The sequence below is a fragment of the Aristolochia californica genome, unplaced genomic scaffold, assembly GCF_029961685.1.
Source record: "Aristolochia californica isolate CCGP_79_NKW_82.1479 unplaced genomic scaffold, dmAriCali1.0.hap1 SCAF_10, whole genome shotgun sequence".
NCBI lineage: Eukaryota > Viridiplantae > Streptophyta > Magnoliopsida > Piperales > Aristolochiaceae > Aristolochia > Aristolochia californica.
In genome coordinates this window covers 29344778-29488956 of record NW_027181771.1, presented here as the reverse complement: position 1 = coordinate 29488956, position 144179 = coordinate 29344778, and the positions used below count along the sequence as shown (strand labels likewise).

Genomic DNA, 144179 nt, shown 5'->3' with positions numbered 1-144179 from the left:
AAGTCTATGGCACAATCGGTTGGGACATCCATCCACACAATCTCTTCATCTTCATTTTCCTACCTTTAAGGATATGTCAAAGTTAAATTGTGAAGTATGTCAACTAAGCAAACACCAGAGGACCACATACTCACCCCATCCAGAACTTAAAAGTGTTGCCCATTTTTCGTTGATCCACACAGATGTATGAGGACCCTTGAGCGTCTCAAAAATTTTTCAATTCAAGTACTTTATTACATTTATTGATAATTTTACTCGTACCACATGACTATTTCTATTTAAAGAGCGATCTGAAATACCATCCATTTTTAAATCCTTTCGTTCTATGGTTGTCACTCAATTTGGTCAGAAAATCAAAGTACATAGGTCTGATAATACTAAAGAATATACTTCCAGAGATCTTGACTATTTTTGTCTAGAGAATGGCATTATCCATCAAACATCTTGTGCCTACACCCCCCAACAAAATGGTGTAGTAGAATGGAAGAACCGTCATCTTCTTGAGGTAGCTCGCAGCTTATTGTATACAATGAAAGTCTCATACTTTAATTGGTCACATGTCATCCTTATTGCATGTTTTCTTATAAATAGGCTACCCTCTTCCATTCTCGGTCATAAATCCCCATATTCCTTATTGTTTCCACATGGTGATCCTTTTTCACTTCCCTTGAAAGTCTTCGGTTGTACATGTTTTGTTCATATTACCTCTTCACAACATAGTAAACTTGATCCAAAATTTGCCAAGTGTAACTTCTTAGGATACTCTCGCACGCAGAAGGGTTATATTTCCTACAAACTCTCCAAAGGTTACTTGTGTGCAAGGATGTAACATTTTATGAAGACTCTTCATACTACTCTAGCAATGCTTCTTTGGGTCTTTCTTTTGTACCAGCCTCTCCTTGACCGGTTGTGCCACATGCCATGGAAACAATTCAATCCCCTAAAGCACTGGCTAACACCACACCTGCAGAGTTTGCAGATCCCATCGAGGTAAATCCATCTTCTCCTATTCTTTTTGGACCACAATATGATACTAGGCCTATTGCCTTAATAAAATAACCCAAAACTTGTACTAGGCCCTCTACTTCTCACCCCATATCCAATTTTGTGTCTCACCATCATTTATCCTCTTCATGTTATCAATTCTTGCATCTATCTCCTCCGTCTTAGTCCCACAGTCCTATCAGGAGGTTCTAAAACATCCAAGGTGGAAGGTAGCAATGGACGAAGAAATACAGGCACTCTATGAGAATTAGACATGGGTTCTAGTTCCTCTTCTATCAGATAAAAAACTTGTTGGTTGTAAGTGGTTCTTTATAGTTAAACACAATCCGGATGGGTCAGTTGCTCGGCTTAAGGCCCGCCTCTTTGCTAAAGGCTATACACAGTGTTATGGGATTGATTATGAGGAAACATTCTCTCCGGTGGCGAAAATGAACTCGATACGTATTTTATTATCTCTTGTTGTTAATTCTTCTTGGCAGGTTTATCAGCTTGATGTGAAAAATATTTTTCGCAATGGGGATATAAATGAATAAATTTATATGCAACAACCACCTGGATTTGTGGTTGAGGTGAAGTCAGTATGTCGATTGAAGAAATCCCTTTATGGTCTGAAACAATCTCCTTGTGCATGGTTTGATAAATTTAGCCAAGCACTCATACGGGCCGGATTTCACAGATGTTTCGTAGATCACTTTGTATTTCTTAAAGACACACCTAAAGGCAAGGTGATTTTGGCCGTATATGTTGATGACATTGTCTTAACCGGTAGTGATCCTGAGGGCATTCAGGAAACCAAGGAAAAGATATGTGAAAAATTCAAGACAAAAAATCTTGGACTACTTAAATACTTTCTAGGTATTGAAGTACTACAGTCCAAACATGGGATTATACTATCTCAAATGAAGTATGTTCTTGATCTACTGGAGGAGAGAGGAATCATGGGACAGAAACCCCTATGGATTCCAATACAAAATTATCTGTAAGCATTGGAGAAGATGCGGATATCAGAAAATATCAAAGACGTGTGGGGAAACTCATTTATCTCTGTGTAACAATGTTGAATATATCATAAGCAGTAAGTGTGGTGAGTCAATATATGCACAAACTACAACTTACTCACATGCAAGCACTAGAAAGAATATTGTAATATTTGAAAGGAGCTCCAGGAAGAGGGCTTCTTTATAAGAACCATGGTCCCTTCAATATAGAAGGGTTCTCAGATGCAGACAGGGCCGGATCCCCGAATGACAGAAAATCTACTTCAGGATATTGTATACCTTTAAGTGTTAGAGTTTGAGTGTAATTGGGATGAGGGTAGTTTAATTGTAATTGTACTCTACTACTTTCCTCTATTGTAAATAGGGGTTCATGTACTCCGATTACATCAAGTCAAAAAAGTTTTCTACTTCTCAACTCATGAAGAATCTCTCTCTAGCCTAAACTCTTTTTATCTTTTTTTCTCTTCTCTCCTCTCCTCTCTACCTGAGTTCTCTCTCTCTCTCTCTCTCTTTGCTCTTTTTCTTCTCCCTCTCTCATCTTGCTCGAGGTTTCAATCATGAGGTCCTAAATTCAATAGAAATAAACTTGATGCTAAATCCAGGATATGTTTCTTTATTGGCTATGGTGGTACCAAGTTAGGTTATCATTTCTGGGATGACAAAAGTCATAAGGTTATCAAGAGCAAGGATGTGATCTTCAATGATGGTGCCCTTTATAAAGACAGGTTGAGAATAGATTATGAGAGCACAAGTAATGAAGCTAAGAAGTCTAAAGTGATTCAATTGGAAGATCTTCCGGTTATTGAGACAGAGAATATTTCTCAGAAAGACCAAGAAAACATACCCCATTAAGTAAATCAGAACATTCTTGTGACTGAACTCAAGAGATCTACCTGAACTAGCAGACCAGCATAGAGATACTCCCCTGCGTTGAATTATATTATGTTGAATGATAAAAGTGAACCAAAGAGTTATGAGGAAGTCGTGCAAGTTGATGAATAACCAAGTGGGAGATGGCCATGAGGGATGAGATCGAGTTACCAAAAGGGAAGAAGGTTTTGTAGAATAAATGGGTTTATCGAATAAAAGACGAACATGATAGCAGCAAGGGTACAAGGCAAGACTTGTTGTAAAGGGCTTTCAACAAAAAGAAGGCATAGACTACATTGAGATTTTCTCTCCACTAGTGAAATTGACTACTTGCAAATTTCAAAAGAGCTTGTATGTTCTTAAACAGGCTCGAAAACAGTGGTATAAGAAGTTTGACACATTTATGAGTAGCAATGGTTTCGTGACATGCCAGGTAGATCACTGTTGTTATGTGAAGAACTTCGATGACTCCTACATCATTCTACTACTATATATTGATGACATGTTGATTACAGGTGCTTGCAAACACGACAGATAAGTTGAAAAGGGAGTTGTCCAAGAAGTTTGCAATGAAGGATTTGAGTGTTACAAAACAAATCCTTGGGATGAAGATTACTAGGGATTTTGATATCTTGAAATTGTCACAAAAAGAATATGTGAAGAAGGTGCTAATTAGGTTCAACATGAATTATGCAAAACCAGTGAGTACTCCGTTGGTTAGTCACTTTAGGCTATCTAAAGAGCAGTTACCTTCTATAGAGCAGGTGTGAGCCTACATGGCCAATGTGCCATATGCTTCTGCTATTAGCAATCTCATGAATGTCATAGTGTGTACTAGAGCTGACATAGCTCATGCAGTGAGAGTTGTGAGTAGATATATGAGTAATCCTGGTAGGTAAGCAACATTGGGAAGTAGTGAAGTAGATTCTCAGGTATTTGAGAGGCATTGTAGACTCAGTCTTATGTTTTAAAAAATCAAACTTGGGATTACAGGGTTATGTACATGCTGAAATGGGGAGGGAGATTTTGGTTAGTGCACTTACCTAGTGTAAGTGAAAGTGAATCACTTGTTGGTGCTAGTGTGGTAAATGTAATGTGCACTGGAAAACACTTTCTTATATTAGTGCCTAAAATAAAAAAATATAGTGTAAACAAGAGAACGAGTTACTTTTTATAATATACCTAAATAGATTATATACTTAAACAAATAATTAACCTAAACAAACATGGTTACTACCCTAATAACTAATTTAATGTAGTATTAAAATATATTACTATACTAATTAATTAAATAAGAAATTTTATTAATAAATTAAGATAGATTGCAGTTTAGTCTAAATTAATACAATAATTATGTGTGACAATTAACTGGTGCACTAATTAATTATAAAAATAGATAAATAAAAGTAAAAAAATAACAATACGAATATAATAAATAAGTAAATATAATATTTTACTAATAACATAAGATATATTTTTACAAAGTATAAATTAATAATATGTTTCCACAAAATTAAAAATCATTAGTTTGATTAATGATAAAAATTGTATAATTAAACAAAAATTCTTAATCAATTGCTTACTTTAACAATATTTCAATTACAACTCTTAAATCACTAATTTAATTTAGAAATAAAAATAATTAATATAATAAATAAATAAATATAGTATTTTATTAATAACATAAGATAAATTTTTAGTAGTATATATTAATAATATATTTCAATAAAAATTAAAAATCATGTTTAATTAATGATAAAAATAGAATAATTAAAATAAATACTTGATCAATTGTTTAATTTAACAATATTGTAGTTACCACTCATAAATCACTAATTTTCATATAGTAATAAAAATAATTAATATAATAAATAAATAAATATAATATATTATTAATAACATAAGATATATTTTTAGTAGTATAAATTAATAATAATTTTTCACAAAATTAAAAATCATTAGTTTAATTAATGATAAAAAAATAGAGTAATTAAACTAAAATACTTCATCAATTGCTTAGTTTAACGATATTTTAGATACCACTCTCAAATCACTAATTTAATATAGTAATAAAAATAATGAATATAATAAATCTAATATAATATAATATTTTATTAATAACATATGATAGATTTTTGCATAGTATAAATTTCTAATATATTTCCATAAAATTAAAAATATTAGTTTAATTAATGATAAAAATAGAATAATTAAAAAAAATACTTTATCAATTGTTTAATTTAACAATATTTCAATTACCACTCTGAAATCAATAATTTAATATAGCGGTAAAAATAATCAATATAATAAATAAATAAATAAATTATTTTTTTAGTAACATTAGATAGATTTTTAGTAGTATAAATTCGTAATATATTTCCACAAAATTTAAAATCATTAGTTTAATTAATTTTAAAAATAGAATAATTTAAAAAAATTATTGAACAAATGCTGACTTTAACAATATTTTAATTACCACTCTTAAATCACTAATTTAATATAGTAATAAAAATAATGAATATAATAAATAAATAAATATTCTTTATTAATAACATATGATAGATTTTTACATAGTATAAATTTAATAATATATTTTCCCAATTTTTAAAATCATTACTTTAATTAATTATAAAAAAATAAAATAATTAAGCAAAATGCTTGATAATGAACCGAAAGCGAGAGGAAGATCGCCAAGAGGAGAGAGAGATCCACTGTCGCGAGTCGAGGTGAGAGTTCAAGCGGATGGAACAAGATTTCGATGGGAATCCTGATTCACCCACTTTACTCATGGGTGGGTTCAAATGGATGAACCCGTTCATCCACTTGAATTGGTAGCCGGTGCATGCACTAACGCATCTAGGTCAAGTGACAATGTAATCTAATTCACTTTCATTTGAGCCAGAGGCGTACTAACAGGCCCATGGCTGGAGACATTGATGGGAGGGAGAGTACCACTAGATATGTATACACATTGGGTGGTACAACAGTTAGTTGGGTCTCTAAGTTATAGAAGTTAGTTGCTCTTTCTACTACTGAGGCAGAATATGTCTCTGTGACCGAGGCTAGCAAAGAGATGGTATGGTTGCAGTCTTTTTTGGAATAATTAGGTCTGAAGCATGGGAAGAATGTGTTGTAGTGTGACAGTCAGAGTGTTATTCATTTAGCAAAGGACCATGTTTATCATACCAGAATAAAGCACGCACAGGTGCGTTATCACTTCATTAGATAGGCTCTAGAGGATGGAGTCTTTGCGCTTGAGAAGATTCGAAAATTGTTACGATTGAGAAATTGAAGTTGTGAGCAACTTTAGTTGGACTTCTCTCTGAGGATTAAAAAGTTGTTGCGTCGTATAGGAGTTGTTGATGATGGATTAGTTTCCAAGTAGGAGATTGTTAAGTGGTGGAGTCTAATTAACACCATATGTAGAGTCAGCACGCGAATCAATCTAGTTTGGGGATTGACTGTTGTTTCATTAAGGTTAGTTTGGGGATTTCATATTTGTATTTCGGTTACCCTAGTTTTCTCCTAGCATTTGGGGGCGCCTTTATTTGGGTTTCATTTACCATCACGAGGAGTGTTAGAGAGGTTAGAAAAAAGTACGAAGAAAATGATGTGTGCGATTTTCTCTTGTAAACTTCTTCTTCATCATAGTGAATGATTGCAGCGACAGAAAGATAGAACATAGTCTCACCTTAACGCAAACCTATATAAATATTGCTTATGCATGCTTTATTATTTATTCTTTTATGATTATTATTGCTCTTGATAGTATTGAATTATGATGTCTAATTCCTAACAAGAGCATATTTGCTTGAAGAACACTAGAATTCCTATTCTAATGTCATGTTATTGAAGAACAAGTATGAAAGAGTCTTATGTGACTCTCACAACAAGAAGTCTCACAAGAGCCATAATTAATATGATGGAGTCTATAAGGAGTCTCACTAGAAGAAGTCTCACATAAGATTTTATTTGAGGGAGTTTTAGATATGTTAATCTTCTATTTTTGTGTAATTATTTAATTTTTCTAGGACTTATCATTTAGTGTGGGTATATATGGGATAAGGGTAATTTAATTACAATTGGATTATACTAGTTTCCTCTATTATAAATAGAGGCTCATTGTACTCAAATTACAACAAGTTAATGAAGTATTTCTCTTTTACATAAATTCAACATGGTATAAGAGCGGGTTTTATGAGTTGACTCGGTCAACTCACATAGATCATGTAATTCTTCTCTGATTTACTATTTGTAGTAGTTTAGGTTCATATTATATCTTTTTTCTTTCTTTCTTATCCCAATACTTGTTATTTTCTTGGTGTTAGCATCTCCATACTAAACTTTTCATATTTAAAGATACATATTGATGGAAAGATCATCAAGTCTACTTTCCAACACAAATTGTTTTTTTGTCAAACAGAGTTTTCTATAAAGAGAAATATATATTTGAAGAAATGAAGCTTAGACTATTAGAGAGGTTCGAGTAGCACCAGAAAGCTTCATTTTTTGGGAGTTTTATACCATAAAGAATGGGACTTTACCTGGAGAATTATATGTCAAAATAAACATTTGTAAGTTTATTTTTTTTCCTATCATACCAATTCTAAATCTGAGTTTCCTAGAGGGAGATAGCAATATTAGAAGACTCAATGGTCATGTTGGACAAGGAAGAAGTCCAAAATCTATCAGATTATTTCTCAAAAAAAAGTATAATTTATGAATAAATATTATAATTTAAAAAAATTATCAAATTCAAGTTTTATAATGTGAAAATTTCATGTCAATCTGATCTATATGAAGGAAGATATTCTCATTGGCGTCAGAAATTGTCAAGCTATAGAATGAAGAAAATAAACATGTCATAAAATATTCAAGAATGAAATTTTTTATGTCAAATTAGGTATCAAATTAAAGCTATTTGAGTGTAGTTTTTTAATCAACAAATTTTTTGTGATTCTAATATATATATTATGAGAAATATTGACATCAAAAGTACTAAAAGTCAGTTTTGTTGAAAATCTCTCCTTTTTCCTATTATCTCTCCATGCATTGACGTGAATTGAGTTTCCTTTTCTACTTGAATCCTAGTTTTTAAGCCAATTTTCTCTTCTAATCAGATATTTTTTTATCAAACTTAATCACTTCATGATGTACTCATTCAAGATAAGCAAAAATTTCTTGCTTCGATGTTGTTTTCAAGTTTTGTATTTTTGTTTTCGCATCGTCAACTCCAAAAATTGAGGTCACCCTAAAAAAAAGGTTATATTTGGTAAAAAAAAATTTAAGTTCTACTGTTATAGTACCCCCTATTTTTTCAAAAAAAAAGTCGTATTCTAGATTCATTTGGAAGTATGAGTGTTGTTAGTTGCCTCGTTCCAGTTAAAATTGTTATCCTATAGTATTTCTTCAATTTGTTTTCTTATTTTTTCATAATTTAAAAGTAATGCCTAGACCCAGTACCTAAAAAGTATAGAAGTGTGTCCAACATCTAACTTGAGTCAAGTCTTTTATTCTTCACCCAAGAGGTGATTTGTACTGCAAGCTGAATGTAAGATTCACATCTAAGAGTCTACAATCTATATTAGGAAGCTCCTTCAATTAAGACGTGTTAAACTTCTTCTCTCTATCTTTCTAATAACTTTCCCTTTTGTAAACACAATCATACCAGTTCAAAGAGGCAATATCACATAAAAATATATAGGTTGCTATTCACGTCCTAGCATGGTAAGCAGCAAAATCATAATCTGCTATCAAGGAATCAAAACATGATACAAAAAAAAAAAAAGGAATGAAGAAGCAGATGCCAAAGAGAAATTCAAGCAGCCTTATCAATACCAAAGAGATACCAATACCAATAGCAGTAAAGATATATGATCAATACTGGCCTAGTAGAGATTAGTTACTGAGTTTTGAATTTAAATAGTGTAAGACATCAGTAAAACCAGCCTTGAACAACATATGTATAGGCTAAATATCAATAAAAACTTCTAACATCTATAGTTGTACATTACCATGATGTATTTAGAGCTTCTATTATGGAAGACATAGGGAAGAAAGCAAGAGAAATAACTTATCTCTCTGAATCTGAATTCAACAACTCCTTCACATCTCAAAAACAACCAACCCATGTAGTCTTCTACTAAACTGAGCAAAAAAGTAAGATAGAATCCTGAAAATTAATTACTGCTCTGATACCATGCTGATTTTCTGAACTCCAAAGATTACATCCTTCAATAAAAGAAGAGGAAAAAGAAGAAGGAGAAGAGAGGAGAAGAAGAGAGAAGAGCACATATTGGGGAGAAAAGAGGAAGAAGAATAGGGTTATGGACTTGTGTCCTAACCCTCCCCCTTACGCTTTATTTATAGATATCAAAAGTACCAATATTACAAGAATACCTTCCACCCTAGTAAGAATGAATAAGAGAAAAAAATCATAAGCTAATTACTTCAATGACACTCCAACTTATTCATATCTTCCAACAAGTTTTGACATTTATTAATGATTCCTAAACATTAGTCTTCAATTTTCTTCTTCTTTTGAGGGTGCTTCTTCAAGAGAGCTTTAGCATTTCATGGAGCTTAAGGTATTTGAGAAGTCTGTGTCGATTCTATGCTTAGACCTTTGAATTTGGTATCTCTTGAAGGAAATGCATTTGAAATATTAGAATTGCAATTGTTAGCTCAATTAAGTTTTGCTATCATCAAAATCAAGAAGGGATTCAACGTTGGGTCAACATTAAGTACAGTCAATATATCATTTATAATGATTCTTTTTTAAAATAAAAAAATCATAATAATATCATTATTATTTTAAAAAATAAATAAGGTATAAATAATTAATAATTTATTATATTTATCAACATAACAAAATCGTATCACACGAATAAATATTAAATAGTTTGTTATTTAACCAAAAATAGTCATGGCAATTATAAATATGGTTTTCGTTCAACACATAAACTATAAATGTGTTAAAGTGTCACAATACAAGACATTCATAATTTAAAACGACAATAATTATATTACACCGCGAGCCAGTTGTAATTGAATCACTTATATATCTTAATAATAATATATATCCTTAAAGTATCTTCGATCCATTGTGACAATCCAACCAATTCATTATCGTTATCTTCGTATTGTTGTTAACAACCCAATCTTGTGCCATTTTCACTAAGACATTTATCTTTTTTGTATGAGGTACATGGTGTTAGACCCAATAACTTCCCTTATTCTCGTGTTTTCTTTCATTTTTTTAATATTTTTGTCTTTGCTTTATGTTTTCTTGTTTTGCAATCCTTTACAATCAGTTTTTCTTTCTTTGAAGGAAAGGATATGATATTTCAATAACCATCTAAACATATTCCATTAGATTTTATGTATACATGATCAAAATTTAATAACAAAAACTAATCCAATAATGAAATTAATTATAAATTTATAAATTAAAGAATAAAAATAAAAATAAAGTAAAATTAAACACAAAAGTGAATCCATAAACAATAAAAAAATAAAAAATAATTTTTATTTATTTTTTTATTTGATTTAAATAAAATTTTAAACAGTAAATTAGTAATAAAAATAAAAAGTCTTGATTTTTGCTTCCTCTCCTATTTTTATCTTCCATTTTTCTTTCTATCACTGTTTGCTTAGAGTTGAGGAGACAAAATAAAGAGTTGCCAAATCAATAAATTTTGATTTCCTCTTGACCCCCTATTATAGTATATAGATACATAGATAAATTTTTTGTTATTTCGAAAATGTTAAGTTCAAATTCTGCCGAGAAAAAAATGCCAATAAACATTCACGTTAGTGCCCAAGGAAAGTGATGAGAGAATTCACTTTCTTTCGAGAAAGTGACTGTAAAACGTTAGTCATCTTGGAAAGTTGGTTGCTTTCGTGGGTTTGCAGAATGTTCCTCCATCCTCCATCCTCCTTCACTCTTCCTTCTTCTTCTTTTCTTATTTTTATTTTTATTTTTATTATTTCATGATTTGTGACTAGATTCATTAAAAATTTACTACTATTATTATTGCTTAATCATACTAATTAATTCTGAATTTAATTTATTGTCTAGAAAATTCAAATTCATGCTATTTAATTCATTTTTAAAAAAATATAATTAATTTAAATATTATAAAATATTATATATCTAATTTTATTTTATGATATTTATTATTTTTTTATAAATAAAGTAATCTATTGTTTCTATTGGAATTGATTGAAAACTTTGGTCCCATGCAGCATGAGTTGCAAAATTTAAGGCCCAGTCTCGTTTATCTTCTTCGTCGTGCCATACCAATCTACAGTTGCAAACAAAGCCTGCCCGTTCTAATTTTCTCGGTAGAAGTGTGCCAACCAGCCAACTGCCCTGAACCGGATTTACAAGGTGGATTAAAAGAAAAAAGCTGTCACATTCCATCTTTTCTAGCGAAAAAGGGCAACCGGCAAGACGCATTATTTAAACGGAATCAAGTCACAAATCACTCTCTAAAACGCCTAAAAGACAACAGAACCCCACCACATGCGCCTGTAACCACGAAATTCAAAGATGAGAGCGTCCACCCTCCATCTTTCATCCAACGGCCAACCAAATTGTCGCTAAAGACATGATGGCACATGGGTGGGGCCACCTCGAAAAGAATGATTCGTCTCCATTCACTCAAAATAGTTTTCCACGCCGAATTCTTAGAATTTCGTCTAACACTTTCTGTGCCGTTGACGACGTCACGGCGAAGGCCCCTTTGTTTTTCTGACGAGTTATACACGTGGCAGAAGGTGACAAGTGACAATTATCTAAACCCGTCTCGTACTTGGGCGGCGCCCGCGTGTCTCTGGCTCCTGACACCCACGACTCTCACTCTTAAGCTCAGACGCATTCGGCTTTCCTTTTATCCTAAAAGATGCACTTTTAACACGTCAGTCCCGTTGCCTTACTCTTCACTCCTTCCACTTTTGCTTCGATGGTTGCCTTGCGAATTCTTCTCGCCGCTGTGTTGTGTTTGTCTCATCTCGTCTCGCCGACGCTTGGGGATCTCCCGGGCAAGTGGGAGCTTCTCCTAGAAGATGCCGGAATCTCGTCAATGCACACGGCCGTCACCCACCTCGGCACCGTCCTTCTCCTCGACAGAACCAACAGCGGTCCGTCCCGGCTACGGCTCCCACACTGCAAGTCCGATCCCTCCACTGACAAAACACTCAATCCCCGATGTTGGGCTCACTCCGCTCTGTTCGACCCGGTTGCTAATCAACTCCGGCCTTTGACGATCCTCACCGACACATGGTGCTCCTCAGGTCATTTCCTTCCCGACGGGACGCTGCTACAGACCGGTGGCGACCTCGACGGTGGACAGAAGATTCGAAAATTCGCTCCATGTGGCATCCAGGACCGCTGCGACTGGGAAGAGCTCGACTCCCCGCGGCTGTTGAGTCCCCGATGGTACTCGACGAACCAGATTTTGCCGGACGGTTCTGTCGTCATCGTCGGCGGTCGGGCGGCGCATAGCATCGAGTATTACCCGCGGCGACATCGTCGTCCCGTGGACCTCCCTTTCCTCTCCGACGCAGAGGACACCCAAATGGACAATCTTTACCCCTACGTTCATCTCCTCCCCAACGGTCATCTCTTCATCTTCGCCAACACGAAGTCGATCCTCTACGACTACGAGATGAATCTCATCGTGCGTAATTATCCGATCTTGGAAGGTGGGCCTCGCAACTATCCTTCCGGCGGATCGTCGGCGATGCTGGCTCTCGATTCAACGGATTTCTCCAGGGCGGAGATCATCGTCTGTGGGGGAGCTCAGTATGGAGTGTTCATTACACGCGCAACCGACATCCCCGCGCACATTAGCTGTGGCCGGATGGTAGCGACCGATGCGGACCCGGTCTGGGCGATGGAAGACATGCCGTTTAGCCGAATCATGGGTGACATGGTGATGCTCCCTACCGGCGACTTGTTGATAATTAACGGCGCTCAGGCGGGTTCGCAAGGCTTTGAGATGGCCTCGAACCCGGTTCTTTTTCCGCTACTGTACCGACCAAACGAACCCATCGGTTTAAGGTTCATGACTCTGAACCCGGGACAGGTCCCACGGATGTACCACTCGACCGCAAACCTGCTGCCGGACGGTCGGGTTCTTATCGCCGGGAGCAACCCGCATTACTTCTACAAATTAAATGCCAAATTCCCAACGGAGCTCCGGCTGGAGGCATTCTCACCAGAGTACCTATCGCCTGACCGGGCGAATTTACGGCCGGTCTTGGTGAATGTTCCCGAGATAGTTAGATACGGGGAAGAGTTCGAGGTGGAGGTGACGGTTCCGCTGCCCGTGGTGGGGATAGTGGAGGTGAATTTCGGTAGCGCCCCATTTGCGACGCACTCGTTCTCGCAGGGGCAGAGACTGGTGAAACTGACCGTGTCGCCGGCCACGCCGGTTAACGACGGGATGTATAGAATAACATGTACAGCTCCGCCGAGCGGCAGCGTAGCGCCGGCGGGATACTACATGGTTTTCGCGGTAAATCAGGGCGTGCCAAGTGTAGGGAAGTGGGTCAAGGTACTTGTGTAAATAATAAAAAGTAATTATGTAATATGATTACGTGGAAGCGGAGATAAATGACAGGAAATATCAAGATGAATGACAAGGAGAGCCACATGTTTTTTTTTTGTTGTTGTTGTTGGTTTTTGGATCGGAGAATAGCAGGTGGGACCTACTCAAATGATGGGACCCATTGATGAAGTGAATGATTATCCATCGATTAGGGAATCTTCGAGGAAACCAACTGTCAAGCACAAAAGAAGTGATTGGAGGCCCAGGAATAGGAATCGGGAAGGAACTTTGAGAAAAGCCCTTTAAACTATATTGGAGCAACTCTCTTGTCTTAAATGATGAAAACAGGTAAGGGGGCAGACCCATTTATTAAATGGCATGTCTACTTAAAAAAGGAATTAAAAAGTAAGAAATTATAGGTTTAGAGGTGACAATATTTACCCATTTGCCACATATTGTAATTAAGTGAAATGGATTTAGGTAAAAGTTATTTTGTGAGTGATTACCCAAATAAAGAGAGAGATTACTTTGTTATTTTCATATGTTTAATTATAGGTCAATTAATCATGTATTAATAATTAATATTTTATAATATTTTTATTTTATCCTATCAATATTTCATAATTTTTTAATAAATTATATTCTCATATATTTTCTTATCGATTCACCTAATTATTCATGGATAATTAGGTGAATAAATTAGTATCAAAACACCCTTTTCTTATTCAAAAATAGCCATTTGTCTAATTAGACGTGCTTAAAGATTTGGGGGTTCGATCTCACTAGGAGAAGGGTTGTCTCTTCACAAGGTATAAGTTTGATTTTAATTTTTTACGTCTTAACTTTCTTTGATAGTGGTTCTCTAGTACCTTAAAGCTAGACGGTATTGGCATTTTAGAACCTAGAATTTAGAAATGAAGTGTCAACTAGAGCCAAAAGCTAGTTTGTTTAGAATCTCAATCAAATTGTATAATTAGGAATTACACTTGGCTTAAAGAGAGCAAGAAATCTCTTTGTAATTTTCAACTAATAGAGCATATCAATAGAATTTTCCCGACCAAGGGTTCTTCAGTGGTGACAAAGGAACCCACCTACCCCTATTGAGGAGCCTCATGATCCAACAATTGGTGTTAAAGGAGGCCTTAATCATTTAAAATTTAAAATTATATTTGATTTTAATCAATTGATTTCATGGTATCTCAAGAAGACATTATGTTCCAAGAGAGTCATGATCTCTATTCGTACCCATGCTTGATATTTCACAATACCAATAGTCGAAAATTCGGATGAAATTTTCTTACAATCCATTGGATTTGAATTATGGAAAAAAATTATCAATAGACCCTTCATCTCATCCCAAAATGTAAAAGAAATGATTATTCTAAAACAAGTATGTGATTGGGATGACTTAGATATTGTAAAATTTTATGGCAATACTAAGGTTATGGAACTCATTCTTAGTTCATAAGTGATAAATTGCTAGTTTTTTTTTTATCTTGTAAATTAGCTAAGGATTTGGGGGATAAACTAGAATCCAATTGTTCTAGGAATTGTTCTAATTGTGCACTACACATAATGACTTATAGGCATTGAAGATTGTATGCTTTCATGCTTAGTTTGGAAACATCATCTCATATAGAAATGAGACTTCAAAAAGTGATAGGTATGAAGAATCGAACAACAAAGAACTTATGAGACAACTAGATGAACCCGTGTCCTCACTTGGAAGAAAAGGGAAAGAAAACAAGAAATTAAGGAGGCAACTTTCAAATTTTGAAAAGAAAATTGAATTCATGAAAGTTGATTGTTCCTCTAAGTTAGAAGAGTTTTGAGAAGAAAATGATAAGCTCATCTTAGAATGTGAGAGACTTGAACTTCATTCTTCAAACATATAAGCGGAAAAATCAACATGATAACCTTTGCTCTAGGATTTTAGAATGTTAAGAAGAAAACAAAATACTAAAATCTCACAAATATGTAGTTGACAGAAAAGCCTTCAACTTTCCAAACTTTAAAGAAATTAAATTTAGGAAAAGTCAATCCTCTAGATAAACCAGGGATTTGGAGTTGAGATTCATGAGAGTATAAAGGGAAAAAAATCTAAAAGTTCTCATAGGACAAATGAGACAAAGCTCACAACATCACCTATGCATAATGATTCATTTTATAAATGTGGAACCATTGGCCAACATATATTTGAGTGTCAGCTAGAATATCAAAGCTGAATATAGTGAAGCAGGTTTGGATTTCTAATGGAATGTGTTTGAGTCAAATGCACATTTGGCACACCTATTTTCCTTTGGTATTCCAAAGTAGAAAGTGACTCGTAAGCTAAAAAATCATTTATGGTACAAATAAGTGCAACATGCATTGTAAAAATCTCTCTTGTATATGCATCAAAAGTCTACACACCCTCTTCCCACAACACCTTCAACTAATCTACCAACGGGCGTAAATAAAAAATCAATATCATTGTTGGAGATTTTGACCCTGAAATTAATAAAATCATCATATCATACAAATTTTTCATATATTTTTGTTGAATTTATGGAAAAGAGAAATACTTCATCGAGTTAATGTAATCAGAGTACATGAAACCCTATTTATAATAGATGAAAGTAGTAGAGTCCAATTACAATTAAACTACTTTTGTCCCAATTACACCCATACTCTAACACTTAAAGATAAGTTCTAGCATACTTAAATAACTCAACATAAATAGAAGACTAACATAACTAAAACACCTTTTAAACTGAAATTATTCTGTGATACCTCCTTCCATAATAATTGTGGCTCTGTAAGACTTCTTATTGTGAGAGTCATGTAAGACTCTTCCATATTTGTTCTTTAACAATTTCAATAAGGGTAAATTATACTACATCAACACTATAGACCATATGCTATAAGATGTGCTCATATGCCCAAATGGGTTAAATCCATCACTTGCAAAGCCTAAATATACATAACATGAGTTTGATACAAACCATGAATACTCTTTCTCAAATTCAGGCCGAAGTTTTGAATCTATTGAATATCTCAACGTACTTGTTTCATCCTCACACATCTCGGCATGCCATCTCATATTATTAAATGTATCGTTTGATATAAACAACTATTGAACTCATGGTTTGAATGCAAAATAGCGTAAAACATTATGCATGAACAACTTCAATTTGTTGCTTAATAGTACATACTTCAGCCCATGACTTAGCAAAATATTCCTTCTAAAATAAGACATAATAATTTTTACATCCAATTAGCTTCTTGTAGTGGATATACTTAGGAGGATACTTCTTCCTCAAAAAGTTTGTTGGCAACACATGCACGGTTCCTGAGGATTTATCGGATCCCAACCAGGATATGAAAGCAGAGATCTATGATCTCATAACTCTAGTGAATTCCCACGCTCGACCAGAATCTCCTTTACTACGTCAGGTTCGCCTAAATTACTTGATGCGTTTCCCAGCCTGGAAAGCCCTGGTTGATAGTTGACTGGTTAATCATGCGATTAACGAGAGTCTCTCTGTCTCCCATGCGACAAATTTCTGAATCCTGGCGACGCAAATCTCATGGAGATATCAACAATCAGAATCTTCATCAACCCTCGAAGCAAAAGCCACTGTTCTATTTCAGCACTGAATCATCTACATTAGCAGAGAAATTTGGAGCAGTTAGTGGTTTCTCTTGAGTCTTGCAACTACAGAAAGAGCTCTAGGAACTTCATTCATATTCGAAAGATGAGTGATTCTGGTAGACAATGAGCAGGATCTCCATGTAATGGTGATGAACAATGACATGGTTGCTTCTAAGTGGTTGAAGATGGTGGAGTAGAACACTCAACAGGAAAATTGAGAATTTTCCAAGGTGATTTGTCAAAAGGAAGAGAATTGAGAATTTGTAATAAAAAATTTAGTGCTTGAAAAATAAATTAAGTACAAGTAAATTACTTACCAAACACACACTATAAAGGAGACAAAAATTTTACTATTCCCCTGTTGGTAGTCATCGCACAAACACCTATGCTTGGGAAAATTCTATTAATAACTCTATTAACTAAAATTTACGTAAAAGAGATTGGGACTCTCTTTGAAGCCATGTGTATACTCAAAATCATGAATACAAATCTCTCCTTGAGTTTGGTCAGCTAAATTCTAGCTCTAACAACCTCTCCTATCTAGATTAACTGGCTCTAGATAAGTCATATGATGAAAAACAGGAAAAAAAAAACTTACACCCTTGAAATTTGGAGAAACTATTTTCTCCTTGAGATGTCCAAGTCTCCAACCTTTGACGCACAAGAGGAGAAGTTTTTGGAGCTTGAATTGCTATAAAGCATAGAGAATTTGAGAGTTTGAGAGAGATTTAAAGTTTTTACAAGTTTGTAGTTATTTTCTCTCAAAAATGGTTTGTGAAGAAATTTCAAGTAAAAGCAGGTTGAATGCGTTAAATTGCCAATAAATGCTCTTATTATTGTTCACAAGACGGTTGGAGGGGTATTTCTAAGTTTCCCCATCAAACTAGCCATTTTTTGCCCGTTTTAAAAAAACTACAAAAAGTGTTGATTGATCACTGGAAGGTATGATCGATCAACCATGTATAACGACTATATTTTTTAGTTTTACAGGTTTTTTGATCGATCAAGCCATTGATTAGTCAAAGTCTTGACTTGTAAAAAATGACCAATTAATCAATCAATCCAATTAGTTTGATTGATCAAGCTTTATGGGGCTAGTTATGCATAGTTCTAGATGATCGATCATTTTACATGATATGATCAATCATATTTTTTAATTCAATATGGTATGATTTTGGATCATCGATCAATCAATGACATTGATCGATCATTCTTTATATGTTTCCGCTAGTTTGCATTTTGTATGATTGATCAAACCTATGTTGATCATGGTTTATACCAAATTATAAAAATTAAAATTTAAGCATGATGATGGTGTAGTTGAGGAGTTTTATTAATTTAAAGCTCTATAATGCATCAGTTAAACATGAATGTGAAAAATATGCCCCTAAGCTCCAAAACATTTTGTGTAACTCAAAATCAGAGTTTGGTGTTGTTCTGTTTACGTGACTAGAGTTCTTGATACATTTCTATATGGCCTAAACTCTAGTCTTCAAATCTTCATTTCGTTGCTTGTGGGAGCTTCTTCAAGATGACTTGACACATGGTTGAGCTTGAGGTCTTGCATTGAGTTCTGTCAGTTCTTTGTGTAGACCTTGATCTTTGTATCTCTTGAAGGAATTGCACATGTAATGCCCGATTTCAAATATTAGTTCAACCATGGTTAAGTTTCATTATCATCGAAAGATAGATGGAGGTAGTGCTTGATTTCAAATATTAGTACAACCACTGTTAAGTTTCATTATCATCAAAAAATAGATGGAGGTAGTGCCTGATTTCAAATATTAGTACAACCATGGTTAAGTTTCATTATCATCAAAATATAGATGGAGGTCAACCTAGGTCAATAATCTCTCCCTTTCTATTGATGACAAAACCTAACTCCACAAAACTAAAGTACAAAATCCATAAGTTGATTTTAAGTTCTCCCCCTAAATATATGTGTAGAATTTTAGTTTGTTCTTTCTTCCCTTTTTTTGTCATAGGTCAAAAAGATTTGCAATGTGAGAAATTGAGAAATGCACACAAAAGAGTGCCTCAAGGTCGTTTCATTCATAAATGAAGTGTGTACAAGTTGTGTACATGTATGAGCAATGAAATTGACCGAAGAAGATATATAAACTAGTACAAAATGTAGGTCAATCCAAGACAAAAATTATATGCTCGTAAGGAAGGACTAGTGCTCAACTGACAGTGGTGGAAGCTGGTGGGATAGAGATAGGAAGTCAGCCATTGAATGAAGGAGGTTTTGAAGCTCCTGTTGTACAGATTGAATTTGGAAGAAATTTTCCTTCATATTCTAGATGTGTCTTCAATTCTAGTGAGATGATCTAAGCTAGAGGAGTTGACAATCCTCTTCCTCTTGACAAATTGAAATGGATCACCATCTTCTCTATTGGAGCTAGCCTCATCTCCCAAGTAGTGTCACACCATCTTGTCTTTTGAATGCTATGACACCTAATTTCCTCATATTTTTGTGTGCACAAACTTGTTTACCTTCAATTCACCACTGGGCATCTTCTTGATGAGTACAAAGATCTACTCGTGCTCTAGGGTGATGTGGTGGTTCTCCAAGATCATATTGATGATTTGACCAAAATGGAGGTCATTTGCCTGAGTATTTATCGCTATGTTAGCCATCCCTAGGAACATGAAATATGTGAAGTCGAGAGTGATCTACTACGTCAAGGCCCAAAGGAAAAATATGTCGCACGTGTTAAGCCGAGAAAAGATGCCCTTCCTCAAATTAGGGATGTGGGTCACAATTTCCATAAACAATCCATTCTCCCTATTGAGATTCTTGATCTTGATCTCATATGAGCTTTCAACGGTCTACCTGACAACAAGATCGATCACATCCATGATCCCTTGAGGATGTTTGTCCTCAAGATCAGTGGGCCAACTCTCGTTGATGTAACGAAGTCTATCCTAAGGAGTGCCAAGGAGCTCATTGACCTTACTAGTAGTCATGGAGATGGAGTGCCTAGGACAGACACATATCAACAACCTCAAACGAGATGCATAACTTTCTTGTTCCCTCATCTCCTGGATTTATCTTTGCGATTTTTTAATTTTTTTGCAGATAATAAGTGTGTGAGGAGAGGACCATGCAGTGAAAAACGATGAGATTGAGGAGATCGAAGACCTGTGTGGGCGTGCAAGAGATATTTTGGAGTGCTTGAAAGTTTAAAGACAAATAAAGGAAATGGTCCAAAAATAATATTAGAGTTTGGAACTTATGGATAGGGGTTGACTTGGATGTGAGCATGATCTAATCTATATAAGTTTTAATAAAAAGACCCCAGTTAATGTCTCATAATAAAATATTAATGTAGCATATTGAAAGCACATACGAAGTAATAACTAATATATTGCCTAAGATTTTAACTTATGAAATTAAATAATTAAAAATAAGTTAAATTTTTAAATAATTAAAATGTTTACATAGGATAGGATTTTACTCTTAAATGACTAATTTCACATTTAAAGGATTATAATTAAAATAATAATTAAATCACATAAATAAAACATTAGTAGTTAAGATGAATTATGAATTAAAATAGTGGTCATAAATATTTTAAATATTTAAATTAAATATTTTTAAATAATTTAAGTATTTAATTTTCATTAACTTCCGAGTCACAATTTGAAGGTAATCTATATTAATGTATATATATTCTTGGAAGATGCGTCTACAAACGAGTAACACTTATGTTGACCTTATACCCAACCACAACATATGTGACAACAACTGACTGTTCGATTCTATGTTTGATCCACACTGTAACACCTCTTTCTTTTGATATTTGATCATTGTAATTTGTTTAAGGTTACTTATTGCATTACTATAATGAAAAACACCGCTCATATGTTCTTATGTTCTCTTACATTAATGTCACATATATTCCAAATTATTTCTTTTTATTTTTTGACTGTCACTTTTGCAAGTCAAGTGTTTGAATTTTTCGTTCTTTAGAGTGATACATACATTCTAATGCACTTAATTTATTTTTTATTTTTAATTACTTTGGCTTTATAAGACATGACTCCCAAGTTCTTATGTAATCCAAATATACAATTATATAGTTGGTAGTCATTGAATCTAATATGGATTTTTAAAACTCAAATGTTTTAAATCTAATATGGATTTTTAAAACTTTTTAAATAGATACGGTAGAAATTAAGTGTTTTATTTTTTATAATTTCTATGATAAAAAAAATTATGAAGGAGAATGGTGAAACGTTCCAGAATACATTTCAAGTTACTTTTTCTTTGATTTTTTTTTGTTACTTGTGTAAGTTGATTTTTTTAAATTTTCATTCCTTATTGTTATATATTCATTCTAATGCACTTAATTTTTATTATTTGCGATTTTCCAAAAATGTTTTTGGCTTGAACTCCCTGGTTATCATATAATCCAATAGACGTTTATATAGTTACTATCTCGAGTTCAAATTTTTATCCACATATGATTTTTTGCAATATTTTATATGAATATGTCGGAATTAATTTTTTTAATATTTTTTAATAAAAATATGAAAGTATCTTTTTGTAAGCATGGTGTTATGACTTATTAGATCAAATAGGTTTTGAGTCTAAGCGGTTGGGTCAAGGGGTCTAACGACCCTTCTACAATGGGCGAGTAGCCCTTAACCCACCATGAGCTACAATCTAGCTCGGGTAATCCAAGTTGGAATTTTTAGGGACATGAGTCAAGTCCAATTTTGAGTCTTAACCATGGTGTCATTGTTGGTCTCAAGATCCCCATTAAGATAGTTTTGATGATAATATAAAAAAAATTTAGTAATAATGTGGATTAAAGAATGTTTTGCAACACAAAAACTCCAGATAAATTTTTTAGTAACATATATATTTGACAAGCCAAAGTACAACCGAATGGCCCATACAAAAAGGGAACAACAAGCTCAAACAAGAAAACAAAATGTTTGAACATCCTAACAACAATGTTTGACCAAACAAGAGAGAAATCTCTCTAGAATCAACCGATCCAATGCACCGACCAATTGGACTAACACCAACTAACAAGAGAAAGAAAACTCTAGTTGAAGTCTATTTGGCCAAGTGATCAAATCACTAGCCCAACAAAGGAAATAAGACAAAAATAAGAACAACCATAGAGGGGAAGCTTGCTCAACCAGGTGGACTTCGACCAACCACTTAGTGAAAGGAAAACTTCAATGAGCTGTCTAAATAAATGAGCTACACCCTAGAAAGAGAAAAAAGTATTGTAATAATCTATTTGAACATCTATGACTTCGAACCAAAGATAAGGAAGAGATGCTTATTGAAGACACATTCTAGAAAAGATATGAAATGAGATTTAAGGTTTCAATTTGACAAAAAATCTATAAGTAACCAATCTATGTGATTAGTAACTCACAAAGAGAATTTTAAGTATTTTTGATGATTTTTTTTGTGTAAAATGATAAAAAGACCCTTTTTAAGCTCACAACTCTATTTTTTGGTCTTTAAATTATTTTAGTTAGTTTTCACCCCAAATGATAGCTCTCTCGACTTCTAAGGCTCCTATGCTCACTCCAAAGCGCATATACACTTTGAAAACAAATTCGAAGATTGATTTAGGCTTTTGAAAAGGTAATCCCCAATGAGGTAAGTACATTAGTGCCTTTGTTTTAAAATTCTCTTTTACTTGGCACTTTTAGTGTTAGAATAACGGTTCACTTACTTTGCTATCATATTATTCATTATACCAAGTTGTTGGGGCATCTGACTTGTTATACATCACTTGGGGTTGAAATTTTAAATCTAAGTATCATTGTACTTTCGTTATGAAATCTTTTAATTGAACATGATCAAATGTACTGAACTAGTGTCATTAAATGTTGAAACCATTCATTACAATTCAAATTACTACTCGTGCCATACTTTGAATTCATTTAATATATTTAGTTACTTTTAAGTGTTCCCCCTATGTGAAAGATTAATCAAATTTGATTGTAGAATTTGGTCACTCAAGGACTTATTTAACCTGTTATTTACATAGATTAGGTACATAAGATTGGTTGTACCAATTTGATTGTGCTTGTAATGTAAAATCTACCAATCTGAGAGGCTATTGTAGATGGCTGAATTTTAATCAAGTGATCCTTGCAAGCTAAGGTCAAACCTTGTATAGGCAAGCAAGGTGATCCTTCATGTCAATTAGATCGAGAAAAACCCGAGTTTGAGGATTAGCTATTGTAAAATCTTGTGTGGATCTAAACTATGTTTCTTAGTTGATTGTTTTATTGTTTAAGGGTGAAGCCTAATTGTAAGCAAACGATGCTAAAAATTCCTTTTATAGTCGAGATTGGTCCCAGTGAGTCTAGCTTGTGTAGCTTTATGAGTAATTAAAAAAAACCTTTGTAAGTCTAGTTTGTGGGACTAGTTTATAGGTGTAAATCTATATAGAGTGTATATTGTAAATTTGTTGTAGTAGTCATTGACGACGGGGATAAGCTTCATTTGTAAACAACATTGTAATTGGTTTAGAAGCAATTTATTGTAAGTGTAGTGTGATTGTTCATTTGTGTTTAAACTTTGATCATAAAACTACTAGTATGTATTAAATTATTCAAAAGAATAAACACACATAATGTAAATTAAAATAATAAAAAAGTAATCACAAAATTTAAAAAATCTATTTACATTATTTAAGTTGATTTCAAATAACTTGCGACTGGTTGGGTCAACGTCAACTTGGTTTCACCCGCTCTATTCGAGTTTCGAGTTAGAGCAAACTCGAGGAAGGGTTGCATCAATATGGTTTTAAGTGATATTGTCTTCCTATCCTAGACGCGCTCTTCTCCTGACGCTTTCTCCTCCTCTCAAATCTCTCTTCCCGCCGTTGGTGTATAGGTGATACTCTATCTCTCTCCTCTATATCCTCTCCACCAGTTCCCCCCCTCTTCTGTGATCTTCATCAACCCTTCTGCTTTAATCGCACAGTTAATTTTTATACCAGGAAGGCTCTTCGATTTAAATAGATGATAGCGAAGACATGGAGAGAACCAAGGAGAAGGCCTATACATCCAAGAGATGCGGAAGATGGGCTCAAGGTCCATAGATCAAGGAGAAGGCCCACATGCTCACTTAGTGATTGTAGGATGGTAAATAAAGAGTCATCTTATAGAGATGACATTGATGTAATTAGTTTAAGTTCCAAGGGTATTATTATAATATTGTAGTTTTGTCAATTTATAAATTGAGTTTGAGGAGGGTTAGGACATAAGTCAATAACCTCTTCTTCCTCCTATTTTCTCCCAATGAGTCCATCTTTCTTTTTCTCCATGAGCTAAATCCATGGAATCCTGAAAATCAACATGGTATCAGAACATTGATTTTCAGGACTCACAACTATGGTTTTCAAGATTCAAGAAACCCATTAATTTTCTTTTCTCATATTGATGCTTCATTTCTTTCTTAGTTATTGAAACATCTTTTTTTATTTTGTTGCCCGTTTTCTCTCGCTGCCCAACATTACACGGTGTTGTTTTTCTAGTGAAGGAAGAGAGAGAAAAGCCTCCTTCGTTTGAGTCCAAGACAATTTTATTTGATCCCTACATTTCTCACAGAATCGCTCAAGGATCTTTTGTCTTTTCTCCCCAATTGCGAACATCTTTCAATCGATCTATGGCGGATAGATCAAGGTACCCATCTTTCCCTATTTCAAAAGGTTTTTGTTCTTATCGCCTTTATAGCTTGGTCTTCTCACACTCCAAGATAAGTGACTAAAACGTAATGGAGCTTGCACATAATCTCATGTTCGTGCTTGAACCTGTTTCCTTGGCTCTCACGGTCACAACCATCTTGGTGACCTATTTTTTGGCCATCAAACCACTTAACTATGCAAAAGAGAAGGAAAGAAGCCTAGAATTATCGGTAGCAACACTCACTATTGACTGCTCTCATGCTCTGTTGATTCCTATTATTAGTTCTTGCTCCCTTTTGATCATGTTCTATTTGTTCATGTCCTTCTCCCTACTAGTTACAACCATCATTATTATTTGTGCTACATACTCTTTCTATTTTTGCCGCAAATATTTTTGGTGTGACTTGTGTCAGGTCATGGGATATTGAATAACTTAATTGGGCTGGAAGTGTCCAGCTACAGACAAAAATATTGGAACGATGTTTCGTTGCAATTAAATTAAAGTTCTGATACAAAACGAATATCGTCTTCCTTGTTGGAATATAGGGCCCAAGCCCATAAGACCAAGGAAGACCCATGTATCCAAAAGATAGAAGATGGGCTCAAGGCCTACAGATCAAAGAGAAGGCCCACAGGCCCACATACAATAATGGTAAGATGGTAAATAAAGAGTCATCTCATAGAGATGACATTGATGTAATCAAATTAAAGTTCTAGGGTTAAAACCCTAAACCCCAAACCCTAATTTAGGGGTATTATTGTAATGCAGTAGTTTCACTAATCTATAAATAGAGCTTCAGGGGGAGGGTTAGGATCATCAAGTCCATAATCCTTCTTCCTCTGGTTTTCTCCTAGTGGGTTTCTCTCCCCTTTTCTCCATGAGTTAAATTCATGGAGTCCTGAAAATCAACATGGTATCATCTGGGTAATTACCCATTACATCCCCTCCCCCCCCCCTTCTCTCTCTCTCTCTCTCTCGCTTAATTGGCATCTTTACTCCTACTATTTGAGAGTCGGTGCCCTGTGGAGGGACACCAAAGGAATTTATTACAACACTTCTGAGCAATGTCTATAGACCCATTACCTATAGAGGATAGGAGTGTGCCCAATATCTAGCATGAGTTATTTGACTACAGTATGGAGCAATGTCTTATGGCTAGGAGTGATTTTACTCTCATTTAAATTATATCAGATGGGTCTCTTGGAAGAGACCACCAATTTGAGGAGTATTGGAAGATATGGTGGACTGTCATTTTATACAGGAAGATCTTATACACCATTTGCAGCAAGCTGGGCGTCCATGATGTTCTCTCACCCCTAGCTTAAGGGTGAGTGTTGGAAGTGTCATAGTGGTTCCGTCCACTCTTGTAGGCGGTAGCTTTCCGCACCTAACAGATCAGTCTTTTGGGTGTATTGGCTAGCCGTTGTCATGGTATCAGAGCTGGGCACGCCACGTCCCACTTTCGAATCCCGTGAGAGGTGGTCAAGAATGGGCGGGGTGGGTGTTAGAGTGGTTCCGTCCACTCTTGTAGGTTCTAGTTTTCCACACCTAACAGATCGGTCTTTTGGGTGTATTAGCTAGCCGCTGTCAGGAAGATGGGCCCAAACCCACACGACCAGGAGAGGTAGAAGATGGGCTCAAACCCATAAGACCAAGGAGAAGGCTCACAAATCCCAGAGATGTGGAAGATGGGCTCAAGGCCCATAGACCAAGGAAAAGGGTTATAGGCCCACTGAGTGATGGCAAGATGGTAAATAAAAAGTCTTTTCATAGAGATGACATTAATGTAATTAGTTCAAGGGGTATTATTATAATATTATAGTTTTATCAATCTATAAATTGAGCTTCAGGGGTAGGGTTAGGACATAAGTCCATAACCTCTTCTTCCTCTTATTTTCTCCCAATGAGTTCCTCTTTATTTTTCTCCGTAAGCTAAATCCATTGAGTCTTGAAAATTAACAATTCTTTATTTTTATTGTCGCTAGTTCATTAATGAGCACCCTTTTCAACAGGTGCAAAGAAGTTATTTCTTGGTTAGCTTGGTGGATAATGACTACATCCATCGAGATTCCTTCGCAGTATTTAACAATATTTGAAGAAATGCTGCTTTTTTGGATACACAATGTGCCATTGGCTCTCTTTCTATAGTCTTTATTAATGGTGTCACAGAGTTAGGTTTTGACATAAACGGTATAAGAAAAGTAGGTCATTGTTAGGAAAACATGCTAGTTTGTGTTCAGGCAAAGTCATGTATCTTATTTTCTAATTTAATTACTTATTGTTGAGACAAACAATAAAGCCCATTGCGGCTTTCTTTCACTCTCTTTTGAACTATTGATACACGAGGAATACAAAAAAATGTGAGAATGTGAGTAAGGAATTTGGTTTTTTTTCTTATGCTATCGCTATCCCCAATATGAATGTAAGTTTGGCTTTGGTTAGGGGGTGTTCAATATTTCTTTTGTTATCTATCAGTGAGGCTTTCATAGGATAAATGAAAGAGTTTGTTAATAGATTTTAATGGAAGTCTAAGTTGCTATTTTTGTTTGAGAGTCAGGCTAGTGTTAAAGAAGTTGTTCACAAATCCTTTTAGAATTTTGCATGTTTGGCATGAAGGAACGAAGGGTTAGTAATTTTATCTTATTAGATTTCATTGAAATTAAAGCCCTACGAAAGAAAAATCAAAATTTTGTTTAGGTAAATGGGGTAAATTTTGAATCTCTTCCATTATGGCCATTACATTCCTAAGCAGATTGATTAGGTCAGGAATACGAGACTGAGACATATCTTGGAAAGGGATGACTCAACTCATGAAAAGCAAAGAGGAAGAAATGACATTCCTCACCACTAATTAACAGTAATGAACTACCACAAGGAGAAACACCCATAATGACTTAGTGAACCCTTAACTAAACCAATATTAACAAAAAAAAAAAAAAAAAAATTCTATCCTAACCCAACCCTACATTTACAACGACGCTATTCTGCTATTGACTTCCGATAAATGTTTGATATGAGTATGATTGGATTACATGGGCAGAAATGATGCTTTGAATTATTAGTTTGATATGAGTACGATAATTTTTATTTTCTTATTTTAGAAGAGTATGAAACAATTTTTTTTGGGTTATGCCTACTAAGTCATACCGATTTTTTAGACACTTGTTTTTCTTTTTTTTTATATGTTTCTTCAATTTTTTCTATTCTTTTTTTTTTAATTCTATTTTTCAATAATTCGGTTTGAGTTTAACAAGACCAATTTGTTTTTAGATAAAAATAATTAAATTTTGTATTTGACATTTTATTTTACCAAAAATTTGACGAATAAATATGGTAATGTATGAGATTAATTATTAGTTTTTATTTACTTTCCATGAAAAGGCACTAAAAGTCTATTTAATTTTCCTTGGAAATTTTATTTAAAAAATTATATAATTCCCTAATAAGATTTTATTAGTAGGTTTTTTGAAAATATATATCCTAAAAAAATATTATTAACTTTTTCTGGAATATAAATTTCTAACCAAGGGAAGTAACTGCTCTAATAGGATTTTATCATAAGGTTTCCTAAGAAAAATATTTCTAATTTTTCGAGGCATATAAGTTTCCAACCAGGCACTAACAGGGACTTATAATTCTTTGACTTATTCACGGGTTCTTAATCGGATTAACAAAAATGCCAGATTTGATAGAGACATATATGTCCTTCTTGGAAAGCATTTACTGCAAGTGGCAGTGAAATTAAGGGACATTTATCCCTTATTAAATCGCAGAGATTTTGTCCAGACATTTTGTCGAGGAAACCCCTCCTCACCAGTCGTCACTCCCTCCTCCATTTATTTCACAACAACAGTTCGGCCCCTAATAATTACAGACCAAGCGACGGAAGTACCCAGCTGCTTCTTGGTTTTCCGATTTCTTCAAATTCTCTTCAACTCTAAAAGCTGAAGAAAAGGACAAGCGCGCACGCTCCCTTCGAAGCCTTCCTTCTTTCCGTGTAGAATACAGGGACGCCTATGGATACGTACATTTATACCTATTCTGAATGACGTGGGGAGAAGAGTTCAGTGTTCGTCATGTCCGGGAATTCAACGGAGGCAACCGTTGCTCGGCTCGAGAAAAATTCACAACTCCGGAGAAGATTTCCTTTTCTTTTTGGGGAAACAAAGAAAATATGTTTTCCCGGGTGTTTCCGGCCGGAACTTTTTAACCGCTTCGGGTGACGGGCCGAACAGTGCTCGCTTCTGCCTCTTTCCCCGTGAAATGCCAGAGAACCCACTTCTTTAATCCTCTTTTTCCTCTTAAGCCTCGATGCAAAAGAGCAGGAAAGGGGAGAGCAGATCTTTCCCCCCCTCCCTTCTCTCTTTCCTCTGTTACATCTTTCCGGTAAAGAAAGCGCAGGAAATGAACAGTGGGAAGGTGTAAAAAGAAAGCGAACACGGGTGTTTAACCAGAAAGTTTCCTTAAACCCTCCGTTTAGGTAATCGACGGCAGTCACGGGCGGTCAGGTCTCCGCAAGCAAAAGATCTGGCGGTCGCCAGACGCCAGCCCCCTCCTCCAGTGTCCGTACTCGCCGACGTCATTTTGACCGTTCTCTTGCCCCTCCTCCATTTTCAAAACCGTACGGCCTCCCCTGTCAGATGCCCGACGCGTGGTGGACGACTACCGCAGCCGATAAAATAACGAAACTGCCCCTCTAGTAATCAGGAGAGGGGTCATTTGGTAAATTAAGATAGGCGGTTGAGTAAAATAAATAAATACGAGGTAGTTTTGGGTAATGTGAAAAAATGATGTGAGAATCGAGGAGTACGTTAAAGCCTTAAAAGTTGGCTGTGGGGTGTTGGGTGTTGGGTGGGGGCTCTCCACGTGCGTCAGCAGCACCTGCGTCCAGGCTATGCTACAGTAAGCTTCCCTAAAATCTGAACCTAAGAAAAGCTATCTTCTTTCTCTTTCTTCCTCTCTGTTTAAGTTTTTACACTCCATCTTCTCCAAAATCCACTGTCAGACGTTCTTACTGACCCCTGGACTGGCGTCTTGCTGTTTCTCTTTTCAGCTCCTCACCGGCCGTGTCGGTCACTCGGACCTCACCTTCACGTCCTCTGCTCCTGCTCTCGCCTGCCATCTGTCGGTCACGATCATACCTTTCCTTTCACTAGTTTTAACCCTCTTCTCTCTCTCTTTCTCTCTCTCTTTCTCTCTCTCGTAGAGTTTGATTACCAGAACTGGAAGAGTAGGGATTCGGGACTGGAAGAGTAGGGATTCGAAGAGAACTCTCATCCGTCATCATTAAATCTGGAGTCTTTCCTGTCCGTGTTGCCGTTGCTTCACTGTTTTGTTTGCACCTTCCTCGGTTAGCCTCCTTTTGATCGAGTTTAGTTTTCTTCCTTTTTGCCGCTGAGATGTCCGAGGGGTTCGAGCTTGGAGCTTTTCATGTTCCGCAGCAGAGTAGACGGGATAAGCTGCGGAGCTTGGAGGGATGTGCGGGGTTACACTCGGTTTATGATCCCATGGTAGGGTGCGCGACGGGGGATAGTTTCATTCATCTACAGGGTCCGCTCTCTCTTCATCCTGCTATCAAGGAGGAAAGCCTCAACTTGATGGGTTTCGGACAAACCGTTGAAAGGAACGATCCCTTCTTTTCTAATTCGTCTTCTTCCTGCTCCTCTTCTTCATCTTCCACTTCTTCTTCTTCTCATCTTTTGTTCGATCTTCCGCCGTCTCTTTCTATAAACCCCGGAAGTAGTATGAGCAGCCCGTTTCTTTATGCTACCCCCGAACCCTCGGGTTTCAGAGATTTCAATCAATCTTTGCACGATGCTAGAGCCTTATTCAAGCCGCCACAGGCTTTCCCTGTTGGTCAAAGCTCAACGCTAACAACACAAGGTTTATCGCTCTCTCTCTCCTCTCACACATTCAATGGCGATGCTTCCATGTTAGCCGACAAAAGCATGGGAAACTATGTAGTTATCGGTGGAGATGTCTCCCGGAGCGCCGGTCCGCTCGGCCCTTTTACGGGTTATGCTGAGGTCTTGAAAGGGTCAAGGTTCTTGAAGCCGGCCCTGCAGCTGCTCGAGGAGTATTGCAATGTCGGTCAGGGAGTTTACCTTGAGAAGATCTCCGCCATGGATGTAGAGATGGAGTGGATGAGTGATAGCGAAATAGTCGACGACCCAGTTGGGGTCGGCACCAGTGCTGACTCTGGGGAGTATCAGAGGAAGAAGACAAGGCTTATATCGATGTTGGATGAGGTATCGGTATCTATCTCGAGCCTACTGTCGGCATCCTGTTGATCGTTGTTTTTGTTACTGAACGTTCTTTACCATTGAATAGTAATAAAAGCACCCTTTTATGCTATTCTCGTTAAAATAGTTCAGTGAACGAAGATGATTCTTTTTCTGCATGATGTTTTGTCGGCAGTTTTCAAATTTCAATTAAAGTTTTGGTCTCTTCCACGCTAACACATTTATCTCTCTTTTGTGTTAGTAGAAGAGCATTTCCCTGGTTCTCATATCCGTTTACTCTGAATTGGGCTGGAACAGTAACCTGCTTTTACTGCTTAAGTAACTATTCTCAAATCACCTTGATTAATGAGGGTTAATCGAGACTGAAGGTCATGTATCACTGGCCAGTAAAAGTGTCAGCTTCCCTTGCGTTCAAGGAGGCATCCAAGGCTGTCATCGAACAAGTAGATGTTGACTCATCTTGTCAATATTAATTAGCCATTTCTATTCGAGGTTCTCTACTTACTGATTTGGAGGTGTCATTCGTGAATCTTCACTATGGATGGCTATCTAGATACTTAAGAGGGGGGTCGTCATTTGATTTACACTTGTAATGTCTGGGTACTTAAGGCTACTAAACATAAGCTTTTCAGATATAATGCTTTTGGTTTGATTGACCATTACTTGTCTTGGCCATTTTGGAATTGTTTACAAGCCAGCCTTCTCATTTTTTCAAAATGGGTAACTTTTTCATAGTATTGGTTGTGTTCTTATATATTGACAATCTTATGTAACTGTGACTTCCTATTTCATTAATTGGATTAGCAGTTGAGCTTTTTATGGGCTAATTAAAATCATGACCTAAAAAGGTGCTTTTCCTGAAGCCAAGCAGTCTACCTTAGTTTTGGATTGATTTTTCACCATCTCTTCATGTTTGTGTCATTTTTGAATTTTCTCTGACTAGCTAACAATAGTTTATTAAAAAGGATAAAATTATGTTGAATGTCATTAACTTGTCGGTGAGCCATGTATACAATACGAGGCTGCATGGCCGGAAAAAGGGCCGCTGTAATTTTTGGTGCTATGCATGGTAGCTTTCTTTGTCAAAAATCATAATATTATTATGGTCTAAAAGTTTGCGGATGGCGGAATAGGAGGAGAACATTCTTTTAGTTGATTCCATTCTTGTTGTTATGTTTGTCTTGATGTCGGCAAGTTTTTCTATGTACATCGGAAATTTGCAATGACGCCAGTATGGTTCTCAATGTTTGATTAATTGTTCTAATATATTTTATGAGGGTTTTCCAAAGTGTTTTTGCTTGCTTTGGGTACCCAATCTATTGTTGTAGGTTCTATAGAATTTTGTATGTAAACACGCAATTAATTGATGCAATATTTTTTACAAGGGTTTTCCTTAGAGTTTTGGCTTGCTTTGGTACCTAATCTATTTTGTAGGTTCTATAGGATACATAAAGTAGTTCTATGTAGTCTACTTGTACGCCTACTAGAAACCAGGTTGCTAGAATTGTGACACGCTACTTAATTGGTTAAGGGTTCGTTGCCTACATACCCCTGAAACATGACATATATACTTGTGTATTCTGGTTTGTGTTTATACCCTACGATGTTACACTATTATTTTCATGCCATATTATTTAGTGTTTTTAGTTAACTCTAATAGCTTTAGCATGTTAAAAGACATCAATACCCCATAACGACCAAACCGTGCCTTTGGTGGGCTTGATCAATTTATAGAATGAATGTTAAGTTGTTCCTATGTTACTTGTATGGCTACACATTGAATAACTCATAGGCCCATAGAGTAAAAGTGTAATAATATCACAGGCATGAGGGTATTTATGTCTTTTTGTATTCCAAACATAGAGTTGAAAATGGAATTTATTGTCAGGGGTATATTAGTAACTTTCATGACATCAGATGGTTGAATAGGTATTTATTTGAAATCTCTGGATGTGAAGTAAGCCATAAATAAGAGCTATGTAGGCTATTAGCTGTAGCAGATAAAAGTAGCCTAATTGGAAATAAAACCACTACTTGCTGGCTGTAGGGCTTTTGGAAACGTTCTATCTGGTAACATTTCTGCTCATTCAGTTCACTTTTAAAGGTGTTTTTTTCTTTTTTGTGTGTGTTCTCACATGATTTTTTATTGGGATGAGTATACCCCCAAGCGAATGGGTCCTATATATTCACTGCTCTAGTTGATTAGTTGGAAACACATTTGTTGTCTGATGTAGGGCAGCAAATCTTAACTTGGCCTAACCTTTTTATTTTATTTTTATCGGGTTTTCCCTGATTCATAATGTTCCTTATGTGCCTAACAATTCTGTCATGGACACTTTCTCTCTCTCTCATTCTAGTTTTGTCCCCTTTACTTGTTGTAGGTTTACAGGAGATACAAGCAATACTACCAACAAACACAAGCTGTTGTTGCATCATTTGAATCTGTACATGGCCTCAGTACGGCAGCCCCATACACATCACTGGCTCTGAAAACTTTATCTAAGCACTTCCGGTGCTTAAAAGATGCAATAAATGATCAGTTCAGCAAATCTATTGGTGAAGAAAGCTTTGGTAAGGACGATGTTCCTAAGTTCAGGATTATCGATCACAGCTTTCATCATCAACGAGCAGCTCATAGCTCAGGCATTCTTGAGCAACAACATATTTGGCGTCCTCAAAGAGGGCTTCCTGAACGAGCTGTAGCTGTTCTCCGAGCATGGTTGTTTGAACACTTTTTGCATCCGTAAGTTGATCTAGCTTTTTTTTTTTTTTTTTGTTCTTCTCACCCAGTTACAAGGGCAATGCAATGTACAAGAGAAAGCTTGCCATTTTGGCACAATGAACCTGTTTTGTGCCTTCAGAGTTGTCTAATGTGTTTGCAGTTGGTCTGCAGTTGATGTTGTATATTTTGTAGACTCGGCAAATTTGGTGAAGAGTTCTTCTAAGTTGATTTTCATTTCATTGATCTCTTTTCATAACCATAATGTCTCTAAGATCTCTGGCTTTTTTTAACCATCTAAGTTTCTCAATCTTTCATTATCGACTTTTTATTATTTGCTTTAGGTATCCAACTGACACAGACAAGCAGATGTTAGCCAAGCAGACTGGTCTCTCAAGGAACCAGGTAATTAAAGTTCTTGTCTTTCTGGTGAATCGGATAACCTAGGCAGTTGCTTTGTTGACTGATATTGTTTAGTTGCACTAGAATATTTTGTGTGCTCTTTTTGAATCAAAGATGATTGAAGTCATCTTTTTGTAGTCTTGTTGGTTGCTAAAGTTACCTTTATATAGCCCCTAGTGAACATGGTTGAGACTAAGACTGATGCCTGTTCTTGTGTTGTTAAAATGAATATGGTGAACTGTGCATCCCTTACCGCATGATGTTTTTATATTATAAAGCCATTACTTAATAATTGATGTATGTGCAGGTCTCAAACTGGTTCATCAATGCGAGAGTGAGGCTCTGGAAACCCATGGTTGAAGAAATCCATTCTCTAGAAATGAGCCAGGGTCAAAAGGTTTCTGAAGGGAAGGGACCTTATGTGAACAAACAAGGCAGTCCTCACATAGATACAATTCCTACTTCCAGTGAACCTTTTCAGAATAGCTCTATCCAAAGAAACCAAGATATATCAGCAAAACGTTGTGGGAATGAGCTTGCTGAGATTCCAAATGGTAGTGGTCAGACGATGAACTTCACTTATGACAGCATGGCCAACCAACTACATCCAGTTGGAGTAGGTGTGAGCATGGCAGGTGGAAATGCTGGTGTTTCCCTCACTTTAGGGCTCCATCAAAACAATGTGGCCTGCTTGTCAGAACCTCTGCCTTTGGCTGTCCCTCATTTTGGCCTTGAAGAGAGCAATAATGGCTATGGTTTTGGTGGTTTTGATAACCAAAGCAGGCAATTAAGAAGGGATCTTGGAGGGCATTTCCTACACGATTTTGTGGGTTGATATTGATAATTAATGTCGTCCACTTTCTTTCTCACCATACTTATTTAGAGAGGGTGCTAAGAACTACCACCCAGTGCTGCTGGTTATCAAGGTTTTGGACGAGCAGAATTGATGGAAGAATTTCTTTTCATTGTCTGAAAGGTATGCGATGCAAGGCTTTATATATATTAGATTCAGACATACTCTTCTACAGTGAAACACCAGTTGCTAGATGGTAATTGACAGTAGTTGGTAATCAGCTTCATTTATAAGTTGTAACAGCATCTCAAACCATTCTGGGTCGAAAGATTTTCATCCGCATAATAGAGTTAGATAATGTTGGCCGTGAAAACCATTAGTGGGTTGCAGCATTACCCCAATAATGTTGTAGTATTTGCATGAGTGGAGTTGAGAAGTGCTTTTTGGTCCTCGTAAAGATATTGGTAATGATTGTCCATCTTTATGTCGGAATCTTATCATGTTGAGCTGCGTTGGTGTGTCGCAGGGAAAAAGAGGAGGAAAAGCTTTGGCCAAAGGGTTCGTCTTGAATGTGGTAAAGGAATCGGAGAGGGAGGGAGTAAAGCGCTGTATTATATTCACTCGGTGCAAATGCATGGTACAGAAAAGAGGGTGTCTCCATTATTCATTTCTGCTGCGTTCAGTTCAAAATTCGAAACTCGTGATGTTGAGTGTAATAACGCGGACGCTAATGTAAAGGTGAAGTGGGAAGATTCTCTTATGTCAAATAAAAAGGGAAGCTGCTGTGTTGTACTGTTTTGGAGTCTGTGACAGAGAAACGAGCTCTTTCTGCCAATTGCCCTGTAGACTTTTTGGAGTGGAAGCTCCAATTCAGGCCCCCACTGTTTTTGGACTATCGTTGTACTGGTTTTCACAGTTTCTAGCTTTTCGTGTGGTGGGACTCTGGGTTTTAGGTCCCTGAAACTGCTACTGCCTGGATCATCCTGAGCCTTAGGCGGGTGCCTAGCCTTTCTGGTGTTTACTGTTTACGAGTTTTTGTCATTTTCTCTGGGGAATAATTGGATGCTAGTTGATCAATAATGCCTTTGGCAATGGAAATTGGCAAATAGGGGAGACTACGTTTCTGTAGACATACTTAAAAAAAGATTTTGAGTTCTTAAACGACTTTAGAAAGGCCAAGTTATGGGGATTCTTGTGGGTGTGACTCAAAGTTGGCGTTAATTAGTTTTGGATGTTTATAAAGTTCGATTTAGTTCAAGCAAAAGACATGACTGGGGTGGGTTTCGCTCCTTCAGTCTACAGCTCAACAAGAACCAAGAATTTAAAAGCTGGCATGCGGAAGCAAATTATTGTGGTGGGGGCATTCAAAATGTTTGTGTTTCAGCATATATCGATGCAGGTCAGAAATTGGAACAGTGTTTGATTTTCTAAATCTGTTTTTAGGATGAACAGTTGTCGAGTAGAAATTCGTGAAGGAAAACATAAATTTGGTCGATTTTTTTTTTCTCATTATTGAGGCTGATGCAATCTCTAAAGAATTTGTCGATGGAATTATCATCTGAACATAATTCTCTTAAAAATTTATGTGCACTCTGGCAATATAGGCTTGATCTAATACGAAGCCCTCTTGTTCGTGTTTTTCCTCATCCGTTTTTCTCCCGCTCGATAGACTTTTCGTCCGCTTCCTTCCTCTTCCTTTTCTCTCACCGGATCGAGACAGCCAACCGACTTCCTGTATGCCCTCTTCCTCTTCCTCTTTCGAGAAGAACCTCTATAGAGTTTCCGCCCCCTCTTCCTCCTTCATTCACCCTGCTACTTTCTCCCGCCCAACCGAGAAGAATCCCTTCCCAAGCCAGACCCACTGTCTTGGCAATGAACGCTAATCAAGGTGGGAGTAGTAGCATGAGCTCCCCTCACCAATCTCATACTAATCAAACTTTTGATCAGGAATGTAGGGAAGATGCGCTTCTTGGTAACTCTGATTTTGGTTGCATTCTTCATTATACAAGTAGTTGCTTCTGCATTTTTTTTTTTGTTTTTGCGTTTTTAAACTCAATTTTTTTTTTTTTATGTTCTTTGCTTTTCTGTTTGTTGGGTTTCTTTTATATTTTCCTCGAGCTGAGCTTTTTGGGTGCTTTGCCGAGGTCTATTGAAACATTTCCAATGAAAATAGAGGATTCTTACTGGAAACTTCTCTGATTTTCCTCTTGCTGCTATGAGCCCTCTTCTAGTCAAATCGTGTAAGAAGCCATGAACTAGACGCATTATTTATTCTATCTGATTCCTAATCTCATTCTGTAGGTTGGCGTTGGCCTGATGTTACTTCTACTGTTCGGGAGATCGAATGCGATATGTCTCTATGCAAGTTCAATTTTTAACTCTGCAATGCTTTATTTTCTTCTAATGATGTTACTGATCTTCTCCAACAGGTATCAATCTAAGGTGACTCGCCTGCTGATGACTGATTAGCTATTTGTCAATGTAGTTGTATCTGTTTGTGCTGAAGTCGATCAATTCTTAAGTTATCTTCAAGATCTTTCAACTAGGCGAAATTTGAAGCAATTTCTTGTGGCATTTTCCTGCAAGAAATTCTTTCGAAAAGTGTCTCTTTGTTGCCTCTTTATGAAGTTTGAGTCACTAAATTATGTAGTTCTATTTAGATAATTGCAAGCTTGTGGGTAACTGCCATTATCAGACAATTATGTAATTTTCATACTGTTGTGTATGTTTGTGAGTATCTAACTTCATTTATCCCAAAGTATTTGTTGAAGTAGTTAATTGAATGTTTAATTGTGTATGTGAAAAATGTATGTGGATATGACAATGCACAAAAGTGTGCATTAATTAACATCATTAGATCACTATTTATAGAAGACTGAAGGAGTTGGGTGTTGGCAATGGCGTTGAGAGTGTCGATGACTCTAGTACTCCCTTCATATGGTTATTTTTGGGTTAGATACTGGAAGAAGGTTTCATGTACTAGATGAGAAATCATTGAGGCAATGATGCTAGTAGATCCTCTAGAAGAAACCCTCTTTTATGCTCTACTTCTCCACCTTAGAAATGGTTTTAGTTTATATGGTTGTTGCAATGAAAGGAACAAGAACATAACAAAATTAGATGGAGCTTTAGTGATGGATTTAGGATCTCATAATAAGGTCCTCAAGAAGAGGGTGAGAGAGAGAGGAGTGGAAGAAGAAGAGGAGAAGAAATGAGAAGGAAGAGGAGAAGGGGGAAGAAGAAAGAAGGCTAAAGAGAGATAGAGCCCTAGAGAGCTTGGGAGAAGAGAGAAACGCTAGGGAGAAATTTGAGAGAAAAGGGGAAGGCTTGATGCTCTACCCCTTACTTTGAGTCTCTATATATATTTAATGATAGGGTGTTATAATGTCTGCAATACCCTTAGGGCTATAAACTTTCAAAAAGAAAAGACACAAGTAGACATGCATCATCTTACATAATTACACCTTGTGCCATCCTTATGAGAATAACACTTATTTACCTTTTTTATGCCACCTCCTTGACATGGGCATGCATATTATCATGATACCATTTGAGGTGTCTTCCAACACTCCCCCTCAAGCTGATGGGGAGAAAACATCGTAGGTACCCAGTTTGTTGCATATAGTGGTTAAGATCTTGAATGTGATTGGTTTTGTAAGAATGTCAACCACTTGTACTTTTGATGAAACATAACTAAGAGATAAAATACCAGCCTGAAATTTCTCCTGTATTAAATGGTAATCTACCTCAATATGTTTTGTCTCTCATTGAAGATAGGATTTGTGATGATATGAATGGTCGTCTGGTTGACACAATATAATTCCATAGAAGCTCTTTTATAGAACCCGAATTCATTAAGAATGGATATGATCCATAGGAGCTCACTGATTGTGTGGGTCATAGCTCTGTATTTTGCCTCTGCACTGGACCTTGCCACCACATTCTGCTTTTTACTTCTCCATGTAACTAGGTTACCACCAACTAAGGTACAATTCCTTGAAGTCGACTTCTTGTCTTCAGGTGTTCCAGCCATTCTGCATATGAGAAACCTTTTATATTGTAGTGACTATGATTCTTGTAGAAAAACCCTTTCCCTTAAGCTCCTTTTAAATATCTTAATATCCTCTCCAAGGCTTACCAATGGGTAAGTTATGGTTTGTGGATATACTAACTTGTCATACTTATTGCATATGATATGTTTGGTATGGTCATCGTGAGGTAGATAAGTTTTTCCACAAGCCTATAATATTTACTTATATCAACATCTTCTCCAGAGCTTGCCCATAGTTTTACATTAATATCCATAGGAGTATTTGCAGGTCAACTCCCCATCATCCTTGTGTCTTCTAGTAAATCCAAAACATACTTTCTCTGAAATAATACAATTCTATGATTAGATTAGAATACCTCAATTCCTAGAAAGTATTTTAGAAGTCCAAGATCTTTTGTTTTAAATTCTTGGCATATCTTTTCGTTGACTTCTTTTATGTTGTCTGCATCACTACCGGTTAAAACGATATCATCCATATAAACTGCTAGTATTACTTTCCCTTTTAAGGTATTCTTGATGAAGAGAGAATGATCTGCTAAGCATCGGTTGAATCCAAATCGTAACAGTGCTTGGCTAAATTTATCAAACCAAGCCAAAGGAGATTGTTTAAGCCCATATAAAGATTTTCTCAGTTTGCATATAGATTCCCCCTCAACCACAAAACCAAGTGGTTGATGCATACAACGTCCCCATTCAAAAAAGCATTTTTGACATCTAATTGAAACACCAGCCAAGAGGAATTAGCAGGTAGAGATAATAAGATGTATACTGAGTTTAATTTATCCACTAGGGAAAAATTCTCCTCTAGTCCACTCCATAACACTGAGTGTATCCCTTGCAACGAGTCGGGCTTTGAGGTGTGCAACAAAACCATCAGGATTATGTTTGATAGTAAAAACCCATTTACAACCCGCATGTCTTTTTCCGGGAGGAAGAAGAACAATGGCCCAAGTCTAATTCTCATATAAGGCATACATTTTTTCTTCCATGGCAGCCTTCCATCTTGGATGTCTCAAAGCCTCCAGATAGGATTGATGAACAGAGACAGAAGAAATAGATGCAAGAAATTGACAACATAAAGAAGACAATTGATGATAAGAAACAAAGTTTGAAATAGGATGAGAAGTATTGGGCCTAGTGTAAGTTCTAGGCTCCTTTCTTAGAGCTATGGGTCGAGTGTCAAATTGTGGGCCAAATACAACAGGAGAAGATGGACTTACCTCGGATGGATCCATAAACTCCACAGGTGTGGTGTTGGCCGAGTCTTCAGGGGACTGAAGTAGACCTGCATCAAACAGCACAACTGGCTTTAGAGATGGTAGCACAAATAAAGGATTTGGGGGTGCATCATTTGAGGAATAAAAGGGTGTATCCTAAAAAATGGTGGCATCCCTCAAGACAATTATCCTCTGAAGAAAGGGATTATAACAAACATAGCCCTTTGGGGTACAGGAGTGACCCAAAAAAATACACTTAAGTGATTTTGGCTCAAGTTTACACTTTTAAGAAGAAGTGATATGGACAAAAGATGTGAAACCAAAAATTTTCAAAGGGAGAAGGAGTCTTCCTTCGGAAATAATAATGAGTATGGGGATGTATGGCTAAGACTGATGAAAGTAGCCTATTAATAAGGTAGTAGATCAATAAAAGTAGGCTACTTCAAGGAGATGTTGATTTTTACTTTCAACAACACCATTTTGTTGAGGGGTGTAAACATAAGACGTTTGATGAAGAATACCATTATCATGAAGAAAAAAAGGTTTGAAAATCACTAGAAAGGTATTCTTTGGCATTATCTGATCGAAACACATGTATTTCTTTTTCCAAACTGAGTAGACACCATAGTATGAAAAGATTTAAAAATGGAAAAAATTTCACATCGTTTTTAAAAAAGAAAAAACACGTGACTCGAGTAGTCATAAAAACAAGGTGACAAAATATTTAACTTGAGAAATGTTTGAGACACTTAAGGATCCCCATATATTTGAATGTATTAATAAAAAGGGAGCAACACCTTTAATTTTAGCTTGAGGAGAATATGATGTCCTCTGGTGTTTGCTCAATTGACAGACTTCACAGTTGAAAGTTGGTAATTTTTTTAAGGATGGAAGTAAGAGTTGAAGTGATGTTGTGGATGGATGACCAAGCCAATTGTGCCATAACCCTACCTTTGTCAGAGAAGTGGCAATCATAATGACTGGAGGCAGGTTCAAGCAATAGAAGCCCCCCTGTTCATGGTTGCCACCAATCACTTACTTCGTTGTGAGATCCTAGAAGACACAAAAAGAAGGTGAGAACGTGGAGTAATTAAAACGCTTGGTTAACTGGCTAACAAATAACAAGTTTAAAGGAAATGGACAAATAAGACATCGGTAAGCGGAAGAGATGGTGTAACAAGGGAAGATCTCTTCCCAAGAACTTTGGTTTGGGATCCGTCAACAATGGTAGCAAACTTACTTGGTAACGTCAACAATGGTAGCAAACTTACTTGGTAGACATGGAGATATAGAATGTAACAAATTCCTATTACCTATAAGATTCTCAAAGGCATCTAAGTTGATAATCCAAGATGAAGAGAAGTGGTACAAAGCATACCCGAAGCAGTAGTGGTAGATGTTGGAGAAGAAGGAGGAGATACCATCAGATTTTTCATCCTCTGGAAGAGGTCATAATCATCATCAGTTAGAGTTTGCTTTCCTTGTTGTGACTCGGGTTGGGCAGTATGCTTCTCATTCTAAATCGAGACTTGGTTGGCAGTGACCCAGTTTGGTTTGCCATGAAGCTTCTAGTAGGTCTCCACCAAAGAGTTCAGTCCACCACAATGACTACATTACCAGTTGTCTGATCTTGAAGGACCATAACCATTCCTTCCTCCTCTTGATCGGCCTCTATAATTTCTATTGTGCCCTCGACTTGTAGAAGATGTACCCCTATTTCTTGAGTACATAGCAGATGATACCTCAGTAAGAGGGATGGAGGAAAAATCTAGTATTCGAAGTAGAGTTACATTGATGTCATCAAATGGTGGAAATGCAAAGGCGCTAAGTAGTTGAATTTTGGCCACTTCAAGATATGGCTTAATATTGGACAGTAAGATAGCGTGTACTAAGGCCTCCCTTTGTTTTTTATGAACAGATATATCAGTAGATAGGGACTGAGCAAGTTTCCATTCCTAAATTAACCCTCTAAATCTAGCCAAGAACTCATGCAGGTTCTCTCCTTGTTCGGTAGTAAACTTATTCTAAAATACATCATATAATTTTTTTAAACTTTCGGTGCTTGAATTCAACTTGAAGTGAGTGTCCCATATCTACCTTGCGGTCTCAAGGTGGACAATATTGTTAGCCACATGTTCCTCCATGCTGTTAATGAACCAACTAATGATAAGTGTGTCATTCTTAAGCCATTTGACAAAGGAACTATTGTTTTCATCTATGGGTGGAGATGGTTTAGATAAATGTCCTAAGAGATCTCTAGTGATAAGGAATCTCTTAACCGATTGAGACCAACTCAAGTAATTTAATAACCCTCTCAAGGGTATTGTGGTAATCTTTAAAAAAACACTCTCATATTCTCATAATCTCCACCCATCACTAGGAAAGATTCAAAACACTTGGTTTATCTATTTGACCCTAACCAATTGACCCAACCGAGAAGAGAAGAAGAACCAAGTCAAAAAATTGAGCCAAGCACTGATTTCAAACAAAACCAAGCACATAATATCTGATTTTTTAACTCCTCATACTCATTAAAATCTTGTAAAATTGATTCACAATCTTTCTTAATTAAGAAGGAATTGTAATAAATAAGAGAAATCTCAAAAAATGCCTGATAAGTTAGAAGATCTTCTTAAGGAAAGAAACTTTCCTTCTATGGCACTTGTGCTAACTAGCTAGATAATATCACGATCTTTGACTTGCCTTTTGTTTTCCTAACCGATTTAGGACGAAATTCCAGAGAATAAATCAATAGAGGAAGCCTTAAAATGGATCAATCATAGCAAGATATGATCACAATCTTCAAGGGCGCCAGTTTTATGGAGGAAGGAAACTTTCCTTCTATGCAAGTGTGCCAGATTTATGATATCACAGCCAAATCTTACCTTTTCTCCTTGATTTTTTTTAGGTAAGATAGTCCAAAGGATAACACCACCAATGCAAGAAGATGCCAACACCTATTTCAAAAACAACTTCTCTCGGTAAAAAAATAAAAATCAACCTTCACTGAGTTCTTTAAAGAGGAAAACATGCAAACAACAATATAAACTGGTCTTGAATGAATTTAATCATACTTTGATCATGGTAATCCTCACTTACATCAAGAGGACAAGAAAAACTTCATCCAACATATGTTTCTCTAAGGGAGAAAATTGAACTTATGATAACTCAACATAAGCTCAAACCAAGTATTCTTTTGAATGAAAAATAAACCGAGCACAAGACATTTTCATGCATGAGATGAACCACAAATATTTTATCCAAAGGAGTAATAATCATTAAACCTCTTGATAAGATCAAAACATTATCAAAAACATCTCATGAAGGAGAAAAAAGCATTTACCTTCTTGCCAAGTCTTTGCTTTACTAGCACAAATACATGAAGCTTGATTAAAACCTCTTAATAATCTCTTTAATGTCGAGATGTTAAACCCAATGCTTTGATACCAGGTTGGATTTAGTATCCCATAATAAGGTCCTCGAGAAGAGGGTGAGAGAGAGAGAGGAGATGAAGAAAAAGAGGAGAAGAAAAGAGAGGAAGAAGGAAGAAAAAAGGGAAGAAGAGAGAACGCTAAAGAGAGATGAAGCTCGATAGAGCTTGGGAGAATAGAGAAATGCTAAGGATGGATTTGAGAGAAGAGGGGAATGCTTGATGCTCCACACCTTACCTTGAGTCTCTATTTATAGTTTATAACAGGGTGTTACAATGTCTACAATGCCCTTAGGGCTACAAGCTTTCAAAAGGAAAATACATAAGTAGACATATATCATCTTACATAATTATACCTTTGTACCATCCTTATGGGAAGAGCACTTATTTACCCTTTTATGCCACCTCCTTGAAATGGGCATGCATATTACCATGATGTCATTCGAGGTGTCTTCCAACATTTAGCTAACTCGAGCAAAATCTGACATCAAGTGTTTAAAGACTGCTCTTACTGCTACCGAATCCAAGTTAAAGCAAGGAGAGGAAAAAAAGGTGAATCTCAAGATGAGCCTAAAGATTGGTCTTGATGCTCTTCTCCTAAGAGCTCAACAAGCTAAAGAACTGTTGAAGCATGAACAAGCCAAAACTCTAGAATATTGAAACTTATTTTCTTTTTTAAAGAAATGTATTTATTAGTTGTTTCTATAAATTGAAGATAAATGCAGTGTTGAGGGGCTATCGATGCAGGATTGATCCTTCTATTTGTTTGAGTGGAGATTTAAATTCCAACATCTGTCTTATAACATCATTTCTCTAAATTCTTCATACTCGCCCAACCTAAACTAGCTTTTCATTATATGTGCAAGTTTGAGGCCAATGAAAGCCCTTGAGAAATGGGCCACTTAATTGTTTGTGTTTAGCATATTCTGTAAGCTTGGAGAAAGCAAGCTTTTCCATCATATACTTTTGAATACTTTTAAAAAATTTTATGATTTTTATGCTTATGTTGATATTCTTGCTAGGTGTATGTTTTTGTAAGGATAATAAATAGGATTGATGAATTTTCAAATCAATGCTATAATTTGTTGTACTTATATTTTTCACAAGTGTCTAATGCTACTGTAGGGCCTCGAGATGACTATTTTCTTTGCAAGCGCCTTGAGGTATTAGGTGTATATACATCTAGCTACGTTGAGTTGAATACTAGTTGAAATGTTTCCATTTTATTAAGAAGACTCTATAGCACCAGACAACTGGAGATCTGGGTTCAAATCCCAGTAGAGTCATATTACTCTTATTGTGTATTAAAATCTTTTAATTTTATTGGTCAACCATTTGGTGATATTGGTTTGAGCTTTCAACCATATATTTTTTTTTTTACATATCATTTCTTGTATTTCTACTATTCAACCTCCAAAGAGCATTTATTTGCAAGGATTTTGACTCAAATGACTTGCAAGACTAGTTTAGTGGGAAAAATGAATTTTATCTATCTTATTGATTTATGCTTTTTATAGCTTGGTGAGAATTTGGACCAATGACCACATCTAAATGAATTGGTTCAATACTACAAGGCATATTTGAGTGAAGGATGATAACAAGTATGGCCACTTCGAGAGCATCACTCCCATATCATTTCAAAGTCAGATTTTAGAAGGGGCCTGATAGAGACATAGAAACTAGTAATTAAGAGAAATGCATGAGAATTGGCTATTTGTTGTTCAAAGCATTATTATTCTTAATGTGTTAATTGAAAACAAATGTATGTTGCATAACTTTGCTTACTATGCTACAAAAATGTGTCTTACCAGCATAAGGCAGTTCAAGATAGAAGATACTAAAGATGGTGACATCTTGCTTTTGATTGCCACCTTATCTACCAGCATAGTAGAATATCAGCTTAAGAGAGCAAAGAGAAGCTAATAGTTGGGGGGAAGGGGTATAGCTCAAAATTCATGGCAATAGGAGGTGCAACAGATATCTCCAAATTAGTTTCATCCTCATTCCTTGACAAGCTCGTGGGTGCCTTACTGATGCATGTGGAAAACGACTTCTCCATTCCACAAGTTAAAGAATATGTTTCATCACATCTAGCAGTTCGGTTATCCTCCTGGATAGAACTAATAGGTTTAGCCTTCATGGTAGAATGACAATGGTCCAAACAAAGCTGCACATGACTGGTTGGCTCTTGCTTGACACTTTGCACAAGAAAAAAGATGAAATATCAAGAATAGTAGAAAATAATAAACAACATGCTAGTGAGCTTACCAAACATGCACTCACATTGTAAATTCACACACTATTCTCAATTTTTTATTTCAATTTGTAGAGCGATGGCACTCACGAGAGAGTCTCACAATTTATATACTATAAGTATCTAGAGTCACTTAACAAAATCATAATTATTAGACATGCACAAAGTCTTTGTTTAAATTGATTTTGGGATTTGAGTTTGGTTATTGCTTTGGTTTGAGTTTATAACTTATAGCTTATGTTTATTGGAATTTGGTTCGAAGGGGGGACTTACCTGAGTCTTTGAGAAGCCTCTTGAAAATGGAATGCTTTGTTTAGTATATATACAAATGTTAATATTGTTTATCATATGTTATTTGAAGGACCATTTGCACCATTATAAGATAACAAAAATATCAAAAAATGATTTTTTAATTAAAAATTTAGATATTTTTATTAAAAATCCCTTGTAAGCAATATTCTTGCTTTTGTGTTTTTTTTTCTATCCTTTCCTGCTGAAGCAATAAAAGATTATTTTTTATTTTCTTTATTATATTATATGGTAAGAAAATTCAGTTGAATATTTTTGCACCTCCTAAAACTGGCATAATTACTAGAATTTTTTTGCGTGTATTTTTTTCTATGTTTTTCAATCGACTCAAAAACACAAAATTTAAGGCAATTGCTGGATTGGAAAACTTGGTCAAAATCATTAGGAACATGTGGATACATGATAATAGTAGGAGAGTTCAAGGAAATAAAAAAATATAGAACACCAAGAGATAATGACTGAAGAAGATTGTTTAGAAGATTAAATCTTTAAAATTTGAAGCCACAAGATTTGACCATCATAATCTTATAATTACTTTGGTTCAAACATAAGATCAAATTGTTCATTCGAACACAAAAGTCATGTCTATATATACTTCATAGCCCAACTTTTAACAATGAAATCATAAATTCTTCATTAATTACTTTAATCACTATATATGATGATGAAATACTATTTTCATTGTTAAATGTTTTGTGTCCAACTTTTAAAGGTGAAATCATAATCACTAGATACCTCTTTGTTTGTAACAACAAAATAATATTTTGTCTTTACATGTACTTTTTCCAAGGGAGTTGTATTGCTAATTAAAAAATTGTGACTAATTGTCTTTGTTTTTGTAGTGTTGATAGGTGAAAAACTTTTAAAAAAATTTAATGATTTTCAAGATAAAAAATACCAAAACATTATCTTATTTTTTTAAGACTTGATTGTAGAAATATAAAAAATATTTGAGAATATTAATGAAAAAATAAGAGGATAAAACAAATTAAAAAAATAAAATGGGTAGGAATGTACAAAATACTTTTTTAATAGTGAAACAAAGGGCATGTCAGTGCATGCTGAGGAAAGTGAAAATGAATTTGAATTCATTTTCACTTACCCAAAATCATTAGAGTTCATCCAACGAGTGAGAGTAAAAGTGATTTACCTATAAAATGAGTGAAAGTGAAATCCGAGCATTTACCCTCATATTTCACTTTCACTTGCTCTCTCTCAAAGCTCCTCTCTGCTTCCCTCTCGATTAACCCTTTCTCTCAACGCTCTTCTTTGCTTCCTTCTCGACACTTTCTCTCTCTTAACATTCATTTTGAAGATGCCTGGGAGGTCATTGTGGCGCTTCCTAGTACCCATCCCTCCTCTTCCTCCCTCGATTTTGTCTTCTTCCACCTTTTCTGACCATCCCTTGTTATTTCTATGCTTGATTTTGGCGCTTTTTCTTAATAGTCATGGCTTTGTTGTTTCCACTCATTCTCCCTCATTTCTCTCAATTTTTCTCTTGTTCCTTAGCGCTCAAACAGTTTTCTGGCATTGCCGCTATTGGATCTCCATCGACATAGCCCTCAACATCACGAGACTCAAGGAAAAAGACCTCCCTCTTCACATACCTTATGATTTTCCCATTTTCCTCACATTCAAATGTTTCCTTGTGTGATTTATTGGTGTTATTTTCATGGCCGACCAAGTGGAATTGATGGTGAAAATTTTGAGGAAATCTGACGTTGTCATTGTTAATAGTAGACTAGTAATTAACCACAAAGGTTAATCAATATTTAATCTCTAGTAATTAACTGAAATAGTTTATAAAGTAATTAATAACTAATTAATAGTTGATAGTAAACACCTAAATAATTCATTAATCAAGTCATGGTAAATATTGGTTAAAAATTAATTATTAATGATTGGTATAATTATGTTGAATTTATGGTAATAAAAATAAACATAATAATGGTAATAAATTACTAAAATATGTTTATTGATTAATTCTTAAATATTTAATAAATTATTTGAGTGGTTAAAAATTAATAACTAACTAATAGTTAAATAATTCAAATTTAAAAATACTATTAAATAATTAACTATTATAATATGTTCTAGTATAATTTAATAAGACATATCATATTATATATATGAACTTAATCACTTTAATAAATTAAGACTATAATATGTATAGAAAAGTATATTAATAATTTTAGTAATATTTATAGTGACTAAAAGTAATAACCATCTTATAAAAGTTAAACCTATCAAAATATTTTTATATAATAAAATACTCTATTTTATGTATTTATATATATTATAGACTTTTAATACTATATTTAATTACTAATTTAAGAGTGATAATTTAGATATTGTAGAATTAAGAATTTGATAAAGTATCTGAACATTATAAAAGTAAACATCTTTGTTTATTTTTTTAATTAATTAAATTAATAATTTTATTTTACTTTGTAATTATTTTATTAATTTAGACAAACTAAAATCTATTTTATTTTATTAATAAAATACCCTATTTATTATATTATATTATATTATATTATATTAATAATTTAAGAATGATAATTAAGATACTATAAAAGTAAGAATTTGATCAAGCATATAGATATTATAAAAGTAAACATCTTTGTTTAGGTATTTTATTTTTATTTTTAATATTAATTTAATTAATAATTTTATTTTAATTTTGTAATTATTTTATTAATTTAGACTAAACTAAAATCTATCTTATTTTATTAATAAAATATCCTATTTATTTATTTATTATATTCAAGACAGTAATAATTTAAATATTATAAAAATAAGAATTTGATAAAGTATCTAAACATGATAAGAGTAACCATGTTCGTTTAGGTATATTATTATTTTTACTTAATTAAATTAATATTTTATTTTAAAATTTTAAATTATTTATCTTATTTTGTTAATTGAAAAGTTAAATAAATTTATTTTAATAAATTTAAATCTATTATAATATTTTATTAATAAACTCATTCTCTATTTTCAACTGTTTTTTCCATTGAACACACCCGAAAGATATGAATAAATCTAGATTGGTGAGGTTATGCAACATGGTGAAACCCTAAACCCTAAACCCGAAATATCGTGTATGAAACGAAATGTATCAAATTTTGAGGAGGCAAAATGATAAACCAGCTATATATACAAAATAGCAAAACATATCGTCCGAGGCATCTCATATTAATGAGAAAGTGAGATGCTTCATAACTCGGAGATGTGATTCACGCAAATTACATTTCACCTGGTCGACTCAGCGAGTTGCAATACCACAATCGATGGATCGGGTGACGCATTCTCATGAACTACAGAGATTTTATCGTGAAAACTGACGAATGTGCAGCTCGTGATGCACGACACTCTCTCTCTCTCTTTTACCCTCGTCATCAAGCCTGTTCAATACGTCCAAGACAAGGTTATTTTCGTCCGTTAGACATGTCATCAAACCCTACACTAAATTACGTTGAGTTCCTTCACCTTGACCGCCCATTTCCAGGATGATCTCCGCCGTCCGTATTAGGAGACTACGAGTTGCCCAGGGCCAGGCTCGCGCGGCGTACTTGTTAGGCAAGGATATTCTTTTAAAAGGGATATTCTCTGTCTGTCTCTCTCTCTCGCCGTGTCGGTTCGAATCTCGTCTCCGAAGACCGACTCGGAGCCTTGTAGTCTTTTACTCTTTAAACTCTTTAAGACTGTTTAGGGTTCATATACCTACCATTTAAGACTGTTTGGATTACTGAACCAACCAGCGAAAACCCCAAAACAGAAGAAAGCTTGGAAATAGAGGCATCCCCTGTTTCCTACTTTCTCTCCAAAACCTTCTGAAATATCTAAAATTTCCCCCTCCCCGTGCATGTCGCTAAAAGGTTAAAGAACCTCTGTATCTATCTTTCTCCCTTTAGGGTTTTTCTGGGTTTGAAGCTTCTGTCGCCATTCCAACAAGCGGGGCCGTTGCTCTCTTCTGGGTTTCGGTCAGCGTAAATAGACCGATGCGAAGCGAGGTTGGGTTTTCTTAGGGATTTCAGGGTATTAGACATAGGGAGAAATGCAGACGGATGCTCGAGTCGGAGTTGTCGTCGAGGGCGGTGGGCAGAGGCCTCTAAGTTCGGGCCACGGTGGAGGAGGTATCCGTAAGTATCATTCGCAGCAACAGCAGTCATGGCAGCAACAATCCAAGATTGGCACGGTTTCTCAGCTTCTTGCGGGTGGCATCGCTGGTGCTGTCAGTAAGACCTGCACTGCGCCGCTCGCTCGCCTCACAATCCTCTTCCAGGTATTTGGGAATATTAATTTTTGTATTTCTGCTCTTGATAGAGCTACATTGGGAAATTTCAAATTGGTCGAAGGTTAAATTTTTCTGTTGTTGGAGGTTTATATTTCATTGATTCGGGTCATGAAATGAGAATATTTCACATTTAAGCACCGTTGATGTCCTGAGGTTTTACGGAGTTAGGGATTGGTCCCTCACTGTGTCAAAAGGTTTAACTTTGTCCCATAAACGAGTAAACACGTTCCAGTTGTTTTCTCTCATCTAATTAGCTCGATATTGTGTAAATCCTTTTAAGGTATTGCAGGTCTTTTCCTTATTAAAATCAAATTAATTTTAATAAACGGGTGAATGTCTGGATAATTATATGGCCAGACATAGTGAGGCCCCTGCTGTAACTTATCAAGTCATTCTTTTACCATATCTTCATTAAAAAGACAAAATTTCTTTGCAAAATTCTTCTTACGAGTAGGTGATATCTGTGGTATTCCTGCAAGTGACTGTGTTGTTGCTGGACTATTTTTGCAGCCATTCTCTCCACTATTTTTTGTAGCCGTTCTAATTAACGACATGCCTGAGCATATATTTATGTTCTATGGAGATATTGGGTCATAAATTATTATGGATTCATTCTGATTGAACCTTTTTTTTTTTTTTGGATTAGCTGTCTGCTTGAATGACTTTTTAGTTTAGGTACTTCAGATTTTGATTAGGTCACTTTGTATGCAACTTGAAGTCCTTGTCTCAAGCGCATTGCTTTTAAAAAAAAAATCAAAAGAAGAAGTGCATGTTTTCATTATAAGGTGATCTCAAGTCAAATTAATCTGATATCTCATTCCATTGTTTTTCTTCTAAAGGTCCAAGGCATGCATTCAGATGTTGCAAAATTGCAGAATGCAAGTATAATCCGAGAGGCTTCACGTATTGTCCATGAAGAAGGATTTCGAGCATTTTGGAGGGGGAATTTGGTCACAATCGCACATCGTCTTCCTTATTCTTCTATCAGCTTCTATGCTTATGAGCGCTACAAGAATGTCAGTTAGAAAAAAGTCAAATATGTTTGTTTACTTTTTTGTTGAACAACCAAGTGTGAACAAATGGATAAAGCATTTATTTTTAAAATTTTGTTGTTTCTTAATTTTATCTCCTCAGTAGTGTTTTTTCTTTTATATGTAATATATTAATACTATAATTATTATCTTCTGCAGTTTTTTCAGTCATTACTTGGACTAGAGGGTCACAGAGAAAATGTAAGTGCAGACCTTTGTGTGAGATTATTAGGTGGTGGACTGTCAGGTATAACTGCAGCAACATTGACATATCCACTGGATCTTGTGAGGACACGGCTGGCAGCACAGGTGATTTTAGAACTTGTCAACATTTTATTTTTTTGCATAGGCATGAGTTATGTGATGATTTCTGTCGTCTTTCTTCTATAAACAGCAAGGGGATCTTAATGGAAGATTCTCTCTCTCTCTCTCTCTCTCTCTCTCTCTCTCTATATATATATATATATATATATATATATATATGTGTTATATTTTTTTAAATTGGGTTCATTGGATACATGTGCATGGTGCTAGAACTGGATGATGGAAGTGGAATTGCATTCCTTCTCAGAATTGAAAAGAAAGTGGAGAGGAACCTGGGAATGGTTTCTGATTGATTATACTTCTTTTATGGTCATAGAAAGTATTTTATGAGCACAAAAATTCTATACTGTGAGTGGATTGACTTTGTCGACAATTAAGTTGTGCTATTGAAAATAAGCCAATCACCTTCTCCAGAAATTTTAAAGACAAAATACGTGGGTTTGGACAATCTTGCCGTGAGTTTGTAGCTCTCATGTTGTCAATGAAATTTCTTGCAAATTCTCTGCCCCCTGTTTTCTACTGTGTTCCATCTGCCTTTTCTGTATCTGATTCTCAAAATAACTTCTTCTCATCTCTTGGAAATTCTTCTACCATCTGAGTCTATTAACTTGCATTCCTCATGTACCCTATTTGTTTTAAATGTATGAGTTTGAGTTGTCTATCCTTGGGCACCTTCATTTGTTTTTTGCTAATCTATGAATGGAGATGACAACTCAGCAAAAAATAAAAGATAAAGTATGGAGATGACAATTTACCCATTTGTAATAGCTGAAAGCATGTGTAAAATGCCATGACTAAGGCATCATATTGTAAATGGAAGTTGAACTTTCAAAAACAAAGGTTAAAATCAAACTCTGGTAAGTGTCTATGCTGGGTCAGGTTAAATAGACTTGAGGATCACATGCAATTATAGTGAATCTGAAGTTAGTATTGCAAATCAACATGTGCTGTCAGGCTGATTACCAAAATTTTTTTTTTTTTTGCAAATGTAATTCTCATCAATTTACCTTAACTATCTTCTTTATACTCATCGTTCACTTGTAAAATGGAATTAATTGTCCTGGGACATTTGGACGGTGTCCATAACCGATGCAATTAATAGTCCTGGGACATTTGGACAGTGTCCATAACCGATGCAATTTGTTACCTGTATCTCGCAGATATTTCAATTCTAGCTAGCTATGATGTCTTGGATTGCAAGGCCTTCTTTGCTTTCTTTTCTAAACAGAAACACCGTTTTCAAGTATAACTAAATACCAAGGTGGAAAGTGGGTATTGATGATATTAGGCTTACACTTCCCAGTTTCTTCTAATTATTGAGCTCGGAATTGGAGGTAGTGCTCCAAATGCACTGCCCTGGGTTAAGATTGAGTACAGAATAACTTCTATTGTGCTCCCTATAGTCATTTTGATTGATTTTTAATTTTCTATCATTCCTTTTCTTTCCCTAGGAGTCAAAAGACAGTAGATATGTTTTGTCTGATAAATTTGAGGATACTCTGAGGAAAGCAAATGCATACGCTGAATCTGCCATTTCTGGCATACCAACGTGATTGTCTGTAAGTGCAATGCTGCCATGTTGGATTAGCCGTTTCCTCAAACTGTCTTGACTTTAGCTTGATCCCTCTTACATTACTCATCAAATTTAAGTATTTCAAACAATGCTGTAGTTCGGTGTCCTCTGTGATGTGTTGCAGATGATTTAGTTTTGTTCTGACTTCTCTATGTTGATCTGCAATTTTTATAACTTGTCCATGTCGAGTTCTGTCTGCTTGATTAAAACCACAGATTAATGGTTGTTCGTTGTGCCTCTCAACAATTTGCAGATATTCTCCTTAAACAATGTTTTCCAGGTTCTCTGTAAATTTTAGTTGCGAATAGATTAATGAGGTTTGATTTCCAGTTGCCTGTCTACCTTAAAGTAACCAATGATTTTTAGTTTATGCAATGTTAATTTTTTGTGGATTAGTCTTCATACGGTAACTGGTATTCTTACTTATGCTTAATCTGGATTTGCAGACAAATGTTGTCTACTACCGAGGCATTTCTCATACTCTGTACACTATATGTAGAGACGAAGGTATCAAGGGCTTGTATAAGGGCCTAGGAGCTACATTATTGGTATGTTTTCCTTCTTGTTTTTTATGCATTGGAGTATTTGTAGCAGTCACCTGCCAGATCTTTAACATGATTGTTTTCATGTATAGGGTGTTGGGCCTAGTATAGCAATCAGCTTTTCCGTTTATGAGACACTGAGATCGTCATGGCAATCACGAAGGTATGGAGTCTTCTACAAAGAATGTCTTAGTTAAAGGTCATACACTAGAAAAGAAAAAAAAGCTTCTACATTTTTTAAAGCAGTTAATTTTTTTATGCTGATACTTGATTATGCTTGTGTTGACACCAGGCCTCATGATTCCTGTGTCTTGGTTAGCTTAGCCTGTGGGAGTTTGTCAGGCATTGCATCATCCACAGGTAAGTAATGAAGCTGATTGATTATGATTGGTATTGTTATTGTCAATTTTACTTGTTAAAGCTAAAAAAGCTAAAAAAGAATTATAATTTGTAGCATTGTTTTAAGCTGCTTGGAGTTTCCTGAATTCTGACTTCAGACTCATCTCATCCTAGTGTATTATGCTGTCGAATATCATAGAGACAGAGATAATGTTTATTGTCAAGTCATTGAGTAGTTTCATTTTCAAGTTGAAAATTTTGGTAGATTTAAAGTCACATATTTCAATGTTCTTTATTGAAAAAAAAATCACAGGTTGATTTCTTTTTGCTCTGAACATTGCAGCAACCTTTCCTCTGGACCTTGTGAGGCGGAGAATGCAGTTGGAAGGGGCTGGTGGTCAGGCTCGTGTCTACAAAACAGGTCTCTTGGGAACATTCCAGCACATAATCCGTACAGAAGGTTTCAAGGGATTGTACAGAGGTATCTTGCCCGAGTACTATAAAGTTGTTCCAAGTGTTGGAATCGTATTTATGACATACGAGTCCATCAAGATGTTGTTATCATCTACTGGGTGACTGCAGTGTTTGTGCTGCTCTACGAGTTACTGAGGTAGGAAAGATGGGTTGTGACCTGAGGTAGTGGTGCCTCTCTTTTTTAAGTTCTTTATAGAGGTAGGAAAGATGGGTTTTTGTGTTCCCAAAGGCTATGTACCAAAACTCCACAGTGGTAGTTTTGTGGTTACTGCTGTGGTGACAAAAGATTCTAGTGTATAGATAGAAAACATTGTTGAACCTGAGAAGTCCCTGCAAGGGCTTATTAGCAGTGTTACACTCACTATTCATCAATCACAAATTTTTAGTCTTTTACACAGGTTTTCTAGTTGTAATTTTCATGTGGTCAAGAGCGTGCCCAAGTTTGTTTCATCTTGTCACTTCCCTCTTTTCCATTACGAACACTTGAATTACTGTGCTTGGCTCTTACATGTTGAATGGAGATGATGTTCGATGCTCTCTTGTACCCTCTTGTACCGGATTTGTTATGGGGCTGTTACATTGGATGGTGATACTCAAAATAATGTTATCTAGGGTTTATGCCGATTGATAAGATTCTTGTAACGGTCGTTTTTTTGGTTAAAAACGGTTGATTGGGAGATAATCATCCAGACAATTTAGTACTGGTTTCTTTTTAGTTAAGAGAGCCGAACTCATTTTTTTGTGACTTCAACATCTAGACTCGGCAACAGAGAGCTGCTCATGGTACGCCTTCTCAGTAGAGATAACGGGGGCACAGGAAGACTAACATAAAGTGGATTCTCAGGTATGGAACCTGATTGGTCTAGAACTTGGTGACATCAACATTCAGAGCCTCATCAAACCTCATAGAGGTCGTAAATGAAGAGAAACAAGGATATCGTAGATGTCTTCATTATTGAGGAGAACAGCCACAAATACCATGAGTTTCAATAGGATTTCAACCCAAGAACAAAGAGTCCTAAGAGCAGTGATGAGTGATCAAAGGAGATTGACAGCAAGTAACCAATTATCAGCCAGACCAACCAGCCGAGTGAGACTGAGAGAGATTAACAGAAACGTGATGACATACCAGAGAATACCATCTGGCCGAGCAGAGCAAACTTCCAACAAAAATACGATGATAAGTATTTGTAAGAAATACCAATGTCAACGACGAAGCAACCATCAAAGATAGCAAATAAACCAACGAGGACCAACTCAAAATGGGCAACAATAATAATCTGAGCAAATAGTAAGATTGGAATTCTAAAACACCTTAGCTATGAATTTTAAAAATCAATGCTCTGATACCATGTTGAATTTCAGGACTCTATAGATTACATCATGGAGAAAGAAGAAGAACACGCGTTAGGGAGAAAAGAGGAGGAAGAATGGGGTTTTGGACCTATTCAATACCCTCCCCTTTAAGTTCTATTTATAACTGATAAAATATAATCTTAAGATCATGCCCTTCACCCTAGGAAGAGTGAAGAAGAGAGACAAAAAAATATTATTGGAAGATGGGTCTAAGCCCACGTAACCAAAAAAGGCCTGCAAGTCCAAATGTGTGAAAAATGGGCCCAAGCCCATAAGACCAAGGAAGGCTCACACATCCAAGAGAGGAGAAAGATGGTCTCAAGGCCCACAGACCAAGGGGAAGGCCCACACAATGGTGGCATTATGATAAATAAATAGCCATCTCATAAAGATGGTATTGATGTAATTAGTTTAAGTTCTAGGGGCATAATTATACTATTATATTTTTATTAATCTATAAATTGAGTTTCAGGAGCACGGTTATGGACATAAGGCCATAACCCTTTTTTTCCTCATGTTTTCTTCCAAATGGGTGTCTCTCTCTTTTTCTCCAGAAGCTAAATCCATGGAGTCCTAAAAATCAACAAACATAAACTAATTACATCAATGACTCCCCAATACATCATATCTTCCAAAAAAAAACACCCTTTATAAATTTATAAGAACAAATTCATTCAAATGTTTGTTCCTTAATAGGGCTATTAATGGTGTATAAATGAAGAGGATTAAGCTATTCTATGTATCGCTCCTGTTGGATTTAGGTTCACATGATAAGGTCCTCGACCAAGGTGGTGTGATAGGAGAGGAAGAAGAAGAAGAAGAGAAGAAAGGAGAGGAAGAAAGAAGCAAAGAGAAAAAGAGAGATATGGAGAAAAAGAACTTGGGAGAAGAGAGAAAGGTTAGGGATGAATTTGAGAAAATAGGGGAGACTTAATGATTTATCCCGTGCCTTGAGCATCTATTTATAATTGTAGAAGGAAGTTCATAATAAGTACAATACCCTTAGGTATACAAGCTTTGTAAAAAAATGTAAGTGGACATACATCATCTTCCTTAATTACACCTATGTGTCATCCTTATGAAAAAGTCACTTAATTACCTCCTTTGCCATCTCTTTGCGTGGGAGAGGAATTTATATTTGTGCCACTTCGGGATGTCTTCCAACACTCCCCCTCAAGCTAGGGGAGAGAAAACATCGAAGATACCTACCTTGCCGCATATAGTGGTTAAAATCTTGAGTGTGACTAGTTTCGTAAGAATATCTACTATTTGCTCTTGTAATGAAACATGTCTGAGAGACAAGATACTAGCCTAAAATTTCTCCTGTATAAAGTATCAGTCTACCTCAATATGTTTTGTCCTCTTGTGGAAGATTGGATTTGAAGTGATATGAATAGTTGCCTAGTTATCGCAATATAATTCCATAAAAGCATTTCTTTTCAAGGAACGCCCAAACTGCTTCACGAGAAGGCCTCCATCAGTGTAGGCATTATTGCAAGTCTCGATGAAGTAGGTGATATGCTATTTGGGATTTCCATCATTGTTGAACTACTAAAATTTTAGTGGGTGGTACCTGAGCGGCATCATGAGTGCTTAGATGTGTCGATTTAGGGCCTTACATAGGTTCGAGATAATTGTCTACCGTCAACATGAGGACAACTTCGAACAACATTAGTGGAAATTTTATTAAGAGTTTCCATGGTAATGGATATGCCTTTAGCTTGTTGGAATCCTCCAAACATCTCATGATGGTTAAGAAGCGGACTAGTTGGAGTACTCATAGATGCCTAGTGCTTGCTTGCTGCATGAGAAGGTTCTCCTACACTTTTAGTGGGCTAGTGAGAGGGTTATGTGTTAGTGACGCTATCACTATGCTTGAGTAACTTTGTCACCCAATTGTCCTTCTGGAAAGAAGATAATGCTTTGGTTGTTGTATTTTCTCCTAAAAGAAGGTTGCATGTTGAGTGATTCTTCATCATCACAAGTGATTGGACCGATATGAACTATGAGAGAAGCACCAACAAGTGCCCCTTTTTAAGATAAAGAAACACTTAAATGTGTAGTAACTAACTTGAAGACATGTGGGTAGGCGACAATTGGATCATAGAGCCTCATACTTGAGTGAAGTGGCAGTAACTCCCTTTTACTTTGTCATAACTTATAGGTATCATTGAGTTGAGAATGAGAAAATGGAAAAGGAGATGAGAGGAAGAGATTGTCTCACCAAGTATGCAAAAATGTTGACGTACAAAGGGATTCGGTTGGCAAAACCGTACAATCATAAGTACAACAATAAGGAAACTGACAAAATTTTAGGTGATGTGAGGGCATGATAGCTAAAGATTCCACTAATTTGATTTCTACTTACAAACTTGATTTGAGCTTTGCTTGATCGGATTGATGTATAGTAATTCCTTTGGTTGCAATTTTTTAGCTAACTCCACGCAATGCTTGACAAGAAGATTTGATCCAACATTGTGTGTAGAAGCTCCAAGAATAGTAATTAAATAGCGACAAAGATGATTATTTGTTGTTACAATTTTGAAAAAGCTTTAGACTTAGAGATTTAAGGTGGCGGGAGCACAACTAGAAAGCTTTCTCCCAAAGTTCTCCTAAACACCTAAGGGTGTGACACCTCACCTTACCCATTTAAAATATGCAGTATCACATATCATCCATGTGCCAAACTCTTTTGCTTACGTGGTATTTAGATGGTGCTTAAGTAGCATTTAGATGATCTTTCTCCTTTGATTTGATCTTAATTGTGACGTATGCAATCGGCATGCAGCTTTGATCTTAGTAATTGATCTTGATTTTGACCAAAACTCTGATTTTAACTATTTGTATTGAATAAAGCTATGTGCTTTGGCCACTATAGTCTTGATCATTGATAGAGGGAGCTCCCCCTGGTGGGCAGACGAAAGAGGTGCCCGTCTCCCGTCCGTTTAGCTGCAAGGAATCGGCCCTACAAGCAGATGGAAAGGGGAAGGGCGGGACTCAGCCTCACTCCCTCGTAAGACCAGGGGAGATGGTTACAGGGCGGATTTATTAACCTTACTTTTTTCGTTTTTCTGGTAACGGTTAAATGTAGTAATGACTCAAGAGCTGCTCTTACTGACTCGCACTGGGCAAATATCCTTAGAAATTAGTACATGAACTGTGGGTCAATGAGATTCTCTCACCTTTGCAGCTGCCAGCTCGAAGCCTGATCACCCATTTAGATTCTGGGTTCCCTTCTGTAGGAAAATGATGCTGCAACATTCAACGATTGTGGTTGTGAGTTCTTCATATCTGATTCCTTAGTTTTAAGGCACAAGAATCCTGCGGATCACTGGTGCAAAACCAAAAAACTAACAATCTTGGCTAGAAGGATCAAACTTTCCTTCGCGTGGCTTCTAATGGAACTCTTGAACTGATTTTATCAGTAAGGGCATGCTCTGAATCAGAAGAGGGAGAAGCTTGAGATTTTAAGTGGGTATACTGTTTACAGAGATGTTCATATCGACGTCACATTGCACCCACCTGGGTGCAATACCTACAGAAGAGTTAAGTGCAGATGAAAACGAAGATGATATCACCTTCGACAAGGATCAAATTCTTCTCCTACTCAGGACCCACTATGTAAATATAGTGGCAAGGTACCTATGCTTGTCGGTAATGTTTGTTATTGATGCTTCTGTTGAAAGAAATCTTACCAGAATTCTGTCTCTGATATTGATATAAAAATGCCAACTGAATGTAAGACTGCCACTCTTTAATTTAATTGTTGTACATTAAATATTGTAGGGTAGCAAGATTATTCCTTTTGCTGGAATCAACATATAATAATGTTTGGGTGATGCTTATCTGATTATGCATTAAGATGCTAGAACAATGTTGGCCATTAACCGCACTTGCTAAAAGTGATTTTGATTAGTGAGAGGCCGAGAGCACTTTCCCTGAGCAGATATCACTGAAAATGCCTGGTACATGATTGAGTGTTCCTCCACCATTCATGGTTCCCCACCAATTTTTTTTTGTTATAAATAGATTAACCACTCTCAACCTCCTCTGCATCCAAAACAACCCGTCAAAATTTATTTTCTTTGCTCCTTATTTAGATGATTCCATGGAGTTCTTGGATTTCTGTGGTCACAGTGTTGGCCTTACTATCATCACCTATTACTGTCGCACGGCTGCAACCTCTATTTAATGTGAAGAGACTGGATGGTAAACTCACATTTTCTGCCATGGAACATAATCAGTCTCACCATCAAAGACAACTTCAGCAAGTTCCCTCTAGTAGTGGCAATGCCAGCAGTGACAACTCTATGTTGCAGCCAGATTATCATGGAGGAAGCACCACAGAAAGCCATCACGGGGTAGATCTACAAACATGGGACAGGCAGCACCCAAAGTCACCATCTAGGAGCTTATAGTGGTATGAGGATTCAAAATAGAGATGTCAGGAAATTATTTAGTTCCTGTTTGATATGTTTGATCAGCAGCAAAAAAAAAAAAAAAAAGTGTATGGCTACATACATAGCTAGGCTTCATGTAAACTGTAAAGGCTTGTAAGATCAGTTTGTTGGTACTGAAGGATACTGCATTTTGTATTGTCAAGTTTGCTCTTCTTACCAGATCATGAATGACTACCCTTTCACTACATAGTCCACAAACTCATGGGCAGGTGAAATTTACTTATTCAGTTTAACGTAAGTTATTACATTTAAATGATTCATAATTGGTACAACTGCCTGTCAAAAGAACCCAAAAAAATTAAGGGGGAGTTGATCTCCGAGCTTCCATTATCAGCTTGGCTCTATAGTCAATTCCAACCAGTCAGGCAGCAAAGATAATCTTCAAACCATAATATTGCTCCAATTTCAGCAATTACTCAGGAAAGCTCCCTGTCAGGCTGATATGGTCCAGGGTCCGACGCAGCCCATACTTATTAACAGCTGTCTGGGCAGCTCTAAAGCCTCCTCCATATGCAGGTGAAGAGTCATGGGCAATTTGATGCATGAAGAACTCCCCTAGCTTCTTTTCCATGTCAGATTTGCCTCCTGCTTTCTTATATGACGATGATGGATAAGGAGAGGATGATGATGATGAAGCAGCTGTTGAAGTGGAAGGAGTGCTTCTTGATCCAGGCATAACCTCAGACTCGAGCCACATATGAGATAATACCTGACAAATACCTTCCTCCACTTCGGGGCTAAGGTTACGGTAACCTGAAGAGGTAACAGACATAGCAACATGTCACAGTAGATTTGCTTGAAAGGCACGAAGATATGATCTGGTTAGTGCTTGCAAGTACTTGGTAAACAAAGAAAGTCTCCACACTAGACCTTTGAAAGATAAACTAGAAAGCTTGACTAGGAAATGAACATGCCAAGATCAGTCTGCAGTTCTGATATCAAAGACATCAATCAGGCACCTACCTTTGAGGCGTAAATAGCCATGCATCAACTCATGAGCAAGGATGGAACCAGTCAACAACCTGCATGCAATACAAAAAGATATTGAACATAGTGTTTCAAAAAGATATTCCTTTTTGGCCATTGCCTCAATTAGTCCGGAATTCAAATATTATCTTCTATAATTGACAAATTATTTATGTTTCTGACAATTATTATGTACTACAATTTATAATTTCTTTTCTTCTGGTAGGCAGCCAGTAAATTTGGTTTTATGATGGTCATTTAGAAACAAAAGCTAAAAAGTAATTTCCACTCACATGTAATTGTTAACTTTCTTAAACTGATTGGAAACTTAAAACTGTGAAAGTTTTGAGACGTTCTCTAGACATCAATTGTTCTTAAACTATATGATATGAAGATCGCTAAGGATCCCTTTTCTATCAATTGGTATCTGAAACACAAACTTGCAATCTCAAATAAGATCTTCAAAAAACGAAAAAGAGACAATCTCAATGTTTTTTGAAATTCTTACCTTGGTAGGCCATACAAAATGAGAATAGCTGTAACTTCACATTTTCGAGTCAATTTCTGTGGATGAGTTCTCATATCTAGGATTCGGTTTCCCCCGATTCTTGGTCTTCTTTGTATCTAAATATGCAAAGAGAAAGCAAAGGCAACAACAAACTACTTAAATGCCATTAGGCCCAATAGCAGCTTATTTTAAATGGATAAAGTTGGACTAAAAAACACAGAAAAAATGCCATACACTGCTAACTGTCTGTTCTTCTGAAAGACACAAGCCTCTTGTCTCTGGCATGTGATGGTGGCCCTGAAAAAAGAGAATAAAAGCCCAGTTTTAATTCAGAATGCTTCAGCTAGCACTGGTTATATTTAGCAAAAAGACTGCATATAAGCCTCTTACATCTTTCTCTCCCTCCAATGCTTCATTAAGGGCTTGTCTTTCAACCAGAAGCATGGGAATTTGTTGATCAATTTTCATGTTCATCCCTTCATAATAGTCTCTAATGGAATGGTAAAGGGGTTGGCAGTCACCAGTGTCCATGATGGCAGAATCCAAACATTCCAGGCATAGACTTCTTCCATCTCCTAATGAAATATATCTTGTTTTCCTTGACTTTTAACATTAAACAAATAAAAAAAGAGAAAACGGATTTAAAAATGCATTACGTATAAGAGCCAAAAAAAAAAAAAAAAAAACAAGAACTTGAGACAAAACAACTGAAGGAACTGTGCACCTCCATCCGTTCACAGCTACAGCAACGGGGTGTATAGTCACGCTCATGTGCAGGACAGTACTTCTGTCCCCAAAAAGGATGAGCTCTGTACTCAATAAGTCCAGCTCTGTTTGTTGGGATCTGGGAAGGATGAAGTAGATAAAATTGTAATTAAGCCATTCCTATTCCTTATTCAATCATCAAAGTTAAAATGGAAACATTCTGACACTTTGGGGAAGCTTGACATAAAGTTATTTAACAAATGCAGGCCAAAAAAATAGTCCTACTAGATATCAAAAGCAGTATTGACACATCTACCTGTCTTTTTTTTAAAAAAAGATGTATATATTAACAAAAAAACAAAGAATTACAGATTGACACATCTACCTGTCCTTTGTGAAGAATTGGAGAATGTTGCCAGGGTAATCAGTTCAAGGACAACATATTAGTGGAAGACTACACTGTCACTGTCGCTCCAGTGTTGTCAGTAAGCTTCTCAGTGAGTATTCATGCTTGGGGAATGAAATGGAATAGAAGCTTATGTCCTGAACTAATTACTTTCTTGTATAATTTTGGATATTGAAATGGCAGAAGACAGTAGTCGTGCATGACACAGTATTAAATTAACACAAGATTTTGAGATGTAAAATATCTTTAAGATATTTACTCCATAGGGATGAGCGTGACTGGGAGGTACTGCTATGATATTGTTCTAGAGGATGGGGATAAGGAAAAAGTATGTGTTTGGTCTTAGTAGACTATAAGTCAGGACAGGTTTGGCTTTTGGGGAGGATCTTCAATTCTTTGAGCAGTCCTTTATAGGCTATAGAGTGCGTCCCTGCAGTGCCTCCTAGACTCTTCTGCTTCTAACATCATTTGAACTAAAGAAACTTCTGCAAATAGCATGACTCGAGTTTGATGATAACATGATAGAACTCAACTGAAGTAACGAGGGCATGTGCTCTTACAAATTGATGGCAGACATCACATTTAGGATGGTGCAATTCTTTGTAGCAGGACTTGTGGTAGATATCAGCTCCTGACAATGAAAACTTCAACCAGGGTAGGTACAAGTTAGAGGCTATCAATGAAAGCAAGAACTCTCATTCTACATGCATGACAAAGAAGGGATGGTGTAGAATGATTAAGATTTGTTTTAGATAAACACTAGAGCCTATAACATATTCAGCTATTATACCTCAGATTCAGATATCGGGAAACCACAAGAGTGGCATCGGAAACAATGAGGGTGCCAAAAGGCTCCCATGCAACTTAAATAGTGGCCATAACCTATTTCACGATTGCAACCTCCACATACTCTGCATTACACATTTAAATGTGAGTCATCAGAGCAAATGGTTGAGTTGATGTGAGTGACGATGTTAAGAAAAGGTAATACTCAGAAACAAACCTAAATCCTCTGGGAAAAAATTGTCCAGGAAGATAGGGACGGGGAACAGGATTGTGCAAGCTGTCGTGTAGAGCTCTTGCAAGCTCTTCATCACTGTCCTGGTGTCTCTTGGATCCTGATGCAATTCCAAATAGCCCATATTAACCATTAAAAGAAAATGTCTATACATTCCAAGATGTCACCATACAGGCAAGATATAATCATGCAATGTGCTTCAACAAGCGAAATTTTCAAATAGCCAATACATCGTCTTACCATGTGGTTTCCTTACATCTTCAGCCAGGGAGAGTGCAATAGCATGATCGATATCATTATTTCCTGCTTTAGACCGATCGTCCTGATAGTGTAAAGATCATTTTTTTTAAAACGATTGATAGTGTAAAGATCATGAAACAATGGAAACAGACATAATTAGATAAAAAATACCGGCAACAGTGAATACTTCATTAGATATAAAATAGATTACTATCAGTATTTTGGATGAATGGATTATATATCTCAAATTCAGAGCCAACAAAATTTAAAAAAATTAAATCCTAACATCAAGGGAGAAATTCTAATTACTAGACTCCAGTAAGCCCTGAAGCAATTATGTTTATGGATGATTGGCAGATCTCTTGATATTGTATCTAAGCAGTGTTCGTAGATAAATTCATCTCATTTTGTTGAACTTGACCAGAAATTACTATTTCATAATCACAACGAGTTAAAAGAACTGCATATATGGAAAGTGTCAGTCACTGTACAATGCGTGAATATCTTCCTATTGTGCTGTAACGCTTATCTCTCTGCAATGCTTTTTCATCAGTAAACACAATTTCGGTTTTGCTTTCAAGATACAGGCTGCCGAGATTAAAAACATAAACAAGAAAAACCAACGAATGGAATTAATGACACCATGAAAAGGTATGAAATGCTCACCAGGGGTCGACTTGGTGCATGCCAAGCCATGTTTTCTCCCCCAATTACCTGTGGATATCGTCCATTCGATGCACCCCGACTTGATCCCCCCTTGAAGATCTTACTAAGCCACTTCATAAATTTAGATTTTTTATCTGCATATGATGGAAGGAAGTGTCCTGAATGTACAAGCAAGAAAAGGCAATCAACACAATTCACTAAGAAAGACTTAGGCGCCATTGGAATCGAAGGAGCTTATTGAGTCCTTTGTTTTCAATTTGTTTGAGAAGGTAAAGATGGCGCTGAACAAGACACCTTAAAACGATTTTCACGACAAAAACATGTTCAGTTGAATTCAACAAAGTAATCAGAAGCCTTCGACAGTACTAATAAATCCGGGCGTTGAAAAGGATAAACGAATTATATATCTGTTGCTATTGTAGGAACCGTTAAGAACAAAAACATCATCCAATTCAAGCATCAAAGTAAAGAAAACAAAAAATTTGGGGGAAACAAAACAAGATATCCTAGTTTGAAAGGAGAAAAAACTAAAATCCTGCACTCAGATACCTTATATGTAGTCCTTAAGTAACTCGAAGTGACCAATGGACTGCGATAGATAAAACAACATACATCTTTAAGTATATCGAACTCTCAGAAGGTAGAAAAACAGAGACAAGAAGCATACCAACCAGCAAGCAGCAATCAGTCATGTGTTCAAACAATTCAGACACCGAAAAAAAGTAAAAACAAAGAAAGAAAATGAACACAACCAACACAAGTGAGAAGCAATCAAATTTATATATAAAAAAAAAAAAAAATCTAACACCCCTAATATTCAATAAAACGAAGAAACTAAATTCTCGAACGTTGAAATTAAATTCGCAGAAAAAAGAAAAACACAAGAGTGGATTTTTCTTTAATTTTAAAAAGAAATGAAAATTCAAGAGAGACACATACGCCTTGGCGCCGCAAGCTCGTGAGAAGAAACAAAAAAAAGGAACGAAGAAATAAAGGATTACCGTAAACGCATTGATGGGAGAGATGGTTCACGTCAGAGGAAGCCATGGACGACGACGAAGCGTACCGATTCCGTAAGAAAAATCTGCTTTCGATGGAACGAAAAGAAGGGCTAAAGGAAAAAGAGAGACGAAAAGAGTGGAACCGAAGAAGGCATTGAAACAGGGGGCTGCGGCGAGCATCATAAAAAGCTACGGAAAAGAAGCAGAGAATATGTGAGGGGAGAGGGAAAAGAAAGAGAGAGATTCCTACCTTCAAAGCAGTGGCAGGAGAGAGAGAGACAGATAGATAGGTGTTCGTAAATTCCAAACGCGGGAGCCCCGTCTAAAGTTTAAACCCTTCTCTCTCTCTCTAATTTATATTAAATTGGGCCGGCCCGAAATGGGCCCACTATTCCCGAGCAGGAAGAAGGAAAGCCACCGAAAGTTGAAACTCAGAAAGGTCGCCGGAGGTTCTTCTGACGTAAGAAGAAACCATCTGGACCGTACAAGTGTAAGAGAAGAATCTGGGACAGTTGTTAAAAAGAAGGGTTAAATTATAAACGCTGCTAAATAATTTTACCAGTCTTATTCCGTCCAGGCAGGCAGGCAGGCAGGCAGCAGCACATGCAGGATTGCCATAAAAAATGCTCTCTTTTGGCCCTGAAGTCTGAAATTTAAGGCTCCATCATCTAAGCGTCACGGCCACGACATTCAGATACATAGCTGTCGTGGTATCATCGAGTCCAGCCAAACTCAAACCTGTAATCGGAGCTCTCTCCACCTCGGCGACCAACTTAATACACCCGCCTTTCGGGAATATGCAGAGCGATCTCTGGACAAGGAAAGCTCTAGAAAATCTTCTCAGTGAGCTTACAGTGCCCACACGGCTGAATTTCCGACTGCAACTACCAACATGAATGAAAACTTTGCTTCAGGCTTTCAGGGTTCCAAACAACCATTTGCAAAGCTCCTATTTTGTAAAAAGATGAACAACCGAAGAACTTCGTAACTGTTGTAACCACAGAGAATTGCGGAAGCTTGAATATTGGCAGTGGCTCTCCTCTGTCATCTCTGTGAACCAATTTTTTTTTTTTTTTTCCAGATTGGATTAGCTTCTTCTACCTGCGATGGTAATTAAGAGACAGAAGGCCGGCCATGGGAGCTGCGAGCTGCGCAACAGTTGAGGTAGGTGGGTCATCGTTTGATATTGATAAAAAAAAAAAAAAAAAGTAAGAAAACACTGCAATTCGAACTTCTAATAGGAATAATTGATTTACAATTTACAAGTAATAATAATTTTACAAAATTAATGTTAATTAATATATGATATTGATTTTAATTTAAGTATCTTATAACAATTGCCATTTGTATATTTAAATTAAATATTAACCTGAGTTTTAATTTAAAACATTTAACTTTCTACATATAGGGTTTGTAATGTACCCACCCTTGTGTCAAAGACACTATTAAGTGAAAAAAATCATGTTAGTAGTGAACTTATTCTCATTCAAATAGGGCTAAGGATCCCGATACAAGAAGAGTAGTATAAGTTATCATGTGTATTCTAGATTTCATTTATCCTCCGATGAGTAAAAAGAAACAAACTATATTGTTGGCGGTGGTTTCGAAGGTCATCCAAAAAGAATCATCCGCTTTCCTCGCGCGACGAGCGTTGCTTCTTCCCCCCACCCGAAAAGAAAAAATTAACCTCATTCGCTATTCTCCTCTCCCTCTCCCTCGGCCTTCTCGACGATTTTTTTCGCCCCATTTCTTCCTCTCGTCTTCGCTCTCTCTACTTTCTCTTGTTTTCGCTCTCTACTTTCTCCGTTCGCCCCAACTTCATTCATCCCGTCTCTCTCGTTGTGCAATACCTAGGGTTTCTAGCATCGGCATCAGCGATTCGCAGGATTTTAGGGTTCTTACCGAGTCTATGATGCTTCGGATATTGGATTGGGACAGGAACCTCGTCAGCGTAGAGCAATAGAGGGACATTTGTTGCCATGAGGTCTATCTTCACCCGTAATAGAATTTCGCGGTGGTTTCGAAGGTCTCGGAGCCGCCTGGGAAACCCAAAATCAAAGGTCTCTTTTGCAGCAGGGCTCTTCGACGACGACGACTTATTATTTTTTATTTTTTTCACTTTTTAAAATTTTATTCTAATAACACGTAATTAGTATATTAATTTATAATAAACTTTAATCATGAATTAGTTTAATTATAATAAACTTTAAACCACTGGATTTACATTTTGTGTTAATATATTATTAATTAATAATACATAAATAAATATATTATGTTATTGATAAATTAATATATTTATTTATTTATTATGTATTTTTTATTTTGTATTAAAATAGTGAGTTTTAATGTTAAAAAAATATATGTCATTACAAAATAATTTATTTATTTATTATATTCATTTATGTTATTTTTAAAAAAAATTATTTATTTTAAATAATCTATTCTAGTCACACATAATTAGTATATTAATTTATAATAAAATTTAACCATTAATTGGTTTAATTATACAATTGCTATAATTAATTAAACCATTAGGTTTATTTATTATATTCTCTTATGTTATTTTTATTTTATTTTTTAATTTTATATAATTTATTTTAGTCACACGTAATTATTGTTTTAATTTATAATAAACCATAATCATTAAGTAATATAATATAATTTTTCATTAATTAGGATATTAATATATTGTGGACTACACGTTAAATCACTTACAAGTGTAGTGATCACGTTTATTTTGGTTAATTGTATGTTTAGGTATATGTTCTATTTAGTATATTATAAAAGGTTACTAATTCTCTTCTTTTTATCATACTTTTCATTTGGGGGCACTAACACTGAAATTTGTTTTCCAGCCACTTGAACTCGTCTATACTAACACCCAAAGATGAGTTGAAGTTGAATCAATTTATTTTACTTCAATTCAATTTTTCACTTCAATTCAAGTTCAATGTGGACTAACCCCCTCACCCCCGTAGTAGATGGTGATGTTATCTGCAAAGGCTTACTTCCAATGTAGTAGCCTACTATCAATGAGAACATTAGATCTCGGATTGTCATGACATTTGGGTCATTCAGTTTCTTACTCCCCTAAAGTTCCTCATTGATTTGAGACATTGTTAGACCTAATGAATTGTTTGAAAAGTTGTCTAGATGTAAAAACTAGTCCCTATTCTCCTTTCCTAGTAAGGGATTTATTCTTTTGGTTGTAATAGATATAGATTGAAGAGGAAAATCTGAATCAATTGTTGATTTTCTAGAGTGATTAGAGTGATCTATCCACATTTGAGAATAAAAGTGTTGCATTGCTAAATCACTCACTGCGTAGGGTTGAGACGTGTAGAATGCTTGTATTTTACGAAATTCCATCATCCTTCTCAATTTTAGTAATTCATCCAATAGTTCTGGTACTATGAGTCTTCCGGGATTAAGTCTTTTGGGGCGGGGTGGTGTAGTTTCAATACAGTTTTCTAAGCTTTAAAACTTTACACAAACACATATATTATATCCAACTTTTTATAGTGTTTCACAATTACTATTTCAGATTATTACTCCACTCCTATGGAACTCTTGCCTCGAAATTAAAAGATCTATTATAAAAGCCAAACGACATCTACAACTTAGAGCCACATACATTCAATTTTAGCCCTTGTCCTAGCACTTTGGAACTTATGGTCAACAACTTTAGTTTTGCTTCATTCCGATCAAGATACACTTAATTTGACTTAGACACTATGATTTACACTTTTGATCAATGCACTCAAATAACTTGTTCAGACATTTGTTACATCCAAAAGTTAAAATTCTAGAAGAAGAAGAAAGGGAGGATTGCTATTAATGTTCCATAGCATATGCACATAAAATCACATAGCATGACCAAAAAGAAGAAAAACCCAACACTCACTTATCATCCATGTACTCTTTATTTGTGGGCAATATCATGCAGTAGTAAACTAGGGTGCTCTCTAATTTATCCAAGGAACAGAATAGAAGGCAAGAAAAAGATGATCTAGACATCATGGAACCACACATTTGTTCTCATTCACCTCCTCCACATTGTGATAGAAGCAAGAATCAGAATAGAAAAAGCAAAGGAAATATTCTAGGGTGAAAATGAAAGATGGAGCTTACAGAGGTTACTTCATTGGGAATGCACTCCTAAGGTTCTTGTACAATATATTTGAATAGTACCCTCCAATCATAATGGAAAGTAGGCTTTGTTTTGTAAATATTGGCAGTTCGAATTTCGGTAAAATCGATATTGAGTATTGTGTCAATCTAAACTAGTAGCATTAAGAGAAGGAGAATGTGGAGATTTCATTCCAAAGTAATCTTTGGTGACCACAGCAACCTCTCAAGAATCGACCTTCCTCCTTTAAAGTCACCATAAATATCTCTACTGTTTGCCTGGTTTAAGACCCAGGCTTGGTGGAGGAATTCTTCCATGGTGCTATCACAAGTTCTGGTCAGGGATGGGTAATCTGCATCCTGAGGTTTGGATTACCAAAATTCTCAACCCTCAGGAAGCAGGTTACCTCTTCCTTTCCAGCAATGAAGATCACTGAAGATTTTAGATTAGAGTATTTAAAGGCAAGCAGTCTCCATTTTTATTCATTCACTTTTGTCTTTCTTCAACTATAACCTGTGGGAAGTTTCGAAAGCCCTTCACTCTAATGATTTTGTATTCTTTTTGTTAAGTCGGCATGCTTAGAATAAGATAAAGATACATGATCATCCAATTACCCGTTCATAGGTTGACTAAAAGCAATGATTTAGTCTCATCTACATATAAGATGCTTTCCATGTTCTTTCTTGCTTTAATTTACGTGTTCACTTGATTCTGCAAAATATTTTTCTAACATTCTTATAAATCCAGAGCAGATTTCAAAATGGCCTGAGCATCTGAAAATTTTTAATGGCTTGAATGGAGTATTTATGTTTCTGCTGGTTCTGAGAGGCTCTTTGATCTTAGAGACCTCCAAATGAATTGAAACCTTGATCTTAGAGCAGATTTTCATGGATGATCGCAGCATCTCTGTCAGCTTGAAGCCATGGAACAAACCAGATTCATGATCTTCAAGCAGATCGATTTTAATTCGTTAAGCAACATGGTATTTACTTATTTGTTCCTTTTCTGCTTGTTTCTCTCTCTTTGGTTGTGAAAATCAAACAAACTCTCAACAACCACTTTACCTGTTTAATGTGTCAAGTGATGGATTTGCAGTCTGAGACTTGATGGAGATGGAGAGCTCGGTAGGCCTGCATTGTCTCCGGCATATCTGCTTCACGTACTACCGCCTTCCCTTCCAAGTTCCAACATATCTGTCAGGCCTCTGCAAATTTTAGCAAATCTTTCTGGGACGTCTATTAAGATTCAAGAAACCCAGTGTCTTCTTGTTACAGTAGCAGAATAACGTTGTTTCAGTGCGAGTACAGAGTGATCAATCATGGAACGAGTGAGTAGAAATGGGAGATGGGAAGATGCATAAAAATGAAAGGATCATAACGCTTGAGGTGACATGAAAAAACAATCTAGTTTGTTTTGTAGCTAAATGCTGAATGGAAGTGGTCCATGCATGTCCACGAATGAAATGGCAGAAAAACTAATTAGATACTTTCATCAGAATACCATTTCTTCTCTTTGGAAGATTGAAGATGGTAAAAAGAAGGAAATCAGAAAGCAGTCGCCATTAAAATGTTCCCATCCGCAGCTTAATTTTTTTTTCTAAATCGCGTCTTTAAAAAATCCGAAAATTCTCCCTGGAGCAAGCAATCCAGTCTTTTAGAACTGACGTCTCAACAAGAGTAATGGTGAAAGAAATGAGATGGGAAAAAAAACAGAAGAAAAGCTGTAGCAGTCAAAAAAATTGGCAAGCCGTCGAGGCGAGTCAGTCCAGAGCAGCGACCTTGAAGTCATCCCGTCGCCACGAAATAAAAGCTACAAAAACATCGACAATGGAGTGCAAGAAACGTAGAGCGTCTTCGACTAAAGTTCGAGAGAGGAACCCTGCAATTTTTTATTCACTTTGTTAACCGTATGGAATGAGCAGGAGTAGCTATATTCCTACAGTTTGACCTCTCTTCTCTCCAAAATTGCAGTTTTACCCTCTTCATGAGTCTTTGTAGTGGCAATTTAGAAATTATCGTGTCTTAGCAGTCTAGTCTCGAACTGAAGAAATGAGATTAACTTAAAAAACTAGATTGGCATCTCCGCCTGCATCGGAGTCGCAGTCCCGTCTTTCCTCCGTTTTACGCACGAATTCTCAAACGGAAGAAAGAAAAAAAAGCGATTGCTGAAGCAAGAGGGAAAAGCAGGCGAGCAGGATTGAAACGGATGAAGAGAGAGAAATAGTGAGAAGTAAAAGGGGAAAAAAAAGGAGGTTTTTTTTTGTTTTCGTTTTTTTCTTCTTTTCTCTTCTGTTAGGGTTTGGTTCGTTATTGCGTTGGTGAATTAAGGTGAACTCGGAGTCGGGAACGAGATCGGGATCGATGGCCTTGCAAGGGCAGGGAATGGACCCTGCCGTTTTGGATGATATCATAAATCGACTTTTGGATGTTCGATCGGCCAGGCCGGGGAAGCAAGTCCAGCTCTCTGAGTCCGAGATTCGACAGCTTTGCGTTGTTTCTAGGGAGATCTTTCTTCAACAGCCCAACCTGTTGGAACTAGAAGCACCGATCAAGATCTGCGGTATGTTTCTGTTAAATATGGATAAACTGCTATTTGCTACTCATTGTGGCCTGAATTTTTTTGGTTTGGGTGAAGCCCGATTGTTTTCTTGAGTCTGCTGTCTTTTGGGGCGAATGTTTTTGTCATAACGCTCTACGACTTTTAGAAACAAGAAATCGGAGCTAGGAGAAATTTTATGCCTTTGCCTGAAAATTAAACGTTTTATGTTTCATTTAGGTTTGCTGAGTTGTTGCTTTACTGTAATAATCAGCATGGTTAGTTTTCTTCTTGTTTCTCCTCATGTTTTTATCAGAGGTAGTGATTTTAAATTGTTCGTGGTCGTATCAGGATCTTAAGTTGTGTGGATGGGTAATGGCAAATCAGTCTGCTTGCACTTCATGCTTCAAGTGTTGTGAAAATAGACTACTAATATCGTGTAAGCTGTTGCTAGATCATCTTAAACCGGAGCGGGCCAGAACGTGGTTCTACAGAAGGAAATCACTCTTATCGTAGATCTGAATTTCTTTTGTTCAAAAGAAAAAGAATTAAAAAAAAAAGGACTAAGAACACTTGTAAGGCCCCCTCCGGTGCTGCACAAGTTAGCTTGTAGTCTTTTTGTTGGCAGTTTGTTCAGTTTCTTTGAACATCACCACTAGTTGGGGGAGCATTTGCTTTTATGTTTTTTTTTTTTTTTTTTTTAGACTGTAATAACTCTTATTCGTCTGAACACTGAAAGGAAGACAATCGATTATATGAACCTTAAAATCCGAAATGTCGGTTTTTTACAACATGGAATGTGATACTTTACAAGTAAAAAGAAAAGGATGTGATGGTGTTGAATCAAATTTGTTAGAGCAAGGTTGTCTGCATCTTTGCCTTTTTAACTGGAAGCAATTTTAAGCAAATCATAAGGAATGCACCTTGTTCTGAGAAAATACTTTCAAATCAGTAGATGGAATGGTTCCAAATTAAGTTTTCAATATTGTAAAAATATTCTCAAAAGATAATTTTGTGAAAACTGTAAAATGTTATATAGAATTGTCAAAATAAGGCATGCACTCTTAAAGCTCCATTGTGTGTTCCCTAATGTGGCAGACATACTCTCCTTTAATGTGTTTTACGTCTTTTCTTTTGCTAAATTTGACATTATTATGGTTTCTTAACTCGCTTCTGCATTCTTAATTAGCAAATTCTCCAGTACTTTCAGAGACTTTTGTTATACTCCTGTTCATGAGAGTGGTAAAGACTGTCCACTGTATGTACATGATGGCATATGAATAAGGAATTTCATCTATGAAATGATACATGCAAACAAACTGTGCAAAAGAATTGAATAAAGAACATGTGCAATCATGTGTGCCACTCCTACAAATTGATGGGATTATCAAATTGGGCCATTTTTGGTCCACTATAACTGAGAACTAATACCTTATGAAGCATTTCTTAAGCACCTGACAAATGTTGATAGTTAGTGAACTGTTTAGAGTTTTTGTTTTAATTGTGACTTTATTAATGAAACATAAGAGCTGCAAGAAACACGAAAGGCAAAATGACGAAGGAGGAAGTCAAAACAGCCCGCTCCTAAGTTTTGAATATGGCGGACCTGTGTTTTCAATCATCCTTAAGTTTCTTCATTGTTTTTAAGCCATGAGATCTATTCCATGGTTTAAACCTTACCTTAGTCTCACTAATTAGAACTGTTTTTCAAATGGCCATTTCGTATTTATGGACTATCATTTTGCAGTTCCTTGGGTTCATGGGTCTAGGGCCTGGTCTTTTTTGAGAAAGAGGGCCTGGTCTTCAAGCAGGTCTATTTTTCTATTTTGGAATATCTTATATAAATAAGCACGTTGAGGCTGTTTACAGGGGGCCTCTAGTTAGTTTTCTCTTTCCTTTTTCTTCTCTTATGATTTTTTTACTTTGGCTGAACAGCCACTTGTGGGAAGGGGGAGTTTAAGTTTGAGGTGTTGGGTTAAGCATCACTATGGAATGGATTGTAGCATGTGTGTGTGTGTAATTACTATTCAATAAAAAAAATTAATTTGGATTTTTAAATGACAGATATTTTGCAAATTGAAATATACTACTCAGTCTTTGTTCTCCTGGACATATACATGTTTGAAGGAACATGTGAACTTTCTTCTTCATATCTTGTAACCTTCAGATAACATTTTCTAACTTTCCTTTCTCTCTTATATGATCTTTAGGTGACATACATGGGCAATATGGTGATCTTTTGAGACTTTTTGAGTATGGTGGTCTGCCTCCCCAAGCCAACTACCTATTTCTAGGGGATTACGTTGATAGAGGAATGCAGAGCTTGGAAACAATATGCCTTCTCCTTGCATATAAAATCAAATACCCAGAGAACTTTTTTCTTCTGAGAGGGAATCACGAATGTGCTTCTATAAATAGAATATATGGTTTTTATGATGAATGTAAACGCCGGTTCAATGTGAGACTTTGGAAAGTCTTCACTGATTGTTTTAACTGCCTCCCTGTGGCAGCTCTGATAGATGACAAAATATTATGCATGCATGGTGGTCTATCTCCTGATCTTACCAAGTTGGATCAAATTAAAAACATTACTCGCCCAACTGATGTCCCTGAGACGGGCCTGCTTTGTGACTTACTTTGGTCAGATCCTGGTAGAGATGTTCAGGGTTGGGGAATGAATGATCGAGGAGTATCATACACGTTTGGTGCTGATAAGGTTGCAGAATTCTTGACCAAACATGATCTTGATCTTGTCTGCCGTGCCCATCAGGTTATTGTTAACTTTCCAATTTCTTAGCACTGTCGGGACATTGACTTGGCTGTTTGTTTTTCTTTTAGCACTGTTTCTTATTGTATATATATTGAAATAAGAAAGCTGGATTAATGGGGTGACAGTATCCGACATAGTATGTAGCTAACCGGACTAAGTAATCAATTAAAGAGTATCCTTCCACTCCTGCCCTAGATCTTATTGGTGAGTAAGTTTTGATTAGAAATTTATTGTTAATGCAGGTTGTGGAGGATGGTTACGAGTTCTTTGCTGACAGGCAATTGGTTACAATATTCTCAGCCCCCAATTATTGTGGTGAATTTGATAATGCGGGTGCAGTGATGAGTGTTGATGAAAACTTGATGTGCTCTTTCCAAATCCTTAAGCCAGCAGAAAAGAAACCGAAGTACCTTATGTCAACAAAAATATGAAGTCAAAGCCTGGTTATTGCCGTGTGGTTGTATGGTTAGTTCCACCATCCTTTCATTATTATGTACAATAATTTTTGGTTGCTGCTTCATTATTCATTCAGTGATATGCTTTGACAATTATTCTTAGTAGCAATTGCATTTAGAGTCATCGTTCCAAAGAAAAGGTTTTGTTTAGATTTAGTGATCACTGTTAGCTTATGGCAATTAGATTTAGTGATCATTCTTAGATATGGCATTTCTAAGTACACGGTGCCTGATGCATTTCTGGCATCTTATGTGGAACTTGTGGGTTTTCTTGGTGTTGATTAATTTGTTTGTTTATGTAAGATGTCTCATAAGCCATCACCATTTTTTTGTGAAATGTAGTTGGTATGCTTTCAAGCTCTCTGATTCTGAATTGAGCATTGTCGGTTTGGTATGGACAGACTCTGTTAAGCCATGTACTTCCCCTAATACTGTAGCCATCTACTGTTTGTGGTAGTTCCTATTCATGACTTGTTCATGGCATCTTCTACATCTTATTTGCTATAACTGATAAAGCTGGTGGTGTGCCCCTAGAATTTCCATCTTATAAGGTTCTTTTGGCCCCTACATGTTTATTGGTATTTTTTAATTGTACTACCATTGTTCATGAATGTTTGAGTGTGGAGAGCTAGACCTTCCTGTTGTCTGTAACTGCGGCATAATATTAGAATGGGGGACTTCCGTCTCAAAGTAGAGAAATTCTTACTTGATGCGCCTTCTGCTAGCTAACACCCCTTCAAACATCCACTCTATATAACAGTGAGAAAACTTGGCAGATGATGTAGAATCGAGTTAGCTCAGGCTATCTGTAATGGGATGACAAATTGGAATGGTTTCACCACAAGTTAAATAGCCTTTCCCATGATGAGTAGATCATGTCTTCTTGAAATGTTTTCTGCCAATCAGGGTTGGATACTAACAGTCTACTTCTCACTGGTTTTTATGATTCTATGGAATTTCTTCGCCCAGTTCTGCTCTCATTTTTTTTATTTATCTTTTTTTTTTTTAGCTTGATTGCGATTGAAATTATGCACCCTCATCCGATCTTTTGCAGCGAGCAGTGCCCGTGTAGGAGCTTTTTTCCTGAAATGTCTTTTAGGCGGCTGAACTAGCTGTCATCGTCTTCAAATCCGTGGGAACAACTGAATTATTCTGTCAGAAGTATATCGTAAAGTATTTAATGAGAGTTCCCAGCAGGAAAAAAGGGGTGTGTTCTAGAGGCTACTGTGATTTTTGAATTAGGGAAAATTTGTCTTTGTTCCCAATTTGTATGATTGGAACAAGGGTAATCATGTATATACTTTATCAGTGATTCTCGCGTCCAATTCTTCTAAATTCTTAGGCTACCGTCACGTCTCTCTCCGTGCATGAAAAGATTCTTTTAAAGGCAAAGGCATCGAACGATTCCCTCATCCAATTCTTCTATATATAGATTGGAATAGATTTTTCTTTTGTCATTTATCCTTTCACCCTACTTTCAAACTTCATCTTTTGAAATTTTAATTATTAAGTAGTCAATTAGAAATATGTCCTATTTCATATGTCATTGCAATTGTTTTTAATGTTGATTAAACTGGCTATGGCTATGTTACACCCACCTCTTTCACTTCTCACCAAATCTGAGTGAAATCAGATTATAAGTATAATATAAGCCCGTTACGTAGATGCAAGTTCCTCAGACTTGTTTTAAGTGGGCATGGTTAGAATGGAAGTGGTTTCTGTTTCCAAATCTTGCCTCCACAGGTTGAGAAATAGGAAGCTCACAATTTTAGCTGTGGAAGGTCGTGTTCGAAACATTCATGGCGCCATGATTGAATAGTTTCTAACACAGACAGTAATCAAGAACCAAGAAGAGGAAAAAAATTAAAAACAATTCCGTTGCCGGGACTTGAACCCGGGTCTCTCGGGTGAGAGCCGAGTATCCTGACCAACTAGACTACAACGGATTTACTACCAGTCCGAGACATGTATAATTTTAACAAAAGATAAAGGTTGTTGTGAAACTAATCGTTTTATTATATAATTGTATTGCCTTTGTTAGTCCATTTGGTTTCGATTATAAGATGTTATTCAAGAAATACGAGATTCAGCCACTCATCCCTTTTCTTTGCTTGTAAAAAACAGAGAGAGGCAAGGTAGTGCCTTCCGCCTATTCAAGGAGAAAACAAAAAACCCCCGCCGTTCACATGAATAATGAGTAGAAAAATCGAGTCCCACCTCAGTTTATAAAAAATAGTAAATAAAATAGGGGAAGACAGACCTTACCGACACTCAGAGGTGGCTGTTTGAAGTTTCTATCAATTACCAAAACCGAAAAATATTATTATTTTATAAAAAAAAACCGCGGGATAGATTTTAAACTGTTACAGTAAAATCAATCACCTTCGAAATTCAAGAAAAAGAGAACAATCTATGATTGTCTAATTTAGAATAATTACAAATGAAGGGAAAAGGAGACCTTCCCTTTGCCCTAATATTCACCATCCCTACCGAGCAACCTGTCCCAATGTGTCTCTTTCACCCAGATCCTATGGATAGTTTTTTCCGTTTCTTACACGAAGCAAGGCGGCAGGCGACTCAGAGCCCACCCTTTTAACCCACCATTAATCCTTATTTTAACTGTCACAGCATAAAATAACAGTGAAGAAACCACCTCACTGCACACCGCTCCATCTGGCCCAATCTACAAATTGCATGCCCCCGTAAATATTGTTGGCAAAACGCACCCCTACAGTGAAAGCCATTGCAACAGGAGGGACCCGCTTTGCAACAGGCGATGCTTCAACTAGACGTTCCAATCCATTGATGATTTGGTACCGGGTATTTGAAGAAACTCCAAGGAAGACACCTGAAATTCCTCGGCATCAGTCGTCAAATTCACAGACACTAATGGATTCTGAGATCAACAAGAAACAAAACATATATGGATGCCAATAGTGAAAGACAGATGAAAGCTCTAAAGTACTCCCATCTGATATGATGAGAGCTCACGTTAAGTTGAAGATTACTGTATAATAGCTCGATCAAAGTTGAAAACAATGAAAGGTATTGTTTACATCCCGTCAGAGTGGGGCATCCTTTCATAACAGGACTGAAGTTCCAAAAGTAACTTTTCTACTAGATTTTTCAATGTCACAGAAATGATATATGTGATTAAAAAAAACTGAAATGAAGGAAAATGAACTTAAAAAATTGTTTTTCATCATATAAATAAATCCCGAGCATCAACTTAGAGACACAGCAGTCCAATAGCATAGATATGAGTGAAAAAAGAAAGAAAAAAAAGGTGTAATTTTCCCTTGTGAAATGTCCTATCTTTTCTTAAAAAGTTCAAAGAATAGTTGAAAGATAGAGGTTAAGAAGGCTTGAATAAAAAGGGAAGAAGAGGAAGAAAGGGACAGCAAGAGAACTAGTAAGAAAACAGAGAAGAAGAGAGTAAAGATAGGAGAGGTGCTAGTGCACGAATTGGACAGAAAGAGGGGGAAAATAAGAAATCAAAATAAAATAAATGCTTCAACTTTAGCCTTTTTTTAACCCTTAGCCAAGCTCTCTATCCATAGTTTTGCTTTTACATCCAAAAGAAAAGAAAAACTTCAATTATGACTCAAAAGATAAGACAAATTCCCACTAGGACTCTTCCTAAGACTAGGACCCAAACTCTATCTAGACCTCTTGACAAGTCTTTCATCATATCTTAGCTTCTTAGCCTATCTACTTTATCTAGGACTCTTTTGAATTATCAAATAAATTATACAAGTGCCCCCTAGATTTTCTAGAAAACAAAATCAAATTGCCACTTTTACTCTTAAGGTGGCGCCCCTAAGACTTTGTAAAAATAAATACTCACCAAATTACAATTTGTACCCCTCCCCTAGGATGGTCTACATGTGCTTTTACATAAATTTTGGTTTTATCATTCCACCCCTCCTAAAAGATCAACCTTATCCTCAAGGTTGAAATGTTGGGAAACCATTGTAAGAATGTCTTCAAGCTCCCAAGTTGTGTACTTCTTGTTATGCTTACTTTGAGAAGGCTAATGTGTTAAGCTGAACTAGTGCTTGTTGAGCTTGAGGGCCAGATCTTAGTCCAGCCAATCTTCTTCTAGAGCAACAACTTTTTGGTCTTGGTCAATGCTAGGAGGTTGTGTCGAGTGCGAGAGTGGGAGATACAAAGGTGGAGCATAAAAGTTAAGGTTTGGTTGTTAGTATGAGTGAGAGTTCACTAGCTGGGGTGGGTTAGAGTTAAGGTTTGGAAAGCTAGTTGAGTTGGGGTTGAGTTGGAAAATAGGGTTGTAACATGTGTCATGGTTTAGGGTAGGATTTGCCATGAAGGTGGGTGGTAACATGGTGGTGCATGGTTTGGTGGATTATTTGATGGTAGTGGTGAGGTTGGAGAGAAATTGTTTGGAGATGAGAGGGAGCGTTAAGATTGATGTAGAATATGAGAGAGTTGGGTGAGAGGCTAAGGAGGCTAAGAAAAAAGCTTGGTAGGAAGCTTGGATTGGTGGGAAGGTGGGCATGGATGGAGTAGGCAACAAGGGTGGTGGTGGTAGTGGAGGTGGAGAGACAAACAAAAGCAAGTACCAACTTATATGAGGCTTCTTTGGCAAGAAGCTTAAGTGAGGGGGAAAGAGGCCTTGTGACTTTTGCTTTTATGCATGACTCTTATCCTAAAAGAGCATTTATCCACTCATTGAGTTAAAGTGGAAATCTGGTTTCCAAATTCTTCAAGCTTATAGTGATTCGAGTAAAGTCTTTGGTAATAAGAGTTGTATGTGTTATTTCTTTCTCTTTCTCCATTATCCTAGTGCTCACCATGGTTTAGATGTGATTTAGAAAGATCTAGGATCGTGGGTTTGACTAAGAATATCTTCAGAGAGAAGCTAGGGAGGTTGAGTGAGAAAATAGGAGGTGGAGAGAAAATAAGGATTGAGGAGTTGGTTTCTCTTAAGATATAGGGATATGGACTTTTGTAGATGTACTAGACTTAATGGGACTCTAGAAAGAGGTGAAACATGTGGTGAATGTTGAATAGATAACTTCAGGGTTTTTTGGGTAATGGGTGGAGGGAGGAGGAGAGTTAAACCAAATAGGTTCAAGGAAGAATGAAGAAAGTTTTGGCAAACTAAACTTTATGGCTTCCAATGCAGATATCTCATAAAATATAGCTTAGAATATCAAACAACTTGTTGCTCCAAAATGTACACTGAAAGAGCTTTAATTTGGTATATAATGTGATATGTGAAGCCTTTGCCTTGAATCGTTTTTAGATGCTTGATTTGCTTTGTTCAGCATCAGGACCCTTGACGATTCCGATGAGAATATCTCTTACAGAGGGATCAGATTGACTTGAAACTTCTTGCATTCAGAACTACACTTGAATATCTTTTATTCAAAAATAACTTTGTCGTATAAATATGTTTCTTCTAAATTAATTAATCTGATAGATTGCCGGATCTGCAAGTCTAATCAAAGCAATTAAATAATCCTTGGATGGAGAAGGTCCTAGAGAAGGACTCTCTGATGCCACTTTGATAGAACCCCCTTGGGAAAGATCTTATCTTTACTTAAAAAGTGCAAAGAAGAGTTGAAAGATAGAAGTTAAAAGGGTTTGAATGAGAGAGAAAGGAAAAAAGAGAAGCAAAGTAGAGGGAGAAAGGGAGATAGAGAGGTAGTAGGAAAAAAGAGGAGAGGTGTTAGAGCACAAATTAGAGAGAGAGGGGAAATATAAGAAATCAAAATAAAATAAATGCTTTGGCTTTAGGCTTTTTCTTTACCCTTTGCCAAGCTCTCTATTTATAGTTGTTAAATTGGGTCTAAGGCCCATCCCAAAATGACTAGCCAACTTAGGAAACCTCTTTCCCAACTAATAAACTCAAGATTTTTGTGCTCACTAATATATGTGGGACTATTCCTTAACACTCCCCCTCACGTGTAGGCCCTCTTTTTGTGGCTCTACAAGTGGACAATTTAGGTGTAGGCCCTCTTTTGTGGCTCTATAAGTGGATAGTTTTAGGTGTAGGCCCTCTTTTGTGGATCTACAAGTGGATAGTTTAAGTGTAAGCCCTCTTTTTGTGGTTCTACAATCGATAGTTTAGGTGTAAGACTTCTTTTGTGGCTCTACAAGTGGATAGTTTAGGTGTAAGTCCTTTTTTGTGGCTCTACAAGTAGATAGATTAGGTGTAGGCCCTCTTTTGTGGCTCTACAAGTGGATAGTTTAGGTGTAAACCCACATATGAGTACCTTTTCTGATACCATGTTAAATTGGGTCTAAGGCTCATCCCAAAATGACTAGCCAACTTAGGAAACCTCTTTCCCAACTAATAAACTCAAAATCTTTGTACTCACTACTATATGTGGGACTATTCCTTAACAATAGTTTAGCTTTTACAATGAAGAGATAAGATATAGTCCTACTATGAATCAAAAGATAGGACAAATTCCCACTAGGGCTCGCTCTAAGACTAGGCCTCAGAACTCTATTTCTATCTACAACTCTATTGAGGACTCTTAATAAGCCTTTCATCATATCTTGACTTCTTAGCCTATCTACTTTATCTAGGACTCTTTTGAATTCCAAATAAATTACAAGAGTACTACAAGTGGCGCCCCTAAATTTTCTAGAAAACAAAATTAAATTATCATTTTTACCCTTAAGGTGGTGCCCCTTAGACTTTCTAAAAATAAATACTCCCCAATTACAATTTGCACCCTTGCCTTAGGATGGACGACATGTGATTTTATATAACTTTGGGTTTTATAATTATACCCAAATTAGCCGCACTTTTCACAAGAGGTGGTACAAGTATATCCTCTAAATTATTGCAAAGTGTCAGCTTTGAAAAACAGCAGTCCAATAGCATAGATATGAGTAAAAAGGAAAAAAAGAAGTGTAATTATACCCCAAAGAGCTGCACTTTTCACAAGAGGTGGTACAGGTATATCTTCTTTTGATTTCTTGATGCTCCTGAGAAATAAAGGAAACCCAAAGTCATCACAAAATTCAGAAAATACATGTATATCAGTTAAGAGAACCAACTACAAACCCCAAGCAGAGAATATCAGATAAAATGGTCTTTATGCTTAAGTGAATTGTATCTGAAAGTTCTTTTAGTGTCTTGTAATTAAAAATGCATTACTTTACAAAATCAATACAAACAGTACTAAGATGATAATTGCTGGGCCCACCATGAAAGACTCAAAATAATAACAACAAAAATGACAAAACTAATAATAGTGGCAGTAACAATAACAACAATGATAATAATAGTAATAATGACCATAATAATAACAACAAAAACAACAACAATGATAATAATAGTAATAATGACCATAATACTAACAACATGAATAAAAACAACAACAACGAAAACAATAACAATGAAAACAACAACACTGAAAACAATTACAACGAAAACAACAACAACAATGATAATAATAGTAATAATGACCATAATAATAACAACAGCAATAAGAATAATTGCAATCAGAAGAATCAATCTAGTTAAAAACTAAGAGCACCCAGTCATTTCTCTTCAAATCAAATTTCTAATATGCAACTTATGAGCATATACACAACACCACTACTGCCAAGTTTTTCTGGTTAACAAGCTTGTTAAAAAAAAGAACAGGGGCATTTTGGTCATTTTACCTTGTTATTATTTATATTTTTTTAGTTAATCTTGTTCTACATGTCAAACTATGTCTATGGACCAAATTTCATGTAAAGGGGACCCGTAGAATAGGAGATATAAAGAATTAGGGTTTTCACTTAAATTAGGGGCAATGTTGTAAATTATACTCAACCCTAATCTATAAATAAAATATAGGGGACATGCCCATCTCAGTTTCTTTCTCAATTTACCCTTCTCCAATTTCTTTCCTCTAATTCTCTCTCTTCAACCTTCTTTCTTCTTACTTTTTTAATGGTATCCAAGCAATGGATCGCATCTGGGAAGGTTTTTTGTAAGTTTTTCTCCTCTTTGAAACAGACGTCAACATAAAGGAAGGATCATTTTCCAATTTTTTGGCTATTGGTTAGTAAAAATCCAACTTTTTCTCCTTATCTTTCTACCGTAACCCAAGGGTTATTGGTTCTACTGTTCTAATAATAGATTCTGATGTTCTAAACTACCAAAAGAGGTTTTTTTTATGTGAGTGCTAACATCATCTGTGCACTTGTTGATATCAGCCCTAGTGCAGGTTCAGTGCACTTTATCTTCCGAATTTGACCCCCTTGTTGGATTTTTTGGATTTGCTTGATCTGCACACATCTTATATCTGCCCTATTTGTGATTTTATGTTGTGGAACCCACTTGAGCTGGTTGATTTGAAACTTTTTGGAAGGTTTATTTGATATGTTTGGTATTCCAATATATCTGATATAGCTGACTCTAGTGAGGTTTACACTTCAGCAAAGAAGTCATATAATCCTGATGGTAAAGATATTATTATTATCACCTCTAATAAGTTGAATGGTGATAATTACCTTACTTGGTCGAGATCTATTAGAATGTACTTAAAGGGCAAGAAATAACTGAAATTTATTAGAGATGACCCTCCTGTTTCTCAGGATGATGATTGGGAGGCTGAAGACAGTCAGGTCATGACTTGCTCGTCAACGGCATGAAATCTAATATCAAGAGCCAAGTTATGAACTTTGAAACTGCCTAGCCTATGTGGCTGTCCTTGGAAGCTCTTTATGGACTAGAGAGCAACTTTTCAGGGTTTATGAATTATATACAGAATTTTTTGGCTCAAAAAGGGGTAATAAAACTGTGACAGACTACTATAGTTCTTTTCTGAGTATCTGGCACAAAATTAATGTCTTTCATCCTTTACTACGGATGAAAGGGAACTTTGAAAAATAGCAGAGTTAACTTCTTGTGGTGAAATTTCTAGATGGATTGGATGCTGAATTTGACAACATAAAGACACAAATTTTGGCCTCGGATGAAATACTAACCTCTCTACTACCTTTAATAGGGTACAAAGAGCTAAAAGACTGTTGTGCCTAGAGTTGGAAAAGATACCAAAGTGGGTGAAGCTACTGCCCTTAATAGATCAGTTACAGCATTCGATTCTACTGTTATGTCCAAGGGACGCACAGGGACAGGTAGAGGCAGAGGTAGAGATAATTCCGACAGAGGACGAGGCCAAGGAGATGGTAAATCTAAGTGCAAGTGTGTTCACTGTGAACACACCAATCATTACTCAGACAGATGTTGGGTAAAATTTGGGAAGCTTGCGTGGACAAATGTTATTACTCATAAAGGTGCAACTCCAGGGTCTGAAATTACAATCCCCCGTGGTGCTCCAGATGAATTACAGAAATTGATTCAACAACAACAACAAATCTCACAGCAACAACAAAAGATTTCCCAATGTATGACACAACTATCTATTCCCTTTGCATCCTTGGCACATACAACTCCTCTTACATGTATGTCTGCACTCTCAGTGTCTCATTCCCCATCTTGGGTTATTGATTTTGGTGCCACAAAACACATGTCAGATATGTCCTCACTATTTTCTGACTTAAAGAAGTCTGTTCTTGTTAAGCATGTTAATCTTGCTGATGGGTCAGTTTCACCAGCACAGGCAGTGGGAAATGTTACCCCTACATTTTTTCTTTCCCCTCAATTTGCACTGTTAGTTCCAAAATTTCCTTTAAATCTGTTATCTATCAGTCAAGTGGGTCTATGAATTGTTCTCTAACTTTTTACCTCCTCATTGTGTCTTTCAGGATCTCATGGCGAGGAAGATGATTGATTCTACTCTGAGAGAGGGAGACTATACTATTTGGACAGCCACAACCCAGACAATACTTTACATGCACTACACACAGCTAATTCACCACTTCAATGGCATCTCAGACTTGGTCATCCATCTCCAGCAAAACTGATTCGAGTAGTTCCAGATCTTTCTTCTAGTATTATTTTTCAATGCGAGTTATATCAATTGAGTAAGCATCATTGAAGCTCCTTTCCTATTACATCTCAAAAGACAAGTAAACTTTTTGAGCTTGACCACTCAAATGTATGGGGTCCTTGTCCTGTGACTAGTTTAGTTTGGTCATAGGTATTTTATTTCTTTTATTGATGATTTTAGTAGATGTACTTGGATTTATCTCATGCGTGAAAAATCTAACATTTTTGGTGTATTTCAACTATTCTATAATGAAATAAAGAATCAGTTTGCAACTTCTATCTATATCTTGCGTACGGACAATGGCATTGAGTTTATGAATCATACATTTGGCTCTTTCTATCAACCACAAGGAATCATTCATCATACTACTTGTGTGTTCACTCCACAACAAAATGGAGTTGTTGAGCATAAGAATCGTCATTTACTTGAGATAGCTCACACAATGCTAATTCACATGAATGTACTTAAAACTTTTTGGGGTGATGCTGTTCTTACTGCATGCTTTCTGATAAATAGAATGTCGTCTTCTACTCTTGATGGCAAGATTCCTATTTATATTGTTATACCTATTGCACCTTTGTTTCCAATGTCACCTCGGGTCTATGGATGTGTATGCTTTGCACATGTATTTGATTAGTAAAGGATAAGTTGTCTCCACGGTCTGTCAAATATGTATATTTGGGGTATTCTCGAACACAGAAAGGGTACAAATGTTATAATCCATCTATGAGAAAAACATTTATATTTGCTGATGTTACCTTCTTTGAGGATGTTTTGTTTTTTGAATCTTCTAAATCTAAATCGATTCCACCTGAACCCTCTGTACCTAGTCCGATTATTCCTCTTCCAATTGATGAATGTGCTCCAGCATCACGAGATGCTCCTACTGAAAAACTACTGCAGGTATTCCAACGCCAATAACAACCATCTCATTCTGATCCAGACCCCCTCCTCACATCCGACCATGACTCTTCATCTTCTTATGATCCCAAGGTACGTGATCTGCACCTTCCTATTCCTCTTCAAAAAGGTGTTCGTAAAGGTACCCACCATCCTTATCTCATTTTGTCTCCTTTGATTCCTTGTCTGAACTATCGTAAGTTTGCTTTGTTCATCTCCAATTGCACTATTCTTTCTTCAGTGCAGGAGGCCTTGTTGCAACCTCATTAGAAGAATGTCATGGATGTTGAGATAGAAGCATTAACTGATAGAGGGACTTGGAAGTTACGTGACTTACCTCCAGGTGTTGTTGTGGTTGGGTGTCGATGGGTCTATACTATTAAATATAACTCGGATGGATCAGTTGAACAGTATAAGACTCATCTTGTTGCCAAAGGGTACACAGACATTTGGGGTGGATGTTTTTGAGACTTTTTCTCTAGTTGCTTGCTTGTCCTTTGTTCGTATACTTATTTATGTCGCGATCCATTAAAGTTGCTCTTTTCCAACTAGATATTAAAAATGTCTTCTTATATGATGACCTTGAGGAAAAAGTCTATATGGAGCAACCTCTAGGGTATGTTGCTCAGGGGGAGACACATAAGGTATGTCGACTAAAGAAGGCTCTTTATGGCTTAAAACAGAATCCGCGAGCTTGGTTTGAAATTTTAGTCAAGTGGTTATATCTATAGGATTTCGTAGAAACCATTATAATCACTCATTATTTATTTTGAAATGACCATCTGGAATTATTATCTTATTGGTATATGTAGATGATAGCAACCTATCTGGGAGTAACAGATCAGGTATTGAAACAGTTAAATCCCATTTGGCAAATCACTTTCAAACTAAGGATCTAGGTCAGCTGAAATATTTTCTAGGTATTGAAAAGTATGTCGGTTGAAAAAAGTCCTAGAGCGTGGTTTGAAAATTTTAGCACTGTAGTAATGAGATTTGGGTTTTAAAGAAGTCATTGTGACCATTTTGTGTTTGTACTGAAGAGGAAGATAGGTATTGTCATCTTGGTTGTGCATATTGACATTATCTTATCTAGAAGTGACTTGGAAGGAATTGAGAAGGTGAAAACATATTTGGTCACACGGTTTCAAACAAAGGATTTGGGACAACTAAAATATTTCCTTGGCATTGAAGTAAACTCGAAGTAAGAAGGGAGTTGTTCTTTCTCAGACGATGTATATTATCAACATGTTGCATGAGTATGGTTTATTAAGTGTTAAGCCAGTGGTGACTCCCATGGAAGTGAATGCTGATCTTTGTGACTCTCATAGTCCCATGCTCAAGGATAAGACCTAGTATAGGTGCCTAGTAGAAAAGTTGATTTACGCTACAGTCACTAGGCCTAATACATCTTATGCAATGGGAGTGGTGAGTCAGATTATCAAAAACTTGAGACTGGTACATTCAGAAGAGGTATAGCGAATCTTAAAATATTTGAAAGGTGCTCCTAGAATAGGTCTATTATATACTCAAATGAGAAGATTGACGTACTGGGATACTTTGATGCAGATTATGTTGGGTCCAAAATGGATAGGAGGTCTAATATTGGTTACTACTATTTTGTTGGAGGTAGTAACATGGTGAGTTGGAAAAGCAAGAAACAAATTGTAGTTGCTAGATCTAATGCCAAGGAAGAATACAGGGCAATGGCTCACGCAATCAAAGAGCTTGTGTGGATCAAGTCCATTCTTGTTGAATTTGGATTTCAAGTTCCAAAGCCTATAGTTATGAAGTGTGACAATCGGGTTGTTATATTCACAGCACGTCACCTAGTATTCCATGAAAAGACGAAACACATAGAGGTAAATTGTCATTTTATTAGAGATATTGTCATGCAAGAGAAACCGGTCACTCCATATGTGAAATCCTTAGAGCAACTTGGTGATGTGTTCACTAAATCCCTTGGAAGGCATGAAACTTGGGATTTTATAACAAGCTGGGATTTTTTGACATTTAATCTCCAGCTTGAGAGAGAGTATTAAAATATAGATACAAGGGTATTTTGGTCATTTGACCTTCTCTTCTAGATTTCATATAGTTCCAGAAAGTTAGGTTACTTACATATATTTGAATTTCAAATTGTGGGATTCTAAAGTACATTGAGAGAGGTACGGGTCTTCTTGTACTTAAGGGCATTTTTGTCCTTTTACTCAATATCACTTAAGTGGCATATCAAAGAGAGATCAAGCTCGAGTTTCGAGGCTGATCAACGCAGCTTCTTTCTTTCTCTCTTCATTCTACTCTCTTATCTTCTTATTTCCTCTAAATCTTACATATTTATCAAAGTAAACTCACCTATATCTTCCAAACAACTTCACCTCAAAGCAACAAAAACTATTCCTCAGTTTTTTTTTCTTTGAAATTCCTAAACCTGTCAAGTTCAATTTAAAGTTATGAATGTTCCTCCCAAACAACTAGTCGAAGCTAAGGGTCTTGTTAAAAACCTATCCTAACCTGTGAGACAAATGTAAAAGAAAATTTTACATGAAAGAGAAAAAGAGAAAAAAACAGAACGTCTCGTCTAAGCATATTCCTAATTATAATTATAAAGATTATTTTACTACTAAGTTTCTAACATGTTTTGTTAACAATTGTGGATTTATGGTTCAAAAACTAAGAAAAATTTGACTCTAATACCTATCTGTTAGGAACTAATCCAAACTTGAGACCAAGTATCAAGTAAGAGAAAGTCTCACAAAAACAAAGAGAGACAAAACAAGTTCAGGGAATCTAAGCACATCGCTCCTCTTGTGACCCTTCAATTCATAGATTAAAAATCTAACATTCAGAAGGATTCTTTGAAGATGCTACTTTTACTCGAATTTTAATTCCTACTTTTATTCAATATTACTTCGACTACACCTATGACTCTTCCATAGACTAGGACATCCCTACATCCAAGTCAACCCCTACTTTCTCTCATAATTACTAACTTGCCCTTTTGATTACATTAAAATACCCCAAAGTCCTTAATTAGAAGTATAAACATTTTTCCCCCTAAGTTCCTCACAAGTCTTCTTTCCAACTAATAAACACACGATTTTTCCAAATAAAATGTTAGACTAGTCTATCCACCAACAACTCTCAATTTAAAACAAGCCTGAGACGAGGAGCATATATACAACCACATAATAGTGGGACTTCTTACCCACCAACACTCCCCTCAAGTCCAAACTTAAACAAACAAACTGGTCCAAGACTAGGAGAATACAAACATATTGCTCATGTAGGAAACATAAAGGCCACTAAACATAAATGCAGCAGTTTGGTTTTGCTTTGATACCATGTCAAAAATTTGGATCATTTACTCCTAATATAATTAGCTGAAATTATCAGTCCTCTTTCCAACTAATAAGCATAAGAAATATTCAAACCTAAACCAATGTGGGACTACTCTAAGTCTCAGACAACTAGCATGAATTGTAGAGTCACATGCAATCACATGATGGTGGGACTTTTGACCAACACAATAACTGGTTCAATTAAGTCAGGTAAAATATAAAGAGGAAAGGAAGCTGTCCATGGTTGCACCAAAGTTTTCTTCCTTCAAAAAATCACACTACATACAAGAATATCATTCATTTCACTATATTTACAATAATGCTTTGTTTTTTACACCTGAAAAAAATTACCTACAATGATGCAAATATCTCCATTTTATCACTAACATTAAATAAAATAAGAAAAATAAATAAATATCAATCATGAGTACTTTTTTTAGAAACTCAATCATGAATACATGAAATAAGAAATAAATGTAAAATAAGGCAAGTCATTCAATTCAAATTGGATGGTTACATGAAGAATTGGTTGCACATAGCTTAGTGGACTTAGGTCCTTATCCCTTTTATCCATATACAAATCCAAACCAATACCTTTTAGCTGTCATGATTAAGTTTGCAATCCCTTGTCCTATGATTCCACAACAGAACCCAACTGCAGTGTACAGAAGTCCCTGTATCCAGAGTATAAATTAGCCATCATGCAAAATCAAACAGTAAACAAATGCTTTTTTTTTCTTCTTACAAGAAATGTAAGACAATGCTCTCAATTATAGATCTCTACTTTGAATTTCAGAACTAGTCAAGGTATGCAGGTTTCACTGTTTCTGTAGTTTCTCTCTACAAGCAATACCTTATAGAAATATGTGCCAATCCGTTGTTGGACGGAAAATCTGCATCCTGGCCTTTCAGCTTCAAAAACACTAAAAATTTAAAAAAATGAGATTTTGGAGGTTAATCAGGGTCCTTCCACAGTGTAAATAAGCAATAGATAATGCAAATATCAGCCAAAACCTACAACAACTACTTTCAGGCTACATTATTGCCTATGCTGTGGATTGGCATTTGGCTCAATGGTGCACATGTGTGAGAAAGTAAAAAAAAAAACATACATTATTCATTAAGGGAAACAACTATCAACGAAGTGGTAAAATAATTAGGACAAGACCCACATTTTCCACAAAAATAAATTTCAAAAAAGAAGAGAAAGGGACCAACATTCCCAAAAATAAAAAATATTAGAAGTCTAATAACGTGATTGCTACAGTCCCAGGAAGTGTGGCAAATCCAAAAACATTATTGGCAATGAGAATTTGCCATATTAAGGTCTGCAGGGCATGCCCATTCCAAAATATTCAAGGAACAAGTGAAGCGCACTAGGAAACATAAATATAACATTGAATTTTTCGTTAGGATAAAAAAAGAACATAAGCACGAGAGATGAGAAAAATGACCTGCTAGGCAGAGCTCCACAAGTATGTTGTATGTGTCCAAAGAACCCTTTTGGTGCAATTGGTTGACCAAATCGTGCATAAGGTGCCAATAAACCAACTAAAGCAACATTAACTACAACGCCTACCAAGAGATCCGCAAGATATAACTCAAACTCTGCCCAGAAATCCTTTCCTCTCTTTTGAACTTCCGCAAATGTTGCACAGCAAGAGTCTATAACTATCTGATGAGAAAATACCAAGAGGGATCGTATTTCTAGTTAAAGTAGTAGTAGCAATTTTTATTTTTTGAAATAATGGTACTAGTAGTAGTAGTAATAATAACAACAATGATTAAACTATGAAGTGACAGCAACTGAAAACATTTAAAAGAAAACAAGCTGAACAAACCTCTGTTCCGATTTTAAAAAGGAAAGCTGGGTCAGCAAGCATTCTATTGCGAAGCAATGAACAAGACCTAATTGCAACACCTAGTGGCCAAGAAGATGCCTACAATTAAAATAAATCATTGTCAAAGAGCCAAAAAGATTAGAAAGTAATAACACTTTGTTTTTGGTGAAGTTTCCAAACCTACACTTTTCATATAAATTTTTTTTGAAAAAAAAGAGCTTTCTGTCCTACCTGCAAATCCAAATATCTGGAAAGAAGAACTTTGCGAATACCAATCTTTTTTGCAGCATCTAACATGTCAAGAGGAAGATTCACTCCTCGAGCCTTGGTCTCTTTAATCACCTCATCATATTTCAACAAGGGTCCAAACTCTTCTTCTTCTTTATCTTCTTCTCCATGATCATCACCACCTCCCCCTCCTCCAGGTGGGAATTTCCCATTGCCACCCCTGCCATTGAATGAATCCCCATTACCAGTTCCATGGTCCAGCTTGGGTTCAAAACCTACTTCTTTGTCAAATTTTGAATGAGTTCCTATCTCAGAGACAGGAGTGTCCGTCACTCGCGAAACATCCACTCCCTCTTGTAAAACCGGACTGGCTGGATCAGTAGACTCAGCTTCCAGCTTTTGGCTAATATAAAATAGCCGTTTACTTTCCCTAACGTTACATCTATTGATTCTAAAAGAAACTGACAACCTCTCATTCTTAAACAAAATTCCTCTCGGACCTCCGAAACCCCGAAGACAAATCATGTCGTTAGGATTCCAATGCCTAGTGACATCCATGCCCATAAAACAGTTCTTCGTAGTATTAAAAGAGCTCTGCAACTTGAAGCTTGAAGAGCAAAACGGCATATCTTTCCCTATTATTCGATCACGTCAGAAAAAACAGGCGGAGTACAAGTCGACTAATTAACAGGTAACACCGCGATAGTAAGAGTGGAAATGCAAATCAGGTAATTCCAAAAATGCAAGCTTTACTAACAGTGAAGCTAAAAGGTACCTCGGATTGTAAACAACCTTTTTTTATAGTTCCCACAATTGCCACCAGTAGCAATGTCGCAATGAACAGCAAACAAGAAACCTCAGATAAAGAATATATCAGATGAAATCCAACAATATATCCTGAGAAAAACACTATCCACGGAGAAGATAAATGATGTTCGGCCCACGTAATCTATTTACGTCATCGGTCAATCGAACAAGGAAAAATCAGCTTCTCACATAGCAGGAACAGAAGTTGAATAGAAAAGAGTTGCGAGTTCCGGTACGTCGATAACGGACTGATAAATGGGCAAGAAATGAAGAGCCCTTGCGCGAGAAGAAGAGTTTCTCAGGCTGTATGTAAGAGGCGAAGGAATTGTAAAGGAAGCCGTCCGTTCCACTTCGTCGAATCTCACTTTGTCAGCAGAATAGTTGCCGCATGTGGCGAACCGTTAAAAGCGTCTCGATGGTGCACGTGCCACAATGTAGGGTTTTGCTAACGTGCGCCACTAAAACGTGTATTGGTCTTCCGCTGGTCCTCGCAAGTCGCAATATTCTTGCTACTTTTAAAACAAAGAAAAGTTACGGTAAAGAAAGTTTAAAAAGAGCACCACCCCTACACAAGGTGGTTCAGGTCCAACTGCGCTTTTTTGTCCCTTCATAAGTTGATCGAAATTTGCATGTGCCTTCACACAGACACACGGTCCATCAATGTTATAGACTACTATAAGAATTACTATAAGAATTGTTGATTTTCAGGACTCTATGAATTTAGCTTACGGATAAAAAGGGAAAGAAACCCATTGGAAAAAAATTGGAGGAAAAAAGGTTATGAAATTGATTATCTTAACCCTCTCCCTGAAGTTCTATATATAGATTTATAAAATTATAATATTATAATAATACCCCTAAACTTAGGGTTTAGGGTTTTAACCATCTCTATTTACAATCCTACCATCTCTATGAGATGACCCTTTATTTACTATCTTACCATCTTGTATGTGGGCCTATGGGCCTTCTCCTTGATTTGTGAACCTTAAACCCGTCTTCTATTTCTCTTGTATCTATGGGTCTTCCTTGGTCGTGTGGGTTTGACCCTGTCTTCCAACAAGAATAAAATAATATTATTAAATATTTTGATTATAGGTTACTATGAGAATAAAATAATATAATTAAATATAGTGTTTCTTCTATATTTGTGCTTTTGAGTCCAACTTTGTCTAAATAGATATTATAATAAAAATAATATTATAATGATAATTAATTCAATATTCCAATTTTAAGACATTTCAAATTATATTGAACAATTATAATAAACTCCTATTATAGTATGTTAATTTGTACTAAATACCAAAATATTAGATATTAAGGATGATATTGTGCTTTTAAATAATCGAATGCCTTTTTTACTGTGTTAGGGTCATCTTTGGAGGAAGCTGACGGAAGTTTACCCATTAACTCAATTTTTTGTTTATTGTTTATTAAATAGAATGAAAAATTGACCAAAAATTTTTTCCCAATTAAATATTTAGATAATTTTACCCAATGACCCATTTACTTTTTATTTAAGTAAATATATATTTGAGATAAAATATGATTCGAGTGCCTCTTTATACAAAATTTTCTAATATTCTATAAATGATTTTATTATGCATTAAAATGGCACAGTTATCCGACTCTTATATATATATATATATATGATAATATATTTTTTATACATTTTATGGTTAATAAATTTTAAGTTAACTCATATACCATATATAAATAGAATGATATATGGAATAGCTTGCTCCGTTCTGTTTATATTCCAATTTGTTGCCTCAAGCTGTGTAATTTGGCTTATGTAGCCAATTAACTATTGTGTAAAAATTCGTATAACCTAATGTTGTAATTTGGCCTTTGTAGCCGTTGACGGAGTGTTGTTTATAACCACAAATCAAAATTTCACTTTTTTCTATTCCTTTTTCCAAGCATAGCTTAAACAAGGTTTTTTCTAAATCCAAACAAGAGTAAAACAATTGTATCTCCAATATTTTCTTATTTTTATGGTTTTTCCAATAATATTTATAAATATATGAAGCAAATGAAATCAATTAATTTTTTTAGTTTTTTTTTTTTCTTTGGACCCTTTTAGCCCATACCCTTTAGTGACCCAATAAACAACCCAATATGTATCTTGACACATTTGGTTCATATTAGGATTTTGGGCTTCCACTATGGCCATCCATGTGTATTCATATTTTTGTTGATACCTAGAAATTCGATACAATTTGTTTGACACACATGGAAAAGTTATACCAAGCATACACTATGTGTCACAATTCTATCCACACTTAAAGTTAAACACTAAAAGATAAATTCATAAATAGTTGAATAACTGAATATAAATAGAAGACTAACATAACTAAAACACCTTTTAACTAAGACTCTTCTATGAGACGTCCTCCGATGATACTCCCACTATATTAATTATGACTCTAAGAGACTTCTTGTTGTGAGAGTCGTGTAAGACTCTTCTATACATGTTCTTCAACACATCAAATAAGTTTTGTATAATTGCTTCCACTCCATAAGAATTGCATATCTCACTCAAAAGTCTGGCAAATTCCTAAGATCAAAAGAATTGAAACCAAGAAGTGTTCAAGTTCATGGGATCAAGGCCCAAATACCCAATCAAAGTGGTCCCTCGTCCTATGTGTTGTATAAGCACAATAGTGACCTCGTATGTGGTCGTCCATAGGGGTGGCTTCGAATCGAGCCGGCTCGCAAGTGGCTCGAGTTCGGCTCGGTTCGATTCGTTATCTATCGAGCTCGAGCACTGAAATCGGCTCGTTTACCTTAACAAGCCGAGCTCGACCGAAGCCAAGTTCGGTTTGTCGGCTCGCGAGCCGGCTCGAAGTGAGTCGAATCGGTATCGGGATTGCGAGCGAGATCAAGAGCGAGGGGGGGGGGGGGGGGGGGGGAATCTTTACTCCCCTCGTCACCGCCGACCCCTCCCATCGGCTGTTGTTGCAGCTGTTCACCGACTGTCTCTACCGCCGTCGCAGCTACTCGTCGTCCGCCTCTGTGGTCGTCCGTTCGATTTCTTCCTCTCATCTTCGTCGCCTCTATTTTCGTCGCCGCCACTTCCGTCACTGCTGCTTCTGTCGCCGTCGCCTCTGACTCAGCCATCATCCCCGACGATAGGTCCTCCCTGGCGCCATAACCCCGTTCCCTCCGCGTCGTCTCGGCAGAAAACCAAAACAAGAGAAATTAGGGGAGAAATAATCTCCCCCCTCCTTCGTGAGAAGATGATCTTGCACGTGTGAAATCATAAAGTACAAAAAAAAAAAAAACTTTTTCCTCTGGAAAAAATTAAAATTAAATTTTATAGAAATAAGTTTCTATAAACTATTAGTGTCTCATTTTTTTTAAACATTTTTCTAATTGAATTTTTTTATTAAAAATCATATAATTTTCTAAGTAAGATTTTCGTACCAAGATGGGGTAGAAAACTGTATAAAAAAATTTTGAATAAATATTTAACAGTTGATGCTGTAATACTTTTAGCATGAAGCAATTTTCATTGCAATTTTGTGTTTGATATTTTATTTAATTAAAAATTTATCGATAAGTATAATAATATATTAGATTGATTATTAATTTTTATTTATTTCCCTAGATGAGACAATAAAAGGTCCATTTAACTTTCCTAAGAAAATTTTAAAATATTTCTTGTAATTTTCTAATAAGTCACTAATAGTAATAAGATTTTATTTAAAGGTTTTTTTGGGAATATTTTTAGTTTTTCCTATAATATAAATTTTCATCTAGGGGCACTAATTCAAAAATTACAAAACAAGCTAGACAACAATTGGAGTAAAAAATATTAATATTGGTGCATTTTAATCCATTACTGAAATTCAATCTTGAACCTCCCCTATCATTATATTTTTTAAAAGTTTATGCATAATTTTTATATATAATTTATTCAAAGCCACCACTACGTGAGAGATCATAAACAAGGAAAAAAAACTCTTTGTCCCTTCCTCATGGCTCTTAAAGAAATTGAAAAGATATTTTAATAGAAATACGTTTCTAGAGACTATTAGTGGTTTTTTCAATAAATGTTGGAAAGACATTTTTAGTAGAAATATAGGGACCATTAATGCCTCATGTTTTTTCAAAATATTTTTTTAATTATAAATTCTTTTTAAAAAATCATATAATTTTCTAAGTAAGATTTTCTTACCAAGATGGGTTAGAAAACCATATAGAAAAATTTTGAATAAGTATTTGACAGTTGATGATATAATACTGAGCATGAGGCAATTTTCATAGCAATTTTGTGTTTGACATTTTATGTGATTAAAAATTTATCGATAAGTATAATAATATATTAGATTAATTATTAATTTTTATTTATTTCCTTAGAAAAGGCAATAAGAGGTCTATTTAACTTTCCTAAGAAAAATTTAAAATATTTCTTGTAATTTTCTAGTAAGTTTTTAATAGTAATATGATTTTATTTAAAGGATTTATAGTTTTTATTTGGGTGATTGTAAATTGGTAATGATATTTCATTTAATTTTGTTGTGTTTGATTATTGTATGAAGTTGATTTATAATGTTATGCAATGTATGAAGTGCTTAGACTATTTTATGGAGTGTATAAACAATTTCATGGAGTGTTTATGGAATGTATAAAGAATTTTATAGAGTGTTTATGAAGTGTTTATGCAATATTATGTATATTGATTATGCCCAATTTTAAGTAAAGGTCATGCCGAATTTTATACAAGTATTATATATATAGATTATACTCAATTTTAAGTAGAGGTTATGCCCAATCTTATACACATATTATATATAAGTTATGCCCAATTTTATGTAGAGGTCACACCCAATTTTATGTAAAATATATGCATAATTTCATATACATTTTATTCGATATATATTTTTTGAAAAATTTTAAATATATGTTGAGGCTCGAGCTCGGCTCGAAGCTCGGCTCGAACTCATTGGGCTCGAGTTCGATAACAATTTTAGGCTCGAGGTGAGATTTGGCTTGAAGCTCGGCTCAAAACATTTAAATTTTTTTTTTTTTTTAATAAGCGGGTTCGGGCTCGGCTCGGCTGGATGCCACCCCTCCCCACTAAGGTGGTTCAGGTCCAGCTGCGTCCCGTCATAAATTGATCGAAATTTGCATGTGCCTTCCAACTTCTGGTCGTCGTCCATATAAAGGTCTGAGCAAATTAGGATCTTTTACCGCTCCACAGCGAATCCGGACTCCCCGGACACACGGGGGCGATTTCTGGTTGGTTCTCTTCCAATAAAAAACCTTCCCGGCAGCCTTCAAACAGGAGAGGGTTGAAGTGGGGAGTCGAAAGATGTTCTTCCACATAGTTCTGGAAAGGAACATGCAGCTCCACCCTCGCCACTTCGGCCCCCGACTTCGCGAGAAGCTCGTCTCCAAGCTCATGAAGGATGTCGAGGGCACCTGCAGGTTTGCTTATTCAAGACTTTAATTTCCCAAAAACCCTAGTTTCTCAAATCGAAGGACTCTAGGGCTTATGGAATTTCACTTTTTGTCTTCTTTTCTGTGTCTGTAGCGGGCGACATGGATTCGTAGTCGCGATTACAGGGGTCGACAACATCGGCAAAGGCCTCATTCGGGACGGAACGGGATTTGTCACCTTCCCAGTGAAGTATCAGTGTGTCGTTTTCAGGCCGTTCAAGGGGGAGATTCTGGAAGCAGTTGTCACCATGGTTAACAAGGTGTAGTACTTTTGAGCAGTAACCGATTTTTGCCTTGGATCTCGTTTATTTGCGTAGAATGGTCGAGCAGTACTTACAATAGCGAATTTTCGGCAGATGGGTTTTTTCGCGGAGGCAGGGCCGGTGCAGATATTTGTTTCGAATCATGTGAGTGTAATTTTTTAGCAGTTTATATCTTCAATTGGCCAATGATTTGACCATTGTTTAAGATGTTATTTGCGTAAGGCGGTCCGTATAATATTTTGAATGACCCGTCAGTTTGTGTGATTTTTTCTTTTTTTTTTTACATGTAAACTATAGGCAATATCAACTGGACTATTCGTATAATTATGATCTTTACCTCTTCTTCTGTTCTGTAGCTCATACCAGATGATATGGAGTTCAATTCTGGGGACACGCCTAGTTACACTACTGCAGATGGGGCAGTAAGTTTTAGTTTCTAACTTCTTCCAAGTGTTTATGTCTATGCGTTTGTACATTACAAAGGTGTTCTATGTTGCTCTTTGCCGTGGGTCACTGATTGCATTACTGGGCAAGGCCACGATAGAATGACAGGGGACTATAATACCATTTGATTGAAATCCATTTGATGCTTACATTAATCATTTCATTCTTAGAAAAAAAAATCAATTTGATGCTTTCTAATTTTCTTACCAAATTGAAAAGTCTGTGATATTACAGACATATTTTAGATGCAGAATCTTTATTGTTTTTCTTGTCGGATATCAGGATTTTGTTTGATCTGCTTCTGGTTCAGTTTAATGGTGGAAAAAAAAAGTGAAAGCACATGGCTTCTGTGCATACTATTTATAAAGGATTAATATCTTTTATGACAAGATTCCACAGTGGGAGTAACTGCATATGCGAACTCTTATACATGAGCTGATCTTATAATCATTTCCAGGTAAAAATCCAAAAAGACAGTGAGGTGCGGCTGAAAATAATTGGGACTCGTGTTGATGCTACAGAAATTGTAAGTTCTTACTGCTTTTCTATCTGTTTTTCTTGGCAGAGACTACTTGAATTCCCTTTAAAATGATTCCATTTATTATTCTTTTCCTTTTGAAGGTCGCAACTGTAGTTAGCTACTTGTGGTTATTACGAACATTGAAATGTATTACCTGCTTACAAGTTCCTTCGTTCTTCTTGCAAACAATTTAAAAATGAACAAGCTCTTAATTTGGCAATTTTCTTCGCAAGTTCTTAAACTTCGAAACTGGGTTTTGCATATTGGTTGTCTTCTATACTTGTTTCATATAGCTTTCAAAGTATATTTTTCGTGTTATGCTCAAAATGCTTATATTTTTCATGTGATGCTTAAGATGCTTATATGTTTGTGCATCTGGCATTCTTCTTGCTTTACATGTTTTCTGTAGCTTAGAAAGTCTATCTATCATGTTATCCTCAGCTTTTGGATTTGCTACCTTTTATTCTATAAATGTCTAACATTTTACCCCTTCAATGTAGTTCTGCATTGGTACTATTAAGGACGACTTTTTGGGTATAATTGATGATCCTGGTGCAGCTGCTTAAACGACTAGAGTTCACCATTTTAAAATTGTGGAATGCTTTTATTTGGTTATGTGGCGTCTATAGAAAACTGCGGCCTGTTTAATCAAGCTTTCAAACAGCCAGCTGCTTGGGAAGTAAAGCTGTATGAGATTTTCAACAGGTTCTTCAGTTAAGAGTGGTTCCTGAGCATCAGTACTGTGCTCTGGTATTGTACAAATACAATGTTGTGACTGGACGATTCCAGGTTAATCTGTTGTTGTTGCATAAAATGAACCTCAGGTGTATATCTTACATTTCCGAAGCTGCTTTCTCTGGATCTTGTAGAGGCATAGGTCTCGGTTTAGATGCATCATGGTCGATGTTTTTATCGACCAACACCATGAAAATATAGAGCTGATCTTATGCTTTCTGTAACAATTTGGCTTTCTCTACCCACAAGAACTATTAGAAAATATGAATATGTTAGAGAGTCATTTTATATGGGAAGATCGTATACACCATTTGGAGTTAGGGGTGAAAAAATTGTAAATAGTGTATAAATCTTTTCGTGTAAAATGACAATCCATCATATTATATCTTCTAACAAGAACAATACAGTGACAATTTTATCTTGGACATAGAGAGCATATAAATAAAACGGGGGTAAAATTCATACATTTTTTTATAAATAAATGGTCATTTTTCCTTTTTAAAATCAAATATGGTCAAGGTGTTTTAAATACATAAATCCTATAGGACTATTATTTTTATTTTTATTTTTATTCTATTTAATAAATAGTAAACAAAATTTGGCCCGTCTTTTATACTAGACGTGTCACCCACCCTGACTCATTCCAAAGTCTTGCTCTCGATCTGGCCCGTTCCAACTCGAACCGGGAGATATCTCCCCTCTCTGATTTTCGGGTTGAGAAAAATCCGTTCGCTTACATGGCCGCAATGTGGTTCAAACGGAATCACCAAAATATCCTTCTGCGACATTGGGCTTTTAAGGTACTTCTAACATACTTCGAACATTGCTGACAATGTGGACCATCCGCTCACCCACTTTGCTTCATCCTCATTTGTCTCAAAAACCCCATGCAAGCCTTTTCTCAAACATCTCGTCTTCAATCTCTTCCAACGGCCCTCCCCTTCCCTCCGCAGCTAAAACCCACATTCTTCTGACGTGCTCTTTCAAGCCTTATAATCAAAACCATCTGATTCAGACCCTCTCTAAACGGAAAGACCTCAAGAAAGCCCTTCAGCTCCTCTCCCAAGAACCGAACCCCACACAGCGGACTTACGAGTACATACTCCTAGCTTGTACACAAATCCAGTCGTTTGCCCTGGCTAAGGTTGTTCACCAACATCTTGCCATGAATGGTCTCGATCAAGACTCTTATCTTGCGACCAAACTTATCAATATGTACTCGCATTTCAACTCCGTCGACGACGCCCTTCGCGTGTTCGAAGAAACGCGTGACAAAACTATCTATGTGTGGAACGCAATCCTTCGAGCTTTGGCATTAGCCGGCAAAGGACATGAGGGCCTCCTCTTATACCAACAGATGAAGCAAAGTAAGGTTTGTGCTGACCGCTTCACTTATACCTTTGTCCTTAAAGCCTGTTGTGTTTCTCGCTCATCAGTAACTTCACTTCTGCAAGTTGGTAAAGAAATTCATGGGCACATTTTGAGAGACGAGCTTGCTTCACATATTCATATTGCCACCACTCTGGCCGATATGTATGCGGAATTTGGTGCTGTTTCTTATGCTCGTCGCGTTTTTGATGGAATGTCTGAGCGAAATGTGGTTTCGTGGAGTGCGATGATTGCTTGTTATGCAAAGAACCATTATCCTTTTGAAGCGCTAGAGTTATTTCACGAGATGATAACATCAGCCAATGACATTGTTCCTAATGCAGTTACCATGGTTAGTGTCCTTCAAGCTTGTGGTATGCTTGCAGCTCTTGGACAAGGGAAAGTAATTCATGCTTATGTTCTCAGAAGGGGGCTTACTTCAACATTATCAGTACCAAATGCACTAGTTTCAATGTATTCAAAATGTGGAAGTTTGGAGCTTGGAAAGCGTTTGTTTGGCCAGATGAGTAAGAGGGATACTGTTTCTTGGAATTCAATGATTTCAGGTTATGGAATTCATGGATATGGTAAGACAGCAATCGATGTTTTCTCTGAAATGGTGGAGAAAGGGGTTTCTCCTAATCGCATAACATTTGTTAGTGTTCTATGTGCTTGTAGCCATGTGGGGCTGGTAGAAGAAGGGAAAAGATTGTTCCATGATATGGTCCACATATACAAAACTTTTCCTTCTGCAGAACATTATGCTTGTATGGTTGATCTGCTAGGTCGTGCTGGTCAGTTGGATGAAGCAGCAAAGATGGTTGAGATGATGAGAATTGAGCCTGGCCCTACAGTATGGGGCTCACTTCTTGGTGCATGTAGGATACATGGCAATGTGGATCTTGCAGAAAGAGCAAGCAAACGCCTTTTTGTGCTTGAGCCCACTAATGCTGGCAATTATGTACTTCTAGCAGATATTTATGCGAGCGCTCAGATGTGGGAAGATGTCACTAGAGTAAAAAACCTTTTGGAAGCTCGTGGACTATACAAAATTCCAGGCTGCAGTTTTATTGAACTGAAAGGGAAGGTTTATTCCTTCATTTCTGATGATGAGTTTAATCCACATATTGAACAGCTTCATGCTCTGCTTGTGGAGTTATCAAATGAAATGAAGGAAAGAGGTTATGTTCCAGACATCAAAGTTGTTCTGTATGACCTCAATAGAGATGAGAAGGAACAAATTTTGCTGAGCCATAGTGAAAAGTTGGCACTTGCTTTTGGACTAATTAATACAAACAATGGAGAGCCCATTCGAATTACCCAGAACCTTAGATTATGTAAAGATTGCCACTCTTTCTCAAAGTTCATTTCTAAGTACATGCGAAGAGAGATCCTTGTTAGAGATGTGAATCGTTTTCATCATTTCAAAGATGGTTTATGTTCATGTGGTGAGTACTGGTAGAACTTGAGTTTCTTTCGCTGATAAAGATGCTTCCCATGCAAAAATCAAGTATAGAAATGTACACTTGTAACTTTATCATATGTAGAAGCTTTTATTTTAGAGCTCTGGAAATGGCAGCCTGATTTATACACAAATTTTTGCTTTTATTCATTAATGTAAATTCTTGTCAAACAATGTAACTCATAATCAATGAGATCATTAAACTTTATATTTGAAATAGATGGTGCTACTTGCTAATATTCATGTGGATATTAATAATTTTGACTGATCCCCAAATTCATCTTCAACCCATTTCATGTCTGGAGGAGTGATTTTCGGAACATAAGCTCATGGAACCCATTTCAGCATCCAGGAGGATGTTTTCAGGTTTCACATCGCAATGAATAACCCATTCAAGACACTCATGGCGAAGATAAGCAAGGCCCTTGGAAGATTAAATTCATGTGATATATTTTCCCTATAGTGCTCACTTCCATCCAAAACTCTTCCTTCTCCTTGGGTTGCATCAACCAATTTCTTGACTGCGGCAATTCTTTTATCTGCCTAAACTCCATTATAGACGATTCCAGAGCCACCCCTTCCTGGCTCCTCCTCGAACTTCTTCGTTGTTTTCTTCAGCTCGACGTAAATGAAACTCCTGAAACGATTAGATATTGCTTGATAATCATCTTCCAGCGATTGTGGCAGCCCATGCTCCCCGACAAGATGCATCGAACCTCATTCAATGAAGATGATCTCTATGGCACCTATGGCTGAAAGGAACCAAAAAAACGTAAACGTACTTTCTCTCTGTGCTGCTCTAGTACATTTCGAATGAACCTACCACGACTTCTCCGGGCTTTCAGCTTGGTTTCCTTAAATGAAACAGAGTTGTCTCTGAGCTTTCAGCGTTTCTGGGTAACTTTAGATAGATGCTACCGTGGAAGCTTGGTAGTTGTACTCGTTGAACAGAACACTTTTTATGTAACAGAATCCCGAGCCATCCTGAGCCATCGAGAGTGTACCCAAAAGCATCGCAGAAGCGTTGCACTAAGCAGATGTTTCTGCAAGTTTCAAACGAAAATTTTGGCTTGAAGTCGAGATCGAAGCCATAGAAATCTGTATGGGGTAGCTCTCTGGATTCTACTTCATGCAGATACCTGCTTACATTGGACTTGCGGTTGCAACCTTTGCTCCAGTCACTGGAGTCACTCATCTCAAAACCAACAAGGCAGGACCATCGGAGCATTTGGCTATGAACACAAATCCCGTTTCTCCCACAGAACCCGTGGACATTACAGGGCTGTAGAAGAGCTGCCCATGTAATCAACCACGAGCCATTCAACTTATGCAAGCTATAAAGCCTAAGATTACCATCGTGGCCCAGAGTCAGTCTCCTCTTTACCCGAAGACCCCAATCAGAAGCACTGAACTTCAATTCATCACTCAAAGAAAGTGACCCATGTCATCAAGAACCCCATATCCAATGGTATTTATATAATTAGAATAAAGAACAAAAATTTTATATGATAAGATAAATACAACATGAGATAAATCCAATGGGATTTTATTCGATAACTAAGGGATTATGCTTATCCCTTATTATGCCCTCTCAAAATAGGCTACTTGTTAGAGAGACCAATCTTGTTTTGTAGCAATTGAAATTGTGAACTTGGCACTAACCATGTAAGGAGGGAAGAAAAAAGGATGGGAAGAGCAGTGACACTTAGGGGTGGCATCGAGCCGAGCCCAAACTTACCTATGTTCGAGCCGAGTTTGATTTAAATATTTCAAACTCGAGCTCGAGCCGAGCCTAGCATCGAGCCTAAAATTGTAATTGAACTTGAGCCCAATAATTTTAACTGAGTTCGAGCTCTAACCTACATTTAAAACTTTACATAAAATACAAGTCAAATAAATTGTATATAAAATTATGCATACATTTAACAAAAAACTGGGCATAACCTCTACTTAAATTGGACATAACCTCTGTATATTAACCGTGCATAAAATTATCTATAACTATGTATAAAATTATTCATAAAGCTGCATAATCAAACACAAAATATTCCTTTGAAAAACAACGCTAGTTTTTTCTATTTATACTTAATCAGATCGTTCTGATTCAAGGACTGACATCTAGATCATGGAGACAAAGAAAAAGTTTAAGAAAAATGGTTTTGGATGACTTAATCGTATGCCCATTTTCGTTTTTTCTTCGAAGCATGGATTCATACAGCAGCAGTTCTGAAATGCTACCAATCTGTTCATCTGAAAAACTTGAGTGGAGTTAGCATTAAGAGAGTACCTCAAACAATTTGGGTTTCTTCAAGAGGCATGAGGAAGAGACCATCGGAATTCAAGAAATAGTTATTTTTTTTCAATCACTTGTATTCTCACATGTGCGAAATCACATGATGTCTTGCACGCGTAGGGGGAAAAAATTATTTCTCCCCTAACTTAGGTCTCTGGTTTTCTGCCGAGATGACACGGGGGGCAGAGGGGTCTAGCGGCGTCGACGAGGAGTTGTCGTCAAGGCTGAAGGCTGCAACGAAGGCCGAAGCAGTGGTGAAGGTAGACGAGGGGAGGAAGAAATCAGACCGAACGACGACGAAGGTGACCGACGAGCAGTTGTTGACGACGACAGTGGCGGCCATAACAGTGGACGGGAGGGGCTCGACGGTGATAAGGATCGGCGACAGAAAACGAGGGGAGGAATAAATCGAAGACGACTCCCACTCGCTACTATCTTGGCTCCCGATCCCGACTCCCAAGCCCTCGTTATGTTAATGAGCTGGCTTGCGAGCTTCGAACCAAACTATGGTTTGGTCGAGCTCGGCTCGTTAACTCAAACTCGGTTTGAGATCCAGATAAATCGAATCAAACTGAACCGAAAATGAGCCACTCGCGAACCGGTTCAGTTTGATGCCACCCCTAGCGGCACTAGTAGCGGCTAGCGCAGACGTAATCAAAGAGAACGCATTGTTCAGTGAAGAGATGTGGAAGAGTAGCGGTTGGGGCGGATGGAATCGAAGAGAATACATCGTCCGGTGAAGAGATGTGGAAGAGTAGTGGCACTGGTAGCAGCTGGGGTGGACGAAATCGCTTGTCTGGTGAAGAGATGTAGAAGAGTAACGACACTAGTAGCGGCTGGGCCGAACATAATCACATCATCTGGTAAAGTGATGTAGAAGAGTAGCAGTTGGGGCGAACGGAATCACATCGTCTAGTGAAAAGATGAAGAAGAACAACGACAGTAGTAGAGGTTGGGGCAGATGAAATCAAAAAGAACACATCGTCTGGTGAAGAGATGAGGAAAAACAATGACGCTAGTAGCGGCTGGGGCGAACATAATCGCATCATCTGGTGAAGAGATGTATAAGAGCAACGACATTGGCAGTAGGGGGGGGGGGGGGGGGGGACGAAAGCGTATCTTCCGACAAAGAGATGTAGAAGGGCAACAGTATTGGTAGCAATTGGGATGGATGTAACTGCATCGTCCGATGAAGAGATGAAGAGGAGTAGTGGCATTAGTAGCAGCTGGAGCGGATGGAATCGAAGAGAATGCATCGTCCGATGAAGAGATGTGGAAGAGTAGCGACTGGGGCAGACGAAATCGCATCATCCAGTGACGAAATGTAGAAGACTAGCAGCATTGGTAGTGGCTGGGGCGAACGGAATCGCGTCGTCCAGTGAAGAGATGTAGAAGAGTAGCGACACTGGTAGTGGTTGGGGCGAATGAAATCGCATTAGCTGGTGAAAAGATGAAGAAGAATAGCGGCACTAGTAGAGGTTGGGGCGGATGAAATCAAAGTAAACGCATCGTCTAGCGAAGAGATGAGGAAGAGCCACGACACTGGTAGTAGCTGGGGCGGACATAATCGCATCGTCTAGTGAAGAGAGGTAGAAGAGCAGCGACACCGGTAGTGGCTGGGGTGAACGGAATCGCATCTTCCGATGAAGAGATGTGGAAGAGCAGCGACACTGGTAGCAACTAGGGCAGACGGATTAGCATCGTCCGGTGAAGAGATTAAGAAGAACAGTGTCACTGGTAGCAGTTGGAGTGGACGAAATTTCTTCGTTCGATGAAGAGATGTAGAAGAGTAGCGGCATTGTTGGTGGCTGGGGTGGATGGAATCGCATTGTCCGATGAAGAGATATCGAATAGTAGAGGCATCGGTAGTGGCTGGGAAGAGTAGCAACATTGATAGCGGCTAAGGGAGGTCTTGTGCAGCGTCTGCGAGGGTGGTTTTTGGCAGAGCTGAAGACAGCGGTAGGGGCAGTCGTGATGGCGACGGTGGAGGCAACAAAAAAACAAAGAGGGATTGAGAGAAACGGAGACGGAGTAGAGGGAGAGAAAGATGCGGAAGGCGATCAAAGAAGTGGAAGCTTCAATCATCTGCGTGGAAGGGATTTTGGTGGGGAATGGCGACAAGAGAACTGAGCGAAGGGAGGACGAGGCGGAGGTTCTGGTTGATCCTGTTTCGTGGAACAATAGAGTGTAGCTTCAGTGCGGACAAGAGGCGCTGTCGGTGTCATTGAGACACAACGACAGCAGTCATTGTCACGACACAAGCATGCAATGTCAGGCGACGGGAGAGGAGTAAGACCAGGGATGACGATGGGAGAGGGTGAGGCGGAGAGGCACCGGTGAGACCCGATAGGGGTTGAGAGCAGTGGTTGCGGGCAAGATGCTCAATTCTGGAGATGAGGGCGGGCCCTATGTGACAGTGGAAGAGGGCGAGCCAGAGAGTGGGGAGAGAAGTTTTTTTTTTCTTTTTCTCAATTATGGCAATGAGCGAGGTGGACAGAATTGAGAGTGAATTGTCCAGGTGGTTCAGCTTGGGAGGGTGTGTTAAAGAGTGAATTACTGGTGAAGAAGCAATGGAAACGAAAAAATGTTTTTTGGGAGAACGATAAATGCAGAGGGATCGATCTACTCTGATACCATGTTGAGTTTCTAGAGAAGGAAAAACTTCATTAACTTATTGTAATATGAGTACAACCCCTATTTATAATAGAGATGTTGGAAGATATGGTGGATAACAAGTTGGGCGTTTATAATGTTCTCTCATCCCTAGCTTGAGGGGGAGTGTTGGAAGATGGGCTGAAGCCCACACGTCTAAGTGTGCGGAAGATGGGCTCAAACCCACATACCAAGGTGAAGGTCCATAGGCCCACATAGTGGTGGCATGATGGTAAATAAAGAGATCTCATAAAGATGACACTAATATAATTAGTTTACGATTTATGTACCTTATTCACTCTTACTAGGGAGAAGGGTATTCTTGTAATATTAGTACTTTTGCTATCTATAAATGCAACTTCAGGGGGAAGGGGGGGGGGGGGGGGGGGGGTGGAAATGTCTGTTACCCTATTCTTCCTCCTCTTTTCTCCAAATTCGTCACTCTTCCTCTTCTCTTCCTACAACCTTCTCTCCACAACTCTTCTTCTTCTCACCCTTTAATCATCTTCTACTATGATTATACATCATGAAATCCTAAGTTTCAACATGGTCTCAGAATAGGGAAAGATTTGAGATGGAAAAGGAAAAGAAGATGGAGAAGAAGGGGAGGAAGAATAATAAGAAGAAAAAAGAAAGAAAAAGAAAAGGAAACAAGACGAATTTATCCTTTTTCCTTTAGTCTTCTTTCCCAATTTATGTTTTTCATTGAATTTTTAACTCTCTTAACGTATTTCATGCATCAAATTATATATCGTTGGAAACATTTTGGAGTCTAGTTTCCAACTCAAAAACAATCTTTAAAATCAAATTTTTCTAGAAAGGGAAATCGACATCTGAATCAGCAAAGGTCAAGCAACAGAAAAGTTTGATGCAATAGCAAAAAACTTCAATTTTGTAGCCATTTTATGCCATCAAGAATGAAACTTTATATGGAAAAATATATATCAAAAGAAAATTATGTAAGTTTATTTTCTTACCTATTTAACTAATTCTCATTCTCAATTTTTTAGATGAAGATATCAATCTCGGAATAGTCAATGATCATGCTGGCCAAAGAAGAAAAAATACTCAATTCAGCCAGATTATAGAGTCCGAAATGTATCAGATTATTTATCTCAAATGAAGTATATTTTATGAAGAGAAGTTATACCTAGTTGAAAGGTATTTAATTCTATTTTCAGAACGAGAAAATTTTATGTCGATGTGAATATTTAAGGAGATATTTGCATTGGAAGAATCAAAGATCATGATAGTATTATGTTGCATGCGAAGATCTGGATTTAAGCCAAAGTTTTTGCGTAAAATTTTGAATTGTTGTTATTGATCAACAATATCAGAAAAGTATCTCATGAAATACCCTTGGAAAGTTTCTATTTGTTAACTAAAAATATCTAGAAAAAATCTTTAGAAGATAATCTTATTTTCAAAAACTTTCTTTGATTTATTTGTCAAAGATTGCCTTGCCTAAAGATTTCAAGAAAAAAAAGGTAAGGAAAGGTGTCTTCTTTGATCACCAAGTTGGCACCAAATGAAAGAGGAAACTACCTTATTTAGAATATTTCTTCCAGCCACGAATTTAATGAGATTGTTTGGGTTTTTTTGAAAGATTACAAATAATTTGATTTGGTATCCTTGCCTAAAAAATTACGGCAAAAAAAGATTGAAATATTTGGCTTAGCTTGAGTTACTTGAATTATAATATTTGAGCTAGTGAAGTTGTTGATACTAGCCTTCTTTTACTTTATCATACAAGAGGTGGATTAACACTTGAGCTTGTAAAATATTTGTTGACTTCAAGTTGGGATCATTGACATTTTCTCCCAGTTTGAAGGGCAGAATAGAAGAAGTATGAAGGATGAGCACATAGGAGATTGTTTGATTTATTGATTATCAAACAACACTTGGTTCAACTTATTATTGGCAGTCTATTACTCGGCTTGACTCACTCACTCACTGTCAAAGCTACTATCTGATATTTACTACCGGCTTGACTTTGACGTGGTTATTACCCTGGATTATTACCTTAGATTATCCTCAACTTATTATTTGGTGCATACCTTCCTAATTCATGGATGGACTTCTTGCATATTATCTTATGTGTCTTTATTTCTCTTAGGGACTTTTACTACTTATTGGTTATCTGTTGTTATATAATTGCCTATTTGGTACGTGTTATTTGGGCCAAGGCCCATTTTAGCTATTGCTATATTGTCTCTTTGATTGAGACATTATTATTGAAGGAAGACTTCTCGGTTGCTGATTGTTGTCAACATTGGTTATTCTGATGAAGAACAAAGCACATGGTGGCCCAAAAATATTATCTTCCAGTGATTACTCTTTACTCCCCTTATTTGGCATTTTTACTCCTACCATTTGAGAGTTACTGCCCGGCGGAGGGACACCGTGAAGCAGGAGTTTATTACTATACTTTTGAGCAATGCCTATAGACCCACTACCTACAAAGGATAAGAGTGTGCCTAACATCCAACATGAGTCAAGTCTATCATTCATCCAAGAGGTTTTTTTTAGCTACCCTAAGAAAGTCGGTAGACTTTGTGCCCCACAATAGGGCTACTTTTTCGCCTGTGAAATTGAGCGGAAAATATTTTTTACTATGACCATTTGACTGGAGTATGGAGCGTTGTCTTATGGCTGGGGTGATTTTACTCTCTCTTATATTATGCCAGCTAAGTCTCTTGGAAAAGAACAAAAAAACCACCAGCTTGAGGGGGAGTGTTGGAAGATATGGTGGACTGCCATTTTATACGGTACACCATTTGTAGCAAGCTGGGTGTTTATGATGTTCTCTCACCCCTAGTTTGAGGGGGTGTTAGAGGATGGGCCCAAACCCACACGACCAAGAAGGCCCACACACCCAAGTGTGTGAAAGATGGGCTAAGCCCACACAGTGGTGACATGATGGTAAACATAGAGTCATCTCATAAAGATGGCACTGATGTAACTAGTTTATGATTTATGTATCTTATTCACTCTTACTAGGGAATAGGGTATTCTTGTAATATTAGTACATTTGATATCTATAAATATAACTTAAGGGGGAGGTTAGGAAAAGTCCATTACCTTTCATGTAAAAACCTTTCATATATTCTCTTCAACACTCCCCATCAAGCTAGGGTTTATAACTTCAGTTTGCGATGAAAAGGATTTTTGGTCTTTAATTTTCTTTACTACAAAAAATTCTCCATAGATGCAAAAACTTCTTCTTTCGTGCTCCCCTTCTGTCACAAAAAACACCACAATATGTAGAACAAAATACCTCTTTCTTGTACTTCTTGTACTTAGCCCCCTCAAGTTGGGGATAAAAAAGACATAGAGGCCCAACTTGGACAAAACACAATCTGGGAGAAGAAAATCATTCCTACCTGTACGAAAAATCTCCATATACCAGTTAAAACGGTCATAGTTTGAAACACACTCCGCTCAATTTTAAAGGCTGAAAACTAGCCCAACTTTAGGGTTTAAAAAAGTGACTACTCACTTTTTAAGGGTAGCTCAAACACAAATCACCTCTTGGGTGAAGAATAAAAAAGTTGACTCAGGCTGGATGTAGGGCATACTCCTATGCTTTTTAGGTTATAGGTCTAGGCATTGCTCTAAACACAAAATGATAAACAGAAGAAATACTTGAGAAAAACTATGCAACACTCATACTTCCAAAGTGACCTTTATTTGTATTTTATTTTTTTGGAAAACTAGGGGAGATTATAATGGTAGAACTTAATAAACTTGACAAAGTATGACCTTCTTTTGGGGGAAATCACAATTTTTTAGAGTTAACTATGCGGAAGATATACAACCAGGTAACAAAAACACAAAACTTGGAAACAACTTTGATGCAAGATATTGTATATCTTGACTGAGCACATCATTGAGTGATTAAGTTGGACCAAAACTCTCTGATGAGAAGACAAATTTTACTAAAAAACTTGGATGTTAGAAGAAAAGGAAACTCAAACGATGTCAATGCATGGAGAGATGATAGGAGAGAAAATAGGGAAAAAAGAGAGATTTTCAGCTAAACTAACCTTTGATACTTCTAATATCAATATCTCCAAAAATATAGCTCAGAATTACAAACGGTTTGTTGATAAAGAAATTAGACTCAAATATATTTAATTTTATATCTAATTGACATAAAATTATTCCCTCTTGAATTCTTTTATGGCATCTTGATTCTATTCATTCTGTATCTTGACCCTTGTTAACTGCAATGTAAATATCTCCTTAAATATAGAAGGGATTGACATGAAATTTTCTCCTTCTGAAACAAGAATTCAATATGTTTCATCCAAGTATAAATTTTATTCATATAATATACTTATTTTGAGATAAATAAGCTGATATATTTCATAAATTTGTAATTTGGTCGAACTGAGTACTCTTTCTTCTTTGGCCAGCATGACCGTTGACTCTACCAAGATCGATATTTCCCTCTAGAAAACTAAGATTGAGAATTGGTTGAATAGGTAAGAAAATAGACTTAAATATATTTCTTTAGATAAAGTATCTTTTGTTCAATATATAATTTTAAATATGAAAATCTTAATATGGAGGTGAGAACACCAAGAAAACAATGGGTATTGGAACTGAAGAAGAGAAAAAAATATAGAATATGAACCTAAATTACTAGAGATAATAGAGGATGACATGAACCACATTTAGAAGATGAACTGAACCATACCTTTACAATTGAGTAAGTGTTGTATTTATACAATTTATAATAGAGAAGATAAGTTTTACATTGTAAGATAAATACAACATGGGATAAATCCAATGGAATCTTATTCTATAATTGAAGGGATTATGCTTATCCTTATCATTGTGGTTCTAGAAAATATTATGATCAGGATTTGGCCAATATAAGCTAGAAATCTCAGGTCCATCATAAGTCAATTTCAAAATATTATCATTATCAAGGAACAAACTAAGAGAATGTGTGGCTCCATTGTATTTTGAAACATCATTTGTGTTAATGAATACATCAGTTTCTTTTATCAATTCTTACTTTGGCCCAAGATACTATTACTTTTGAATTTTGATGATGCCAAAAAAGGGCAGAGGATTGCAGGGAGTCGAATAATCTTAAGACCACAAATAAAATGGTTTTTGAGAGAGTTTTCTCATTGAGGTGGGAGAAAGCTCATTGAAATTTTAAAAGTGAGGGGAGCTAAAATACTTGAAGCATAAAAGAGCAAATGAAAGGAGCTAAAGTACATTGAAAGATAAGAGTATAAACTCAAGGGAAGTTAGTTTGAAAACATAGGAAATTTCAAACCTAGTTTCCATTGCCTTTGCATTTATCAATTGAACTATGTTTGTCATCATAAAAAACGTCCATCGTGTTTAAATTGAGGTTCAAGGTACTTGCACCTAAATTTTGATGGCAACAAATTCAGCCATTTAACATCAATTTACAAGTGAATTTTTGTAGAAAAGAAAGGAACTCAAGACATTTTTATAGAAAAGATCAAATCCCTATGTAGATTCAATCCCGTGAGCATGAAGAAGAAAAAAAGGAGTTGAATCCCACTTACAGTAAGTTTTAGAATTAAATGTGGTGACAAACCCTCCGTAGGAGTTGAACCCATCAAACAATAGGATTTGAATCCCAAGATTAGAAGAACACTAAAAAGAAGAATGGAGTTGACCCCAAGCATAGAAGTCAAACCCTTAAGACAAGCATAAACGAAAAAGAAGTTGAATCCTAGATATAGAAACTTTTGGAATAAAAAGTGGGGTCGAGTCGCCTTGTATGGTGAAAAAGCAAGGGGAGTCCCACAGAAGGATTTATCCCCATCTAGGTGAAAAAAGACAAAAAAAAGGACCTAATGGAAAGTTTTGGGATAGAATAAGGAGTTGATCCTATAGGGTGCGGAAGCCAAATGAGTTGAACCCAGGGGAGGACTTGATCACAAAATCATATTGTTGGGCCAAATCCGAATGTTGTAGGTCTTCACATTTTATAAGAGACTTACCCACATGTTCAACAACAAAAATAGAATTTACTAATTATTTTCTCATAATGTTTAGACCTTGTTTCACCTATTTTTTCAAAATATAAAAAATAACCTTATCCATTCATATGGCTAATTTTTGTAACATTGGGAATCATGTTATATATACCAAACTCATTTCAAACTTTGAGATATAATTGATGACACAAATTTCAAATCTCCCAAGGGCTCCCATAATAATTTGCTAGTTCCAGTGCCATTAAATGCCCAAGACGAAGTGATTTTGGTACAGGTTTTGTGTGGAAGCTATATATTTTGATTCTAATATCTGCCTATGAAGAGGTTCTATTGTGCTTCAAACTAAGCTAAACAAGTATCACTTGCATTTGCAAATCAAGCAATCAAGACGTATAATCTCATCTGTGCCTACAGGAAATACTTTGCTCATCATAAAGTTTTCTCAAGTAGGTTTTAAATAAAAGAAATAATAATTTTAAACAAAGGAAACAAAGTTATAGTTGTTGTAGCCAATCAATTCTTTCCTTGCTTACTGATTTGAGACCTTCCATAGAGGGGATCCAGGTCAATGACATACTGCATCCATCCTAATCCCTGCCAGTCGTGATATTCTTTCAAAGCAGCTCTTCAATTCAGGTGCAACCGTAAAAAAACATAATGCATGAAAGAAAGATGCTGTGATGCTCAGAACATTTTTGTCCCTTTTAGCACATAAGAAAATCCTAAAATATTTCAAATCCCCTAAAGAAAGTATTATTTAGAATAACTTATAAAATACTATTAAAGGCTGAAACGATAAAAAAAAGTACACTCAGTTTAAGCAAGGCCTGAGCTCATTACAGCTACAATAAAAATGCTGGAAGGCCCTAAATCACCCAACAGCTGCATCTAGAGAATAGCTTAGACATAAATATAAAGATACAAAATTCCCACTTTTGTATCCTTCGAGTCCCAATCTTACACGTCCATATCCACATCTATGCTTTCCCCATAACACATTCACCATTTTCAATCCAGATTATCATTCATAAATTTAACCCATACTAAAACATTCAAATTCACCATAAATATAGAAAATAAATGAAAATTTTAATTCAAACCACAAAATTCAAAGTAAAAATGAAGTATAAACATTGAATTACATCTTACTAAAGACAAATACCAAATGGGTGGAGCATCCACAAGAATCAAGATACATCATCTAGAATATAAGGCATTAGAAGATTGCTTCCATCCCAGAAACTGGAAGGCTTCCATCCAGCTCCATAGATGATCTGAGTTGCAGACCCAGACCAAAACCTCAGCTTGTCTCCAAACTTTTCTGTCTAAAAGAAAGAGACCTGTCAAATGGCTGTAAAGAATACGACTTGAGCTCTAAAATCTGGCTCTTGCTAATAAGGCAACGTGAAGCTGATTGAACACTCAAAACTTGTAATATCATAATCTGAATTTGTTTTACTAAATAGTTCTTTAAAGAGAACAGACACTCAGAAAACAGAAAAAAAAAAAAAAAAAGGAACAGTGATGTAAACTGAGATGGGACATCAAGTCAACAAAAAAAGGAACAGTGATGTAAACTGAGATGGGACATCAAGTCAACATGACTATCATTACCCTATCTTATACATCTGGGGTCTTGGACCCTACTTAACGCTCCACGGGCCACACAAGATCCACATGGAGTAATAGCCATACCAACACAATTTACTTGAAAAAACAGAAAAGCCACTAATTGCAGCAATTGGCCATGTTGCTACAATCATGTTTTGATGTCACAAAGTCAGGGGTCCGATTTGATTCAACCAACACCTCACTACAATGAGATGCTCAAATGAACAATAAAATATACAAATACAAGGACTACTTCAGCCATTCACTGAGGGTCAATATCAAACTAATTTGGAAAACTGCCAAAGGTACAGATTATGAGGCAGCCAATTAGAAGGAGAGGAGTAGCTTCTCTCACAGCAGGTCACTACCAATAAACATAATTTAAACAAGAGAAAAGGCACCTCTTAATTACCCAGTTTTTGCAAAGGGAATGCTAAAATTAAAAAATAAAAACTCTTACAAGAAAACAAAAACAAAAAGAACAAAGTTTAAGAAAATTCTTCTCATTTGTCTGTATTAAGAAGTCCAAGACGCAAACAGATCATAAGTGGGATAATAAAAACACACAAAAGGTGCAGAGAACGAGAAAACCCCAAGCACGCAAGTCATCACGATTGCTCGTCAGCTCGCTGGTTCACTGGTCCTCGTGTCCCATCGTCTCTCCCATCGATTCTGTCTTTCCCTTCTCTCTCACCTCTCTCTTCTCTCTTGCTCCTCTCGTCACGACATTTTCCCAATAAAAAAAAAAAATCATTGAAAGATCACAGTCTAATGAACCTCAAAGTAATTAGTTGACAAACCAAGAAACAAAATAACTCGTAAAAAAAAACAATCCTTTCTCGTACAAGAAAATCTCAGTCGATTTAGCATAAAAATAAATGACCTGCAGATACCCATAATGGACTTCGGCACACAAATTTAGAGCTTAATAAATTAGCTCTCAAGAGTTTACCCAAATGTTATCTTAATACAAACAAAAAGTTAGTTCCAACATATTGGTGCTTTGAGAGGGGGGAGTGGGGAAATATGAGGTCGGCCATCTATAATATCTGATGATCAAGGCACGAAATTTTGTAAACTCAGATTATAAGTTACAGATGGATAGGTGAGTTAATGGAACACAGTGGCTGCTTGGTCCATTCTGACCTAAGTAACGCAGCCAATTATTCTCTAGAGGTTCTCAAATGCTCCCTTCAGTCCCCTGAATAAGAACCAATATCTTCATATTCCAGGCACTCTATCCTTAGATCTACCTATTCTTAGGTGTGATAAAAGACCTAGTCGTACAACCATAACTTTTCAAATAATAAGAGTGCTGAACCAGCACAAAACAAAGGGTAGCATGTCACACCATGCAAATTCAACTAGTTGAAGGTGTTTTATCACTAAAGAGGTGAGAGAAAGCAAAAGATGGCTCCTAACATTGGAAAGACAACAGTTTAAACTTCAGTTTGCAGGTCCAAAATCCACTATCAAGCCTGATGCATATGGGATGAATAAAAAAGCACATGTGACAGCACCAAGTAGCTTCAACATGACCCTCCCTAGTATGCTGGAAATGGAAGAGACTACAACACCAACTTATGCCAACTACATAACTAAACGTACTAATCACAATATTCTTATGAGAAAAAGCACTGAGCACCAAGAAATTAACAAAACCACATACTTGCTCATGCAAATATCAGCACATGGGCATGATGATAAGAAAGGGAAAAAGAAGTTTCCTCAAATTTCTATATGTATGTTAAAATAAGCTTTTCACTTTCTTCTTAAGTCAATACTCATACACTCATAAAAATATATACCTTCATCTAAAGAGAATATGAAAAAGTAACTAAATTATAAATAAAAAGGAAAATGCCCTCAATGACTTTGACAGAAGACCAATTTGGAACAGAGGACTAAGGAACTTCAATTATTAATTTTACCTCACTTAAAGAACTTACTTCTTCGAATAGAGTTCTTGAATAGCATATTGCAAATGAACAGCCTCAACATGGTTGGGACATTATGTCACTGCTGTTGTTGTTGTTGTTGTTTTGTGAAATGAAACTGCTGTTGTAGTTGTTGATGAAATTTATCTTTTTTCAGTCTGCTTCAGAACCTGTGTCAAATTCTGACCCACTCTCCAGTTCACATTCATCTTCCGTTTCAACCTCGTCCTCAGTGTCTCGTTCGACCTGATCGCTAGCCAAATCCTTTACCTCAGGCAACAGTATATCTCCTTTTCCCCTGTACATAATCCCTGTCCTCATCACATAATAATACTTCTCTCTAATCCTTGCAAGTGGATGGGGATCCACCAACTTTCCCCTTTGATATCCTTCTTTAAGTGACACTGTAGTAGTCTTGCACTTCAAAGACAGGTAAAAGATACCCGGATACCTTGTAAAGACTCTAGTGAACTTATGAGGCAAATTAAACTCCTCCCTCAAACATCTCAAATAGTTCCTCTTAGTCTTCTTATGAATAGTTAAGCTCAAGAGTTCATGCAACACTCCCACCACGTGTTTCTCCATCAAATCACTATCTGGGTCAATCTGCGATGAATTTTCATAAGGTGAAATGTATGGAAGTTTCTGAAATTCGTCCATCCATGCTCTGACCTTCTTCTGGGACCCATAACCCCGTGGGAAATTCATTGGAAAGGCTAAGGAGGTACCTCTTTTAAAATCTCTATATGAATGAGAAAGATTTGATATCTCAGCATTTCTTTGCAAAGTAGAAACTGCAAACTCTTCACGCCAACCAACTAGGCCCAAACATGGCAATCTATCTTGTCGTTTAATCACTTGGAAATGGTTTGGAAACTTTGGAACTATTGTTTTCACATAATCATCCGGAAGACCCAAATCCCACTTTAGAGGAGTTATACACTGGAGGGGTATTTGTTTGGAATTGGACATCATGAGAAAACGAGAGAGGCGTTCAACAATGTCAGATTCATTGGTTTGGTGAATGGCTTGTTCTTGACTGTCAAGGAAACGAGCAGTATCAGTGAGACGGAAGCAGGGGAGATTAGAGTACTTGGGATCAGAAAATTCTTGGAAAAGTGTTGGATAGCGTCGGAGAAATCGAAGAACAGGGACAGTAAGTCCCAGGAGTTTTTGTTGAGGGGACAGGATACGAGCAGAGAGGTAACCATGGGAGCTGCGCTTGATGACATCTTTAAGGAGGCAAGCTGCTTTGAGATCTGTCTCTATGTCGATAATATGGTCCAGAGAGCGATTTTTCACCCATTTGAGGCGCACCCTTACGAGATGACGACAATGGAAGTGGTGGTTGTGATTTGGGTATGGAAGAAAAGAAGCAAGATGAGCAAGGTTTCCCAATTGACGCATATCACCAAATAGCTATCGTCTCTGTTTGTTCTACAAGCTCTAGATGATCCAAAAAATTACAGAAACTGAGAGTGATCGACAGAATAAGAGAAACTGACAGTGATCCACAGAATAAGAGAACCTGAGAGTGATCTACATAATAAGAGAAACAAGGTAATGTTCTTACTCTTTTTTCGGTTGAAAACTTTGGACCTTCCTAAGCCTGCAATTTACTCACTGACGCCAATTTGTAGATCCAGTTTACTGTTGGTGTGATTGGCAGGCATCTCACTCTCTTCCACAAGAAAGCAGCATGTGAAATTTTAATTGGCAGAGTTTTGGATCAACATAGACGAACTCCTTGATCGTCAACATAGGATTTCCATGATTCCACAACCTAGTTCAATGGATGAGCTTAGACGCTACCCGTTCCTGCAGGTTATTGTCAAAATCAAGATTGGATTTAAAAAACGAATATAAAATTTAAAAAAGGAAAAGAAGTTACTATCATTTTTACCTCTCAAAGTTTGTGCACAGTTTCTACCTTCTCTTCCTTAATCAAGATAGTTGCAACTTTCACAACCAAAACCTATATAAATTGCATATAGTGCATTGAGCATCATGTCATGACAGGAACTCCGAATTAAGAAAGTCTTTTTCTGACATAATAAACAAATTACAGGTCCAGAGCTTTAGCTTTGACTTATTTGAAAAGATAAAAAGTATAACCCATTATAAGGGAACACTGATTTATAAACATTTAAATATATTAAAATATACTTAAATACTACTTGGGCAAATTAATTTCTAAAAATGATAAAATTATACTAAACCACAAGTTGGACAACAAAAATAAATAAAAAATTTAAAACTTTAACCTCTAGCCAAACAAATAGTAGATGAATAGAATAATTAACGAAAAAATAGTATATTGTAAATAAAAAAATTTCGGTAGATTATAAAACTCCAAATCTCCTCACTTTATAAAGATGATATTCTTCTGCCACTCCAATAATTGAAAAGAAAACTTCCACTACACAAATGATTGTTTTTATCAATTCATTATAATGTACTAAAATAGCTCCAAGAATAAAAGTGAAAATTCAGTTAGTTCATTATAATGTACCAAAATAGCACCAAAAATTAGTAATTCACATTTTTATCCCAAATTTCTCAACTACTGTCACTTATGACCTGAGATGTAAAAGAGAATGTTTGCTCCGGATTTTTTATATTTATTGAGTAACAAGATATAGTGGAGAAATCCATCAAAGGAATTACCTAAATACTTCTTCTCTCTTTACTCTTCTATCTTCTCAATTGATCCTGTAGACCTTAACATCTCCTAAATCTTCACAGAGCACCCGATGATTCCAAACCCCTCTATTGAATTTCACACAGGCTTACACAAAAGTGAAGTATGTAAGGAACTGCGATATAGAGGTTTGGATTATAATATGTGTCAGACACTTTAATAACCAAAGTATGATTCTCAGGCGCTAAATAGTGAATAGAGCCTAATCCACCAAGGCGAGATGCAGCTAAACACTGACCATCACTTCTGTTCTCTTTCTGCCAATTATTCAATCGGGACCAGAAATTAAAATTTTTCAGGAAAGGAAAGATAAAAACACAAACGTCCAGTTAGCTAAAACCCAAACACCAATAACCTAAATAACTTTCACATAAGTTCTCAAATACAACTGAAAGAAAGACCGTTGACGTCCCCAAAACTGTAAACTCAGCTGCAAATAACTGAAAAGCCAAACCCCTCTGAAGCAGTTCTTGCATTACTCCACTCCACATAGCAATAGAATAAAATAATGTCTCGAGCAGTCCAAATAGGAAAAAAAAAGAGAACAGTTCCAACCTTCGCCAAATCGAGGGGAAACAGCAAGCAAAAACCGAAGTTGGTAAAACAAATAGCTCGTAGTTTCCAACATTGAGATCAAATATGGTTTTATCTTTTCCAACGGGATAATGTAAATTGAAGAGTAAATCGACATTACTTAAAATCAGTTAATCTCTAACTAAAAGGTTATGTTTTACATATACCAGCGATTAAACTTCTCTGCGGGCAGATAAAATGGCGGAGGAGCTGTGTAACTCGAACCAAGAGAGACGGAGAAAACGCCGGGAAGAACGAATATCTGGGTTTAGAGGATTTGAAGCCCGTACCCGAAGGGGTCCGGTTCCGGTACATACTTTACATACTTTACACGTTTACTCTAATGGGCACTTCCCTTATAGATTCATGATTACCTTTTTAGATTTAAAGTTCTAGAATGTCAAATCTTCTAGCTTTTAAGGTACTAAAAAACCTCTTACAAAACATAAAAGATAAAAAATAAAAGTTATACCTTTCTTTCTTAGAGATAGTCTTTCTCCAAGTTAGATCCAAGCATCCAAATCCCTAAACATGAGGAGCATGATGGAACTATCAATGTTAAGAATAAGAAAAGAAATTGGAAGGTTTAGGCAAATTTGAAGTTTTCTCTTCAAAAAGGTAAAATCAGAACTTAAAACACAAAAATATTTGTTCAAAGGTTTGGGCTAATATAAACTCATTGAATGGTCTTCTATGAGTTTAGGAGTTCGAATGGTTTGGTCATTTTTTAATTTTTTTCAAAAAGTTCCAAAAAGGATTGTTCAATAAAAAAAAACTTGAGCATAACGATTATCTTTTTTGAGCTCCCTAGTCCTAATGATCGATCAAAGCATCAATCAACCACATTTCAAATGTTTTTGAAACATGTTGATTGATCACTTCATCCATTGATTGATCATACAAATGGTCTGGCAATTTTTTGTATGATCCATCCCCTGCATCGATCCATCATGTCTTTGGGATGTTGGATCATGCCTATGGGATGTCCAATCATGCTTATAAAGGATGATCGATAATGCTTTGTAAATCTTGTCTAGTTGTCATCTGAATGATTGATCATATTGCTAAAAGGATGATTGAGTACTCATATTGCCAGTATTCAAAAATTAAGTTCTAAGCACAATTTTAGAAAACATTGCCTGTCCAAATGCTCAAAGATTGCTACGATACAAGGGCATTAGATTTGAGTTTGAACTGAAGTTTATGTTTGATGGAATTTTATGATATATTCCAAAACCTTTATATAACATATATACGATGATTTGGTGTATGACTTTAAAAATATGAATGTCCTAATGCTCCATAACATACTTGTGCTTAATAATCAATTCTTTTTTAGGTAACTACTTATATAGCTAGAGTTCTTGAAATTTTTCAAATGATGTTTGGACTTTAGTTTTCAAATCTTCTATCTTCTTCTTTGTGTAAGTTCTTCTTCATAACAATAATCTTTAATAAGTTTTTGCTTTGAGTCTTGATTATCAATTTGATTGCTCATTCTTTTGACTTAGAACTTTTGCCATAAACCTCATAATATTTGTGTTAGAAGACATGTGTCTAACATACCCTAATAATATTGTTAATCACACACTTTCAAGCTACCCATTTTATTATCATCACAACAATGGAGACCAACATGATTTTTCCAATAGTTTAACATCTTCTACTATGACTCCTCTTTTTTCTCATCCCTTGTCTTTCTTTCCTTTAGCTAAACCCTAAACTTCCTTCTTATCGAAGAACATGTATGGAAGAGTCTTATATGACTCTTGTTGAAAGATGGGTCCAAGCCCATATGACCAAGGAAGACCCACATATTTAAGAGTATTGGAAGATAGGCCCAAACCTATAAGATATGGATCCACAGAAGATAGGGCTAAAACCCACATAACCAAAGAAGACCCACATACCTAAGAATGTTGGAAGATGGGCCTAAACCCATAAGATATGAACCTACAGAAGAGTTTCAGTTTAAAGGTGTTTTAGTCATGTTAATCTTTTATTTATTTTGGATTATTTAATTATGTTAGGACTTATCTTTAAATGTTAGAGTTTGGGTGTAATTGGGACAAAGATAATTTTATTGTAATTGGACTCTGCTATCTTCCTCTATTATAAATAGAGGTTCATGTACTCTAATTACAAATAAGTCAATGAAGAATTTCTTTTTTCCGTAAATTCAATATGGTATCAGAGTAGGTTATGTGAGTACAGAAATAATGAGATCCTTTCCCTAATCTAATACCTCTAGCAGTTTGTTTGTGTTTATTTTTTCAGTCCCTACATCCGTTAGTTATTTTATGTTTTTCACCTCTACGATGTTTTCTATTAGTGAGAAATTTTTTGCTGCTTAATTCGGATCAAGTTCTATGACTCGTTGCCGACTCTGTTTTTGCCGAACGTTGTCGTGGTTTCTAGTTCTACCTCGAGACTGCAGAAGTGGTGGAGACCGATAGGAGCCGCTCTGTTCGGCGTTGTCGACGAGGAAGACAAAGAGCTGGTTGTTCCGCCGATTGCCTCTCCTTTTAGAACGGCTCGGATAAGACAACTCTGTGAGGCTGTTGTTTTGAACGAGCATACCAAGTCTTAGAGTCTTTCAGCGAGGGGGAGAAGAAGAAGTTCATTTGCCAAGTTGTTCGGCGTCGTCGCCTAAGAAGAAGGAGAAGAAGACTGCGTGATTAAATTTTCCTGGGACCTCTCGTATTGTTGCCATTGCCGAAGAAGAAGACTGTTGTTTGGCGTTGTTGTCGAAGAAGAAGAAGAAGAAGATTTGGCGCCAACGACGACAACGACCACTAATCTCGCCGAATTATAGCCAAGCTATCTGTTGTTCTTCCGAGTTATTTTGAAGGATTCTTTATCGTCGGAAATTGGCTGGGTTGCTGTCTCTGGTCTCCCTCTCTGTTCAGCACCGTGAGGAAGACGATGACTGTTGAAGGATCCTTCTGTTACTATACATCTCGCTAGATAATTTTTTTGGATAGACACAGTTGTCGATATGTCTGGTATCACGAAATTATAGTTCGAGCTGATTTGGCTCATTGAATCTAAGTTTATCTTGAATTTTTGTTGTCCCGTGTTGTTCGGAAGCAAGCGGTAAATATGGAGAAATGTTTCTGGAGTATAATCCGCCAAGATAGAGAGTCCAGAATCCTAGAAAACCAAGTTTGAACTGCCGCTTTGATCGGTGCCGAGAGGAGGACGACGACACTTTTGAAAAATTAAAGTTTTCCCTAGTTAGGGGGGTTAGTCCACAATAAAGTGAAATGAATTCCCCCGTATTATTTAGTTCATTAAATAATGGCGTTAGTATAGAATGAATTACATTGAAGTGAAATTACACCATTTCATTCGCTCAGGTAAAATTGGGGATAGCTGATTCATACCTATTTTGCAAATCAACCGGTTGAAGTGCATGACGCGCGTTGCTCCTTCCCCTCTCCCCCTGCAATCCTTTAGCAAAGTTTTTTTTCTCCTCCCTCTCGGCCTCCCTCTCCTCTACCTCTCGACCTCCATCGCAGAGCACGGGAGGCCGAGCCTCTCTTCCCTCCCCCCCCCTGTCATCCTTCCTCCCACCTCTCGGCCTCCCTCTCCTCTCCCTCTCGACCTCCGTCGCAAAGCACGGGAGGTCGAGCCTCTGTCAAAGAGCCTCTCGGCCTCCCTCTTTTCTCCCTCTCTGCGTATCATCAGAGCGTCACCTCCATCGCCGTTGCCAGTTGTCCCGTCGCTGAGGAAGACGACGCGTGCTAAGGAAGATGATGTTTAATTTTTCCTAAGTTAGGAAAAATTAAACCATCATCATAATTGGTTTAATTATCCAATTAATTAAACTATTATTTTTTCATTTTTTGTTAATATATTATTAATTAATAATATGTAAAATATATATTATGTTAAAAATAATTTATTTATTTATTATATTCACTTATGTTATTTTTAAATTTTTTATTTATTTTAAATAATTTATTCTAGTCATATGTAATTATTGTCTTAATTTATAATAAATTATAATCATTAATTAATATAATATAGTTTTTCATTAATTAGGATATTAATATATTCTAATACTACACGTTAAATCACTTATAAGTGTAGTAACCATGTTTATTTTGGTTAATTATCTGTTTAGGTGTATATTCTATTTAAGTATATTATAAAAAGTTACTCATTCTCTTCTTTATATCATACTTTTCATTTGGGGGCACTAACACTGGAATCTGTTTTCTAGTGCACTTGAACTCGTCTACACTAACACCCAAAGATGAGTTGAAGTTGAAATCAATTCATTTAAGTTCAATTCAATTCTTCACTTTAATTCAAGTTCTTTGTGGACTAACCCCCCTTTAGGAAACGTTTAATCTGCTCATTGGTTTTGTCGAGCGACCCGGTTCTGGTTCGCCGGGTTAACCCAGCAAGTTGGAACAACTCGGACCGAGTTAACCCAGTTCGGTTCAACTCAGTGAGTCAACTCAAACATGCCCCACTCACTTTTTGCCTCAATATACGTGCCCAAGTTTTATACATATTTGTTCCACAACACGGAAATATTGGTCTACTATTTGACTTGACGCTACTCGGTATTTTTTCAATGGCTGGATTATTATTTTGAAGTATTGGCAACTTATTCCTTGGTCAGTATATTATTTGGTATAAATACTTGCATCGAAGTATTTCATGGGTCATTTTACAAGGTTTATTATTATAATTCATGTTATATGTGTTGGAAAATGGTGGTGTTATATGGGCCCAAACCCATTTCAGATGCAACTATTGTGTCTTTTTGGATGAGACATTATTATTGAAGAAAAGGTGGTCTCAGTATATGTTACATAATCATGACGGATAAGCTTATTACTACATCAACTACCCGTAAGGACATCTATGTTATTTCACCATGATGGAAGAGTTTATTACTAACTCTATTGAATTGGTTATTACTCCTACCACTTGAGAGTCGTTGTCTTGCGGAGGGACACAGTGATGGAGGAGTTTTTTTTATTACACTTTCGAACAACGTATAGAGCCACTACCTACATTAATAGGAGTGGCACTACCTACAGAAGATAAGAGTGTGTTGAACATCTAGCATGAGTTATTTGACTGAATTATGGAGCAATGTCATATGGTTTGAAGTGATTTTACTCTCACTTATCTTATGCAAGCTATGCGTCATGAACGAGAGCATTACCGTGAGGGGGAGTGTTGGAAGATATGAAGGACTGTCATTTTATACATCATTTGCAGCAAGCTGGGAGTTCATGATGTTCTCTCACCCCCAGCTTGAGGGGGAGTGTTGGAAGATGGGCCCAAACCCATAAGATATGGATCCACATAAGATGGGTTCAAGCCCACACGGCCAAAGAAGGTTCATGTTGGAAGATGGGCTCAAGCCCACGAGCTCAAGACAAAAAGTCCACACGTCAAAGGAGTGGCATATGTGTAAAATATGGTATTTTCCATAAAGATGGCATAGAAGTGTAAATATGTATTCCTTTTATGTCTTTTGTTTTATCAAGTTGTGGCCCTAAGGGTATTGTAAAACTATAAATAAAGGCATTGGCTAAGAGGTAGGGCATTGAAGCACTCTCCTCTCTTTCCACAAATTCGTCCAGCCCTCATTTTTCTTTTTGACGCAACCCTCTTCTCCCTTAATCCAAACTCTCTTCTTCCACGTTCTTCTTCTTCTCTTCTCCTTCTCTCTTCTTCTTTCTTGTTGATCTAAAGTTCCTTTCATGAGATCCTAAATTCTACATGGTATCAGAGCAAGGAGTTTAGGATCTCTTCATGGAGTTATTATGAAATCTGTTCAAGAAGTTGTAAAAGGAGTTCAGTCATAAAGAGATAAGTTCATCATCTTCTTATTTACGTTTTTTTTTGTTTCCTTTTCTTATTTACATAATACTTTTTACTGTTTTTATTTACTTCTTGAATTTTGAGTCACATCAAGTCAAGATAAATCTTTATATGTTGTAAAGATTTATTTCTATGACTAAATTGATGTTATAATCTTGACTCCTTGTAAATCAATTACAAGAGTGATCAAGATCATTTGCTGTTTGCATCTTATTAAGATTGATGGGTGAAATTCAATTACCTTTATCTAATTTGGATCTATCTCATTTAAGGTAGAATTCCAGCACATGTTACTGTATCTTCTCCTACTTTAGGTTGCTCATGGGTTTGTGTTGTGTTGTTGGATGCCCATTACATGTTTGATAAAATGCCAACAACCATTTACCCTTTGTAGTTCCGTTTTTTTTTAACTTCAACAATTGAATTTTTTTCTTACTTTGAAGTCTCCCAAGAGCTGAAGATAAATCTCTTCCAAGTGTCTTGGTTTGTAGTTAAATCTTCTCTAAATTTTTGTCTATTGCTCGTTTGTGTTGGAGTTTGGATTAAGGCCTAATCGGTTGCATCTACTTTCTTCTCTTTGTTCTTATGAATACAAGAGAAGTTGAGTGATGGCTGGATGTTATTATCACTTTCTAAAGGCACAAATTTGTTGACAATTTGGTGTTTGCCCTTGTAAAAGAAATTGGTTCTTGTTCTCTTTTGTTGGTGATTGATTTGGTCTACGGGTTCTTCAAATTACTTAGAGTAATTGTTCTTTGAAGAAGGCCTTTTCCCTTGACCTCCATATTTTACTTGCCTCATCATGGAGATTGGATACAATAGTAATAAGAGTGATATACTCCGTATTACTACAATTCCACTTAGAGGTCTCTCCAATTACATGAGCTGGTCACAATCAGTTCGAAGGGTTCTTATTACTCGTGACCTCTTGAACCATGTTGTTAACTTTCCTCCTCCGATTGATGATGAAGATGCGTCCTACCACAAGTGGGTTAAGGATGATAACATGGTGATAAGTTGGCTCATTAATAACATGGAAGAGCAGGTGGCCAACAATGTGGTCCACTTGGAAACCGCCAAGAACATATGGGACACTTGTGCCAAGCTTTACTCAAGCACTGCTTCATTACAAAACATATATGATGTCTTACAAAACATGTTGCATACGAAACATAGAGATAATATTCATGAATTTTTGGCACGGTTTCGCGGTCTTCTTCAAGAATGGAAACTAGCTCAGCCATATTCCACTGATATTGCCGTTCAAGAACGACAAAGAGAAGGTTTGGCAGCAGCCATTTGCTTATCGAATATTAAACCATACCTTGAGGTGGCCAAAACTCAACTTCTAAGTTCTTCTGCTCTTCCATCCTTTGATGATATTAATGCTACATTACTTAGGATACTGGATCCATCCCCTCCTTCTCCTATTGATGCTCCATCGGTGATGTTCTCTAGCAATCGGGGAACATCTTCCTCATCCTGAGGACGGGGCAGAAATATGAGAGGGGGTCGAACTATGAGAGGGGTTGAAAATAGAGGTGGTAGAATGGGTCAGAATTCCTTTCGTACTGAGCTTCAACTTTGCACTTATTGTGTCTGTCAGAACCACCTTGTGGCATCATGCTGGAAACTTCATGGCAAGCCTTATTGGGCCACAACTAACCCAGTCTCAGTTAACGTTGAGAAAAATGAAGATAAGGCCGAATCATCATCCAGAAATGTGACTCTTACCGCTGAGGACTATGCCGCATTTCAGAAAATGAAGTCCTTCATGGAATCATCTATTCCCTCATCATCTACTGCTGCCACAACTATTGCCTCAAGTATGCTTTCTTCCTCTTCTTTCTCTTCCTCTTGGATCATCGACTCCGGGGCCTCCGAACATCTATCAGGTAACAAACACTTGTTGCAGTCCTTATCTCCTTGTTATCCTCATAAATTTGTTACTATTGCTGATGGTACCCAAACCAAGGTCCTTGGCAAAGGTTCCTCCTCTCTTACTTCATCTATTCCCCTTCAAGATGTTTTGTTTGTTCCTCAATTTCCTTCAAATTTGCTCTCGGTTAGCCAATTGACCAAACAATTAAATTGCTCTATCACCTTCTCATCGTCTTCTTGTGTCTTTTAGGATCTCACTACGAAGCGGGTGATTGGTGGCGGCCATGAAAAGGGGGGTTTGTACTACTTCACTCATCCACCATTAGCTGCATTATCGTCCACTACATCTGAGGCCCAACTTTGGCACAACCGACTTGGTCATCCATCTACCCCTTCACTTCGTTCTTTGGTTCCATCTTTAAAAGGACTTTCTAATATCAGTTGTGAGGTTTGTCAATTAAGAAAACATGTCAGGAGTACATATTCTCCTTGTCTTACAACTACAAGTACTGCTCTGTTTGAGCTAATACATTCTGATGTATGGGGCCCTTTATGTGTCTCAATTATTTCCCAAGTTAAATATTTTGTCATTTTTGTTGATGATTTTACTCGAGTGACTTGGTTATTTCTATTTAAAGAGCGTTCTGAAATTCTTCCTTTGTTTAAAATTTTTCATGCTATGGTCTTGACACAATTTGGGAAGAAAATTCAAACCCTTAGATCTGATAATGCTAAGGAATACATGTCTCATGACTTCAAATCATTTTGTGTGAGTAATGGGCTTATTCATCAAACATCATGTGCCTATACTCCTCAACAAAATGGTGTTGCTGAAAGGAAGAATCGCCATCTTCTTGAAGTTGCTCGGGGCCTCCTCTACTCCATGAAGGTACCCTATTTCTATTGGCCTCATGCTATACTTACAGCATGCTTTCTCATTAATAGGTTATCTTCATCAGTCCTTCATCATAAAACTCCTTACTCTGTGTTATTTAATGGTGAAGATCTTTTTTCTCTTCCTTTGAAAGTGTTTGGATGTACGTGTTTTGTTCATGTTACATCTCCACATAAAAATAAACTTGATCCTCGATCTATGAAGTGCATTTTTTTGGGATACTCTCGCATCCAGAAAGGTTATGTCTGTTATAATCCTACCCTTCGGAGGATGTTTATCTCTAGGGATGTGACTTTCTTTGAGGACACTCCCTTCTACTCCTCCCATGATGCTCCTCCAGGATGGACTTGTCCTTCTACTACTCCTTGTCCGCTTGTGCCGTTCAATCTTGAAGTGGATCCATCCCCTGATGCACCGGTCGTACCTTCACCTGTGGAGTTGTTAGATCCACTTGAGGTAAGTCCTTCTCCTCCTATGTATGGGCCTGAATTTGATGCTCGGCCTATTGCTTTAAGAAAAGAATGTCGCTTCTGTACTACTCCGCATCTTATCTCAAAGTTTATGTCTCACCATCGCTTGTCTTCTGAGTGTTTTCAGTTTCTTGTGTCCCTTTCTTCTACTTTCGTTCCACAGTCATATCAGGTGGCCCTGAGACATCCACGATGGAAGGCGGCTATGGATGAAGAAATGCACGCCTTATATGAAAACCAAACCTGGTACTTAACATCACTCCCGAAAGGTAAAAGATCGGTTGGTTGTCGATGAATTTTTTCGGTGAAACATAATCCGAATGGATCGGTTGCTCGTCTTAAAGCTCGAATGGTTGCTAAGGGCTATACACAGTGCTATGGGATAGATTATGAGGAGACCTTCTCTCTTGTTGCAAAATTGAATTCGGTACGCATCATCTTATCTATTGCTGCTAACTCCTCATGGCCCGTCTATCAGTTGGATGTTAAAAATGCTTTTTTAAATGGTGATATCAGTGAGGAAATTTATATGGTTCAACCACCTGGTTATGTGGTTGAGGGGGGAGTCAGTATACCGATTAAAAAAGTCTTTATATGGGCTTAAGCAGTCCCCTTGGGCTTGGTTTGATAAATTTACTCAAACACTCTTACGGTTTGGTTTTCATCGGTGCTCAGTTGATCTTTCCGTATATTATAAAGATACGGTCATAGGGAAAATATTATTGGCCGTATACGTGGATGATATTATCTTAACCGGTGATGATGCTTTGAGCATACAAGAGGTGAAACAAATGGTATGTCAGGAATTCAAGACTAAAGACCTTGGTATGCTTAAATATTTTTTGGGTATAGAAGTTCTTCAATCCAAACATGGGATAATAATGTCTCAAAGGAAATATGTCTTGGATCTCCTTGAAGAAACAGGAATGAAGGGTTGTAAACCAGTTGACACACCTATGGATACAAATGTAAAATTATGTGCCACAAATGAAGAAGATATTGATATTGGCAAATATCAAAAACTAGTGGGAAAACTGATTTATCTCACAGTAACTAGGCCAGACATATCATATGTTGTAAGTGTGGTGAGTCAATTCATGCACAAACCACAAATTACCCACTGGCAGACTTTAGAGAGAATATTACGTTATCTAAAAGGAGCTCCAGGAAGAGGATTGCTGTATAAAAAACATGGGCACTTCAATATAGAAGCTTTCTCAGATGCAGATTGGGCTGGATCTCCTGATGATAGAAAATCTACATCAGGATATTGTACTTTGGTTGGGGGAAACTTGGTTACATGGAAAAGTAAGAAGCAAAATGTGGTTGCATAATCTAGCGCTGAAGTAGAATACAGAGCTATGGCCCATACCGTTAGTGAACTTTTATGGATTAGGGCCCTTCTTACCGAACTAGGTTTTTCTAAAAAGGGGTCCATGAATCTGCATTGTGATAATCAAGCAGCTATTCATATCACTTCAAATCCAGTTTTTCATGAAAGAACTAAACATATTGAGGTGGATTGTCGTTTTATACGGGAGAAGTTTCAAGCAGGAATAATCTCTCTCAAACATGTGTCATCTCAAGAGCAAGTAGCTGATATTCTCACTAAACCCGTTACATCTAAAATCCTATCGTTTATATGTGGCAAGCTGGGTATTTATGATGTCTTTTCTCCTCCAGCTTGAGGGGGAGTGTTGGAAGATGGGCTCAAGCCCACGAGCTCAAGACAAGAAGCCCACATGTCAAAGGAGTGGCATATGTGTAAAATATGGTACTTTCCATAAAGATGGCATAGAAGTGTAAATATGTGTTCCTTTTATGTCTTTTCTTTTATCAAGTTGTAGCCCTAAGAGTATTGTAAAACTATAAATAAAGGCATTGGCTAAGAGGTAGGGCATTGAAGCACTCTCCTCTCTTTCCACAAATTTATCCAGCCCTCATTTGTCTTTTTGACGCAACCCTCTTCTCCCTTAATCCAAACTCTCTTCTTCCATGTTCTTCTTCTTCTCTTCTCCTTCTCTCTTCTTCTTCTTCTTCTTTCTTGTTTATCTAAAGTTCTTTTCATGAGATCCTAAATTCTACAGTTCACATACCTAAGAATGTTGGAAGATGGGCCCAAGTCCTTAAGATATGGACCCAAAGAAGAGTTCCAGTTTAAAGGTGTTTTAGTCATATTTGTCTTTTATCTATATTAAGTTATTTAATTATGTTAGGATTTATCTTTAAGTGTTAGAGTTTGGGTGTAATTGGGACAAGGGTATTTTTATTGTAATTGGACTCTACTACCTTCCTCTATTTTAAATAGAGGTTCATGCATCCTTATCGCATCAGTTGGAAGATCAAGAAGGACTCAAAAAAATATCTTTATCTAATGGTCAAGTCCAAGAAGAGTTTTAGTTTGAGTTATGTTTGTTTGTTATCTATATTGAGTTATTTAATTATGCTAGGACTTATCTTTAAGTGTTAGAGTTTGATTATAAATGGGACAAATGTAGTTTTATTGTAATTGGACTCTACTACCTTTCTCTATTATAAATAGAGGTTCATGTACTCTAATTACAAATAACTCGATGAAGTATTTTTTTTTTCCATAAATTCAAAAACTCTCACAACAAGAAGTTTCAAAGAGTCATAATTAATATGGTGGAGTTTAAGAGGAGTCTCATTGGAATGAGGTCACACAGAAGAGGTTCAGTTTATAGATGTTTTAATTATGTTAGTTTTTTATTTATGTTCAATTGTTTAATTATTGTAGGATTTATCTTTAGGAGTTAGACTTTGGATGTAACTGGGATATGAGTAACTTAATTTTAATCTCTTCTATTATAATTTTGTCAAGTTCGGTTGATTTTATTAAGTCCATTGGTACACCAGGAAAGAAATCTTGCACCAAGAGAGTGTCTATTTGCATTTTTGAAGCTCTATCAAATGTCCACTGGATGGCATATTATAAAAAACAATACCGTAGTGAGAATAATTAAAATTAGTAAAATTACTCTGTTTATTGTAATCGGTTATAATGTTTTTTGTTCTATGTTGTTTACTTTACATGCCTACTTATCCTTCCTCGCTCTTTCCACTTACAAACCTTCTCAATGAGAAAAAAAAAAAATCTCATTATTCCAACATGTAGCTCCTCCTTGAGCATGTAGTCTTCCGTCATTATTTGAAGTGGTCTAAGAAGTCCTTTATCATTGTTTCAAGTGGTTTAAAGTCAATTGTAGGCTGATCAATAAGTCAATGATTTGAACCTTCTCTTCATTTTTAGAGTCTCATATTTTTTGGACTATCTTTTACTCTTAGTTAGATATCATTACTTGAATTCTTATTCTAATTCATTACCTTCTTTTCCCATCAATTAGTGGATATCTCAACTCTTTTTCACTGAATCAAGAACCATCTCATATTATTTATATTGTCTTTTACTCTTAGTAAGAGATCATTACTCAAATTCTTATTCTAATTCTTTACCTCCTTTTCCCATCAATTAGTGGATGTCTCAACTCTTTTTCACTTAATCAAGAACCATATGAACCACTGCTAACATGAATATTTTTACTTCTTTCTCCATTTTTTTCATATCTCTTAAGAGATGTTGCATCAAATGTATCATGTGGAGAGTCAATCTGCTGTGAGTGAAATATTTTGGCAATACTATTGCTTATACGGTAGAATTAGATGCTTATTGATGTGAATTTTTTTAGTGTTGCTTATATTGTTTATATGTATATTTGAAAATTTATCTATTTTATTTCTTCTTAACTATTCATTGCTTGGTTTTGATTAAATTTTATTAAATTAAAGTGCCATTGAGCAAGCTATTGCATTGGAGAATATATTCAAGCTACATACAACTTAAGAGGCTTCCTAGCATCGATAACTTTTTAGGATGTTAGACTATTTTGTTACCATCAATGTTGTAGGATTGTCCTCTCATATCTTTTCATGCTTACTATGGAACAATATGACCTTAAGGATAATATTTTCAAACAATGGATAGCTTGGCATGACATTAGGCTTATCTAATTGGTTTAATATTACATCCATATATTATTTTTCTTTTAGTAAAAATCTCATTTTATTGTTTGTCCATAATGTTTGATTGTAGTGTTTGTCTATTACTTTCAATTACAAAGTTTGTATGTTATGTACCTAAACCTACAAAGTTGGCAATTAAAGATATGTCTTTATCTTCTTCTTTTATTTATTTTTGTTAAGCTAAAAAAACTGAATCATTTATTTAAAAATGGTAATATAGCTCAAAAACATGCATATAAAGAAGGTCAATGGCACTATGTCATTCAAAGATGGTGGTTGTGTTTTTGTTGGCATTATTTTGCACTACATTAGGTATCCACAATATATATGTTTCAATTTATGCAAGTTTCTATTTGGATTCTTATGCATAATCCTGTTGATTGGGGGTCTAACTGATAATTTTTTGTACTTAATCTATCGATGAAGGTGCATGACACTTTAGAATAGTTTAAAAGAGTTATTAATTTAACACCGATCCCAACTTCTAATAAAATACTCACTAAAAGCTATCGAATTTGATATTCTTTAATGGACTTTTTAGGTACAAATATTAAATTGCCTTTCTCAAAATCAATGCTATTATTACTGTAGATGACAACCTATCGACTTTTTGTATAATTACATATTTCCTCCATTGCTTGCTCTGCATCTATCTTTTGTAAGAGTATTGTGGAAGGTTTGTAGCAAGCAACGGAGGAAACATTCCGTGGTGGGGAATGTTAGTACATATTGTTATTATAAGTCTCATCATCTTTTTTATCTTTTCCCCTCAGTGGTGGGGACCAGAGCCTTCATATTTATCAGTAGTTGGCAAGGATAAGCAAATGTTGTGGCAGTTTTCAGAATTTGGCCATTTGATTGAATAACTATCAAAATCAAAGGTTTACTATAATGTCCATGACTTAGTTCAACTGGTGTAAAGAGATGAAGAGTTTTTTAAACAAAAAAAAACCCAAAGCATAGGGGAAGATGGAAAGTGTTGGCATTCCTTAATTTTTTTTACATGGTATCAGAGCAAGAATAACTTGTACATCGTCGATTGCTGGAGAAAAACTCTTGTGTTCGGTGACGATGCAGCTCTGGGAAGTTTGACAAGGGCGAGAACATTGAAGGAGAGATAGACAAGGTGGTCATGGAGCTTGAAGAGGATGTTGAAGCAGCGGTTGAGAGTGATTTTGTCAATGAGTGCGCCAGGAACCAAGCGTGGCAAGGTCCTAGGGGGTCTGGATCTCGTGAGGTTGTGAAAGGCCAGAGGAAAGAGGATGGTTCGGATAAGCTTTCGGTTGGAGATCCATGATCGAAGTTGTGCCGATCTCTACCTGTCAGACGTAGAGACGGTTTGTGTCAGTTGTCCTGTTGTCGTGCCGACATCTTTGTGTGTGCATGGAATGCGATGCAGTCATTGATGCTTGTCCCCTGTGTCTATAGCTGTGTTGCATTCTGTGCACACGTAGAGATGTTGACACAATAGTAGGACAACTGACACAGATCGCCTCTACATCTGACAGGCCGAGATTGACGCAGCCACGATCATGGATCTCCAACCAGAAGCTTCCCCGAACTATCCTCTTTCCTCTGGCCTTTCACAGTCTCACGAGATCAAAACCCTCTAGGACCTAGTCGCACTTGGCTCTTGGCGAGTGCTCATCAACAAAATCACACTCAACCACGACTTCGACATCCTCTCCAAGCTCCATGAGCACCTCGTCTACCTCACCTTTAATGTCCTCGCCCTTGTTAAACTTCACAGGTACTCCGAGGTGGTCGCCGAGCTTTCTTCCCTAGATTGCTTCGATCTCTCTTTCCGAGACTGGTGTTCGCTGAGGCTAACAGTACAGAGTTGATCAAGAATAACAGTTTCTACCTTGGTCTGCCATTTCCACTTCTTTATATAGAGGTTATCTATCTTTTATAGTAGGAGATGAGACTGCTATTGAGGAATAGAAGTGTTGCTCTTTATGTAGGTGATGTTGGTTGACAATTTGCAGTAGTAGTTGTTTCTGCAATTTGAAAAAATCCATGCTATTTGATATTATGTTTCTCCACTTGGTCAAGCCAAATCCATCAATTTATTATATATCTGGGTGTGTCACCTTTGGGCAAATGGGTTTAGTTTATTATTTGATATCAATTTATCAATTTATCATTATTTGGGCAAATGGGCAAATGGATATGTTGTTTCTAATAAAATGCTTGATTTTGGGCCTACTACCTTTGAAGTTTGGCTTGGCTAGAGACAAACAGGCTTTCTCCCAATCTGGGAAGATTTGAGTGGATGGATTGCAGATTTTGTTGTTGATTAATTTATATGGGGGTATAGCATGAGAAGTTCACACAGAAAAGGTCTTCATGTTCTTTCTGATAACTTCAGTGTTCAGTTTACACAGAAAATGTCTTCATTTACTTTCTAATATCTTCGGTGTACAGTAATTTGTCAGCTACAAATGCTACAAAAGTTTTGCATTGGTTGTAATCTACTGAGCTTGATGAATGAAATCCTATGGAAGCTTCTAACTGATCATAGGGCTCACTTAAGGCATCCTTGCTTCCATGTCGGTTCATGCCCAAAGCTATTGCAATACATGGCAGAGTGAGCTTGTTTCATTCCTACTGTAAATTAACATGTACTGATGTGAGGTTTTGTGTGTATTCTCTTTGCTAAGGCACATCGGTGGTTGGTATCCAATTTCTATAATGGTGCATTCTTGGTGTATTATCTGTTTAAGATGCATATTTGTACCAATAGGTCTAAAGCTAGCAGCCTTGTCATAAGCTATACATTGCTGTTATTATTCTATTATTTTTTTATGTGAAGGTTCATAGAACAATTAGTGACCAAAAGATAGCCAGTAGAAAAGGCAGGCCTTGATCTGGATGCAGTAATCTGGTTGACCATTTTGATTTTCATCTTTTTTATCTTTTCCCCTTAGTGGTGGGGACCAGAGCATTCATATTTATCAGCAGTCGGCAAGGATAAGCAAATGTTGTAGTAGTTTTTCGAATTTGGCCATTTGATTGAATAACTATCAAAATCGAAGTCCATGACTTAATTGAACTGGTGTATAGAGATGAAGAGCTTTTAAAAAAAAAAAATCCCCAAGCATAGGGGAAAGTGGGAAGTGTTGGCGTGAGTTCCTTAATTTTTGTTACATGGTATGACAGCAAGAATAACACGTTCATCGTCGATTGCAGGAGAAAAACTCCTATGTTCGACGACGATGCAGCTCTGGGAAGTTTGACGAGGTCGAGGACATTGAAGGTAAGGTAGACTAGGTGCTCGTGGAGCTAGGAGAGGATGTTAAAGCCGCAATTGAGAGTGATTTTGTCAACGAGTGCACCAGGAACCAAGCGTAGTGAGATCCTAGAGGGTATGGATCTCGTGAGGCTGTGAATGGCCAGAGGAAAGAGGATGATTTGGAGAAGCTTCTGGTTGGAGATCCATGATCGAGGCTGTTCCGATCTCGACCTGTCAGACGTAGAGGCGGTTTATGTCAGGTGTCCTGTTGTCGTGTCAACATCTCTGTGTGTGCACGGAATGCAATGCAATCATTGATGTTTGTCCCCTATGTCAATGGTCGTGTTGCATTTCGTGCACACGCAGAGATGTTGACACGATAGTAGGACAATCGACACGGACCGCCTCTATGTCTGACAGGTCGAGTTCAACGCAACCACGGTCATGGATCTCCAATCGGAAGCTTCCCTGAACTATCCTCTTTCCTCTAGCCTTTCATAGCCTCACAAGATCCAAAACCCCTAGGACCTTGTCGCGCTTGGCTCCTGGCGAGCGCTCGTCAACAAAATCACACTCAACCATGACTTCAACATCGTCTCCAAGCTCCACGAGCACCTCGTCTACCTCACCTTCAATGTCCTCGCCCTTGTCAAACTTCATAGGTACTCCGAGGTGGTCATAGAGCTCTCTTCTCTTGATTGCTTCGATCTCTCTTTCCGAGACTGGTGTTGGCTTAGGCTAACAGTACAGAGCTGATCAAGAATAATTGTCTCTTCCTTGGCCTGCCATTTCCACTCCTTTATATAGAGGTTATCTATATTTTATAGTAGGAGATGAGACTGCTATTGAGGAATAGTAGTGTTGCTCTTTATGTAGATGATGTTGGTTGACAATTTGTAGTAGTAGTTGTTTCTCCAATTTGAGAAACTCCACGCTATTTAATATCATGTTTCTCCACTTGGTGAAGCCAAATCCAGCAATTTATTATATATCTGGGTGTGTCACCTTTGGGCAAATGGGTTCAGTTTATTAGTTGATATCAATTTATCAGTTTATCATTCTTTGGGCAAATGGATATGTTGTTTGTAATAAAATGCTTGATTTCGGGCCTGCTACCTTTGAAGTTTGGCTTGGCTAGAGACAAATAGGCTTTCTCCCAACCTGGGAAGATTTGAGTGGATGGATTGCAGATTTTGTTGTTGATTAATTTTTATGGGGATAGAGCATGAGTAGTTCACACACAAAAGGTCTTCATGTTCTTTCTGATCTCTTTAGTGTTCAGTTTACACAGAAAAGGTCTTCATTTGCTTTCTAATCTCTTCGGTGTACAGTAAATTGTCAGCTACAAATGCTACAAAAGTTTTTCATTGGTTATAATCTGTTTTGCTTGACGAATAAAATCCTATGGAAGCTTCTAACTGATCAGAGAGCTCACTTAAGGCATCCTTGGCTTCCTTGCCGGTTCATGCCCAATGCTTTTGCAATACATGGCAGAGTGAGCTTGTTTCATTCCTATTATAAATTAACATGTACTGATGTGAGTGTTTTTGTTAAGCACCTAGTCAATACTGCCCAAAAGACTGTCATGTTAGGAGCAGAAGGCATAGGTACTTAACCTCAGGACCATAACATCACACCCCACCTTCGCGAGTCGATGTCCATGGCAGCTTAACACTTAACGATGGGGGACGGATCAAGATCCCATAATCCCTTATGCCCACCACATCCGGGGCTCGTGACACCCGTACCGTGGAACTCCCCTCGGGGATTCGAACTCGCGACATGGGAGCCCGCTCTGATACCAAATTGCTAAGCACCTAGCCAATACTACCCAAAAGACCGGCCTATTAGGAGTGGAAGGCATAGGTACTTAACCCAGGACCATAACATCACACCCCTCCTTCGCGGGCCAACGTCCACAGCGGTCCACTTGCGATGGCCCACTCTAGCGACGGCCTACTCCGCCAAGGTCGCCCCCTTCGCACATGCGATGGCCTACTCCGTCAAGGTCGCTCCCTCTGCATAGGTTGCCCCCTTCGTAGTCGCCCCCTCCAGGATTCGAACACGCAACGAGGGAGCTGTCTATGATACCAAATGTTAAGCACCTAGCCAATACTACCCTAAAGACCGACCTATTAGGAGAAGAAGGCATAGGCACTTAACCCAGAAACATAATAGTTTTCCATCTATTCTCTTTGCTAAGGCACACCAATGGCTAGTACCCGATTTCTATAATGGTGCATTCTTGGTGTATTATCTATTTAAGATGCATATTTGTAGCAATAGCTCTAAAACTAACAACCTTCTCATAAGTTTTACATTTCAGTTATTATTTTAATTTTTTTTAAGTAAAGGTTCATAGAACAATTAGTGACCAAAAGATAGCCAACAGAAAAGGCAGGCCTTGATCTGGATACAGTAATCCTGTTGACCATTTTGATTTTCATTTTTTTTTATCTTTTCCCCTCAGTGGTGGGGACCAGAGCATTCATATTTATCAGCAGTTGGCAAGGATAAGCAAATGTTGTGGCAGTTTTAGAAATTTGGCCATTTGATTGAATAACTATCAAAATTGAAGGTTTACTATAATGTCCATGACTTAGTTGAACTAGTGTATATAGATGAAGAGTTTTTTTTTTTTTAAAAAAAATCCCCAAGCATAGGGGAAGGTGGGAAGTGTTGGAGTTCCTTAATTTTTTTTACATGGTATCAGAGCAAGAATAACCCATTCATTGTCGATTGTTGGAGAAAAACTCCGGCGTTCGGCAACGATATAGCTCCGGGAAGTTTGACGAGGGCAAGGACATTGAAGGTGAGGTAGACGAGGTGCTCGTGGAGCTTGGAGAGGAAGTTCAAGCTGCAGTTGAGAGTGATTTTGTCGACGAGTGCGACAAGAACCAAGCGTGGAGAGGTCCTAGAGGGTCTGGATCTCGTGAGGCTGCTAAAGGCCTGAGGAAAGAGGATGGTTCGGAAAAGCTTGCAGTTGGAGATCCATGATTGAGGTTATGCTGATCTCAACCTATCAGGCGTAGAGGCGGTTTGTGTTGGTTGTCCTATTGTCATGCCGACATCTCTGTGTGCACGGAATGCGATGCGGTCATTGATGCTTGTCCCCTATGTCAATGGCCGTGTTGCATTCCATGCACACGAAGAGATATCGAAACAATAGAAGGACTACCGACATGAACCACCTCTACGTCTGAAGGGCCGAGATCGACGCAGACACGGTCATGGATCTCCAACCTGAAGCTTCCCTGAACTATCCTCTTTCCTCTAGCCTTTTGTAGCCTCACAAGATCCAAACCCTCTAGGACCTACTCGCGCTTGGCTCCTGGCGGGCGCTCATCAACAAAATCACACTCAACCACGACTTCAACATCCTCTCCAAGCTCCACTAGCACCTCATCTACCTCACCTTCAATGTCCTCGCTCTTGTAAAACATCACAGGTACTCCGAGGTGGTCGTCGAGCTCTCTTCCCTTGATTGTTTCGATCTCTCTTTCTGAGACTAGTGTTCGCTTAGGCTAATAGTACAGAGTTGATCATGAATAACAGTCTCTGCCTTGGCCTGCCATTTTTACTCCTTTATATAGAGGTTATCTGTATTTTATAGTAGGAGATGAGACTGCTATTGAGGAATAGTAGTGTTGCTCTTTATGTAGGTGATGTTGGTTGACAATTTGCAGTAGTAGTTGTTTCTCCAATTTGAGAATTTCCACGCTATTTGATATCATGTTTCTCCACTTGGTGAAGCCAAATCCATCAATTTATTATATATATGGGTGTGTCACCTTTAGGCAAATGGGTTCAGTTTATTATTTGATATCAATTTATCATTCTTTGGGCAAATGGGCAAATGGATATGTTGTTTCTAATAAAATACTTGATTTTGGGCCTGCTACCTTGGAAGTTTGGCTTGGCTAGAGACAAACAGGCTTTCTAACAACCTGGGAAGATTTGAGTGGATGAATTGCAGATTTTGTAGTTGATTAATTTTTATGGGGGTAGAGCATGAGTAGTTCACACACAAAAGGTCTTCATGTTCTTTTTGATCTCTTAAGTGTTCAGTTTACACAGAAAAGGTCTTCATCTGCTTTCTAATCTCTTTGGTGTACAGTAATTTGTCAGGTACAAATGCTACAAAAGTTTTGCATTTGTTGTAATCCACTGTGATTGACGAATGAAATCCTATGGAAGCTTCTAATTGAACATAGAGCTCACTTAAGGCATCCTTGGCTTCCTTGCTGGTTCATGCCCGAAGCTATTGCAATACATGGTAGAGTGAGCTTGTTTCATTCCTATTGTAAATTAACATGTATTGATGTGAGGTTTTCTGTCTATTCTCTTTGCTAAGGCACACCAAAGGCTGGTACCCGGTTTCTATAATGGTGCATTCTTGGTGTATTATATGTTTAAGATCCATATTTGTACCAATAGGTCTAAAACTAGCAGCCTTGTCATAAGTTGTACATTGTTGTTATTATTCTATTTTTTTTTATGTAAAGGTTCATAAAACAATTAGTGACCAAAAGATAGCCAGCAGAAAAGGCAGGCCTTGATCTGGATGCAATAATCCTGTTGACCATTTTGATTATCATCTTTTTTATGTTTTCCCCTCAGTGGTGGAGACCAAAGCATTCATATTTATCAGTAGTTGGCAAGGATAAGCAAATGTTGTGGAAGTTTTTAGAATTTGGCCATTTGATTGAATAACTTTCAAAATCGAAGGTTTACTATAATGTCCATGACTTAGTTGAATAGGTGTAAAGAGATGAAGAGTTTTTTTTAAAAAATAAAATCCCCAAGCAAAGGGGAAGGTGGGAAGTGTTGGCGTTCCTTAATTTTTTTTAGATGGTATCAGTGCAAGAATAACTCGATCATCGTCGATTGCTGGAGAAAAACTCCTGCGTTTGGCGACAATGCAGCTTTGGGAAGTTTGACAAGGATGAGGAAATTTTAGGTGAGGTAGACAAGGTGCTCGTGGAGCTTGGAGAGGATGTTGAAGCCATGGTTGAGAGTGATTTTGTCAATGAGTGTGCCAGGAACCGAGCGTGGCGAGGTCCTACAGGGTCTGGATCTCGTGAGGCTGCGAAAGGCCAGAGGAAAGAGGATGGTTCGGAAAAGCTTCCGGTTAAAGATCCATGATCGAGGTTGTGCCGATCTCAACCTGTCAGTCATAGAGGCGGTTTGTGTCGATTGTCCTTTTGTCGTGTCAACTTCTCTGTGTGTGCACAGAATGCAATGCGGTCATTGATGCTTGTCAATGGCCGTGTTGCATTCCGTGCACACGTAGAGATGTCGAGATGATAGCAGGACAACCAACACGGACTGCCTCTACGTCTGACAGGCCGTGATCGCTACAGCCACAGTCATGGATCTCTAACCGGAAGCTTCCCTGAACTATTATCTTTCCTTTGGCCTTTCGTAGCCTCACGAGATCCAATCCCTCTAGGACCTAGTCATGCTTGGCTCTTGGCGAGCGATCGTCAAGAAAATCACACTCAACCATGACTTCGACTTCCTCTCCAAGCTCCACGAGCACCTTGTCTACCTCACCTTCAATGTCTTCGCCCTTGTAAAACTTCACAGGTACTCTGAGGTGGTCACTGAGCTCTCTTCCCTTGATTGCTTCGATCTCTCTTTCCGAGACTGGGGTTCGCTTTGGCAAACAGTACAGAGTTGGTCATGAATAACTGTCTTTGCCTTGGCCTGCCATTTCCACTCCTTTATATAGAGGTTATTAGTATTTTATAGTTGGAGATGAGACTGCTATTGAGGAATAGTGGTGTTGCTCTTCATGTAGGTGATGTTGGTTGATAATTTGCAGTAGTAGTTGTTTCTCCAATTTGAGAAACTCCACGCTATTTGATATCATGTTTCTCCACTTGGTGAAGCCAAATCCATCAATTTATTATATATTTGGGTGTGTCGCCTTTGGGCAAATGGGTTTAGTTTATTATTTGATGTCAATTTATCAATTTATCATTCTTTGGGCAAATGGGCAAATGGATATGTTGTTTCTAATAAAATGCTTGATTTTGGGCCTACTACCTTAGAAGTTTGGCTTGGCTAGAGACAAACAGGCTTTCTCGCAACCTGGGAATATTTGAGTGGATGGATTGCAGATTTTGTTGTTGATTAATTTTTATGGGGGTAGAGCATGAAAAATTCACACACAAAGGTCTTCATGTTCTTTCTGATCTCTTCAGTGTTCAATTTACATAGAAAAGGTCTTCATCTGCTTTCTAAGTTCTTCGGTGTACAGTAAATTGTCAGCTACAAATGCTACAAAAGTTTTGCATTGGTTATAATTTGTTGTGATAGATGAATGAAATCATATGGAAGCTTCTAACTAATCATAGAGCTCACTTAAGGCATCCTTGGCTTCCTTGCCGATTCATGCCCAAAGCTATTGCATTACATGGCAGAGTGAGCTTGTTTCATTCCTACTGTAAATTATCAAGTACTGATGTGAGTGTTTTCTTTCTATTGTCTTTGCTAAGGCACACCGATGGCTGGTACCCGGCTTCTATAATGGTGCATTCTTCGTTTTTTATCCGTTTAAGATGCATATTTGTACCAATAGGTCTAAACTAGCAGCCTTGTCATAAGTTGTACATTACTGTTATTATTATATTTTTTTTATGTAAAGGTTCATAGAACAATTAGTGACCAAAAGATAGCCAGCAGAAAAGGCAGGCCTTGATTTGGATGCAGTAATCCTGTTGACCATTTTGATTTTCATATTTTTTATCTTTTCCCCTCAGTGGTGGGGACCAAAGCATTCATATTTATCAGCAGTTGGCAAGGAT

The 144179-nt window shown here is 36.8% G+C and overlaps 9 protein-coding genes and 1 non-coding gene across 18 annotated transcripts; 6 read left to right on the top strand and 4 right to left on the bottom strand.

Annotated features, from left to right (window-relative positions):
- The first annotated feature begins 11763 nt into the window (after positions 1-11763).
- LOC137935298 (aldehyde oxidase GLOX) lies at positions 11764-13545 on the top strand. Its single transcript, XM_068779974.1, has one exon. The coding sequence runs from the start codon at positions 11840-11842 to the stop codon at positions 13445-13447; it is 1608 nt and encodes a 535-aa protein (XP_068636075.1). The 5' UTR covers positions 11764-11839; the 3' UTR covers positions 13448-13545.
- Positions 13546-29893: 16348 nt separating this feature from the next.
- Positions 29894-35685, top strand: LOC137935291 (BEL1-like homeodomain protein 9). Of its 2 annotated transcripts, XR_011109245.1 has the most exons (5): positions 29894-30985; positions 33361-33722; positions 34043-34103; positions 34408-35076; positions 35420-35685. XR_011109245.1 is itself a non-coding variant. In XM_068779972.1 (4 exons), the coding sequence occupies exons 1-4, from the start codon at positions 30137-30139 to the stop codon at positions 34933-34935; spliced, it is 1800 nt and encodes a 599-aa protein (XP_068636073.1). In that variant the 5' UTR covers positions 29894-30136; the 3' UTR covers positions 34936-35685. The 2 variants fall into 2 exon arrangements, 1 of the variants encoding a protein (XP_068636073.1); XM_068779972.1 differs by having other exon boundaries at positions 34408-35685.
- Positions 35686-49873: 14188 nt separating this feature from the next.
- LOC137942265 (uncharacterized) lies at positions 49874-55132 on the top strand. The gene is made up of 7 exons (XM_068787972.1): positions 49874-50442; positions 51294-51470; positions 51645-51794; positions 53829-53930; positions 54017-54087; positions 54217-54284; positions 54607-55132. The coding sequence occupies exons 1-7, from the start codon at positions 50215-50217 to the stop codon at positions 54837-54839; spliced, it is 1029 nt and encodes a 342-aa protein (XP_068644073.1). The 5' UTR covers positions 49874-50214; the 3' UTR covers positions 54840-55132.
- Positions 55133-60684: 5552 nt separating this feature from the next.
- Positions 60685-66334, bottom strand: LOC137942242 (LIM domain-containing protein HDR3). 2 transcript variants are annotated; one of them, XM_068787971.1, is made up of 12 exons: positions 66064-66334; positions 65063-65220; positions 64397-64478; positions 64142-64256; positions 63929-64049; positions 63699-63782; positions 62752-62871; positions 62418-62630; positions 62262-62324; positions 62028-62143; positions 61517-61575; positions 60685-61306 (listed from the first exon to the last, which is right to left on the bottom strand). In XM_068787971.1, exons 1-12 carry the CDS (start codon positions 66107-66109, stop codon positions 60966-60968), a joined length of 1518 nt encoding a protein of 505 aa, XP_068644072.1. In that variant the 5' UTR covers positions 66110-66334; the 3' UTR covers positions 60685-60965. The 2 variants fall into 2 exon arrangements, with proteins under 2 accessions (XP_068644072.1, XP_068644071.1); XM_068787970.1 differs by having other exon boundaries at positions 65063-65196; positions 66064-66194.
- Positions 66335-72067: 5733 nt separating this feature from the next.
- On the top strand, positions 72068-77413 carry LOC137935282 (serine/threonine-protein phosphatase PP1-like). Of its 2 annotated transcripts, none has more exons than XM_068779967.1 (4): positions 72068-72751; positions 74938-75497; positions 75740-75962; positions 77014-77413. In XM_068779967.1, the coding sequence occupies exons 1-3, from the start codon at positions 72553-72555 to the stop codon at positions 75926-75928; spliced, it is 948 nt and encodes a 315-aa protein (XP_068636068.1). In that variant the 5' UTR covers positions 72068-72552; the 3' UTR covers positions 75929-75962; positions 77014-77413. The 2 variants fall into 2 exon arrangements, with proteins under 2 accessions (XP_068636068.1, XP_068636066.1); XM_068779965.1 differs by having other exon boundaries at positions 72069-72751; positions 77007-77413.
- Positions 77414-77825: 412 nt separating this feature from the next.
- TRNAE-CUC (transfer RNA glutamic acid (anticodon CUC)) lies at positions 77826-77898 on the bottom strand. Its single transcript has one exon. It is a non-coding gene; the product is annotated as a tRNA-Glu (tRNA).
- Positions 77899-78342: 444 nt separating this feature from the next.
- LOC137942229 (protein RETICULATA, chloroplastic-like) lies at positions 78343-93354 on the bottom strand. Of its 3 annotated transcripts, none has more exons than XM_068787948.1 (8): positions 92964-93354; positions 92192-92823; positions 91961-92059; positions 91574-91794; positions 90973-91042; positions 90714-90793; positions 82854-82918; positions 78343-78800 (listed from the first exon to the last, which is right to left on the bottom strand). In XM_068787948.1, the coding sequence occupies exons 2-8, from the start codon at positions 92813-92815 to the stop codon at positions 78607-78609; spliced, it is 1353 nt and encodes a 450-aa protein (XP_068644049.1). In that variant the 5' UTR covers positions 92816-92823; positions 92964-93354; the 3' UTR covers positions 78343-78606. The 3 variants fall into 3 exon arrangements, with proteins under 3 accessions (XP_068644049.1, XP_068644060.1, XP_068644040.1); XM_068787959.1 differs by having other exon boundaries at positions 92981-93354; XM_068787939.1 differs by having other exon boundaries at positions 92192-93354.
- A 4822-nt stretch (positions 93355-98176) lies between these two features.
- LOC137942220 (DNA-directed RNA polymerase II subunit RPB7) lies at positions 98177-100485 on the top strand. Its single transcript, XM_068787927.1, has 6 exons — positions 98177-98428; positions 98535-98700; positions 98797-98847; positions 99060-99125; positions 99605-99673; positions 100168-100485. The coding sequence occupies exons 1-6, from the start codon at positions 98313-98315 to the stop codon at positions 100231-100233; spliced, it is 534 nt and encodes a 177-aa protein (XP_068644028.1). The 5' UTR covers positions 98177-98312; the 3' UTR covers positions 100234-100485.
- Positions 100486-101234: 749 nt separating this feature from the next.
- Positions 101235-103343, top strand: LOC137942689 (pentatricopeptide repeat-containing protein CRR2, chloroplastic). Its single transcript, XM_068788421.1, has one exon. It carries the CDS (start codon positions 101235-101237, stop codon positions 103230-103232), a length of 1998 nt encoding a protein of 665 aa, XP_068644522.1. The 3' UTR covers positions 103233-103343.
- Positions 103344-115213: 11870 nt separating this feature from the next.
- Positions 115214-121274, bottom strand: LOC137942195 (protein WHAT'S THIS FACTOR 9, mitochondrial). Of its 4 annotated transcripts, none has more exons than XM_068787894.1 (5): positions 121160-121274; positions 119622-119693; positions 119292-119536; positions 117731-119164; positions 115214-115495 (listed from the first exon to the last, which is right to left on the bottom strand). In XM_068787894.1, the coding sequence occupies exon 4, from the start codon at positions 119123-119125 to the stop codon at positions 117872-117874; it is 1254 nt and encodes a 417-aa protein (XP_068643995.1). In that variant the 5' UTR covers positions 119126-119164; positions 119292-119536; positions 119622-119693; positions 121160-121274; the 3' UTR covers positions 115214-115495; positions 117731-117871. The 4 variants fall into 4 exon arrangements, with proteins under 4 accessions (XP_068643995.1, XP_068644017.1, XP_068644011.1 ...); XM_068787916.1 differs by having other exon boundaries at positions 115214-115491; XM_068787910.1 differs by lacking the exon at positions 121160-121274 and adding an exon at positions 120975-121024.
- Between the last annotated feature and the right edge of the window lie 22905 nt (positions 121275-144179).

Coding starts and splice junctions, on each gene's coding strand:
- LOC137942242 (XM_068787971.1), bottom strand. CDS start 66,109: ATGGCTTCCTCTGACGTGAACCATCTCTCCCATCAATGCGTTTACG. Junction 65,221..66,063: donor CTCCCATCAATGCGTTTACG/GTAATCCTTTAT, acceptor TTGTACATTCAG/GACACTTCCTTCCATCATAT. Junction 61,307..61,516: donor TGGCTATTTACGCCTCAAAG/GTAGGTGCCTGA, acceptor TTACCTCTTCAG/GTTACCGTAACCTTAGCCCC.
- LOC137935291 (XM_068779972.1), top strand. CDS start 30,137: ATGTCCGAGGGGTTCGAGCTTGGAGCTTTTCATGTTCCGCAGCAGAGT. Junction 33,723..34,042: donor TTTGAACACTTTTTGCATCC/GTAAGTTGATCT, acceptor TATTTGCTTTAG/GTATCCAACTGACACAGACA. Junction 34,104..34,407: donor CTGGTCTCTCAAGGAACCAG/GTAATTAAAGTT, acceptor ATGTATGTGCAG/GTCTCAAACTGGTTCATCAA.
- LOC137942195 (XM_068787894.1), bottom strand. CDS start 119,125: ATGCGTCAATTGGGAAACCTTGCTCATCTTGCTTCTTTTCTTCCATAC.
- LOC137935282 (XM_068779967.1), top strand. CDS start 72,553: ATGGCCTTGCAAGGGCAGGGAATGGACCCTGCCGTTTTGGATGATATC. Junction 72,752..74,937: donor AGCACCGATCAAGATCTGCG/GTATGTTTCTGT, acceptor TATGATCTTTAG/GTGACATACATGGGCAATAT. Junction 75,498..75,739: donor TTGTCTGCCGTGCCCATCAG/GTTATTGTTAAC, acceptor TTGTTAATGCAG/GTTGTGGAGGATGGTTACGA.
- LOC137942689 (XM_068788421.1), top strand. CDS start 101,235: ATGTGGACCATCCGCTCACCCACTTTGCTTCATCCTCATTTGTCTCAA.
- LOC137942265 (XM_068787972.1), top strand. CDS start 50,215: ATGCAGACGGATGCTCGAGTCGGAGTTGTCGTCGAGGGCGGTGGGCAG. Junction 51,795..53,828: donor GGACACGGCTGGCAGCACAG/GTGATTTTAGAA, acceptor CTGGATTTGCAG/ACAAATGTTGTCTACTACCG. Junction 54,285..54,606: donor AGGCATTGCATCATCCACAG/GTAAGTAATGAA, acceptor TGAACATTGCAG/CAACCTTTCCTCTGGACCTT.
- LOC137942229 (XM_068787939.1), bottom strand. CDS start 92,815: ATGCCGTTTTGCTCTTCAAGCTTCAAGTTGCAGAGCTCTTTTAATACT. Junction 82,919..90,713: donor TTAATCATGACAGCTAAAAG/GTATTGGTTTGG, acceptor TTTATTTCTCAG/GAGCATCAAGAAATCAAAAG. Junction 78,801..82,853: donor GAAAAGTGCAGCTCTTTGGG/GTATAATTACAC, acceptor GAGGAATTTCAG/GTGTCTTCCTTGGAGTTTCT.
- LOC137942220 (XM_068787927.1), top strand. CDS start 98,313: ATGTTCTTCCACATAGTTCTGGAAAGGAACATGCAGCTCCACCCTCGC. Junction 99,126..99,604: donor ACACTACTGCAGATGGGGCA/GTAAGTTTTAGT, acceptor AATCATTTCCAG/GTAAAAATCCAAAAAGACAG. Junction 99,674..100,167: donor GTGTTGATGCTACAGAAATT/GTAAGTTCTTAC, acceptor CCTTCAATGTAG/TTCTGCATTGGTACTATTAA.
- LOC137935298 (XM_068779974.1), top strand. CDS start 11,840: ATGGTTGCCTTGCGAATTCTTCTCGCCGCTGTGTTGTGTTTGTCTCAT.